General features: G+C 39.8%; 1 pseudogene; it reads left to right on the top strand.

The window, feature by feature from the left end:
• Window positions 1-61738: 61738 nt before the first annotated feature.
• On the top strand, window positions 61739-131780 carry LOC149261235 (uncharacterized; annotated as a pseudogene).
• Window positions 131781-144179: the final 12399 nt, after the last annotated feature.

The following is a 144179-nucleotide window of genomic DNA, read 5'->3' as shown; positions in this document are numbered from 1 at the left end:
TGATTCTTGCTGGCCTCGTGGGGTGCCTGTACCCCAGCCGTCCGGGTAATAGTAAATAGTACTACTCGTAGCACCAGGTCCGGAATAGTAACAATATCTACCTTGGCACTGTTGGATCCAAACTGCGCCCCAGGACAAACTCTGGCCATTACCTCCCCCATCTTTTCCCCAGAGGGTCTGCTACCGGTCAAGATGGGCCGTGCACCCCGCCGTGATAATCCTGTAATAAAGTAGACATCAGAGACATCCAACTCCAATGTCTGGTCCTTCAGGCGGAATACCTGATCCTCTATATCCCAAGCATCCACAATAAATCTCAGTAGCTCAGGTTGTGCACGTAAGTATGAGGTAAGGAAGAATTTCTTCAAGCCGCAATCTCGCAAAGCATCCATGCATGCGTCATCTTCCAATGCCATAGCATCTATGGCCTCATGTTCCCTTTCTCTCCATTCTATAGCCATTCCGACCAATTCCTGCAACCAAAACACCAAAATGTCATCATGAGATCAATGGTGGAACCAAAAATCAAGAAAAATTGTAGGTTCAACGGTCAAAATTATGTGAAAATTGGTTCGCGCAATTGGCGCGACTGTTTTCCAAACAGTCACGAAAATGGCGCGACTCCTTTTAGGAAAATAGCCCATTGGCGCGAACCCGCGCGGGAAACTCGCGCCAATGGGCGCAACCCTATTTTTTGCAATCCCCCTTGCAGAGGATCATTCTATGGATGGAAAACTGAAAGAATGGAATAAAAATGAAGCTAAGGATGAGGCCCCTTACCTGCTTCAGACGGCGGCTCGGATGGTCTCCTGGATTGATCGCAATCAGCAGTTGAAATTTGCACCCAAAACCCTCCAATAGCAAACTCCAAAGGTAAAAAGTGAAAAGTAATTTTATTTTTTACCATTTCACTATTTATAACATTTTTTGACCTAAAAATACATTGGAAATGATATTTTTGAGCGTTCTTGAGATATTTTTATGGGTTTTACGCTGTTTTGGTATGATGACAGGGGTTAGTGCACTTCAACACAATCACGCGAGCTCCTTTTCGACTTTTTCAAGCTCGGTAAAACGTGAGAAAAGGTTGCATTAAGGTCTTTTTTCAGCTCTCTTCCGACCATTTAAAGAGGAAAAGATTGCCGAGTTACTCCCCTTGACTCGTTAAACGTAAATAAGGGGCGGTCGTTTTAAGTTCTTTTTGTCGACCGTTAAAACTTAAAAAGCTTACCAGGTTTTTGTCGTTTCAAACTCGTTAATGGTTACGAAACGACGTGGTTTTGATCGCTTTTTTACTTTTTCAGGTCGAAATCACTATTTATGAAAAGTACTCCTCGATCGTGACGATCGGGCGGTTCTTTCGGGCATTATTTTATACTTTTTCGGGCCCGAGAGACACAACTTTACGAAAAAGGACACCCCTGGAGTTTCCTTTTCGCTGTCTTTTCAAATTCTCTAAATATGAAAAGATGCCGAGTTCTTCCTTTGTTAGACTCGTTAAAACCTAATGACATCGGATTTTGTCGAAATGATGCACCACAAGCATATGCTATCCCCATCAGGCTTGTTAAAAATAATTGGGGTACTCGCCAGAAATGGTGGGGGAAAAGAAAATTTTGGAACCATAATTATTGTTGTGTCGGCAGTATGTCGCTCTTGAACTTGGCACTCCTCTGCTTTCGTGTCTGGGTGGGGACATCTCATCTTATTTTTCACTTGCCTCCATGAGATTGGGTAATCCTATTTGACCTCTCATCTGCTCATTGCCTCGTCATTGTGACCTCTGATCCATCGATGTCAAATACTGCCAACTCCACTCTAGTGCCGCCAGTATGTTCAAGAGAAGTTGACCTCTGCAAAGAAACAACCTCCCTCTGATAGCTCATACAATTTTGATTCACAACATCATCTCTCTGTCTCATGTCGATGATGTGGGAAACATTATGGCCCACCTTCGATCAAGGTCACTTCCTGTCGACTTCAGCTCATTATCCAGGAAGCTGATCTAGAGACTCCCTTCCAGTGCCTTGGAGCCTGCATGCCTCAATGGCAGGTTCTTCGTGTTCGACGCGAGGTTTTCATCATTGGCCTCCGATCGAATGATTCTACGGGTGTTCGACATCAAATCACTAATTCGCACGCCGTAGATTGTACCGATAGTACCTTGAGGGCCATTGTCATTATTGGTGGTACCTCTCGCGTCTGTTAACAGTTCCAAATATTGACTGGTAATCAGACGATGTTCATGCATGTTCGACTTCAGCTCACATATTCGCATGCTTGAACTTGTACTTCTATTCGGGTCGAGATGGAGCGCAAGACCCTGGATTGTGTCTGTTGTAATCCAGGCATGATTCTTGATACATGACTCATTCACTGGATGGCTGCGACCATACCTGAGTCAATTCATTGATCCTACCCAGATGGCTGCGTCCATACTATGGATCTAAATTATCATGTACTCTCTTATGGATGGCTGCGACCATACCACGTACATCATGTATTTGAGCTATCAATAGTATCTCTTAATGCAGGTTCTCGGCAGTGGCTATATGTGTTCTTGCAAAGCATTTCACCCCTCTCTCTCGCTCGGGCCTCATGCTTTGGGGGGCATCTGTTACACAGTAATTTGTCATCGTTGGTCACCGTCCCTATCGCCCCGATTCCAGTACATTGGAGGATGCATTTTGGGACCTGTGAGCAGTGACATAGCCTAAAAACACTTGCACTACGTTCCCCTGAGTATGTACTTCATGTTCCCTCAAGACACCTTCTGCAAATTATCCCTGAAAAGTGCCCTTTTCCCATTGGCGCAGGTACCCAATGTCTGACCCGCGCCAATAACTCAGATCCTCAAAAAGGGGCGTGCCCATTGGCGCTCTGTCTTAGAACAATGCCCGCGCCAGTCGAGTTTAGTAATGTTTTTTGCCAAAAGCACGACTGTATGATTTTTCCTCCCAGATCATGAAGTCCTTTGAGGGAAAAATCCATCTGATAAAGCTCGAGAGTCATCGTATCTATCCGCAGTAGCTTTTCATGGATGTTGCCATTCCATAATGGGTGTCCTGGTGCATTGAATCTTTCTCCCTTCTTCATCTATAAAAGCCTGTCCTCATGCATTAGACAAGCTAGTTCCAAGTTTATGAGTTCCGAAGTGCTGTAGTTTTGAGTTCTTGAGTTGTTAGAGTAATGCTAGAGAGGTTATGCTGTCGGGAGTCCGAGAGAGAGGAAGTCTACTGCAAGGCATATAGCTGCTCGCCCAGCCAGGGGAAAGGTTCAACGTCAGAACCTTGGTTGTAACTTTTCCTGTCTATTATTAATTAATGAGCAACTATTATTATAGTTCCAATCTCATTGTCTATTATAGTGATGTTGATTTATTTCCTTTCTGACTGAAATATAATTGTGCCTTGGTGGATTTTATGCTTGTATCTTTCTCTTCCTTCGCATGTGCAGGTGTCCATTTGCAAGGATCGCAAGGATTGTGACCTGCCGGAGCGAGGGAGTGGGAACACCAACTCTGTTTCGACTATAGCGTTGGATTCTAGGTTGGTTTTCTTAATTCACCTTTAATGTACAACTAGGAACTTGCGTGGCAGCGTGGATTGATTGTGGCTAGTTTTGTTTTAAGCTAGTGGGATCACCTCTGTCCACAGAGGGGATTTACCTAACCAACACTCCTCGCCTTGGTTACACACTTCTTCCATTTTGCTAGATCCTTGACATCAGTTATTCCTGATTTTGGAATGTCATTCTCAAGAAATCCCTTCAATCCATTGTCTTCTAGCACTGCCTCCATGCAGTCCTTCCAAGAAACAAAAATTGAGCTTCCCTCAAGGGAATACTCAAGTCTTAGTCCATAGAAAGCCATCCTTCTAGCTCTGAATAATTTCTACTACACTAATCCTGTAAGTTCGAAAATTCTGAGAAGAAACTTCAAAATTTCTGCTCTATTGTGAATCCTACTCTGATACCATGTAGAAATTATGTGTAGATCTAAAAATGATCATGAAATTTACTAAATCACGATACTCAAATATACTCTATTGCTCTGCGGAAGTCTATTATCTAGAACATGTATCATAAACATGCATCAATAAATAACACACATACACGGATATTTATTTAGGGGAAAGCAACTTCTCAAAACCCCTACCTACATGTATTGTATTAATAAAAGAATAGCGATGAATACATATGTTTTCTCAAGCCTGAGCACAACCTACAAGTGTATAGTCTATCCCTTTGCCTGATTGACTGAATCTGGACAACACTTAGTCAATTTTCAAGTCCTCCAAGCTCATATTTCCTTGCATTGTTCCTTGAGGAATTAGGCCCCTATTAATTAGGAAATCCCCTCAATTGGATTGTGCAATTCCTTTAGGTTGATCCTCTTACTGCATTCACCACATGTACACATTGGAATAGTCTACAACTGATAGTACAATTCCTTGGAATCTCCACCTCAACTAGGTAACTTAAATTCTCTGCATGAAACATTTATTATGGTTTGATTGGTCAATTAATTGTTTGATCATTGAGTGTGACTTAAGTCACACTGCACAACTTGACCTTCCACTAGTTCGTCTAACAGTTAGAACTAGTTTAATTGATAATAACTCAATTTAACTAAATTAGATCTCTACAAATTAGTAATCAGTCATGATTAATTGAACTCAAGTATTCCAACTCAAATTAACTAAGTTAACAGGGTGAAACAAGCCATGTCACTCAAGTTAACTCATCCAAGTTTTCCGTTGAAATGGAAATTTGAATTTTCTCTAGTTTGACCAAGGCAATCAAAGTGAGATTTTCTTGTTGCATTTTCAACATTGTAAAACCAAGAAAAGTTCTGACATCTCTTTGACAAGTAGGAACTAAAATTTTGGAGATTACCTCTACCTTAGATGCATCCACCTTGATTCCAACACCTAAAATATGATGCCCCAAAATAATTCCCTCATTAAACATCATAAATAATTTTCATGACTTAATGAAATATTTTCTTCTTTGCATCTAATGAGAACTTTTTCTAATTTATCCATAGCTTCTTCAAAAGTGTTTCCATAGACAATAAAATCATCCATGTAAACTTCTACACAATCATGAATCAAGTTAGAAAAGATACCTAAAACTGTTCTTTGGAATGTAGCAGGTGCATTACATAAACCAAAAGGAAGTACCCTGTAAGCATACATACCCCATGGACATGTAAAAGTTGTTTTGTCTTGATCTTCTAGAGCCAGTTTAATTTGGTAGTGTAAAATGATCTTTTAAGGTAACCTTGTTTAGTTCTCTATAGTCAATGCAAACTCTCCGCTTTCAATTCTTCTTAGGAAAAATCACTAAAGGTGAAGCCCATTCACTATATGATATTGGGTAAATGAAATTCACATTAAGTGATTTTTGTAATTCCTTTTTAACAATTTCCCTCATATTGTGATTCATCCTTCTCTGAGGTTGTCTCACTGGTTTGGTATTTTATTGAATATAAATGTGATGCATACATGTATTAGGGTCAATTCCCTTCATGTCAATGTATTCCCATGCATATGCAAAAGAATGTTTTTGTAGCATCTTTATCAATTGTTTCTTTTGAAATTCTTCCAAGTTATTATTAATGTTTAATGTTTTGCCTGGAAAAAATTCTACTAAAGAATTGCCAAACTTTTCCATAGAATGTAAAGCTACTTTAGATTGTCAAGATGAAAAATATTCAATGTTACATTTCTCTTGAAAACTTTGATCTTGTTCACAATATGAAGAAGAATCATTATTATTCATCAAATTTATCAATTGATCCTCCTCATCAATTTGTGAAAGAGTAAATATAGGTTGAATATTTTCAAAGTCTTCATTATCATCATCATCAATCCAAACTTCACTTTCCATTTCAGTTATTGTTTTTGCAAGTGGATATAATGTGAATTTCTTAGTGTAATTGCCATCAGAACTATACATACCTCCATATCTACAAATTATAAATGCATAAGCTATAACTAGCCAAGGTCTACCAAGAATCAATAGATGCCCTCCTAAATTATTCTTTGGAGTTAGAATCATAAGGTCAATGGGATATTACCATGAATTTAAATATATTTACATGTCTTCTAATATAACTGTTACACAAAATATTGTCACCATGACATTCTGCAGTCAGTGTGACTCTATCACCACTCATACTTTCCTCCTATGCAAGTCTTAAACCTCAGCTCTTCATGTCAAGCCTTGAAAAATGAGAGAAAGCCCTTAAAAATCTCTAAAACTCTGGTTCCGCACTTTCTATTAGCATTACTTGCAATCCCACACCTACTGGTCATGTTCCCTGCGGACCTGCCCACTTTGTTTCTGTGTAATGGGTGCGGACCCCTATAAAAGTCAAAAAGGCGCAAGTATATTCTTAAAAACTCACTTTGGGTTATTTCTGGAAGCTTTTAGAGGGAATCTTGAGGTGGCAAGTTCGCTCCTTTGAGGTTCATGCATCCCATAACTAAAGGAGCTAACCCCTTGATGTGAGGAGCTTATCCCTTTGAAGGAGGACTCTATCCCTTCATAGGTGGACCTGTAACTTCCTTCCTCTGCACTATAAAATGAGGCATTGGGCTGGTTACTAAGGAGGTTGAAAGCTGAATTTTTTTTGAGGTGAAATGTTGTTGGAATTTAGTCTTCCTAATTGAGTTTGAGAGGAGAGCTTACATACCTTTTTTGATCTCATTGGGAAGAGTGTGAGGCTTGTCAAAGTAGAGGAGATTCTTGCTTGGACCTTGGGAGGAGCTTGTACAACATCAAGGCACCAAAGGTTGTAAAGTTCTTCTATTCTTAAAGTTAATACAATCAAGTTCATTTTTCTCAATAAGCTATCTTTTATGGTTTATTTCATGGATTCCTTGATCACCATAATGAAAATAATTTATTATATTGGCTATGCAGGTGTTATTTGATGTGTGATTGTTTTTTATTGCAGGTTCTCAAAAGGAAACTCTTTTGGACATTCGAAGCATGGCAAACTAGCATTGGACTTAAGGTAGGGTCTAAAACACCTCTTGGTTTTTATTTATAAATCGCAATATTTAGAGAAAGGTAGATTTGCTTGTTCTGCTTGTCACTAGATATCAGTTGATACTAGGGAGATCGGTCTTGTCCGCAAGAATGATTTATCCGGCCAACAAAATGGCGACTCCGCTAGGGAAAGAACTTGTTGTTTTTGGTTCTCTTTTATTTTGATTTGAGGAAAAGTTTTTCCTGGTTTTTGATTGATTGATATCTACCTGGGTAGCTTAGGTTTTCTCTATTTTTGAAAGTTTTGAAGTCTTTTATGTTTTTCTTGAAGTTTTCAGGGAACCACACTTTGTCTTCACACACAGTGCGGGCATCTCCGCACTTTCCTTAAGTAACCAGTGCGGGACCGCACCTGTTACTTCTGGGGCCTGCGGACCCTATTTAATTTCTTGAAAAACTTAGATTTCTTCTTTCAGTTTAGTTTAGATTTAATTTAGGATTCTTAGCATCTACCCAGATCTGTATTTTTCTGTCAAAAAACCTTGTTTATGAGTTTCTTTCAGCAAATTCTTCATCTCATCAATCTCCATTAAGTTAATTGGGTGTTTTGAGTCTCTTTTTTGAGAAATTCTTAATTTGATTTCCTTTGGTCATTACTTGGAGGTTTGTCTTAGTCTTTTCACAATTTTGCATCTTTTTGCTTTTGTTTTTGCAAAAAAAATTGTGTATGAGTGTTAATCGCCTTTGAGTGTTTTTATTTTTTGATCTTTGGAACTCTCACCCAATTTTCTTGACTTGCACTTGATTGGTTCTTAGATTACATTAGAATCATCTTGTGTTTGATAATTCTCTTGCATAGATCGCATTTGCATAATTAGAATTCTCATTTTCAGAATGTGAATGCAAAATTTGCATAGATTACATTTGCATACTTTTCAAGTGAATTGTGCATAGATTACAATTGCATAGTTTACATTCTGAAAAATCAATCGTAGATTTAGATCAGCTTTCTTTGATTTGAATTTACATATTTTTATGCTTGTTTTTAACACACAAAAATAAAAATAAAAACTGTTTTGGAATTGATTTGCATTAGTTTTTCTTGATGAAATTAGTGCATTAGAGAATTTGTTATATTTTCTCTTAGTGATCAATTTTTTTCATTATTGGAAGTGAATGGAAACTCTCTCCTTACTTTAGTTAGGATTCATCGAATTGAAAAGATTACATTATCATATTCGATTGCATTCAGTTTTGGGTCGGGTCATAACACCATTGGTTTCATATCCATTTACCCTTTTGAGTAATAACAGCCTAAATAACACAGCGCTTAATTAAAATTCATCTAGTAATTTTTACATTTTTAGGGCTCTTTCCACCAATCTAGCTTAGGATAGTGCCTTGGAATAGGTTTTAGTTAACTCTCCAAGACAGTAAAACAAACAAGTAGTCGATCTTGCGTTAGGAAAAATTCCAAATGGTGCATGTATGCTCTGGGATGCTCCTCCTAAAGGAGTCAAGCACGAGATCATATCTGAACCAGTGAGGTAATCAATCCTTCCTCATTGGGAACGATAGCAGATATACACGTATTAAAATGATAAACCTCGGATTGACCATTGTCGAGGAGCCTGGGGTCACTTGTTGGTAAACCTTGGATTATGTCAAGGAGCCTTCAAGGGGATTGAGCTTCGTTACTCTGCCCTTGCGTGTGTATCGGATCGTAGACTGTTCCCCCAGGTATATTTGTTTCTGTTGGTAACCTTAGTGGCCATAATCTATAGGATTCTTTCCTAAGGTGATGGTGGAGGGAAGATCCCACTGTACCTGGAGCAGACGTCGACTAGACTCACTTGGACTCTCTGGGGGTTCTCTTCACTCGAGATGGTTTTGTGAAGAAACTTGTGCCAGTCTGTTTCATTAAGCAGGTTGTCAGGGTAACTGTTCCAACCGCACTTTCTGTATTAAATTTCTACTAAGTTGGATTTCATCACCAACTAGTGTCTTTAGTATGGGAAGTTACTGTTTGTGTGTGGTTTGACTCTTAGATTTGATAGCGCGTGTTAATTTGTTTATTTTTACTTTTAGAGACCATAGGTGTGAATTGTGAATTGTTAATTTTAGTTTTAAATTGTTAATAAATTCACTGAAGTTGAATATAATGGCTACTGTTCCGAAATTTACCAACCAAGGAACCCCTCTTAATGAGAATCCTAGTACTTTTCCTTGCTTTGGAAATGTTGGTCCTCCTTATATGGCTACTTTTTCATTACCTGGATTTACAATAGGTTTACCGATATGGTTATTTTCAACTTCGTTGGCCCCAAATACTCTTATTGTTCCACCTCAACCGAATGCTTCACCTCAACAGAGTTCACCATCTCAACATCACCAACCTTTTGTTGACCCTTTACCTTCTTCGCCTAATATTTCTTCCTCCATTTCTTCCTCTTTGCTTGGTAAAAGCCTTGACGCTAGTAACCAAGTGGCTAAGAAGAAGAAGAAAGGGAAGAAGAAGAAGAAGAAGCAAGATAAGAAAGAAGTCAACCAACCAACCATGGTTGTAAGTGTTAGTTGTGTTGAGGAAACCTCCAACATGCATCGTAAACCCAAATACCCTTGCAGGCTTTATAAGGGTGACCACTTCCTTATCAATTGTCCTGGTATTCCAAAGGTCTTGGAAGTATGGTGAGAAAATTCTCATCAACTTTCCATTGATCCATCAACCAGTGATAGTCAGGTTCCTGGGAAAAAGGGTAAAGTTAGGTTTCCTTGTAAGTTATGCAAAGGGAGTCATCAAACTCACATTTAACCTCACATGGATGAAGCCTCAAAATTGTTGGAAAACCTTACTGTTCCATAACAAGAATTTCCTACTGGTTACCGTAAACTTTCTCCCAACCTACCGTCAACTGACGGAGTGATTGATCTAATTTCAAGCACATTTGATCCTACTCTTCCATTGGAGAGTGAAACTCATATCACTCCGGTTGATGATCCATTATTTGATCAAGTGGTCGATTCAATTTCACATTCGGTCGATCCCACTCTCCCTTTAGAGGCTGAACTTCATACCACTCAGGTTCTTCTTGTTACATCAGATTCTTCTACGTCGGGGGGCATTTCACCTGTTTCTACAGAACCCCCTCTAGGTATTGAGGTCTTTTCCTTTGATTGGAATAGACTGACAAAACCTCGTCTTCCTTCCTCCATCCCTTTCCAAATCATTGTCAAGGCTGGCAGTAGGGACATACATCACACACAGGTAGATGAAGGTGCTTCTGTTAGTATTTTATCCTCAACTGCTTGGAAATCTTTGGGTTCCCCTCAGCTTGTGCCTATTATGTAGAATCTGAAAGATTTTAACAGAACCATTAGTGAACCTTTAGGGATCCTTCCTAAGTTTTCTATTACCTTGGAAGGTAAAACTGTCTGTATTGATCTTATGGTAATTCGAGGTCCCTTGGATTTCAATTTACTCCTTGGGCGAGACTATGTTCATGCAATGAAAGCTGTCGTATCGACACTCTTTCGCGTGATGTCTTTCCCTCACAATGGAAATATTGTGACTGTAGACCAGCTTTCGTTCCCTAGTCTTGTTTCAACTACCAATAATATGACACCCCTAAGTGTTCCTGATTCTAAAGTGGTATATACCCCGCCACGGGTTAATTATGTGGCAACTGGTCCCATGTTTTCAGTTACTGATGTAAATGAGCCTCTCACTGTTTGCTCATCTTCCTTTGTTTTAGATCCGGAAATTGACATGGAAAACTCTATGGGATTACTTGAACATGATGTTCTTATCCCTTTTGAGTCCCTTGACATGTGTTCCTTCCAGAGAACTATTCTTCCTTCTGATGAAGACCTCTTGGAAGCCATGATCAAGGTGTGTCCATTGACATGTCTTTCTTCTAGTTGGAAGCCATAATCAAGGGTGTTGCGAGGATAGTTCTTTTCCTGTGTCAACCTCATTAAAAAATGAAACAAGGAGTCTTGAGCATAGTTCCTTGTCTTGTGGAAATCTCGTTAAAAAATGAATCAAGGATTTTAGAGCATAGTTCCTTATCTTGTGTCAAGCTTGTTTAAAAATGAAACAAGGGTTTTGAGGATAGTTCTTTTCCTGTGTCAACCTCATTAAAAAATGAAATGAATCAGTAGGCTATATAGGTAGATTGTAGAGAGTAGACGCGAGGATAGTTTGTTCTTGTCTCAACCTCGTTAAAAAATGAAACTGGATGTTACGAGCATAGTTCCTGGTCTTGTGTTAAGCTCGTTAAAAAATGAAACAAGGAGTCAGCGAGGATAGTTTGTTCCTGTCTCAACCTCGTTAAAAAATGAAATTGGATGTTACGAGCATAGTTCTTGGTCTTGTGTCAAGCTCGTTAAAAAATGAAACAAGGAGTCGGCGAGGATAGTTTGTTCCTGTGTCAACCTTGTTAAAAAATGAAACAGGGTGTTGCGAGGATAGTTTGTTTCGGTGTCAACCTCTTTAAAAAATGAAACTGGATGTCACAAGCATAGTTCCTGGTCTTGTGTCAAGCTTATTAAAACATGAAACAAGGAGTCGCGAGCATAGTTCCTTGTCTTGTGTCAAGCTCATTTAAAAATGAAACAAGGAGTCATCGAGGATAGTTCCTATTACTGCATCAACCTCGTTAAAAAATGAATTAGGTATGAGGACAATTCTTTTCCTATGTCAACCTCATTAAAAAAAAAGGAATTAGTAGGTTATATAGGTAGATTGTAGAGAGTAGACATGAGCATAGTTCCTTGTCTTGTGTCAAGCTCATTAAAAAATGAAACAAGGAGTCCACGAGGATAGTTTGTTCTTGTCTCAACCTCGTTAAAAAATGAAACAAGGAGTCTTGAGCATAGTTCCTTGTCTTGTGTCAAGCTCGTTAAAAAATGAATCAAGGATTTTAGAGCATAGTTCCTTGCCTTGTGTCAAGCTCGTTTAAAAAATGAAACAAGGGTTTGGAGCATAGTTCCTTGTCTTGTGCCAAGCTCCTTAAAAAATGAAACAAGGATTTTGAGGATAGTTCTTTTCCTGTGTCAACCTCATTAAAAAATGAAACAACTCCCTTTCGGAATTGAGTCTTTGAGTCTTTCCAAGATCTTGAAAGTGAACCTTCCTTACATCCACCTGGTTGAATGCAATGAAGCTTGGGGGGCATGTACCTCATTTTGGGTCATTATGCTGGGGGCATGAGAACTTATAACAAGCATAGTTTTTCATTTCAAGCTTGGTAAAACATGAAACTAAATCCAAGCAGAGTTCTCTATGGTTCAATCTTGTGTAAAAATGAACCTATACCCGATTTACATCTCGTGATTGCCGTTTTTATCTGCTAAATTCTGCTAGATGAGCCTTGGTTGTTTTGATCCCATCGCCACCATCTCTTTGGCTGATCATATGCTTTCACTTGGTTGTTTACCCTTCCTGAGGGACCGCAGCGATAAGTGATTTTGTTAGCCAGCCTCTTAACCATTACATATTTTGAGCAGTTCCTCCATTGTTGGGACCAATTGCTACCCTTTATACCACTCGTTCCTCTAGGACGAGTCCTTTTAAGCTCTTTTCTAACTTGTAAAATATGAAAATATTGTCGAGTTTTTCTTTTTAAGCTCGTTAAAACGGAATTAAAAAGACGGTCCACTTACAGCTCTTTTCTGACCGTATAAACATGAAAAGGTTGCCGGGCTTTTGTCGTTTCAAGTTTGATATTGGTTATAAAACGACGTGTCTTCGATCGCTTTTTTACTTTTTCGGATCAGGGACACTAATTATGAAAAGTACTCCTTGATCATAATGGTCAAGCGGTTCTCTCAAGTATTATTTTATACTTTTTCGGGCTTGGAGACACAAATTTATGAAAAAGGACAACCATGGAGTTTTCTTAAGTTTTTCTTTTGACTCCCTAAAATTGAAAAACACCAAGTTTTTCCTATACTGGACTTGTTAGAATTTAACAGTAAAGGACTTGTTCAATTACAAACAGGAATGGACCACTCCTTCTTAGGGTTCGAATTTTAAACTAAGTTGGACTCATCCGAAGGATGAGCTTATAATCAAGCAAATGTTATCCTCCTCAAGCTTGTCAAAAATAAAGAGGTACTTGTCAGAAATGGTGGGGGAAAAGAGAGAAAAATGAACCTGTTTGTTATACTTTGTGTCCTAGAAAAGCATTCAACCACTCTTGAAAACGACACTTTTTGTTCACCTGGGTTGGGAAATCCTTTGCCTAACAGTTAATCAAACCATATTAAAAGTCTTCAGTCGGTTTCTGGGTATTAGCTTTGGGTCAATTGTCACCAAACCATCTGCGGTGTCGTTATGTGTTCAAGAGGTCAGTGAAAATAAACCATTCATCTACAAAATATCTGTCATCCATCTTGACCATCGCTGAGTCAGTCCTTGCAAATATATTTCTTCAAACTTGATCTATGATTTCGTGTTGTGGGCTTGCCTACAATGGATCGCTTTCTATCAACTTCAGCTCATTATCTAGAAAGATGATCTAGAAATCGTCAGTACCTTGGAATCTTCATGCCTCAATGGGAGGTTTCTCACCTTCGATGAAAGATTGCATCATTGACCTTCGATCAAAGGATTTCGTGACATGTTCGACATCAACTCATCTATTCACATTTCATGGATTGTACTGAGTACTTTGAGAGCCATTGAAATTACTGGTGGTTTCTCTCACACTTGTTAACAGTTTACATCATTGACTGGTAATCAAGTGGTTTCTACCATGTTCGACTTCGACACATTCATTCACATGGATAGAATCGTACTAGTTCGGGAAGCAGAAATCAAGACCCTGGATCTAGTTTCCACCATCCAGGCTGCGAGGAATTTTGTTATTCATTATACAGTGGACTATTCATAAATAGATGGCTGCGCCCATACTGTGTCTACATATGTCTATACTTGTGATGTATTACAAGATCATTCCTATATCAGAGCAGTTTAGTTAGTTTTCTAGTTAGTTTTGATCTGAGTATGGGAATGCCTACCTCAGCGATGATATGATCACATATATATATTTTGTATTGAATGTTTTTACAGGTTCCAACCAGGCTCTCCACAGGATGATCCTCGAAATGATAAAGTACTTCACTCTTCTTAGATGACAAATACTATCCTCATCTATTACAGACTTTGCACTTTAGGGGGCAATCTGTTACACAAAATATTGTCACCAAGACATTCTGCAGTCAATGTGAGTCTATCACCACTCATACTTTCCTCCTATGCAAGTCTTAAACTTCAAGTCTTCATGTCAAGCCTTGAAAAATGAGAGAAAGCCCTTAAAAATCTCTAAAACTCTGGTTCCGCACTTTCTATTAGCATTACCTGCGGTCTCGCACCTACTGGTCATGTCCCTGCGGACCTGCCCACTCTGTTTCTGTGTAATGGGTGCGGACCCCTGTAAAAGTCAAAAAGGCGCAAGTATATTCTTAAAAACTCACTTTGGGTTATTTCTGGAAGCTTCTAGAGGGAATCTTGAGGTGAAAAGTTCGCTCCTTTGAGGTTCATGCATCCCATAACTAAAGTTGCTAACCGCTTGATGTGAGGAGCTTATCCTTTTGAAGGAGGACTCTATCCCTTCATAGGTGGACCTGTAACTTCCTTCCTCTGCACTGTAAAATGAGGCATTGGGTTGGTTACTAAGGAGGTTGAAAGCTAAAAAAAAATTTAGGTGAAACGTTGTTGGAATTTAGTCTTCCTAATTGAGCTTGAGAGGAGAGATTACATACATTTTTTGATCTCATTGGAAAGAGTGTGAGGCTTGTCAAAGTAGAGGAGATTCTTGCTTGGACCTTGGGAGGAGCTTGTACAACATCAAGGCACCAAAGGTTGTAAAGTTCTTCTATTCTTAAAGTTAATACAATCAAGTTTATTTTTCTCAATAAGTTGTCTTTCATGGTTTATTTCATGGATTCCTTGATCACCATGATGAATATGATTTATTATATTGGATATGCAGGTGTTATTTGATGTGTGCTTGTTTGTGATTGCAAGTTCTCAAAAGGAAACTCTTTTGGATGGTTGAAGAGTGGCAAACTAGGATTGGACTTAAGGTAGGGTCTAAAACACCTCTTGGTTTTTATTTATAAATCACAATATTTAGAGAAAGGTAGATTTGCTTGTTCTGCTTGTCGCTAGATATCAGTTGATACTAGGGAGATCGGTCTTGTCTGCAAGAACGATTTATCCGGCTGACAATAACATCAGGCTTGATAAAAAATATATTTGATAATTTCAATAAATTTGGGGTATATGGAAGATTAGGGGGGATCAATTGGTCCATAGTATGCTTTCTCATGATATTAATGCCTGCTTTTAAATAAATCAAAAAAAAATTAATTTCAATACCATTAATGTGAATTTTTACAATAGGGCTACCTGGACCTAAATATTTATGGACTATTGATTTCCTCATCATAATATCTGAAATATTTCCTACCAATTGAATCTTTTTAATGTCATTTCTTTTTCTTCTTGGTTTTTTTAATGCATAACTACTTTATTTTTTTCCCGTAGAAAAAGTCGTAATTTTATTCATATCAAAAAATTACATTTTGTAGATGCTTGAAGCATATGCAGATGGTTGTTCCTGTAATGACAGGAATCAAAAGAAAAAAGAGAAAAATAATAAATTCCAGCTAGCCTATACTTTTCTGCCCTTCTTCTTCTCCACTCGTCGCCAACCTCCTGAGTCGGGAGTGGGTGCAATAATAGCTAGCTGGTTTTCCATTGTGATCATTGGAAGTTCTTTGTCAGATTCCGAGCCCTCGGATCCATGAGTTCGTTTGATGCCACTTACTTCCAGTTGTGGTTCTTGTTGTTGTTTTGAATTGTGTGGCCCCAAATGAGTAACTGGGGCATTCTCTTCCTGTGTATATTCCTGTCCCATTTGTGTGTCAGGTTCTGTCTGGTTCTCTGTAGGATCTGTGTTCACATCCTCTTCTTCCAGCGGGTCAGTGATCCAGGTGGGTATTGAGGCTAATGGATGACATCTTGCGGCCATTCACCAACTCCTTTGTAGTAGTATACTTGGATGACATTCTGATCTTCAGCCAGAGTTGGGAAGAGCACCTCCAACACATCCGACAGGTTCTCCAAACACTGCGGCAACACAAGCTATGTGCCAATTTGGAGAAATGAACTTTTGGCATGACCGAGGTTCAGTATCTGGGATACATCATTGATGAACAGGGGGTGCATGTCTATCCAGCCAAGGTCCAAGTCATTCGGGATTGGCCCTCTCCAACCACTCTAACAGAGCTCCGCAGCTTTCTAGGTCTTGCCAACTTCTACCGCAGGTTTGTGTTGGGATTTTCTCATATTTCTTGGCCCTTGAGTCAAGTCACCAAGGGCGGGGCGAAAGCAAAATTCTTTTGGTCTGAATCTCAACAGAAGGCATTCAGGGAGTTGAAGGATCGCCTCTGCATGGCACCACTGCTCGCGTTACCAGATTTACAACAACCATTTGAGGTCGAGACAGATGCCTCTGACTATGCTATTGGGGCAGTCCTTACTCAACATGGACATCCAGTGGCATATCACAGTGAAACACTTTCAGACACAGTCCGGAAGTACCCCACTTATGATAAAGAGATGTATTCCATTGTACAGGCCTGCCGACAATGGAAGCATTACATTTTGGGGAAGGAAACGGTCATCCACACAGACCACCGACCTCTGCAGTTCATACAGACCCAAGGGAAATTGCAGAATGATCGCCATCAGAAGTGGTCTACATACCTGCAACAGTTTCACTTGAATATCAAGTATAAAAAGGGCAGCACCAATAATGTTGCAGATTGCCTCAGTCGACCACCGATCATGGCGCTAACCACCGTGCTCAACTCTTGCGGGCACGAGACTTCTGATTGGCCACTTCTCTACAAAAGCGACCCAGAATTCGGCCACACATACCAGACACTCTTGGAGGGTCGGCAGGTTGCAGATTTTCACCTCCAAGATGCCCTATTATGCCACCTCGGTCACCTTTGTGTTACTTCAAGTGAGCGTGCCAAGATGATTTGGGAAGCACACTACAGTCGAGCTGCTGGGCATTTCGAGGTCGAGAAAACAGTGGCAGTACTGCAAAACTATTTCTATTGGCCGAATCTTCGACAGGATGTTGGGAAGTACATCCGATCATGTACTGCCTGTGCCATTGCCAAACCGACCATTAAGAAGCAAGGCCTCTATACCCTGTTGCCTACCCCTAGTCGACCTTGGGAATCCATCTCCATGGATTACATGTCAGGCCTTCCTTCCACTAAGCATGGAAATGACTGTGTTTTTGTGGTCGTCGACAGGTTCTCAAAGATGGCCATTATGATGGCCTGCAAGAAGAATATCACAGCAGAAGCCACTGCTAAACTCTTCTTTGAACGAGTGTGGGTGCACTTTGGGATCCCACAGTCTATCATCTCAGATCGGGACAGTCGGTTTCTCAGCACCTTTTGGTCCAGTCTCTGGTCAATGCTGGACACCAAACTCACGAAGTCCACAGCCTTCCATCCTCAAACTGATGGCCAGACAGAGGTTGTCAATAGGATGATTGTGCACATTCTGCGCATGTATAACTCAAAGCATCCACGCACATGGGACGAGAGCCTCCCCTACGTTCAGCACAGCTACAACCGAGCTCTTCACAGCTCCACTGGCCATAGCCCTTTTCAGGTGGGTTTGGGATTCCAGCCACTATGCCCCATTGATGTGGCCATGCCACTTGCAGCTACTCACATGAATTCAGCTCATGTCCAGTCCGAAACAGATAAGGCCACCAGCTTCATTGAGCGCATCCAACATATTCGCCAGCAGGTCCATGACATTCTTGAGAAATCAAATGCCAAGTACAAGCAGCGACATGATCAACATCGGGTGCCACACAAGTTTCAGGTGGGCGACAAAGTCTGGTTGCATTTGCAAAAGGAACGCCTGACTGGAGCCTATCGGAAATTGAGACCACTCCGATATGGTCCTTACACCATTACTAAGGCTATGGGAGACAATGCATTTGAGCTCAGCATTCCCCCATTCCTTGGCCTGCACCCAGTATTCAATGTGGACCACCTTCGGCCATACTTTCCACCATTGCTAGACACATCTGACATTGCAGAACAACTCAAACCCACAGAATTAAATCCAGATTGCATGGAACAAGCTGCAACTGATCGGATCATGGACGCACAGATCAAGAACACTCGCCAACAGAATATCCAACTGTATCGAGTTGTCAAAGCGGGCCAACTCCTTCAGCAGGGCAAGTGGCTCACCAGGGAACAAGTTCAGCAGAAGTTTCCTCATCTCATGGAGGAGCTCAACGCAATGGGGACCATTGCTTCCTAAGGGGGGAGGAATGATCCAGGTGGGTATTGGTGGCCACCTGCCAAGTCCACCTGGACCCCCACCATTGTCTTTCTCAGCATTTTCAGTTTCCTTAATTGTAGCACAACTTACTATTTTTAGCAGTTTTTCGGGTCCTGAACTTCCGGAGCCGTTTTGAGGCCCTAAACGACGTTTTTTGGGGAATCCGAGGGCAACACGAGTCCATGGAATGGACTGGTGTTGCCCGTTCCAACAATGATAGTGCTCGGATAGATCTTTCTAATGAGCTATTGTACGCGTCAAACGGAGATCATATGCCAAAGTTACGACCCCGGGAAGTTGATGTACCAACTTACCCCCAAACGGGGCCCACAGTTTGGCGTTTCATCTCCTAGGGTTAGGTTTTGGAATGTTAAGGGTTTTTCCATTGTTTCTCAACAATAAATAGGCCTTCGAGCCTCATTGTAACACAGTTCAGAGGCATGTAGCCATCACATCTCTTCTCAGAGATAAGCTACCATCGCCCTAGCTAGTTTATTTCCATTTTTGTCTGTAAGCATATTTCAGTATTTTCCATTAATGAAATGAAGTATTATTTCCGCTGCATCTTTGTGTATATGGTTATCTCTGTAATTTGTTGCGTTCCTGTTTAAATCCGGATCAGTCAGTGTGTTGCCATCCTTTGGGCTTCTTTTGTTGTTTCTTATTCCTTTTGGGGTCCTTTCAAGCCATTGGGTAGGCATATTGGAGGTGCCTTGTTTGCATGCAACTCCGGCATCTGAATGTTGTGTTCTCGTAGTCAAGCAGTTGTGTCCACTGAGAATTATTGAAGTTCAAAGTGATGTGATCAGGTAGCCCCTGACTCAGGTCCACTTCTACACATATTCTGGCAAATGTGAATATTCCCCTAATAGCTCTGTCTTCATCCATTTTTAGGAATTTCCCCAAGGAATTCCCAATGGCTATTAAAACTTTGTGATGCCAAAAATGTAGAGGGAGACTATGTAGCCTTACCCAAACAGGCATTGTTGAGACTTTCATTGTATTGGCATCAAAATTAGGAAACTAGGGGGTGGTGAAGAGGCCAACACTACCCCAAAACCAAGGCCCCTGATTGATAATGATATCTCATTCTTGTTCTGTGTTAAATCTAACTATAAAAAACCCTTTTGGGCATAGGTAAATTTCACAGTTAGATGTCCATGTAGAAAAGATCCATTGATGCAGAGCATCTGATTTTGGCCAGAACCCATTAAATCTACAGATAACAGCATTTTTGGATAGATCTATGTGTAGATTGGTTACCTCTAGCAAAGATACTTGAAGCGTTGGAGATTCTGGTTTTTGTTCAACAATATAGGGGCCTGGTAGCTCTGGTGGTGGTGCTGGTTTATTTTGCATTTTTTCCTTTCCTTTGACTGCATCCCGAAAGGAACCTGTATTTTTTGAGCTGGCTCCATTGCATCCACCGCACAGTCGCAGATTTAGAATGATTGTTGAATCTTTGATGATGTCGTAGTGCTGAAGTGTTTGGTTATCCTGCAGACTATGTCCTGTGTATATCAGGTTTTGATGTTTTGTTGGGGTTCCAAGTTGAATCTAGATTTCCTTCTTTAAAGCTGGATACTCATCCCCTTGCTGAGCCGCATGCAGTAATGTCTGCCCCCTATCAATTTGATGAAGATTTGTATCAGATCTTCATCCATGCAGAGTGGATCGATCTTTTTGAGGCCTCTCTCTGTTGGATCGGGCAGTTCCTCTGTGAACCCAAATGCACCATTTAGTTTTGGATCCTGTCTATGCCTTGGTCTCTCCGGATCTGGCTTATTGGGATTGTTTTTTAGAGATCCATCCACTCTATCAAGAGTATTTGTATTCAGCAGGAAAATTCGGGCCTCTGGGCTCATGGCTGCTTTGGCTAGGGCCGCTACACCCGACTTCCGTTCATTGGCATATACCCTCACCTGTTCAGTTGAGTACTGGGACGCCGCAGGCCGCACGGCCCATAAACTCCTTCGTGTTGTCCAAATTGGCCACACTGCCTCTCTTTTGTCCTTTACGACTGGCTGATCTGATCGATTACCCTGGTGCGGGAGGAGAAGGCGCCCAATTGTCGATTTTTTGTGGGAGCTTCCTGTGTGGTCCCCAACTCTGGTGTGCAATGCGGCAGCGGCACGGAAACCTAGTGCAAAAGCCCTAGCCTGTTCCATTTTTCTTTTGTAACCAAACATAACTCCTTTATTATTTTTGCAAAGATGGGCATTTCCTTTATAGCTTGGAGTACAGAAATTTTGATGCAATTTTTTTTCAATTCATCTAGCATATTATAATCATGTAAAATGATTTTCCTTTCTACTCTCTTATCAATTTGAAGCCTTTCAGGAAAAGGAGCACTTTGTAAGGAAACATAAGGTTTTCTACTAGAGGAATTGTAGGAGTTAATTTGATTTGGTTGTCACCTAAATGTATAGGATTATCTTCACTTGGAGGAGTGATCAAGAGATGCATCTTTTTCAGCAACTTTATCCTCCTTATATACATGGATGACAATAGGTGGTGGTTTCTTTTACAAGGCTCGATCAGATCTAAGTTGGACATCACTTAGACCTAGAGGAGCTATCTTGCAAGCTTGAAATTTGTTACTATCAACATTGTATATGGGTTGTTGAGTAGTTTTATTATTTGGATTTAGGAGTGGTTGTGCAAGTAATTGATTAGATTTCTGATGAAATGTAGTGGATGTCAAGGGAAGTGGTTGACTTGAAGTTAATTGAGGTTGGAATTTTGGTTGAGTAGGTTGTGAAGGTTGGGGAGGATAATACTAAGGTTGGTATTGAGGGCATGGCTATTGAAATTGAGGATATTAAGGATTCATACCATAAGAATTTTGCCAACCCTTTGACCAAGATGGATTTTTTGGTTGAGGTGACCAAGTTTTCCAAGGCATAGGTGTATTACGATTTATTTATGGTTGTGCATATGATTGATATTGTGCACTGGCATCTTGTACCACACATGTTTGTCGAGGCTTCCAAGGTATCTTGTGGGGGAACATAGAAAAGTGATTTAGCTTGAGTTGTTCCACCTTCTTCTTGGAAAATAGCCTTAAGTCCAGGTATTAAAGAGCACTCCTTTGTATCATGATTTTCTACACATATAACACATATTTCAACATTGTCAAGAGGAAATTCTCGTAAATCATGTTTTTTCCTACATCTAGGATAGAAAATAGACAATGCAACATTCTTATCTTTTTGCTTGTTTTGTATCCTTAAAGTATCTAGTTGTTCACTAAGATTTCCAAGGATATCAGTTTTAAAATTATCAAGAAAATTTCCTAATTTTTCTCTACTTACTGTTCCAAATGTAGATTTTCTTACTCTTGACATGACTAGATCTCTTGGGTTCTTACCATATTTTTCCTTTCCTCTTGTAACGTTTTCATAATTCACAAATTTCTTCGAATGAACACTAAGAGACATCTCCCTTTCCCATTAAATTGAGAAGATCAATCCATTCATCCATTATGGTTATAAGCAAGATATTTTTTAATGTTTCTTCATCTAAATTATGCAATTTAGCTCTTTTGACATTGTAGGCAAATCTTTCTGCCAAATATTCCAGGTTTCCATCCTCTTTTTGGACCATCTTAAAGACTTCATCCTTAAGGTCACAATGTATGCAATAATATTTATATTTCTCTAGGAATAGTCTTTTCATATAATCCCATTTTCTAATAGAATGTGTTCCTAGACCCATGGACCACTTAAGAGCTCCATATTTTAGAGTACCAAGAAATAATTTTAATTTTTGACTATTGAGTAAATAATCATATGTTCTACACAATAGCTCAAACTCAAAAAGAAATTTTTATGGATCCTCAATTATTAACCCGTGAAAGTTAGGAGGTACATATGGTGAGATATTTTTCATGGCAGCAGTGGTATCTATATCTAAAATATGTAATCCAAAGGACACTCCTCATGAAAATCTCTATCATCCCCTCTTTCACCTCTACTACCTCAACCTCCTTTATTACCTCTTCCTCCACCAATCCTTGGTCTTTCCTCTCCGTTGTGTATTTATCCTTCTCCTTCTCCTCCCATTGTAGATTCTTCATAGATAATATAAGTTTCAAGAATAAGGTTGTCTACTTCTTCTTCCTCTGATTCTTCTACTAATGGTATTTCAGAAAGAAATTAAAAAAAAAAAAAAAAAAAACAAAAACAAAACCAAAAACAAAAACAAAACAAAATAAAAACAAAACAAAACAAAACAAAACAAAACAAACAAAACAAAACAAAACAAAACAAAAACAAAAACAAAAACAAAACAAAAAAACAAAAAACAAAAACAAAAACACAAAAACACAAAAAATAAAAATAAAAAATAAATAAAAATTCCCTCTTCCACTTCTTCCTCTTCACTAGGTACTTCTAACTCTTGTCCTAAGAGTTTTTCACCTATTGAAGAAATAAGTATGACTCCTTCAGTAGTGTATGTAAGTTCTTCAACTACAACTTTTGTAGATAAGGTTGGTGAATCCCTAGGTTGAATTTCATATCTATGCACTTCAGGGAGTCTCTGTCTACCTGCTATGGATGGAATGCGGTTGTCAGTGGATGGTGTGTTACTACTTGGTATAGTGGGAGTCGTTGGTGATATTGGAATCGAACTATGTCCTCTTCCTCTACTTACAAATCTACCCCTATAATCTTGTTATCTTACATGCATTCTAAGTGATTTTAATATGATTTTCACTGTGGATCTAGAAAATGAATGCATCTATTATGACATGCAATTTTAGATTAAAACAAATCCCTATATACACTTCCCCAACAATGACGCCAAAAATGTTGGGTAATTTAATTGTTGATTAAATCACTTTGTTAAATTATTGACCAAGGTTTGTGTACTTGTGAAGTGTATGAGCACAATATATGCTAGGATTTTGTTTTTAATCAAAATATGAAATCTAAATGCGAATTGTAAATCTTAATTTATTCAAGACTAATTCTTATTAATTGTATGCACATGTTCTTTCTATAAGGCCTTTTGAATTGAGATAAACTTGAAAACAACTTATGCTAGAATGAAAGTAATCAAAGAAAACTATTCTATGGGAAGGAATTGAAAAGTTATTCTATTGAGAGAAATTGAGAATTTATGTTATGGAACTGAATTCAAGGCTACTCTATTGATTATAATTGAAAGTCTATGTTATTCAACTTGAAATAAATCTATTATACTTGAATTGAAATGAAACTACCTTAAGTTCTTTGAAATCAATTCTTATTCTAAGAACACATAAGGAAATCTAACTATGAAGCAGAACTGAAACTAACTTTAAAGGAAACAATTAAATTAAAAAGCAAAGATCATGGAAAATTTTAGGGGCTAATGTTCGCCCAGTGGGCTAATTTTCCATGATTTTTCCACAAAAAAGATTCGCCAATTTCCAATTTTATAAAAGACGATTCGCCCAAATTTTAGAATATAAAATTATTTTACCTCAAAAATCGCCAACATTATGTAGAGACTATATATAAAATAATTGTAAATTTGATTAATTTTACAAATATATCAATAAACATTTATAATTTGCATATTAGGGATTAGTGAGATTCGCCAATGTTTTAAACTTTAAGAAAATTTTCCATCCTTAAAATTTTCCTTGGCAAAGATGTAAACTAGAAGTATTTATAGATTACTAGTTTTAGCATCTTTAATGAGAACCAATCCAAACATTACATTAAATATGAGACTAAACGGGGAATTTAAATAAGTAAACTAATAAAAGAAATGTTTTTGGTGTTTTAATCTTTAATTTTGAGTGCTCAACTTGTTGCAATCAAAACGATAATGAGTAAAATATGCATGAAAATAGAGCATCAACCAAACTGAAAGGAATCTAAGTAATTGAAAACCAGATTAAAAGAAAGACCAAAGAAGAATGAAATCAAACAATACTAGACTATCTCACAACTCGCAAAGGGGGGCCTCTTGGTGAGCACAAGGCTTGTGTAACACCATCCTCCCACACTTTCCCAAGCTTACCGTTCCATCGAGGTAAATATGTGACGAAGAGTTACTAGGATATGATTCAACTCCCTAAGTACAGTTAAGAAAGTGGAACTAACGAACCCAAACTTTACTGACCTCCCTAAGGTGCTACAGGACCCACAAGAGTTAACCCCCCACTCTAGGTGCCCAACCCCTGATTTAACTTAGCTTTTCACTGACCTAGGCTCTCAATCACTCCCATGACAAGGCAAGCAAGCAATTGAGAATCGTTAAGAAGGTTTGATTCCCACTCACAATAATTGCATTATCATCTATTAGGTCATACATCCATTAATATTAATTTACTAATCAAAACATGATGAGAGTCATAACTCAAGTTTGTCATAGAACCATGCTTATAACCAACATATAACCAAAATTATAACAATGATAGAACATCCATCAAATTTGCATGATAATAAATACATTTACTCGTGAAATACAAGGCAAAATAACTCTTATTAACATATGCAAAATCCAACCAAGTCAAGGACTTTGATGTACCACCCAATGATAGATTGTGCTGAACCAAATATGTCTTTCAGCCAATCGCCCCCATGCAATATTCCAAGCATGAATGTGGGATCTCACGGAATAAAAAAATCAAAACCAAAACCAAAACAAGGCTTCTAGAGTCCAAACCATCTCAACCCTCAACTGGTGATTCCACCTCACAATCAGACATCTCTACCCAAGTTGTCTAGGGCTCCAGAGTGTTTGTTCCAACCCAGATCTAGGACTAGTAACTCAACCCATAACTTCTACAAGGATCTAGAGTGTTTGTCCAACCAAGGCTCCAAGACTAGTAACTCAACCCACCAAGGGCTCTAGAGCATTTGTCCAACCAAGGCTTCCAAGACTAGTAACTCAACCCAAGGTGTTTTAGGGCTTCCAGAGCGTTTGTGCAACCAAGGCTCCAAGAACTATTAACTCAACCCATAGCCCTAAGGAACATGAGCACCAACCAAAAAATAAATGGGAAAACCCACAACACCATGGCTACCCAGGAAATGGAAAGGCTAGGAAAAACCGCTGTCAATCCAGGCAATCCTCCATGCCAATAACAAATCATAACCAAACAACCACATGCATATGCCATGTATGCTAAAACTAGTGAGGAAATAATACATGCAACTCGAATCCTGCCAAGCCATCCCACTATAGTTGTTGATCCAGTTGTCCCCTTGTGCTTTCCTTCTTTCCTTTGCCTTCTTTTCCAATCTAAGTGAATTCTAGAGTGCTCCAAGCATGCTCCAATAATACTCTAAGTGTGCAAAAGTGTGAGAGAGAGGATAGAAAGAGAGAGATCCACCATATAATTGAAAAAAAAAAAGAGGCATGAACTGATCCTCATAAGCCTTTTTATCATTGAGGCCTCTAATTTCTTCATTTTCCCTTCAATTTCCCTCTCATGCAAATTTGTGACATTTCACCTTCCTTTTCTTCTATTTTCCTTTATTTCATAAATAAATTCCAATTAATGCCTCCTTTCCTTTGCCATTTCCTATTTCCATATCCATTAATTAACTAGAATGAACACCCACTAGAATGTTTTTTCCACCATTCATCTTGGAATACATGTCCCATGAACTTGGTCTTATATTGTTTTACATGGAAAATCAACCAAGGTTGTTACAGAACCCTCACCTTTTGGGGAACATCGTCCTCAGTGTTTAGTGACACCTATAAACTAGCAATTGTTGAAAACGATAACATACTAATTATGGAGCTTTATAACACAACTCGTTGCAGTATTTACAATGACCACCACTGAAAACATGAAAATAATACTATTTACTGGAGCTTTATAACACAACTCATTATGGTATTTACAATAACAAACACATATATTTATCAACTTTTTCTTCAACTAGAAAATCATCGTACTATCTATGGATCTTTCTAACCGTAGCTCGATACAATATTTACAATAATATACAGATATACACACATGCACACTTTATTAAATAGAAAATAAAAGGATATGATGTTTGCATCACCAACAAGGGAATCCAAAGGCTTACACCTCCACCCTCAAAGTAATACCAAGATTCACCTCCTTCCCAGTAAGTCCATAATCCACTGCCAAAGTCAAACTCACATCCAATGTCCAGTACTACAATCCTGCATTGTTTTCCTCTTAGTGAACAACTACTGGCTCATTGTTCCATGGAACACTCCCAATGGGCATATGATTTTATATGGAAATGCTAATGACAAAAACAAATGTATTCCCCGACCTTCCCTTCTTTGCCACATAGTGCCTCTGGAAATCTGTTCATCCCCTTCCATACAACCACACACCTTCCAAGTTCCGTGGGCATCCCCTTCTATGCTACACAGTCCCTAGGATGACGCCTCCCTTAGTAAGGTTTCCTCTCATTGGAAAGTCCAAAAATGAAGGCATATCCCTACCTCAAAACCCTCATACCAATAATAGCATGCTCATGGAAATGAATGGACACTATTGGGTACCAGTGTCCCATAATGTCCTTGCTCCTGAATACTTTACCAACATACTATTGCATGTTCCATTTCCTTTTGTTGTTGCTTCTAATTATTTTACAACCAATTCCAACCACCCAAACTAGGGCATTTCATGATTTCCTTTACCAAGCACATAATTTCCATTAGATTCAAAATGAATTGAAATAAATTCAAATCATACTTCATTGGTAGCTCATCAATAAGGTACACCTACAACTTTTCTTACTTCCTATCACAACAAGTCAAAGTACCTCTTTGATAAAATCATCATGTATAAACATATCACATTCGGTTAGCTCAAAACACAACCATCATAATCAAAATCAAAATTGCATGCAATCATCATAAGCCATAATCGTAGATCACATGTAACCATCATAAATCAGAATCATAGATCACATGCATAATAAAGCTGAAATGAAATGCTGATACTTATCTTTCAATCAGTCATTTTTCTTATTCCTTTGTTCTTTACGTACACACACCGAATCAGTTGCCACACCCGACAAGCACCTAGTGTCTTCACTTCTCTTCAATCACGTACACATACACACCATGTACATCACACACATACACCCACACACGGTGTACAACACCACACAATAAATGCACCTACACTTGGCATACAACACAACACATAAACCTACACCCTGTGTACAACACAATACATACCTGACACTCGACATACAACACAACACATACATACACCGACACCCATATTACAACACGACACATACACCTACACCCTGTGTACACGACAACACAATACATATACATATAGAGTACAACACAATGAATATGCATCATGATACAATTACTACACAATGCACATAACATAGTATCCAAAGTACACAACACATCATGTACTACATGTACACAATACCACATGTACATAGCACCACCTGCACAATGTGTACATGACACCACATGTACACAACACCACCTGCACAATGTGTACACAAAATAACCTTCACAACATGTACACAACGTCACATGTACATATCACCACTTGCATATTGTGTACACAACACCACCTACACAACATGTACACAACACCATATACACACAACACCACGTGTACAAAATGTACACAACACCGCATGCACACAATAACTCATGTACATAGCACCACATATACATGGAACCACATGTACAACATGTACTCAACAACATATATACACAACACCATATGTACAATGTGTACACCACACCATATGTACAAAACACCACATATACAACATTTTCATAACACCATCTGTACATAACACTGCATATACTACATGTACATAGAACCATATGTACCCATCACCGCATATGCAACATGCACACAACACCATATATGCAACATGCACACAACACCATATGTACATAATATTGGATATGCTACATGTACACAACACCAATACTGCACATCTTAAGACCACATTGTCCTTACAAAGTAACCTTGCTTCTAGTGTCTTATCTATGCTTATCCCAAGATGTCGCAGATCACACTACTTTCATTCCATTGATGTATCCCTCAGTGTTACCTGCCATAACATAAACATAGACATAGTATAATCACATAATATCAATTCATATCCACATGATACTAACCTCATAGATCTGTTAGGGCTACTCTTCCCACCTAATTCCTCATAGCCAGGAAACTATTCATTCCATTCACTTGCATAAGCAATCATTCCTCCACAAGAATGATCCCTAACAACCCTATCAGAAAACAACTTACATACATACATATATACATATAAGCATTAGCATAAAACAATTGTGATCCCTGACGACCTTGTCAGACAACAACATGTGTGCATTTATATACACATATATACACAGTAGCATAATCATGATCACAACATAATTACCAAATATCATAAGGTCAAGGTTAAGATAACTCCCTTTAATTGTGCACAACATGCACAAAATTGAGAACAGCAATTCCCAACACAGCCAAGGCATATGACATCCTTACCTTTCCTATTACCTTTCTCATGACTCTCCTGCCACCGTCCATTTACCCCTAAGGACCCAGCCAATCCATCAGTTTGTCATATTCTTGCCTTCAGCTACCCTTTCTCATGCACCAAGCTTCATCTTGGTCTTACATTACCTGTTGCGTTCCATACAGCTCTCCCCGAGCTCCATTAACTTTCCCTTCCCAACCAATTCCCAAGACCCTCAAAACATTAAAGGCAAGAACAAGAAACAAACAAAAGAAAACCATGGAAAACCAATAATAATATGACACCACATACAAAGTGGTTATGGCCATACACTCGACTTAAACAAAATTGCAAATCAAGTGCAAAAAACTCATAATGACTGAAAGCACAAAACTTCCAATAGACACCATGACTCAACCCCACGGGTTCCCAATACTTCCAAGGGAAAGCTCAACCTGAGCCTTCTTTAGATTTCATGGCAGTTGCTTTACCATGCAATTATCTGTATCATGCTGCCATAAACATGCAACTATTAATGCATAATAAATATACAATACCAGTTACTTTATCTTGTTGTGCAAAGCACATTGCCTTGTAACTGAATACATACATATATCATTGACTCTCAAGGGACCCCAATTCCTTGACGAATCCATCCTTAACTGGAAATTAGTTATTATACCTATCAAATACATGTTCATGAATATAACACATATCCACATAATGTCAGAAACAATCAAGGTTAATAAGACTCCCTATATTCATGCAAATCTCTTATTCATTTGGAATTGTGGTTTCCAAACATAGCCAAAGGAATTCTCACCCAATTTATTTCTCTTAACTTATACCTTGTCGTAATTGAGTCTCATTAGTAGCTATCGCATCACCCAATTATTAGTTATATAGACAAATCAATTGTTGCCTTATCATGCTAATACCAAGTATGTTTCCCTACAATTGCTCACACATGTCAGGCACATGTTCCAAAGATCAAGACATCATGTCTATTTATTTGAAAGCATCCTTTACCATGACTAACAACCATGTCCTAATCAACTCTCAATCATTAGTCATAATACTACAACTAGCACCCACTTTTCACTCAAGTACATATCAGTTGTCTCAACACATAATTTGTTAGTACAACTACCTTGAACAAGATCATTCCTTCATGCAATATTATATACACATACTCATATCATGCAATTAAGAAAACATTCAAACAACATATAGATGACATAATGGACACCAAACACTCAAACACCAAATAGACGACATAATCAAACACTCAAACACCAAATAGATGACATAATCAAACTCATACCTCAATATATCTCAGGGGAGGCTATCATATCTACACAAGACATTCCAAATTAGTATGACACAATATCACTAGTATACCGACTCATACCTGAATATCATAACCATAACCATCTACATAGACCAATCCATATTAACAAGATACATAGAACATTAATATCTTAACTGTAATGACCATACTCATCATGCATATGACTGCAATGCATATAACAACAAGTTAACTACCATTCATGACTAACCAACGCACGTGCATATGACCATAACAACAATAGAATGACATGAATGTATATAATCATAATGCATATAACAACCATCAACCAACATACCTGCATGCCCGACATGCAAACATGTATGACGATCTCTTCTTACCCCGAGGTCCAGTGTTGCAACCTCACTCTAATGATCTACATCTCCTGCTCTATCTTAGCCAAAACGTCAACATCATAACATACCAACAACATCATGATGACACAAGACCACAATAATGACCATCACAATGCATTCATAACAAACACATAAACAACTGACATGCATGCATGACAACCACATTTCATCCTGTCCAAGTGTTGAACCATGCTCTGATACCACTCTCTAGTATCAGATGTCACCCAAAGAGAACAAAACCTACTTTAATGTTACTCTATAACACCCTCCTCCCACACTTACCCAAGCTTACCAGTCTATAGAGGTAAATATGTGACAAAGAATTACTATGATATGATTCAACTCCCTAAGTACAGTTAAGGAAGTGGAACTGACTAACCCAAACTTTACTGACCTCCCTCAGGTGCTACAAGACCCCCAGGAGCTAACCCTCCACTCCAGGTTCTCAAGCCCTGAGTTAACTTATCTTTTCACTAACCGTGTCTCTCATTCGCTCCCATGACAAGGCAAGCAAGCAGTTGAGACTATTTAGTTTCTCCCATAATCCCACATCCCAACGACTATGGCCTTTTTCACCTAGTTTTTTTCCCGTGAATGCGAGATTTGAGGCACTTTTTTACGGCTAGTGTTATATGGTAGTCTTATCTAGAGTGTATGAAAAAAATCCACTTTAGACTATGGATGAAAAACAAACTTAATAGTAAAAATGGCTGTAAAACAAAGTGGATTTGCAGCAAATGATAGAAATAAAACCTGCCAAAGTCCTGATCCATGCAACATAAATAGTTAAACAACAAGATGAAATAAGGAGTTAGGTGCAAATAACTCCAATAACTCAATTGAAACTAGATATAAAGAATATATTTTATTATATGACACCTGTGAAGGGAGCAGATGATGATACCAGTCCCCCTCTATGGAATGGGTTCTTGGTTATCCTCAATGTCTTCAGCTCTGTAGAGTCTCTCTTCTCTACAATGTGTAAACCTAGCAAAAAATGTTTGAGCTCAATGGGAACTCAAATGGAAAATGCAAATGCTAGGCGACAATGATTATAATCAAAGTTATGGTAGTGAGCGCAACAATGAGAATGATCCAAAGTGAAGAATGGATGTAAAACCTTCCAATTTATAACAAAATATTAGGTTATTCTGGAATAATGGAAAATAATAAAATATTATTAACCAAATTCTAGAATTAACCGTCTGGAATATTTTATTATCTTTGGTTGGAGGGAAAAAGTATTTAAATTGGTTAAATACTTTTATTTAGAAATGATAAATAAATAAATTATTTATTTATCATCTCAAGGAATGTGGTTAAGGAATAATAAACAAATAATTATTTGTTTACGTATTCCTATAGGATTTTGTCAAACTTGACAAGGAATAATAACTAAATAATGATTAATTAATTATTCCCAGCGAAAAATAAGAAAAATAATGATTTATCTAATTATTTCTCATGGTTGGGTCAAATATGACAAGGAATATTAGTTAAAAAATGGTTTAATCAATTATTCATAGAAGATAATTAAATAGATAATGATTCATTTAATTATTCTTCATGGGTTTAACCAGAAATAGCTTAACAAATGTGGTTTATTAAGTCATTTATTATAGTGAAAGCAATTTTACTATGGTAAAATTGGCCCTACGTGGTTTACTTCGATCCATATAGTAGGTTATGGATAGATGATCAATTTTTCGTGATAACAAATTTCCCCAACGAACGAGTGTTAGGAGAAAAACTTATGACCAAAGTACATTGTAAGGACACAATCACTAGACACCGAAGGGGAGTCAGAGAGAGAGAGAGACCAATGGAGCTAAATCAACAGAGGATAGTGACTGAGGGGGTGAGACTAACTAACTAATGTAAGTCTCCTTTTATGTTTTGGTACCTGATATCAAATGAGGCAGGGAGGCATTCACATACCTGCCAAGATAACTAAGTACAAATAATAATGGTGCACCCAACAAAATGAAACTGAGCACTAAAGTACATGTTGAATACTACATGACATTCTAAAATAAATGAGCCAGGAAATAATACAATGTATCCCATATACATAATATGCCTGGAAAAACATGAGCGAGGATTGAATACAATAACATCTGAGTACATGATAAATAATGGCCTTCCCTCAAAAAATGGGTGGGAGGGAGGGTATAACAACCAAAGAATCACTGTTGAACAAGAAAGGGATCTACAAATCTGAATGGATCATCTGAAGGAGACATGCATCTTATGAGCAATGCACGGGATAGGAACTGAACCCATCAAATCTACGGAACTGCATCTGAGGCTGTAGCATAATATGAAGGCATCCGAGCATGTGGGGGGCTACCTAAAGGGCCACCCTCTCATGAGGTCTGAAACATCTCACACACACCTAGGAATCACTAGTACAATTTGTTGCATCACTGGACCATCAAGTGTATGAATCACGAGCATGAAACAATCAAGTCAAAGGAAATGATGATTTCCTTTGCTTGATCCGAGGCACCAAACAAGAGTGGAAGCTAGAACCAACATACACTGCCCTCTAGACAGTTATTCTAGAATCGATGTTTTGATGTCAATAGAATAGGGCCCGCCATAGGGGAGGTAATAAGGATCCTCAAGCATGAGGGAAAACAGTAATGTGACTAATGGACTGACACTAGGGAAAATGTGGAAAATGGTACTAAGGGACAAACAGACGACTTCCCTTGTTAGAGCGTGAAGTTCATGGTTGACTTGGCAGCGACTAACTCGACTCCCAAGGGGATGGTGGATAGTATGACTGAGGCCAAAATGGGCAACATGGGATGAATGTTATGAAAATATGGATGGAAAATTGTGACATGATACAATGGGATGCAAAACTGAATCCTTGGATGCAAAGGTGACTCATCACAGATGCTCTGAACAAGGGTGACTTGATGATGCTGCCACACAGAATAGGCCCGGTGGGGACCGTGAAAACATGAGAAAATGATGGTTTCTCTTGAAGAAAATCAACGTGTGAGATGATAATCGCCAAGGGAAGGTGTTCTCCAAACTACAATCATTGCATATGAAGAAATTATATTTTTAGAGGCGACAAAGTGACCCTTCTTGAAAAAATGGCTTCTAGTGAAGTGTCAAATCATCAAAAACAAAGAGAGACCCATTATAGTTCTCGATGAGAGCTTTCCAATGATGCTAATGGTTCATCAAACCGAGCTACGATTTGGCCACAATGGGTGACAAAAAAACTATGGGTTTTCCTAGAAAAGGGCTTTTTCTCTCCAATTTAATTCATTTGCTAATTGAGCTTTGGTGAATTTGGGGAGGAGGAAAAGGCCCCAAGTCTTGTGGAGATCGTAGCCTACAAACCGACTGTTAGAATCAAGATCTGCGACTTTCAGGTAGGTGTCCTTACTCATCTCTTCAATTTCAATGGTTTACTTGCTGATTTTAGTCCCCCACGGCTCCCTGGGAGACCCCTATTGCTCCTCACTACTGGCTCACTCCTTTTTGGGCTTGAAGTGTGATCTAGCTCGCAAGAATTGGTCAAAAACCTGTGAGCTTGCCCTTTTTTTGGTTGAAAACTGTGAGTTGGACCTAAGAGGGAGGGTGATTAGTTGGCCTGGTGGGGACTGGAGGCTGAATAGTCAAGACCAGTGTTTTCATCTCTTAACTAAAAATACATGTGGTGTTTTGCAGGTATGTTAGAGTTGAAAATCAACTGGTGCGAACAAGATTTGGACACCCATCGATCTAAGATTCAGGGAAATCAGGTGGTTCAAGGGGCACTAGCTCGCTACAAGGTTCTCAAGATATTAGAGAACCCATTAATGAGGGTAGGTGAGCCCTTATTGTCGAGGATTGTGAGATTTTTGGATCCCAACAAGGAGGTATTTATGGTGCAAGGGCACAAGATCGAGTTCACTTTCTAGGACATTTATTTCTTGACTAGACTCCCCCCCTTGGGGGCGGTGGGGGATATACATCTAGTTTTGCCTCATTGGAGGAACATCTCAGAGTTCATGGATCGGCATTGTCCACAGGGTGTTCGTGTTAAGTGAAAGACCATCCTGATTAGTGATATAGAGAGGCTAGAGACACAGGTTGTTGTCATAACAGTGCTATGGATTCTAGGCAGCCAGGCATTCCACCACATCATTGGTGGGAAGATGATGCTTGTTGAGAGTGCATTGGGAGGGACCTACTATGGGTGGGCCCAAATTATGTTGTCGTCGGTGAAACGACAACAGATTTTATGTAGGAGACATGTGAACCATGACTGCGCATTTGGTACAATTCTATGTGCTTTCTTCTTTGAGAATATACCCACCATTTGCCCTCATGTACAGATCCGGGATGGGGACCCACAAGGGCCCAGGATGCATCGCTGGGGGGCAGCTACTACAGAGAGGGGGAGGAGGGGGGGTCGGGCATTTGTTCCGACCCAAATTTTTCACACACTAGGATCTGATACCCCTATACATAGATGATTATACCTATAGTAGGATGAACTACCAAGGTGATCCTGACTTACCACTTCCACCTGGACGAGCATGGGGACTAGACGGTAAGTGTTAATTCGGTATTTTTATGGTGCACTTCATATTTTTATCATATGTATGTGGTACTGAGTTTAAAATATGTGGTATGTAGATATAGTATTGATGAAACTGGAAGGATATGCAAGTCGAGATGCAGTGCCTGGGGCCGCAAATCAGAGAACATCATCATCACACCATGGTCTAGACAACAGTTCTCTACTCGCTGACATACATCATAGATGTGATGTGCTCCTGGCCGTAGTTTCTGAGCACAGATGGTATGAGTTAGAAGATCATTACACAAATGAGTGTACAGGTCTTCCCTCAGAGTGGCGAGGGATCATGTGGCACGTGGTGATGGTCGGTTAGGCAATACTTGATCTACGGGCAAGTGGAGCAAAGCCTTTGGCACGAGATCCGTCAGATAGTGACTAGGGATGGGGACATGTGGATCCCTTTGTTTTGATTTTTGTAACATGCTATGTCCATGTCAGATGTATTTAGAGCTATGGGCTCCAAACACTTATATGTTTTATGTGATACATAATGTGATTATGCATCTTAACAATGATGGTTCACCATGTGTTTTGTTTATGGTTTTCTTCTGTGGTATACATGTGATAAATGCCAATCTAGAATGTTATTTACAATGGTATCTACATAATTATTTTGGGATCTAGGAACATGACTGAAAGTAATGGTTTTAAATTCACGTACCAATAACTTAACTCGTGGATATTTTCTAAATAGGACTTGGTTATGCACATGATATACACCATTCAATTGCATGACAAGAAACAAGGAATATAAACGAACATGAAGATGAAGGATGTGATGAGAAATGGCATCAACTAAAAGACTACCACTACATCATATTCAATCTAGTTATTGGTGGTAGATCCAATTCACATGTCGTTAGCATGGACTAACATATGAAAGGGGATGAAAATGGCCCATGTTGTCGAGGCTAGAGTCCTGGAGAAGCGACTCGGACCGTCAGCATAACCGATACAGAATGTGGATAATGGATCCATTTGAAAGGTGAAAAAGACAACAAATTAGATGATGCATCCTACATAAATGCATGACAGAAATAAATACACGTAGAGTGCATTGCGAGGATTAGGAAGAAGTTGGCCTTGGAAATCCTTTAAGAGATATGCCCCCTTGTCTAAGTCCTTAAAAATGATGTAAGGTCCTAGCCATAATAATTAGAACCTCCCATGTCCCAGGACATTGTGGGCCTGATCATATGCCAGAACAAGATCACCTTCGTGCAAGGTATGAGGGTAGAATTTTTGGTCATATTGGGCTTTGGTGTGCTTTTTGGCTACTTTAATGGTTTGAAAAGAAACACGACAGTCTTCATAGGCACGCTCAAGCATGATAAGTTTTTTTCCTAATGGTTGAGTGTGAGGGAGAAGTTTGACAGCTCGGTGAAGGGAAGGGATCTCAAACTCAATCGGTAAGACTGCCTCCTCGCTAAAAACAAGGTGGAAAGGAGTAAACCTGGTGGCAGTTTTAACACAAGTTCTATAGGCCCACAAAGCTAGGAAGAGAATATGGTTCCAGTTGGTCTTGTGCTTATTCACCATCTACTAAAGCATCGTTTTGAGAATCTTGTTGACTACTTCAACTTGTCTATTACCTTGGGGGTAATAAGACGATGAATACTAGTGCTAGAAGCCCAACAGCGAGGATAGCTCATGCCATACCTCATCTTCAAAATGTCAGCCATGGTCAGAGACCAATTGTTTCAGAACCTCGAATCGAGCGATAACATGGTTGAAAAAGAAAAAGGCCATGACAGCCGCCGTGTTGTTCAACGTAGGCATGGCCTCAGCCCATTTGGTAAAATAGTCAACCACCACGATAATATACTTATGATTATTAAAAGATGGTAGTCGACACTCCATAATATCAATGGCCCATTTTCAAAAAGGATCGGTTGCGATGACAGGATGGAGGGGAGTCGGTGGGGCTCTTGCCTTTGAGGAAACATGTTGGCAATTGGGGTAGTGTGGCACTTCCTCAATGCAATCACTGAAGAGAGAAGGCCAAAAATAACCAGCGCACATGATTTTCTGGGCAATGGCCATACCAGAGAGGTAACCACCACAAACGCCACTGTAACAAGCATTGAGCACTTCCTCTGGTTCAGGATGGGTGAGACAATGACGAAGGATAGTATCAACACTGTGACGATAAAGATCATCACCGGCGAGAAGGTAGCGAAGGGCCTGGTATAGAATTCGTTGTCGATCATCACGAGTGAGATGGGGGGAAAACTTTTGGGTTTGAAAATATGTGAGAATATCCCCATACCAAGGATCATCCAAAGTGATAGTGAATAAGTGTTCATCGGGGACATCGTCATTAACTGGTGGATCATGAACACTAGTGGGATATTCATAAATGAATTTGGCAAGGACCAAACCTTTCTTACTCTTAGGTGTAAAAAACTCAAGATCGAACTCTTGGAGGATAACGATCCAACGGGCATACTTCCCATTAATGATCTGTGTACTCAATAGGAAATTCATGGGATTGGAGTTTGTCATGACCGTGGTGGTACACGTAAGGATATAGTGACAAAACTTCTAGACCGAGAACACGATGGCCAGCTCCAACTTCTCTTCATGAGAGTAGTTCACGGGGTGACCTATGATATTTTTATTGACATAGTAGATATTGTGCTCATTTCAATTGTCATCTTCCTAAATAAGGACCCCGGCTACTGAATAGGCAAAAGCTGAGATGTACATGACGAAATCCCTCAGGAAGTCAGGGGGACTAATCAAGGGAGCGGAAGTGAGAGCATGCTTCAGGGCATCAAAATTGGGAAATCAGATATCCTGGTCCTCCTCCTAAAAACCAGATAATCAAAACTGCATGGGTTGTCCTTCCAAAGGTTATCTGTTGGCAGATATGGCTAGAACGAAATGGAAGAATTTTCAAAAATTCTAATCAGAATCACAAGGTCTTAGAAATTAAGATTAAATGTCATTTAAAGGAGTGTTTGAATGATATAAAAGATGATTCTAATATAAGCCAACAGGACATTGCTTGGGGATCATTCCTTGACTTGCAATTTCAATCAGCAGTTAGAAACACCCCTCCTCTTAAAGACTGGAAAATAAGGAAATCTGAAACTGACTTTCAAGACTGGCTCAAATCGCATTCAAGGTACTCCCTCTTTTTTGATGGGGCAGCTAAGGGAAATCTGAGCAAAGCTGGTGCAGGAGGTGTTGTCGTAAATCCATTTGGGGAAAAAATTCATTCCTTTGCTTGGGGGCTTGGACACTCATCCAGCATTCAAGTTGAGGCTCTAGCCCTCTTTCAAGGCCTCAAGATCCTTAAAGAATTGAATATAAATGAAGCTAATGTTATAGGTGACTCCTAGATCATTATAAACGCTATGGTTTCCAATTCCCCAACTTGGATTTTAAACTAGCAAGGCTGATTTCCAGAATTAAGGGCTTGGAAAATGCTTTTCAGAAGCTGAATTACTACCATGTGTTGAGAACTCATAATAAAGATGCGTACATTGAAGCCAAAAAAGCTGCACTCCTCTCTGTCGGGGTCAAGATGAAAGACGAAGAAGAACTATGGGAACCCATCCCATAAACTGATTATTGTCATGTTCTATTGCTTGCTTTTAAATAAATTTGTTTGTATCTTCAAGTGGGGAAAAATTTCTGAAATCGAATCTATAGATTCCTTATCAAGGAATAAGTCTTCAAGCTTTAGCTGCATTCTCATTCTTAGCAGTGAGATGCAACAGAATTGAGACATCCTCAATGTAATCAGATTTTCGACATTCAGGCCAAGATGAATACAAATACTCCATAACCGTTTCTGTCAACAAAAAAAAAAAATTGGGTGGTGGGAATCTTTAAACAGATGGATATGATGATGTCTCTAGTCCATTGGGCTATGGAGTCAACAAAAGAGTAGCAGGACTAGATCAAATCACTAAAGGGAATGATCAAAGGGAAAGATAGCAGAGTAGAGTGCAGGTCTTTAGGCCAAAGGGGTGGAAAGGGTTTTAACCAAGGCGAGAGAGTAATTAAGAATTCTCATAATGGGATTGAAACGAGGAACAAAGGGTAATCAGAAACAAAGGGAAATTAAGAATCCTTTGCTATAGATTAAAAGGAAACAACCTAAACTAAGGAGAAATTAAAAATTCCTTAACTTAGATTATCAGTAGAAAACATGTATTTGCCTAACTATTATAACAGAGTGTAATTAAACAAATTTTGATACAATACTCCAGTTATGGCATTCAGATTTAGATAAACATTATGGAAAAAACTTTAAGAGATAACAACAACGTGAGAAAATACTTGTCTGCACTTTGCTCTACACATGAATCCTTTGAAATATCTAGTCTTTATTCATCAATCCAGCTTGCTGGCTCAGTTGATGCTCCAATGGCTTTACAGTCTTTCAATCAAGAAGTTTATAGAAATGTCTAAGAATCCACCCTACATACTTCGAATTATGAAGTATTTATACTAAGGTTTTATTACAAATATCTCAAACTGACTTGATATTTAATCTAGGAAATACAAATATCTTCTCGTAAGAAGATAGAGGCAGCTAATGAACCGCTTTCATGTTGTCCCTTTAATTGTGGTATTGCTGGCTTTTATGGTTTGATTTTTAACTTTTTATACTCTTTTTTGTTTGAATCATTACATTGGAGGCTTTATTTACTTTAGGCTTTTATCTAATACTCTGTCACTAATATTCTTTCCCTCTGATGGCCTGTCTTTATCCTTCACTGTGTTTTCCCTTTACTGCATAATTTAACCTTTTATTGTGTGTTTCAATGGTAAATTCTTTTGTTTATATGTGTATCAGCATCGGGGAAGTGGATATTGATTAAGTCTCTGTATGTTTCATTTGTTTGTCTTCTAACTGCATCTTCAGTTTGCCTACTCTACTTTGACTGTGAATGCTCTGTATAGGTCTCTTCTTCTCAGCTCTATGTGTAATTGTCTTCATCTTTGTTCCTTGTATAATGGTCTCCTTCTTCTGAATATAGGTTTTTTCACAGGTTTCTTGTCGATTCTTGAGTAAACAGGTTCTGCGACTAATATCCGAACTGTTTATCCAAGCTCTGATCTTCGGTTGATTACCTGTAAAATTCAACAATAATTAAGAAAACTTTGGTCGGTTGGAAGGGCGCTTGATGGCTTCATTTGCGCAAGGATGCCTGGGAAAGGGGTCGTGGTAGTGTTTTGGACATGAATGGAGGTGGAATTGGGTCGCATAGGTTCAAGGTGGCGCTAGAGAGTTTTATGGGTTTACACTGTTAAACGAGCGAAAGGCACGAAAACACGGGTTTTCAAGGTTTAAAGCTTAATGGGCAACTTTTCAAATATGGTGCGAAATTTTATATTTACAGATCATAGGAAATTTATCAGGTTGGTGGGGAGGCGGCGTTGAGGGTTGTCTCACCACTTTTGTGGCTTGGGCAATTTTTAGGAGGGGTCACCCGATGTATGTTGGCGCTTGACACATAGCCATCTGGAAATCGGGGAAAACTGCCTTATCGGGTGGGTAACGTCCAGCCATCGGGCTCGGTCGATATGGCTATGGTCCATTAGATTTAGGTGATTGTGATCTGACGGTAGTCAGGTGGAGAAGCTGCGTGGAGGAAATGAACGGGAGTTGAGGGGGGGGGGAGGCAGTGGTTTTAATCGCAACGGTTTGGGATTAATTTAGGAATTAATCCTAGGTTAAGCAGTCGGGCATGGCTTAATCGCGGGATTAGGGATTCGGGTGAGGTTAATTACGGGATAAACTTAGGTTTACCGGGATTAGGTAAATTAAGTAAGGTTGTATCGGGATATGGGTAATTCATATAATTTTATTAAAACTAAGGATTGGCGTATTTACATAGGGTTTTAGTTAATATACTGAAAAACCGTTATATCGGGATTATATAATAAAATTAATAATAAATATGAAATGCGATGGGTGGAGTGGTTTTTTCCTAAATAAAAAGGTAAAAGGTATGCATTTGCGCATTTAGCTTTATACTTAGGATAAAAGGTTCTTTGTGGGTTTTTTTGAGCGAAAGGAATTTGCATGGGGGGTTTTCACTTTTCCTAGGTAAATGGTATTTAACCATAGGAAAAGGGGTTTTCTTAGGGTGATGAGGGGAAATGGTTTGTATGAAGGGGATATGATTTTATGAAGGGGATTCTAGCACTTGTGTCCATAATTCATTAAGCCGAGGGTCTGGTCCCACCAAAAGTCATAGAAATGCTTTGAGCCTATTTGACTTGTAGGATTAAAAGTACTTAGAATACACTTGTGGATAGGAAATTAGTAAGTATATGGAAAAAATGAATGAGGGGGAGTTAATTACATGAACTTGTAAACCTTTGCCTTTGCCTTCATAGTTGACCATACATGTTGAAAGATGTGTCTAAGCATGATGCATGTGCTTTGATCCAATTAACTTTGTAGTTCAACAACCTTTCTTCTACTTACCCATTTCTTACCTCTAACATGTTTTCTTCATTTCTTTGGGTGCATTTAGGCTAGCAAACCCTTATTCGTCTATTTTTCTTTTGAAAAGTAATCTATCTAATTCTAACTTTATATCATCCAAGGGCTCATATTAAGCTTATGAACTCCTTTTATTTTCTCTACCTAACTATGATCTACCAAGATTAAACTGTTTGGTCAGATTTTATTCTCTAACTATAAACATAAAATTCAAAACATGAAATAACCAAGATTAAACAGTTTGATTACCATGGATTGTGGCATGAATAACAAGTTGCACACAATCATTATTATGCATAAAAGTAAATAGTAGTGGCATTTATACTTGCACACTTTCATGGTCTTTTTGTTTTTGGGGTTCATATATTTTCATTTTCTTTTAACCTTCTCTTATTCTTTTTGTCCTTTGATTTTTCTTTTAGGACATACCCTCTTTACATTTTTTAATTTTTATAATATGGAAAACATTTGCAGAAAGCAAAGGTATGTACAATATTACAAGGCTTAACCTTAGTAATTCAAAATTATGACTCCTATTGGTGTAGGAACCTAATAGTGGCTCCATTTGGAGATGGCATTTCCTTGTGAAATGTCAAGAACTTTAGAGATCAGTAACCTTTGAATTGTTGTTGATGTTGCCTTGCAAAGTGTCCTTCTATGAATTTGCATTATTGATACTTATGATAGTGAGTCTTTTAAAGCTTAGGGCCTTCTACAATGGCTTCAACCTCAAACATCATCATCCAATCCAAACTAGACTTTTGAAAATATAATATATACAAATGAAAATTAGTAATTAGGTACAAAGTAATGTTTTAGGATTTGACCATTCACTGACCCACCTTCTGCATCTGTACCATCAATTTCTCTCAATAAGAAAGCATTATTTCCTCTATAAGCATAAATGACATAGGGACCTTTCCATAGGAAATCAAATTTCCCATGTTTTCCTTTATCTTCCCTCCTTGAGTCCCACTTGAGCACTTTGTCACCAATGTAGAAATCTTCAACCTTGGTTCTCTTATCAAAAATCTTCTTAATCTTTTCTTGCACAACTTGAGACCTGACATAGACCTCTTCTCTTGTTTGTTGTAGATGAATAGTTTGGTTGATTATTCTTTGGATACTATTTGGTTCAACCTGTATTTCTTGAAGTATCTTCATTACTGGCACTCCCAAAGAGGATGGAAAGACAACTTCCATTCCATAAACTAGTTGATAGGGAGAAGTACCAATTGATTTCTTAGTAGTCAATATGTCTGCCCATAAGGCATTGACTAGATTTTTATTCCAACTTTCTTATTGTCCTCTAGTAACTTCTTGATGATGTTTACTAGGCTTTTGTTTGAGGATTCTGCCAATCCATTACCTTGAGGGTAATATGCTATGGAATGGCCAAGGGTGATATGGTATTTATTGCAGAAATATATCATTCTTTTGGATTTAAAGGCTGTTGCATTATCGGTAATGAGCTTAGTTGGACATCCAAATCTTGATAGAATATTGGTTTCAAGGAAGGTTATGATAACAGTATCTGTGGCTTTCCTTGAAGGTATGGCCTCTATCCATTTTGTAAAGTAGTCTGTGGTTGTAAGGATCCATTTGTGCTGGGCAGAGGAGGGTGGGTGAATTTCACCAATGAAGTCTAGACCCCATTGTTGAAAAGGTATTTCAGCAGAGATTGGCTTGAGGGGTAAAGGTAAGAGATTTTTCTTCCCCTCAAAGATTTGACATTTGTGACATGAGGTCACATATTTTTTGACATTAGCAAACAAGGTAGGCCAGTAGAAACCAACTCTGAGGATTTTATCAACAGTAGTCTTCCAGTAAAGGTGTCATCCATAGTCACCTGCATGAAACTCTTGTAAAAATTTGTCAGATTCTTCTTTTAATAAGTAATTAAGAAGAATACCTTCATGATCTCTCGAAAAAAAAAACATTGTCTAATATACAAAATCTTAAAGATTTCATCTTCAAAAACCTACTTTTAGTCCTAGATAATTCAAGAGGAGCTTGTAAATTTAGTAAAACATAAATAATATCAGCATACCATGGTGATTCAAGAAATGCCTGGCTAATTAGTGGAGTCACCATCTCCTCTTCATTATCTATTGTTGCAATAAAGTTTATATCCAAGGTCTGACAGTTTGATTCAGCCATGAGTTTGGCTAAACCTTGGCCCTTGATTAACTTTGTAGGTTTGATTTCTATATCATACTCTAAGATAGTAGCAATCCACTTTCCCCTCTTTCCATCAGGACCATCCTGAGTTAGGATGTCTTTTACTACTGAATTGGGAATGTAGGCTACTATGTGAGAATATAATATGTATACCCTAAAATCCTTAATGGCTTTGACCAAAGCCAAGGCCTATTTTTCCATTATATTGTATTTCAAGGGGGCATCTCTCAGGGCTTTGCTAAAGAAAGCAATGGGTTGTTCATAGCACTAGTCATTTTACTGTAATAGGACTGCAGCTATTGTGTGCTCTGAAGCAAAGTAAAACAAAATGAAATCTCTGTCAAATTTATGACTGATTAATACAGGTGTTTTAGTTAAGGCTAGTTTGATGTCTTCAAAGGATTTCTTAGCCTCAACAGTCCATTTAATGGTGGAGTCCTTTTTCAGCATGTTGTTTAGTGATCTAATTAATTCTACTAGGTTAGATATAAATCTTCTAAGAAAAATTATTTTTCCTAAGAAAGCTTGTAATTTTGTAATGTTCTTGGGGTGTCTATTCTTAAACCATCTTTTGAAATTATGTGATCTAACAACTTTCCTTCCTCTAACCGAAACAAGGACTTTTTGGGGTTCAAGGAGATTCCAAACTTCCTGCATTTAATAAAAAATTGCCTTAGATGATATAAATGTTGATTCTCAAACTTTGAAAAAACAGTAATTTCATCTAGATATATCACAAGGAAATCATGAATTTCTTTAGCAAAGGCTATGTCCATAACCCTCTAGAAAGTGGCTCCTGCATTCATTAGCCCAAAAGGCGTTTTCACATACATAAAAGTGCCCCAACGAGTAGTAAAGGTAGTTTTGGTCTGGTCATCTGGATGAACTAAGCTTTGGTTATAACCAGAAAACCCATCCAACAATGAGATTCTGGTTGATCCAACTACTTTCTGTAAAATGTGATCCATTTTGGGGAGAGGGTAATTGTCTTTCAGTGATACTTTATTGAGGTTTCTGAGATCCACACAGAGTTTGATCTCACCAGTTTTATTTCTAGTTGGCACCAAGTTTGAGATCCAATCAGAAAATCTGATTGGTGCAATTATTTTGGCATCATACATCCTCTAAATTTCTTTTTCAATCGCAGGTAATAAGACATGATTAATCCTTCTTAGTTTTTGTTTGAAAGGCTTTTGATTTTCTTTAATAGGAATTGTGTGCTGGATGATGTTGGTGTCATAGGATTTAAGTTCCTCGTAACTCCAAGCAAAAACATCCCTAAATTCTTTCAACAACTCAATATATTTCACTTTTTTAGTTGAAGGTAATGATTTTGAACGTTTGATCAATTTAGGATTTTCATTAGTGTCTATATTACATTCCTCTATATCAGACCTTGATTGTTCCATTTTAGGTTTCCTAGGAACATCATTTTAATCAAATAAATCTTCCAGAGGGGTTAATCCCTTTGGTAAGAAGTTATCCTTGAGATTAATTACTTCAGTTTCTTCATTTATCATTTTATCAATATCCATTAGCTCTAAGTTATCTACATCTGATTTGGTAAATATAGTTGGGTTAAGTCTATCTATTTTATCATCTTCTATCTCATTTATTTCTATCTTATCCTTAGTGTTAAGATCTATGGATGTATCAGTATCTATATTATTATTTACAAACTCTTCTTCTGAAAGTAAAAAGTTATTTATTTGTTTATCATTAGAAAATATTTGCCAATTCTTCAAATTATTTGGAATTGCAGGTCTGTGCCTAACTTCAGCAGTGTATTGATAGTTAGGTTGGAAGGGTAATTTACAAGTGTTGGCAAACATTGCTAAACTATGGGCTTGCATGTTATGTTTTCCAGGGATTACTGCAAGCTTTGTTTATAGGAAAGTGTTGAGTATTTCTACAATAGTATCTTTATAACAAATTAATCTAGGGTCTTTTGTCATATATACAACATCAATATTTTTTACAATTAGTTCAGAGTATCCCATAACAGAAACTCTTTTAGCTCTTGTTATCACCCCAAGAAACTCTCCTAGGTTATATCTCAGAGATGCTCGGGAACATTACAACTTCAAAAAAAATGTTGGAAACAAGTGGATGAATGGAAGGAATGATGCATATTCAAGCCAGATAACCACTTCTACTATGCTTAACCCCAGACATGGGAGAACACCCCCAGACTACAAGGCTTTAGACCACCAATTACTCACAATTTGAGGAACAAGTGAAGATGGAGAATACTGACCACACTAGCAGATGCACAGGACCCTGTGATGGATGGCTGCAACCAGTTTAAAGGTCTGTAAATCTATTTCCTAATGCACAGATAGGATGACAGCTCTCTGGCATTAAAATAACAGAAACCTGCATACACAATCAATGATACATGCTAGATCTTAACACAGGGGTGGGATGACAACCCCTCTAATGCTAAACATCAAGAGCAAATGAAAATGCATAGCAAGCACAACCTGGAAGAAAGAAGAAGTGGAAAGTGAGCAATTAACAGCAAAAGAAGCTTGTTTTAGCTGAAAATGAAGACCAGATGTTGTAGGTATCACAGTAGTTACAGTCTCCAGAAGTTGAACTTTACATCAAAATAACATCCATCAACCCTCATCACATCTTGTTTTTTGGTATATATAGAGTTTGTTTACAAAATATTTGCTATCCTATGCGTGGAGGGGTCATAATGGACCACCAACCACCTTAATTCTCTGATATGGGTCTCTGATACAATTTGTTGCTTCAATGAATGAATTTGACCTTTCCTGACATTTTGCTGTCCTTCTTGAGCAGATGGAATGAAATATGGATGAAATTCCATTCCTGATAAATGTTTTAACTACTCGAGGCTTGTCCTTCTTGTCCTTCGGCCATACTACTCTTTGAATGCGGTGGTTGAAGACTAACTGTGCCGGGTACAGGTAGCTGGCCACCTTTGTCTTTCGGGAGCACAGGACAGGCTATGAACAGGGATAATATGGCGGAGGCGAGAGCAGGTCGGGGAACAAACAACAGTCGTTGGATCCAACAGACGAATGACAGAGATTGAATCAGAGGGAGCCATCGGGAGGAAGCGGGCGGAGACAATTGTGAGCGGTCGGATCGCGGTCGGGCAGATCCGACGGCGATCGGGCGCGAAAGGTGCGCGGAAATTAACGGGCGGGAGGACAGGCGGATGGCGGTAAGCGGTTTCCCTGCACCGCTTATCGGAGGCGGGCGGTATTCGTACGCGAGGGCGCGATCCAGTCTTTGTGCGACACGTGGTGGAGGAAAACCACTTTCCCCGCGGATTAACATGCGAGCAGATTGCGTGGTCATGAGGTGCGAACGCCGTCAGATCTTGCGGCGGACGATCGGATGGTCGGGCTTTAACGCACAAGTTTTTAAATGAAATGACGTGAAAAAGGCTTGCGAAAGGGTTTGGACGGGTTATCGGGGTTTTATAATGTTTAAACAAAAAACACCTGGGAGCTAAGGAAACACGGCTTTTATGCCAAATGTGGGTGTAAAACAGGGTAGCGGGAGTTATAAGGGTATAAAGCAAATGAAGGGGGAAGGATAAAATGAACTGTTGTGAGCTCCCTTTTTGCAAGAAACACATGGCCACGGTTTCTTTGACCCAACAAATACCGAATTATGTAGCAAAGCTAACAGCTCCTAGATTCCTAACTAAGTTAAGACCTAAAATTAATGCTTCATATTCAGCTATATTATTTGTATATTTAAATTCAATCTATATGCATGGCCTTCTAAGTAATTTTTCTCCAAATTGTATATCCACACTCCTGCTCCTACTGCTAACCTATTGACTGATCCATCAAACTCTAAATGCCATAATATCTCATGATCATAATTTTCACTATTTGGTGCAAGAAACTTTTCATCATTCACAGTAATTAGACCTTCTTGTTCATTGAATAGCTCTGTAGTCTGGTTAGATTCTTCTTGTGTAGAAACTAAAATTTCTTTTGGTTCTGTATCAATACTGTCTAAAAGTGTTTCTTGTGTTTTATCAACATTATACAAGATAAAAGAATCAATATCTGAGTGTACGGAGTAGATGGGAAAGTTTTGAGGCCGATCTTGTCTACTTACCATATATTTCATTAAGGTTTCTCGGTATAGTTTCATAGGTTGTCCAAAAACAGAGATTGTTACGTATGACATATCTAGTTGTATAGATCCCTGAAGTTTGGGTCCCCATGATCTAGATAACAGCATGCCATACTTTGGTGGGATGTTGGCAACTACAATGTCCATAAGGATGCTTTTGGCAGGATATTGGACTAAAGTAACACACAGGTCTTTAATAAATCCTAGACACTTTACTTGAGTAGAGTCAAATGAGAATAATTCTTTGTAAGGCCTTGTAATGTCTAGGTTCAATTTCTCCATCACTGATTTGGGAATTAAATTGTGAGAGGCCCCAGAATCCAACATTGCATTGTGTAGAATTTTGTCATGGATACTAAGGCTAATGTAAAAAGGTGGACCTCCCCCTTCTAATGGTTTTCCATTAACATCTAGACCAAATATAAGCTCTGGTTGGTCATCAAACAAGTTAATTGAATCCTCATTTTCAACAATGTTTAAGGTCTAGTTTATCTATGATTTGTAAGGTTCATTCTTGATTAGTTATGTTAAAGGGATAGGAATCTTTAGATTTTCTATCTCTGCTCCCAAATTGAAAGGCAAAGAGGATTTTTTTGTTTGGAGGTTTTGAGTTTTAGCAGCACAGATTTGAGTAGGATTGTTTTCTTTTTCTTTATTGGGGATCTCCTTATGTGGATTTTCAAGTGGAATTGAAGTGGATGGTTGATCAACAAAAGGTTGATCAGAGGTTATATCTACAATTGTGGGGCTAGAAGAATTTGGGTTCTACCTTGGGAGAATTTGGAGGATCTTTGAAACAAGGGCTTATTTTATTTTCTTGGGTTGATTTTGTGTTGTTTTCTTTGTTTGGTCAAGGACATCTACATTCCTTTTGCTTCTTAGATTATATTGCTTGTGGACTTTGAAGATAGTAGAGTCATATCCTTGTTTATAATCAAATGATTCACCAGATTGTACTTGTAATTGTTGTAGTATATACAGTTCCTGCTCATCTTGGGTTAGAAAAATAGTGTCCTCATCATTTATTCCCATTAGGTTAATTTTTGTATCATGCTCTGGATTTTCTGGATCGGATGTTTCTACAAAAATTTCTTGAAAAGGAGGCCTTATGTTCTGATCTGGTCTGTTTTTCCCTATGTTTTGGTTATTTCTGAAATTTGGGTTTCTAATTGGAGGTACTTGTTGGTTATCCCATTGTGGTTTCCTTTCCATGTTACCTATTCTCTCCATTAGTATTTCCATATTTTTGGCCAAGTTATCTATTTTAAGATCAAATGGAAGTTTCATCCTTAGCAGTTCTCTTTTCATTTCTAACTCTAGCCCTTTTAGCTAACAAATTGGCTTCTACACTAACAGCTACACTTTGCATTTCTTCTAATGTTGGGGGATTTCTTTACCTAAGTTGGTATGACATATCTGTATCAAAACCATCAGGGAACTTTATTAATGCGAAGTTAGGTGGGGGTCTAAGATTAAATGTGATTTCATTATATATCTTATTGAATCTAGTGCAGTAATCTTAAACAATTTCGTTAGGTCGTCTCCTAATATTCTCATATTCTGAAAGGATTTGTAAGGGATTATGTTTCTTTTCCCACCTATCAATAAACAACCTTTGGAAATTTGTTAGGTCTACTATGTAGTTGGCATGAAAGGCTTTAAACCACTTCTTGATATCACCAGTCAAAGTTTAGGTGAAGAGTCTCATCTGGACATCGGCTTCATCTATTTCATGTAGTTCAAAGAAGTCAGACATCTTGTTTACATGCTGCTGGGCAGTGTAGTGACCAATAGCATCAAACATGGGAATATTACTCTGATAATCTGCAGGCATAGCATGAAGTTGGGTAGGTAAAACAAGAGGAGCATATATGTTTGCCATTACTGTTAGTTGGGAGGGGTTAAGATGTGGGGTTGATATACTTGGGATTAATGCAGTAGTGGATGAAGAACCGAGACTAGCAGGTGGTGAATGAGTAATGATAGGCTGGTGAGGGAGTGAAGGTGTAAATGGTGGTGCAGTATGGAATTCAGAAGGTATTAAAATCGAAGGGAATAATGGTGAACTCAAAGTAGTGAAGAATTGTTCAGAAAACTCAGGGGTAGTAGTAGTATTAATGGATGATTATGGAGATTTTAGAATATACTCATCAATTGATTTGTTGGCCTGTTGGACTTCAAGGTCTGAAATAAAATCAGGATCTAGAACAGTATCGTATATTGCACTTTCAAACTTTGTTTTAAATAATGAAAGATCAAATTTCTCATCAAAGGGAAGATCTTCTAAAAATAACCACTCATAAGGACATGAATTAGCTTTAATTAAAGGTGTTTGACTAACTGAACTTTCTTCTCTTTTAGATTTTTCTTGAAAACAGGTTGGGATTATCAACTACTAGGGGAGGGTTGGGATTTGGATTAGCCCTAGTAAAATGAGTCTTCCTAGAAGCCAGAATTTCAAAATTTTAATTGTTTTTGTGAGATTTTTTCAATATAACTTCTAACAAATGACTTTAAGAGGCTCAAAATATAGAATTAGAATTTTCTTAAAGCTTTATTAGGACTGAGGAATTGTTGTTCCCAAATGGAGTCGCCACTATGTTATCACTCAGAATTTTCTCTAGAAGTTATTAGAAGAAAGAAAATGACCGAGGTAACCACAAACCAACTTTTGGGCATAGGCTCTAGCCAACCTAAGTCCAGAGAGGGCTCTCTCTATATGATTTAGCTTTGTTTGATGGGATTTTAGGCTAGTTCTTAATGTTCAAGGGGTTTTTTATTTGTATTGAAGATTGGGTGGTGGGAATCTTTAAACAGATGGATAGGATGATGTCTCTAGTCCATTGGGATATGGAGTCAACAAAAGAGCAGCAGGACTAGATCAACTCACTAAAGGGAATGTTCAAAGGGCAAGATAGCAGAGTAGAGTGCAGGTCTTTAGGCCAGAGGGGTGGAAAGGGTTTTAACCAGGGTGAGAGAGAAATTAAGAATTCTCAGACCGAGATTGAAATGAGGAAAAAAAGATAATCAGAAACAAAGGGAAATTAAGAATCATTTGCTATATATTAAAAGGAAACAACCTAAACTAAGGAGAAATTAAAAATTCCTTAACTTAGATTATCATTAGAAAACGTGTATTTGCCTAACTATTATAACAGAGTGTAATTAAACAAATTCTGATACAATACTCCAGTTATGGCATTCAGGTTTAGATAAACATTATGGAAAAAACTTTAAGAGATAAAAGAAATGTGAGAAAATACTTGTCTACACTTTGCTCTGCACATGAATCCTTTGAAATATCTAGTCTTTATTCATCAATCCAGCTTGCTGGCTCAATCAATGCTCCAATGGCTTTACAGTCTTTTGATCAAGAAGTATATAGAAATTTCTAAGAATCCACCTTACATACTTCGAATTGTGAAGTATTTATACTAAGGTTTTATTACAAATATCTCAAACCGACTTGAGATTTAATCTAGGAAATACAAATATCTTCTCGCAAGAAGATAGAGGCAGCTAATGAATTGCTTTCATGTCGTCCCTTTTATTGTGGTATTGTTGGATTTTATGGTTTGATTTTTAGCTTTTTATGCTCTTTTTTATTTGAATCATTATGCTGGAGGATTTATTTACTTCATGCTTTCATATGATACTCTCTGTCATTGATATTCTTTATCTCTGATGACCTATCTTTATCCTTCACTGTGTTTTCCCTTTACTGCACAATTTAACCTTTTACTATGTGTTTCAATGGTAAATTCTTTTGTTCATATGTGTATCAGCATGGGGAAGTGGATATTGATTAAGTCTCTGTATGTTTCATTTTTTTGTCTTCTAACTGCATCTTCGGTTTGGCTCCTCTGTTTTGACTGACAATGCTCTGTATAAGTGTCTTCTTCTCGGCTCTGTGTGTAATTGTCTTCATCTTTGTTCCTTATATAATGGTCTCCTTCTTATGAATATAAGCTTTTAATAGGTTCCTTGTCGAGTCTTGGAGTAAACAGGTTCTGCGACTAGTATCAGAACTGTTTATCCAAGCTCTGATCTTCAATTGATTACCTGTAAAATTCAACAATAATTAAGAAAACTTTGGTTCGCTGGAAGGGCGCTTGATGGCTTCATTTGCACAGGGATGCCTAGGGAAGGGGTCATGGTAGTGTTTTGGACATGAATGGAGGTGTAATTGGGTCGCAGAGGTTCATGGTGGCGCTAAAGGGTTTTATGGGTTTACACTGTTAAACGGGCGAAAGGCACGAAAACATGGGTTTTCAAGGTTTAAAGCATAACATGCAATTTTTCAAATATGGCGTGAAATTTTATATTTATGGATCATACACAGTTTATCGGGTTGGCGGGGAGGCGGTATTGAGGGTCATCGCACCGCTTTTGTGGCATGGGCAGTTTTTAGGAGGGGTCACCCAGTGTATTTTGACGCTTGACACGTAGCCATCGGGGGGTCCGGGAAAATCGCCTTATCGAGCGAGTAGCGTCCAGCCATCGGGCTTTGCCGATATGGCCGTGGTCCATTAGATTTGGGCGATTGTGATCTGATGGTAGTCGGGCAGAGAAGCTGCGCGAAGGAAATGAACGAGAGGTGAGAGGGGGGGCTAGGGGTTTTAATCACATCGGTTTGGGATTAATTTAGGAATTAATCCTAGGTTAAGTGATCAAGCAGGGCTTAATCGCGATATTAGGGATTCGGGTGAGGTTAATGGCAGGATTAACTTAGGTTTACTAGGATTAAGTAAATTAAGTAAGGTTGTCTCATGATATGGGTAATTCATGTAGTTTTATTAAAACTAACGATTGGGGTATTTACATAGGGTTTTAGTTAATATACGAGAAAAGGGTTATATCGAGATTTATATAATAAAATAAATATAAATAGGAAATGCGATGGGCAGAGTGGGTTTATCCTAAGTAAAAGGTTAAAAGGGATGCGTATGCGCATTTAGCTTTATACTTAGAATAAGAGGTTCTTTGTGGGTTTTTGAGCAAAAGGAATTTGCATGGGATTTTTCACTTTTCCTAGGTAAATGGTATTTAACCTTAGGAAAAGGGGTTTTCTTAGGGTGATGAGGGGAAATGGTTTGTATGAAGGGGATATGATTTTATGAAGGGGATTCTAGTACTTGTGTCCATAAGTCATTAAGCCGAGGGTCCGGTCCCACCAAAAGTCAGAGAAATGCTCTAAGCCTCTTTGACTTGTAGGATTAAAAGTACTTAGAATATACTTATGGATAGAAATTTAGTAAGTATAGGGAAAAAATGAATGAGGGTGAGTTAATCACATGAACTTGCAAACCTTTACCTTTGCCTTCATAGTTGACCATACACGTTGAAAGATGTGTCTAAGCATGATGCATGTGCTTTGATCCAATTAACTTTGTAGTTCAACAACCTTTCTTCTACTTACCCATTTCTTACCTAACATGTTTTCTTCATTTCTTTGGGTGTATTTAGGTTAGCAAACCCTTATTCATCTATTTTTCTTTTGAAAAGCAATCTATCTAATTCTAACCTTATATCATCCAAGGGCTCAGATTAAGCTTATGAGCTCCTTTTATTTTCTCTACCTAACTATGATCTGCCAAGATTAAACTGTTTGGTCAGATTTTATTCTCTAATTATAAACATAAAATTCAAAGCATGGAATAACCAAGATTAAATAGTTTGATTACCATGGATTGTGGCATGAATAAAAAGTTGCACACAATCATTATTATGCATAAAAGTAAATAGTAGTGGCATTTAGACTTGCACATTTTCATGGTCTTTTTGTTTTTGGGGTTTACATATTTTCATTTTCTTATGACCTTCTCTTATTATTTTCGTCCTTTGATTTTTCTTTTAGGACATAGCCTGTTTACATATTTTAATTTTTATAATATGGAAAACATTTGCAAAAAGCAAAGGTATGTACATTATTACAAGGCTTAACCTTAGTCATTCAAAATTATGACTCCTATTGGTATAGGAACCTAATAAAAACAACCTTAACTCTTTCAGGGGTAAAGTTTATTTAACACAATGGAACAATAACTTATGTGCCAATAAATCAATCCTTAGAGTATTCTATAAATGTAATATTCATAATTCCTTTACTTATAATAGAGAATTATAAATATTTATATGTTACTATTACACTATGGTGGATATATGACTATGAAATAAGTTGATCTCTCACATGTTTTAGGAAACCATAGGTTTACTATGTAATATATTACCATTGAGTGTTCTTTCTTTGGATCAAAATAATAAGTGCTTTGATGGTATAAGTAAATTTTAACTTCTTAAGCATGTTTAAGTGGGATGTTGCATTGTGAGTGGTAGTATTTTAAGTGGACCAAGTTTGTATCCAAATATTTATTACTAAAGTTTAGTATAAGGGATATTTTATTTTACATATCATTGTGGCACATAATAATAAGTGAAAACAAAGTGCTCATGTGATTCTTAGTCATCATTGTCATTATTTTTTGGTTGTCCATGAAATTAATGTGTTTTTAAAAGTTTGGATCTAATCCCCATTTGTTGGTTTTGTATTTCTTAAATATATGGTCTATGCTTTTTCCCATGCTCAATCAATAGTCACTTTTCATTTGATTATGATGAATAATAATGAACAAAAAAATGTCTTTGATTTAAGAAATTTTTACGCAAGTTGAATAGTCATGAATGATAGAGTGATATAAAGAATGATAGAGTGATATAATATTTCATAGAGATGATTTCAAAAAGAATTACTTTTCTAAGTTGAAATATCTTATGATTGAACAAAATAATTTGATTTCGCATTAAAAAATATTGCTTTATTTAATTTAGAGTGGATTTCAAATGCATATATCAAGAGGACTTCACTCTTATCAATCAAAATCCAAAATAAGGTTCAAAAATTGGATAAAAAGATATGTACTAATTCCAATAGTGAAGAAATAATTATGCTTTTTTAAGTTAAGAATTGACTATGGTATCTAAAAATATAATTTATATATGTAGTGTGTCCATCACCATCACTTACACTACAAGATATACATGCTTGACACAAGTGTTGACCTATGTCTATCCATTGTTGGTGGAAAAACAAATGTGGTGGCCTTATCTTCTATTAAACTTGGCCATTTTGCTTAATTATTCGTCCTATTGAATAACATAGGCAACACTACTATAATGAGCATTGTAGAGGGGATTGTAAGATTTTTTCATGCAAGAGACATTGGGAATTGAATCATTGACCGAAGAATCCACAGTTTTATCATTTTTGAACCAACGTTTCAAATCCCAAATGGGATCCATCTTCAGGATGAGAGAATGATGATGACCGAAGAGCAGCGGAGGAATAATAAATAGTGATGAGGATAAAACATTTTGGAATAACAAACTTGTCGGCTGAATTAATAATTTTTAATTATTTTTAATTAATTTTTATTTTTATTTTTTATATAATTTAATATTAATTTGTTTTTTAATTTTAATATATTAATTTGTTTTATTAATATTATATATATAATATTAATATGTTTTAAAAAAATTTATTTTGTTTTGATAAATAATATTAATTCTAATAAGAAATTAATTCCTAAATAATTTAATTAAATTGGGAATTGTCTGGACACCAGTGCCATTCTTTATATGTTAGTGGAATAATCTTTCTATTTTCCTAATTCATCTTGAAAATATAGTAGTTGTAGTTCCTTTGTTTATAATAGATAACTAATGATATTTATGTGTTTCTTGTACACTTAATTTATAGGTTGAATATTTAGAAAGGAAGACTTTAATATTCTCTAGCAAAATAGTATAGTTTTTATGCAATAAATTATTCTTAAGTGTGTTGCTTTCGATTGAGGAAATAAGAGTAGTAAAGTATCATCACTCGTTTAAGTATAATTTGCCTTTTTCATTTTGTAGATTTCGTTTGGGCTAAGTTTTAACCATATGTGATGTAATCAACATAAATTTCCATATATTAGATTTCACGAGTATCGGTATTAAGAGATGTTGTTTCTTTTTTAGCCTATTCCTCTTCATTGTGTTAAAATGATAAAAAAATAAAATAGATCCCTAAAGAAGTTGAAGAGGGACTATTTTACTATATTTTAATATTTTCTTGTGCATGTTTAAACAATGAAGTGGTTAAGAAATGAATAAAATCACTCCTTAACGAAAGTGATGAAGGCCAATAAGATAAGGGAAAGATGAAGAATAAAGAATGAGGGAAAGATACTACTGATCATTTCTATTTTATTTATTATTAAAAAATATGGGAAGTCATTTAAATAATGGTTTTTTATTTAGTGGACAACCAACAACTATAGAGGTGAACAAATTCTCACTCAACAACAACTTTATTCCATAAAATTGGCATCATCCTAATGTTGTTGTCCCTGATCTTAAATAGATATGTTGCATACTTATGCTTACACTTACAACAATGTATACAATAGAAATCATATTAATGCAAATTATGGTCTATGAAATGCTACAAAATGGTGGAATGTTGAGGTTATGATGGTGACACTTACTAGTGAAAAGGGATTGGTGGAGTAAAGAAGATTATTGGGACAAAAAATATCATGTAATTAACAAGTTATTTTCAAGGAAAAGTATTCCCAAAATTGAAACTTGGAGAAAGGAAATTCAATAGGTTAAAATATGTGTTCATGTCAACAACAACATAAAGGAAACGAATACAATAAATTTGACATTCAATGCTCCATAGGCTAGGAGAAAGTTGTTGAGGAACCAAAATTAAAATTCAAATGCAAATATTCTATGGATATTTTAATACTTAGGAAGAAAGGAGAATTCAAAATACAAATAAATGAAATTTTAACCTTTACATGAGATCATCTATTTACACAACGATTTAAAATCAAAAGGAAATTATCTATTCAATGATAGATAATATGGAAGATAAAAGTAATTAAAACATCTCCTAAGAAAGAGGATTATCACATAAGTTAAAAATAATCATTGTACTTTTATTTTAGAGGAAAAATTCATTATGAATAAATTCATTAGGAACAAATTAATAGTAAATACTTATAAATGGAACTACCACTCCTCCCAGAATTTAACTATCCACAAAATCTTCTTCTCATTACTTAGGAGAACTAGCTAAAGAATTAATCCAATACTAGTATAAGCATGTAGAAATTATCGAATTATATATATATATATATATATATATATATATATATACAAAATTCTGACCTGGGATCGAATTCAGAAGAAGGGATTCATTGGCCCCTCCCGATGCTATCTATGCAACAACGATACCGAGACTAGAGATCACCTGTTAGTCAAATGTTCCTACACAGAGCAACTTTGGAGGACGACTAAACGACTGTTCAACAAATCAGGTTTTAATACCAGAGAACTTACTGAATTGGTTTTCCAGTGGAGCAAGGAAACCTTTCAGTGCAAGGTTGTCCAGAGGGCATGGAACCTTATCTCTCCCTTCATATTCTGGATGGTCTGGAAGGAATGAAATAGGAGGGTGTTTCAGAATTCTGCGAAAGGTCCAGAGGTTATTTGGGATCGGGTGATTGAGAGTATGCGAGAGACTATCCTGATCGAGAAGTGGGAGAATGATGATTGGAAAACTAACTCAGAAGAACAGGAAATTTTAAACAAGTTAAATCTTAAAATGGAGATGGTTCACTTTAAATGTTCGACCAGCCAGGACATGCGAACTCAAAGTCCAGACAAGTTCAGGTATCCGCGAGATTATTTTATCAAGCTCAACTTCGACGGGGCCTCGAAGGGGAACCCGGGCGAAGCTGGCTTCGGGGGAATCTTCAGAGACAGTAACCACCAGGTAAGATGGATTTTTGCGGACTGGGGAGGGCAGATGACCAATAATGAGGCCGAGTTCTGGGCCCTGCATCAAGGTTTACGTATTGCCATTAGGAACGGTTATACCAACCTGGAAATTACAGGGGATTCGAAGATTGCTGTGGACATGTTGAGGAGGCTCAGTAATGGGCAGGCATGGGAGAAAGTAACCAAAAGCTGGCGCACTGCGGGCATTATTCAAGAAATTGCAGGCTTCATTAAGCGCATCGATTATAGAGTCATTAGCCATGTTCGTCGAAAAGGGAACCAGCCTGCGGACTGGCTAGCCAATTGGGGCTGCCGAGGACGTGGCAACACCATGGATAGCCAATGGAGAGCTGTGGAGGGTAATCAGGAATGGAAAGAGCTGGCAGATTTAATTAAGGCCGATCATGATAATGCCACAAATGTCAATGAGTGAATCAGTGAGCTGGACAAATAAGGGGAGGTGGAGGCCTCGTTTCAAGGAGAGGGTTCAAGTAGGATGTGCAAAAATCATCATTGCAGATTGCAGAGTGAAGAATCAAGACCTCGGTGGCAGTACAGCGACGGCGGATGGAGTGGTTGGGCAACAGTACACACACGGTAAGGTAATTAATGGTCGAACGATGAGAGGTGAAGGCCGCGGTATGCCGGATCTCACAGCAGAGGGGATTAATAAGGATATGATGGCAGAGTGTAGTGGTTCACAGGCGTGCTACCGGCAGCATTTGACAACCGGAATAAGCGGTTTCCCTAAGGAAAAGAATTGGATATATACCCAAAGCTGGATGAATACCAAAGCATTGTGCGTGTTTCCAATTTGGGTAAGTGCGGAGGTTTCCATCGAGCATCAACAGAGAGCAGTGAACACACCAAGTAACCAGAGAACGAGGTGCGTCCGACCGTCGGTTATTATGGAAACCAGACAGAAGTTAAGGCAGATGGAAGAGAAACAGAGTGTCGGGGAGGATAGCAGAAGCCGGAAAGGCAAAGTTATTATGCAGCAGGACCCTCCTTTTTCAGTCTGGGAAATTGAGGATGATTCGGAAGAAGACACAGCCCTGGATGCAGGAAATGATCGCAGGTACCACCACAAAAACTCGGCGGAGGAAGGAAAGGAGCAGACGAAGGCAGATTTGAATGATTTACAGGACTCGAAGGTCCGTCGCTACGGCATGAGGAAGCGTAGCTCGTCAACTGACAAGGAGCAAGACCGGGACAGAAAACGACCCAAAAGCCAAAAAGGTAAAGACAAGGTGGAAGGGGAGACTTCCAGGCGTGACCAGGAGAATAGAAGAAAGCAAAAAGAGACTGTCACCCATAGAATCCGCAGGGCCGAAAAGGCCTTTATCCGCAATTCCAAACCTGCAGTCCGCAGACTCATGCAACATCTGGAAGAGGAATCGATCCAGGAACAATCTGACGAGGAGATGGGGGAATGGGAATTTCTTATCCCCGACCCGGGTCATACTAGAGGGCGCATGTCTTTATTTAAGCAGTCGCTCCACATCTACTGGGTCATGAAGGGGCTCATGGCCAAAGCGATGGAGCAGGTGGCAAAAGAAATGGTCACTCTGGCTAAGGGGGGTCCAGACATTCGCTGCGAATTGGCCTTCCTTCGCGTTGCAATGGTCAAACAGGACGAGAAGCTGGAGGCTATCCAGCAGCTGCTGAATCGAGTTCACCCAGCGCCAGCGGAAGCAGCAACTCAGCAACCTGATGGCGGCAAAGAATGATATGAGATATGTTTAGTAACTGTAGCAACTTTTTTGGTTTTAGCTTTGTACCTGTTATAGATAGTAAAAAGCATGCAGTACAGAGCAGTAGCTTTAGGCATAGTTTTAGTAAGGCTCAAGATTGTACAGTTTATCTAGCTCAGACAACCAGACTGCGGGCCTTCTATTTTTGGGCTGCTTTTAAAAATTATAGATGGAACTATGACCCGGTTTCCCCTAGAGGGCGGGCAAAGACTGATTCTGATATGATGTAATGTTCTTTTGATCGAGTAATAGAAAGAGTAACACCCTAGCTTACAAAATATATATATATATATATATATATATATATAGAGAGAGAGAGAGAGAGAGAGAGGGGGGGGGGGGGGGGGGGGCGGTCACTATGAACCCATAAAAAGCTTAACATCAAGATAAATCTACATTCCAATGGTGAAATTGCTCCAATAAAATAATTAAGGAAATACATGGGAATAATTTAAAATATGGGATGAGCACTATTAAAAACTACTTCATTGAAAATTCTCCTAGCAAAATTTAGACCCATCAAATTTCCACCATGGTTGAAATTTAGCACATAAAACTTTCCATGTATGGAAATTGGATTTTATAAGAACATATGTATCATTTAATAATGCAAACCTCCCTAAATATCTCACTATCTATTTTGGCATTTAAACTCATTTGACTTCACCGTAAACTACTAATAAGCACTTCCCTTTAGCCTCATAATTTTTAGTCCTCACAGTCACAATGTTCTCTTTTACATGGTTTGGTAATATCTCCAAGTTACATTTTTGAATAATTTTAGGCCTTTGAAGCTGTTTGTAGATGAATTATAAAATCATTTCAAAATTGGGTGTTTATGGGTAAATTTCAAATTATTTATGCAATTTATTTTTTTTAAATTAGTGTTCTTTATTATACATTTTATTATTCAAACTATGTTTAATTTGGGTTTGGATATATTGATTTGATGAAACTTTACTAAGTTGGATTTGTATATTTCAACTTATTGAAGCTTTATCTAACTTGGGTTAAGATTATTTAATAGAATGCGAGTTTATTGGCAATACCCTCTTCCCCACATCCTCCTTAAATAAAAATACAATTTGGACCATTTTCCAATGATCTTCTTGATGTTCTACCACCCTCATCTCGACTTCCTCCTCAAATACCATAAAAGATCCAAAAAGTTCCTTGTGTTGTTCTAACTAAAACACTTGGACAAGATAAAGTTGGTGGATTTGTTAAGTGACACTCTAATCATTATAGAGTAGGTTTTCTAAATGTCAAAGATTCATTTCCCTACAATGACAGTAAATTCCACATTGTTAACGACTTTCTAATCTATATTATTCTTTATAATTTAGTGGAACAAATGATAAATAATTCATATCATCTTGTCCACTGAAATTTAATCCCCAAACATACCTAATGGAACCATCACTTTGTCATGACGATTCCCATGGTAAATGAATCAATTGCAACCAATGTGTATTTTAAGAGGTGTAAACTTCATGATGTGGAAAAAGGACATATGTGGCTATGGACCTATATAACTTTAGCTTTTTCTTGAAAAATTTTGGTTTCCAACCAATATCAACAATTCAATGAATTCATAATTATGTGATGATTCTAATGGTCCTCCATGGTGAATTTGAAAATTCTTAAAATGATGAACCTATTATATTGAGAGTGCTAAGTGACAAATCAACAAATGTTGCATTCCATTGTAACAAAACATCATCATGTGCTCCATGCAACTCAAATGTCATGGAAACTAAACCCAAAATTCGACCATCCCGCCCCCTTGTCTATTCAAATTAAATATAAAAGGAAGAGATAATGAAGTTAAAAACAATTCTTCAATTCATTTATTTCGACCTGTTTGTCACGTGAATATCATTGTTTGACAATTACAATGACGGGCCACTCAAATTTCACCACATCCCCCAACATATGGGCGTGAAGTTTTATGGGCTTTTTATGAAGAGACTTATTATAGATTCTCATTATATTAAGTAATAGGGGGGAGGGAATATGAATTTCCGTGTGACTTTGTTGTTCACTTGCAATACCGAGCACAACATTTCTCACGCTCTCTGTCGCGTGAATATCATTGTTTGACAATTACGATGACGGGCCACTCAAATTTCACCACACCCCCCTGCTATAACCGCCTCAGAAGTGCACTCAACATTATATCAAGTAAACCAGAGGTAGGGGAGGCAGCAAGATTCAAGAGCTTTCAATATGGAGGCAGCAGTGAACGCGGAGATTAAAACTGATCGAGGTAGAGGTACGGAAGGAAGGAGTCGAAACGATTGTGAATCGACTGATTCTCCTACCATTTGAGTCCGACATAACCTGGTATTGCTGTGCTGCACAAACCTTCGAAGATTTTTTCACTTCATGTTTTTCTTTCAGAGAAGATTGTATTGGAAGACTGTCTTAGAGACTAATACCAATATAGATTTATTTTTAATTTTCGTGTAAAGTTATTTTAAAGTGCAAAAACATAATGTGTAATTTATTATTGTTTAAATTGTATGTGTTGGGAGAGCCAGTTCACTAGAGCCTTAGATTAAGAATTACTCTCTTATAACTTTTTTATTTGCATGTTTTCTATATATTCAGGATTTGGAATATGATTGAGGTAGAGTGTTCTGTCGAGCTCCTCACTTGTGAGCTGCCCAATGTATTAATAAAGTTGATTCTTCAGTTTTTAACATGGTATCAGAGCTTCAGAGCTGGTGAGTCAAAATCAATATACTTTGATCGCTGAGTGAGTGTCCAAGTGACGAAAGAGAAACCCCTTATGGCGGGTGTGAAGAAAGCCTCATATGGTAAGGAGGTGTAGCAGCGCAAATTTTTTATTTTATTTTATTCACATTCATCATCGCTTCCCCCGAAGGAAGAAGGGCGATGATCAGTGCGGATTCCAGAGGGAAAAACACGATGATTTCTCATTTCCCTTTTCATCATCTCCCCGAAAATTGAGGATCTGAGAGGAAAAATTGTGCATTCCTGTGAAAACAAAATCGAGCGAACGTGGACTACTGGGAAACCGACATTGTTTTCATATGGGGCATTAGGAAAATTCAAAACTTACAAAATATCAAAATTCCCCGATATAATAAACATCTCGACCTTCAGAACTCTTGTTAGGGTTGATATAGGAACCTCGGAGCTCCAAACCTCAGGGCTTTTCTTTATTAAATCCTCATATAACTTCCCGATATTTTTCATATATCAGACCTTGGTGTTGGTTTTATTGTAACATTCATTTCCTTCTTTTTGGTTTTATACGTTGATGTTATATTTAATAAATTTGTTTTCAATTTGGTATTTTGTAAATTAACTAATTTATTTAATTATTTTAATTAATTAGGTTGATAAGTTTTCTTATGCATCAACAATATTCAACATTTTTACTCTACTCGGTTCAATGGATCAAGTAATACACTTTCAACCGTTGATTTGCAGTCTTATCTTGTAAACATGCACTGCATTTTGACGGCTTTTTCCAAATATCCGTTGAGTTGCTTTCTTTTCGCCTCTGAGTTCTGTTGTGCATTGAACCTGACCCTGTTATGCAAAAACTCTGATCAGATTGCCACTCTGCTAGTTTTTATCCTTGCAGGTAGGCCGTTCTTTCCCCTCATTTTGGTTTAAATTCTGCTTCTTTGTTTTGAGCGATTGGAGTCATTTCCCATGGTTCGGCTGGCTCTCGGAATCGGACCTGGAACCTTGTTTGGTCTACGAGTATGGCCTCTTGTTTGCCTAGAACAAGCTGGAAACGGAGGATATTGCATCTTTCAACCATGAATTCTTGCAGAGCACGGGGATTGGAATCGCAAAGCACAAGCTGGAGATTTTGAAGTTAGCCAAGCGCGAGCGGGGGAAATTGACTCCATATGTCTAGAGGCTTGAAAACGAAGCACCGCGTTCGGAGATTTGTTCGCGGTTTTCTCCGCCCGCCACCACCTTCGGAGCCGACTCTGTATGTCTCGGCTTCAAAGGTATTTTGCAGAGGAAATCGCAGTTGTAGGCGCTTGGGCGGGTTACCGCCTACTCTGGCTCTCAAGAATGGGGAGGCGGTGGTTTTTGGGTGCGGGGATGCCAAGAAGAAGAAGAGGTAGCTTAACCACAGTATTGAAACCAGGGTAAAGCCACCAAGATCAAAGTCTTCTGCTAACTACAGACATGGGTTCGCTAACCAGGGGTTAGAACCCAAGCTCACGAGCAGAGAGAAGAAAGAGCGGAGAGGAGGAGCAAAACTCATTTTTGGATTACTTCCTTAATCTGTCTCAAATCCCTGTGGAAAAATAGAACTCTTTTTTCTTTGGGCCACCTGGATGAGCACAGATCCGAAAGTGGTGAAGCGGGTATTTAAGGGGGCAGGTTTCCAGGACAATAACTACTAAGAAAGCCAACTATTTGAAGCCCCTGTCACTCAAACCCATCATATCCTTCTGCTAAAACGGTCTCCAGAAGCATTCAGGCATAAAGTACACACCCAAATGATGACTTGCAGCATATCTATTTTCATTCTACTAACATGGCCTTTTTGGGATTTCAAAGTGTGTTAGTTGTGTCTTACTAGCCCTTTATTGCTCTTTGCATAATCTGATTTGTAGACATGGGATTTGGGCTTATTTGAATTCATGGGTGTGAGGTGATTGTTGATATATCTGAGGTGTGATTTGCAGGTTAACTAGATGGGTTGAGGGATAAAAGGAGATGGCAATGAGACGGTGGGTACTGGGCATCTGAGCTGGGTTGGATTCTTGGTTTTTAGACAATCATGGGAGAATCAAGTGTAGTAGTACCTACTATCACGCCCAAAATCGATACAGCCGTTGGTACCATTGTGTGGGTGAGAAGGAGAAATGGGTCCTGGTGGCCTGGAAGGATTCTGGGTGTAGAGGAGCTATCTGCGACTCACTTGATGTCTCCCAGATCAGGAACCCTTGTTAAACTTCTTGGTAGGGATGATGCCAGCGTGTGAGTATCCTCTTCTTCACCCTAATCATCTTGCATTTTTCTTACCTTACAAAGAAGCTATCATTGTCGCATATCCATCTGTAATTCCAATTTTCAAATGTGGAACTTATCTAGTTAGATTCCATGTATTTAAAATATAACTTTTGTCCAAAGGCGATGATTCTTACAAGGTTCTATCCTTGTTTTCAGCAATTCATTATTTTTTCTTGGTAGACCTTAAAACGATTTTGAATGGATCAATATTCATCATGTTGTGTAGTTGCATAATATGTTTCTAATTACTGTCATCATGTGACATGTCAAATAATGCACATAAACCAAAATAAACAAAGAAATAGTTACACCCTCATCTAGGATGTATGGCATTGATAAATAATTCTCTTCACAGTATTGTACTTCATTTAATAAAACAGCAATACAAAATGGTACCTCATATTTTGGCAATATTTTTGTATGCAAATCTCACACTACGCTTCCTGTTGTACTCTTTATTTAAATAGTTTTCTGCAGCTCTCACTAACATGGTGAATGCAATTATTAAAGTATTTTTTGTTCAGTGGTGTATTTTTTTCTTGTTGGTGAAATTATCTAAGCGAGTTTCTTCCTTGTCTTTGTATATTTGTCTGTTATTTTACTTCACGACTAGCTCATGCCTGACTGATGATTTTTTGGAGTATCCCTCTTAGTTTGCCTGAAATTATTTTCTGGTTGTTCCTACACTAGTTTCAAATATATCCACGAAGTGTCTAATAAGATCTACAATTGAAAATCAAGAAGTTGTTGGTCATTTTGGAAGATCGACATTTTCGTGTTGAAATTATATGGAAACTATAATATGAAAGTACTTTGACTACAACTTGGAATAGCATATTAGAAATGAAAAGTATACGAGAAGTTTCCTCTTCAGCCTAAGATGCTGACATATATTAATGAGAGAAATGTATGTTGGCATAAAGGAGTTTTTACATGAGCTCTTAATCCATGTTCATTTCCTTTTTGATGAGGATGCAGAATTTGCTGGCAATCCCTAGCTTTGTACATGATAATAAGTTGATGATCACAAAGATCTTGGGATTACGAGTAGCTCATTCATAACTAATATAATCAGCTGAGAGTACTCCGCTGAAAACAATAGCAGCGATCAAGTCAAAACACTGTAGAATATAATACTATCACGTGAAGGAAAGAATCAAAAGCAGAATAGATGCACATGTCATGAATCTTGCCTATAAGCATCTTCTAACAGGGTTTTGCCAATTCCAAATTCTAGATTATTACTATTGCAGGTTAACAACTTCTTTATCAGTTTGTCATGCTAAGATGTCTTTAAATAAAGTAGCAATCCTATGGATCTGACTTTGGGTCAATCCTAGTGCAGCTTTCCTTAGGATCCAAGTTTGTAACCATAGACAATGGTTCTATTTTACTGCAGATCTTATTACAATAATTCTTTTTATAATAATGTATTAAAAGAAAAGAGGGGAGTGTTGTGGATATATTCGTACAACCCAATACAACATTTTTGTATGCCACTCTTCATCCTATCCTTGGGTTAGGGTTGGGATGATGGGTTGAACTAGCTTTCATTTTTTATTTCCTATGCTTAATAGTGCACAGGCTTTTGAACTCAACAAATTGCTTGCAAATTAAAATACACTGGAAAAACATAGTACATGCCTATGCATTTTCCTATGAACCCAAGATGTTGCCATATTTTGCTAGCAGGGATTGAGATCCCCTAGCTTTATGTTTTTCCACTTCTTTTTCCCACAGCACCTTCTCCAACTTTTGTCCTCTTGTAAGTGGTGGAGACTCGAAGAGTTGAAGGATGGGTCTACTTTTTGTTAGAGAGCTTACACACAAGATAGGGTCCTTATAGCTGCCTCTTCTCCTTTTTTTCTCACTTGCTTTTCTTTTGCTAGACAGGGAATCTCTTCAACTAGATCTTCCTTTGGTCCCGACCCTTGCTCCTTCTCATTTTGGGGATCCTTCATGACCTCCTCTATTTCCTCTCTGAGTTTTTTTGAGTAAATTTTCTGAATGCCTCCAGCCTCCTTTTCACCACTTCAATGTAGAATTTTAAAGTAGTTCTTCGCCCTAGGACTAGGGGCTTTGCTCTAGATTGGATGGAGCAAGGGTTGGTTTCTCTTTTTCCTATTCACTATTTGCATGCGTAGCACTGATTGTGAGGGATGCTCTGTTTTACAAAAAAGATAGCACCTCCACATGATGTAAAGTCCCAAGCATCAATGGGCTAGTCTTGTGCAACTCAAGAAGGTTAGCCATTGTCACCACAATAGCTCTTCCTTTGTCTTCTGGTCGGCTCTGCTCCAACTCAAGGGGGGCTTCCCTACATGAGATTGCTAAGGAAAGCACGGAAAGGATATTAGTAAGGATAGCAGAAATGAAATAAGACATTCAATGTGTTCCTTGTAATATAGATATAAACAAAACATCTAAAGAAAAGTAATTGCACAATGATCCAGTCCAAGAAAACAAGGTTTTCCACAAACCAATTAACTCTTCTAGAAAAATTCAACAATTCCAATTTAATAATCCTATCGGCCTCTTTTTGTACCTTTTGAGACAATTTCTAGTTTATACATTCAATGATTTTAATCAAATTGTATAATAATTATAATTAATTAATTAGTTGATTAATAATTTTTAATTGAATTTTATTATTAGAATTTTAGGCCGATAGGCCTTCCTATGAATGAACATAGTCGTCTACACTTTCATTCTCTGACTGACATCTGGATCTTCTGCTGTTTGACATCTGGCACAAATTTTCCTCTTTCCGCTTGACATTTGTTTCCCACATGCATCATTATTCTGGGTTTCTCATCAGCTTGGGTTAGTTATGGCCATAACTGCCCTACCCCTAATCGCATTCTTGCCTCATTTGCCTTCTGTGTGCCCGGAGGAGCTCTGCTCACGACTGACGACATTGATGATTTGTGGCAGCAATCGCCTGTAAGTACTTGAATCATTCTAACATTAACCTGTTGCTCTGTTTTAGTTTTTTGTTGCTTGAAAGAGAAAAACTCATTGCTTTGTTTTCTTTATTTGTTGTTTGACAGTTTGTTCGTAAAGAATCTGCAGGTAATAACCGAGGTGCGGGGAATTAGGATGGTTCGTGTCCTCAGTTATTTCTATCACGTTCGGGAACCAGAATCAGACGAAGAAGTCACATGGTTCAAAAATTGGTGTGATCAAGTTTTGGGAAACTATCTGACGAAGTTGATCGACCCTAAACTATATCATTTCAGGAAGTTACAACTTGTTGCAACTGAAGATCGTCATTTAGAAAGCATACTGAGGAGGGTAGAGTCACCAAACCTGATATGGATACGCTGGAACAACTGTCCCTTCTCTTGCCTGCCTCCCTGGATTCCGATGAAGAATATAAGGGTTTTAGAAGTGGTATGAACCAAATTGAAAAAATTGTGGCAAGCAAAATCTTAGGTTAGGGCTAAAGACAATTTTTTATTTATTCTCTTTTTTTTACTTTTCCACCCTAATTTATGGTAGATTGTTGCTGCAATTGCTATACTAGCACAAGCTCTTGAATGCATTTGAAGGGTTTTGTAGATAAAGGCTATCATCTCTATATTTTTCTTACTGTTGAAAGATGAATATTGCGTGGCAGGCACCTCTGGAGTTGCGGGAGCTACATGTTTATGCTCCTCTTTCAATGTTCCCAAAGTCCATTGGACGGATGAAGCACATCGAAAAGATTGTGGTGTACCAAAGTCACACCAGCCTCTCAAGTGAAACAAGCAACCATAGATAAATTTGGGAATTTGGAATAAATCTCATGGTACATCAGTGACCACCAATTTTATAAACTTTACAAATACAAAAAATAATTTTTAGGTTTTCAAAACTCAACAGCATGGCTGGCCTGCAAAAGAGAATTAATATGACATTTCTGTATGGTACTAATCTCCAGAATTTGTATTTTGTTATGGTATATTGACTTCTTAGAAATTCAACAGAATGGTGTGGAGCTAGAATTCTTTATTTATATTATCTATCAGAACGATTTTCAATGGATTCACATACTGTTCACATTCGAACTGGATATTCGCATTGTGCGCCCACGGACATATCATAAAGGGGGAGAGAATGGAACCTAGATTTTCGCATTATTTGGCTGTGTGATGAGACCATATTCTTTTTTCTGAAAAGGTGTTTTCCCATTTTAATGCCCGCCATGTGATATCCTCTCTGCTATCTTTCTCTTTTTAGTTCTTCACGGGATCTACATGCAATTTGTAATGAATTGATTCTGAGTTTTATTTTCCAGATTCATCACATTGAGATTTTTTTGCTAAGTTTTAAACCTGTAATTCATTTTCGGAAAAAATAAAATAAAATCTCCTAATGAATTATTTGGAATGATCCTTTGAATAGATTTTCCAAGTCCGCAGATAACTCGGGATTGCTGGGAGCAAATTAGTACACCAAATGAGTAACTTCTTGAAACCAGATTGAATCTTGATATTAATTAATGCCACACCATCAATCCTTCCTTTGGTTGTGAAGATATCTAAGCGGGCTTCGCCTAGATGGGTGGTTTGTCTGCCCCCATTGCCCACTAGCCATCATCTGCCCAATACCAACCCAACCATTGCTAAATTTATATGATTAGCTCTTTCAAATCAGCTACAGTTCTTTTGGTTGACAATCCCATCTCTTTCCATCAACCACTTTTGACACGACTGGTCTTGCTTCTGCCACTTCTTCATTGCTTTAAACTTTTTGGCTCATAGTTTATGAAGAGTAAAGTAGCAGCACCCACCACCTTTGACCCAACATATAAGTGTTAAAAATTAGGATAATAGGTTTAACCCAACCTCTATACAATGTTGGTGTTGAGAATGCAACAAGATGATGGAGCTTAGTGGAAAGGAGTCGCCTTCACTAAGTGGGCCCGCAGGCAAATTATGGCGCAAAGTCTATTTTTAGACATATGGATCATGTCTATGAGTTGCAGGATGCTATTTATGGATGATTGGTCATGTTGGGAAAAATAGATGGACTTCTATTTTTGGATCACAACAGGAGTGATCAGAGTCTATTTTTAGACTACTAGTCAAAAAATAGAAAAGTCAAATATTATTGTCTCATAATAATATTTAGACTATAAACTTTATCTTATCCTCTTGGAGCACTTCAATTTGAGCTACAGATGTGGCACATGCAACTGTCAGAAGGAAATACACTTTTCTTGTGAGTCAGTTGAGCTATTGCATGCATGACATCAGTTAGAACTCATGCATGTGAGTTCTGTGGAGTTGGATGTGGAGTTTATGGAGTTGTGTTCAGTTTGACTTTGTTAAACTAGTTGTAATTAGTCTAACTGCAAATAGACTAGTGATGAGTGATTTGAATTAATTGATTAAATTAATTCACTAGTTATTAACTCATAATGCAACTGAGGAATACATCAGTGAACTTAGTGCATGTACAGTTCAGTGGAGACAGGGGTTAGAGGTTGAGATTGCTATCAGTTGTGACTATAGTTGTGCATGAGATCTTGCACAATCAAAGGATTGAGTATGCCCATGAGAATTGCACAGTATATGCCCAGTGATATAGCCTCTACTCACGTGATTTCCAGGGTGAGTGATTTTCACATGGTATTGTGTAATAGAGGTAGGCAAAGCAGCGAAGGAGATTTGAACTTGTGACTTGTTCGGATCTGAGCTAGTTTTGTGTGTAACAGGTGGAGATAGTACTGGATACTTGTGAGGAGTGTTCTACTATGTAATGTTACATGTTCTCAATCATTAATATACAGATAGTGTGGGGTTTTCAGCTGTAAGCTTTCCCCGGGATACATACTGTGTTAATGTGTGCATGTGATTGATGTTTCATTGTTTTTGATGCTGCTAAATTGATGATCAACGTAGAGGAGGTTATGTATTATGCATGTATTTCGCAATAGTGTATGATCGGGATAATCTCTGTTGAATAAGTGTCATATTATTCAAAATTTCTACATGGTATCAGAGCTGTTGATCATCAGATCTATTATTCAGGAAGTGTTTACATCTTATTTCTTCAGGTAGAGTCTGTAATCGGGCCAGGTAGCCTCTGGATTCATCCTTCCTTTGGAAGGTGAGATATCCGATAAAATCCCATACAGTCAATCTCTGTACGAGAAATACTTTGTTCTCATGAATCTTAGATCAGAGGTGGTTGAGTTTGCAGCTGGTGGAATTTGAATTTGCAGCAGTGTTTTCTTGGTATCAACGTGGCAATGTCTTTCAACGGATTGCGATTGGAGTATGCTCTTGAGGGCAGCTCAAACTATATTGCATGGAAGGACAGGATGGAGGCAGTGTTAGATGATAACGGGCTGAAGGAGTTCATAGAGGCTGATGTCCCAAAGCCTACTGATACTACGCAGGTTGATGCTTGGCAAAAGAAGACAACAAAGTGTCGAAGGATTCTGTTGGAGGGCGTGAAGGATCACATTGTGTCCAGCCTGCATGGAAAGGCTTCTCCATACTTGATGTGGAAAGCGTTGATAGATCTATTCCAAAGCAAGAGCGATCAGAGGAAGCTGGCGCTCAAGGACAAACTTAGAAACATCAAATGTGAGAAGGGAGACAGTATGCCCAAGTATCTCACGAAGTTCACTTAGTGCAGGGATGAGCTGGGAAGTGTGGGGGTGACTGTCGATGATGAGGATTTGGTGAGCTTGTCTCTCCTTGGTCTTCCAAAGAGTTGGCATTACTATCAGGACTCTGTCAATGGTCGAGAGAAATTGCTAGGATGGGAGAGACTTTGGTCAGATCTTGTGCAAGAGGAGATCAGGTAGAATACCAGGGACGGATCTTCATCAAAGGGACTTGATGAAGAAAATTGCACTTTGGCTGCCAAAGCAAAGAAGGGGAAGAACAAGAAGGCTTCTCAGTCCAGTGCGAAAGGCAAGAAGCAAGACATGTCCAAGGTGAAGTGCTTTCACTATCACCAGCACGAACACTATGCCACTAAGTGTCCGTAGAAGAAGAAGAACAAGCAAGTTGCTGGATCTGCTGCAGGAAAGGCTCTAACCTCGCAATTTGAGCTTGATTTTTCATTGATCGCATGCTTGGTTTCAAGTGTGATGGGATCGTTGTGGTTCTTGGATAGTGGTGCGTCTTTTCACATGACAGGAGATCGAGATTTGTTTTCTGATCTAGAGGACAAAGATCTTGGAGTGCACATCGAGATGATGATGGTAGATACAGTGCGACCGGTATCGGTACCATTTCCTTTGAAAGGGAGTCTGGTAAACCCTTCGTATTGAAGGAAGTGATGCATGTTCCAGGATTGAAGAAGAATCTTATCTCTGTGGCGATGTTAGAAGATAAGGGATATGATGTTGTTTTCAGCGAGGGAAAGGATTTCCTGCGCAGCAAGACAACTGGAGAAACCCAGAAGATAGGGGTTCGAGTGAGGAACCTTTATCAGTTCCATGTAGATGGATGCACAGCAATGGCATGCAAGGCAGAAGGATTGGTGAGCTAGGATGATGGCGAGCTGTGGCACAGGAGATTGGGTCACCTTCACCATGGAGTCTTGAATATACTACAGCAGATCACTACAGGGCTTCCTAAAGGCACTCTTGCGCAGTCAGATCAGTGCAAGGGGTGTACTTTGGGAAAGTTTGTGAAATCCACCTTTCACGAGAAGGATAGTCGCGCCACGATGATCCTTGAGAGAATTCACACAGACGTGTGTGGACCTTTCTCAGTGGCTTCAACAACAAAACACAGGTATTATGTGATCTTTGTTGATGATTTCTCTCGTAAGTGTTGGATCTTCTTCATGCAGAAGAAGAGTGAGACATACTCAAAGTTCTATGAGTTCAAATCACTGGTTGAGAAGGAGTCAAGGAAGAAGGTGAAGGCTCTTAGGAGTGATAATGGTGGTGAATACATCTCTGGCGAGTGTTACACTAAAATTTGTCACCATGACTATTTGCAGTTAGTATGGCTCCATCAACTGTCATACTATCCTCCTTGGCAAGTCTTATACCTCTGCTCCTCATGTCAAACCCCAAGAAAGAGAGAAAGTCCTTAAAAAGTCAATTAACTCTGGTTACGCAGTTTCTCTTAACCTTACCTGCGTGTACGCACCTAAAATTCACAATACCTGCGTACTTGTACGCTCTATCTGTAAAGGGGTGGGTGCGTACTCCTGTAAAGGTCAAAAGGCGCGAGTTTTACTTCAAAAAAGTTACTTGTGGTCGAATCTAGAGCATTCTAGAAGATGGTTTGACGTGTATTGAGCGCCTCCAGATGGTTCATGCATCCCTATGAAAGAGGAAATTATCCCATCAAGAGGGGAGCTATCCAATTGAAAGAGGGGCTTATCCCATTGATGGTGGACCTGATTAACTTCCTCCAAAGAATTATAAATACAGGCATTGGGCCAGTGGGAGGGGAGGTTGAAAGCTGAACATTCCTAAGGGTAGATGTTGCTGAAATTAGGACTCCCTTATAGAGCTTGAGAGGAGAGATTCCCATCCTTTCTTAGCTTCATTTGGAAGTGGGTGAGCTGATCAAAGTAAAGGAGAACTCTTGCTGGACCCTGGGAGGGACCTGCACAACACCAAGGCACTGGTTGTAATGGTTTCTTTTGTTTCCAATTAATACAATTAAGTTCATTTTTCTCAACAAGTTGTTATATATAATTTGTTTCATATACTCCTTGGTCTTTATGATGAATATGTTTTATTTTATGAGTTATTCAAGTGCTATGTAATCGTTTGCTTGTTAGTGAATGCAGGTTTCAAAGAGAAGGAGGAGCTCATCTGGATCGGAGAGGTTGGACTGCTACAAACAGTGTTGGACTAAAGGTATGCTTTAAACACCTGGTTGCTTGTATTGTAAATGCATATTTAGGGAAAGATAGTGATTGATTGTCTTGTTTGTCACTAGAAAGCCTTAGCTTCTAGGGAGGTCGGTTTTGTCCGCAAAATTGACTCTTTCCGCATGAAAAAATGGCGATTCCACTGGGGAATCCATGGATTTGATTGATTTCTCTTTTGATTGATACTTTGATTTGAGAAAAGTCGATTTCTTTCTGGGTTTTGACTGATTGACTGTGAATTTGGGTGGAATAGCTTAGGGTTAAGTTAGATTTTATTTTTCTTGGTTTTGCTAGCAGTACGCACCCTCTGCGTTAAGCACAATGCGTACATGTACGCACTGCAGCTTTGTACACAGAACGTGGCCGCACCTGTGCCAACAGGCTGCCTGCGTACCCTATCAAAAGTTGAGAAAATTCCATTTTTTCCTTTTTGCCTCTTAGATTTTGCTTATAATTTGTTTTTTGCTGCCCAGATCCACTGGTTACTTGTCAAAAGTTTTCATCTAAGCTTGTTTCATTAGTATCAAGGGTTTTAGTGAAGTTCATAGAAGTTCTAGCCCTAGGTTTGATTTTTGCATCGGTCTTGTAGTGACTTTGGCTTTAGAAGTTGTAAAAACCTTGGATATCCCTGGTCTTTTCAGTCTTCTTAAGAGTCGGACCTTTCGTAAAATCCACCTTTGTGAGAAACCTACTTTTGTGTTGTCTCTTTGCGGAATTTCGAGAAAGCTTGTTTGTTAAAGCTGTGAATTTCATTCTTAAGAAAAAGAACAAAAGATTTTGATTTTTGTTTTTGACTGGTTTATGATTCTGCATGAACTAGTCCTTGGTTGAATTTTAACTGAGTAAAACATCCTGGAATTATACTTTGTAGGCTTTTACCTCATTAGATTTGCTTTTAGGTAAATTTCTCTTAGATTTGCTTTTAGGTAAAATTGATTTGATTGCCATAGATTTTTTAAAATTGATTTTTGTTAAGTAGTTTTACATGCTTTGTTAATATAGGAAAAAATACAAAAATCTCTTTTGAAGAAAGTTTGTTTAGTAGCGTTTGAAGTCTTTGAAAAGAGAAAAGAATTTTCGTGAAATAATTAGTGGTCATGTGTTGTATGCTTTGGAAAAGATAAAGAGATTGTTTCTTTGATTTTCATTGCCAAGAAAGTTGTCTTTATAAATTTTGCATTCTCCAACTCTCTTAGCTAGGGAATTCATTGAAAAGGAAAGATAGTATAAATCATCTTAGGTGCATCTTTTTAGTGGATTTGAGTCAAGTCTACACACCATCAGTTTCATCTCCACTACCTTTTGTCCTAAAGAAAAGCCATAAAATTAACGCTTAAAGTAAAATTAACTTAGTAACTTTTTATTTACTAGGGCTCTGAAACACCAATATAGATTAGGCTAGTGTCTTGGAGTAGGAGAGTAATTAACTCTCCAAGACAGCAAAACCAAACAAGTAGCTCATCTTGTGGTAGGATAAATCCAACTGTTACATTTATGCTCTGGGAAAGCTCCTCTTAAAGGAGAAGCACGAGATCGTGTCCGAACCAATGAGGGGATCAATCCTCCTTCATTGGGAACGACGCCAGATACGCACGTACTACAAACGGTAAACCTTGCATTGACCATTGTCGAGGAGCCTGGGGTCACTTGTCGGTAAACCTTGGATTATTGTCAAGGAACCGGCAAGGGGATTGAGCTTGATACTCTGCCCTTGCGTGCTATCGGATCGTAGACTGTTCCCCCAAGTATATTTGTTGCTGTTGGTGACCTTAGTGACCATTTTCTTTAGGGTTCTACCCAAGGTGACGGTGGAGGGAAGATCCCACTGTACCTGGAGCAGACGTCGGCTAGACTCACTTGGATTTTCCGGGGGATTCACTTCACTCGAGACGGTTAAAGTGGAAGAACTTGTGCCGGTCTATTCATTAAGCAGGTTGTCGAGGTAACTGTTCCACCCGCCACTTCTGTACTGGATTCTGCGATGTTGGATTTCATCACCAACTAGTGTTTTCGGTCCGGAAGGCTACTGTTTATGTATGGTTTGACGCCCTAGATTCTTTAGGCGTGTGATTCGAATTTGTTTGGTTCTTTAGAGACTTTAGGCAGTTTGCTTTGAGATTTTACTTTGTTTGCGTGTGCAGTAGTTAAAAGTTTTTAACCGTGGCTGAATTACCAAGACAGTCCCGTAGACTTTGGGGCCAGTCTCCTGAGATTGTAACCGTGGCCGATTTGTTGAGGAAGTCCCGTAGACTTCGGGGCCAACCTCCTGAAGACGTCCCGGGTCATTACGAAGGTTTGAAAGTCCTTGTAACTCCTAGTGGTAGTAAAGTAGGTTCACCTGAAGAAGGAGAGTCTGCGTTGGTAGTTCATCCTGATTACCAAAGTCTAGAAACAGGTTATAATCCCGAAGCTATTGCAGTTTCCGAGCTTGCTGGTAGTTTTTCATCTACTAGAGATATAGGCGAAGAACCTGAGATATCTGAACCTGTTACTCCAACTTCTAGTGCTCCTGATTCACCTAGGGTAGAAAGAGTCATCACCGAAAATCTTCCTTCTGGTTTGATAGCTATTGAAGAACTTGCTCCAGAAGAAGAAATAGGCGTCCCTATCCCTGAAAATCAACCTACTATTGATCTAAGCGAGCGTGAATCCATTTTTTACAGTCCACCTAGAAGTACTACTTGGTATCTTTCTTTAACTAATTATTTGGACAACTCAGGGTTAAGTTTTTCTCCACCTCGTGCTCCTTATCCACCTGGAGGTATTTATACTCCTGTAAATATGTCAGGTTAGTCGTCTATGTTTACTCAATCGCCTGAATCTTTTTTGTATGGTGGTCCTTCTGTTCCCTCTGGGTATCAGTCACTTTCTGGTACTTTTGCGGGAGCATCTCCTCAACCCATTGAACATGGGTTATTAACTGGAAACAATGGTAATAAACCGTTGGGTGTAGGAGACATTTACATGATGTCAGGTTCAATTCCCAGTTCTCAACCTCAAGGTGGCCAGTTACCGCCTGGGGGGCAGCCTCAATTAACGCCTGGGGGGCAACCTCAAGGTACACAGATTGCGTCTGGGGGGCAACCTCAAGGACAGTATGTACCCGTGGTGTAATACATTCCTCAATGTCAACCCCAGCCTCAATATGTACCCCAAGGTCAACCTCAGTATCAATTTATACCTCAAGGTCAACCCCAGTATCAGTACTTACCTCAAGGGTATCTACCCCAAGGTCAGTACTCGAGTCAAGGTTACCAACCACCCGAAGGTCAATCTTATGTTCAAGGTATGGGAAATGTACCTTTCAGTTAACAATCCTACCCTCAATCCGGTTATGGATCTCAATATCCTCAACCTGTTATGGTTCAATACCCCGGAATGAACATAGTGTGGGATCCATCGCAAGTTCAACAGGTATTGCAGCCAAGTGTATAGTTGTCATCTCAAACTGGACAACCCTTAGTTTCTGGTTCACCCCAGCAACCAGTCCAGTCTAATGTTCAAACTTCTGTACCTTCGGTAGTTTCTCAGTCTGGGCCTATTGCACCTAGTACTCCATCTCAAATGACTACTGCAACTACCACAACATCTGTTCAATCTACCCCACTTACTTCTGGAGTATCGATAGCTCTGGTTTCTACTGTCTCTTTAACTACTCCTCAGACACCTTTACCATCGTCTGGATCTACGATTCAAACTACGGTTCAAATGCCTGTAGGACAACCTGGTTTAAGTACGATTGTCACAAGTCAACCACAATTCACTTATCAACTGTACCAGGGACAGTACCAATACGGGCCTGTTGTCTAACAGCCAGTTTACCAGTATCAACCGTATCCTAGGTACACTTATCAACAATCACAACAACCCCAGTATGGTCCGGTTAATCCTGATTTTCCAGGAGGATACAATATCCCGAATGCGATTCCTATTCCTAGTTATCCTGGATATCCTCCTCCTGGGACTGGTCTCGTGACCCAGAGTTTTAGGGATCCTAATCGGCAGTTACCGTTTATCGCAACTTTGGATTTACCAGACTTGTCACGCCTAACGAACGATCCAATAAATTATCTTCCGTTTTGGCCGCCAATGCCAAATAAGTTGCCCAGTGACATTCCCAAGTTCGAAGGTAAGTCTGGAGAGGACCCGTCGAATCATGTGATGACTTACCACCTCTGGTGTGCCTCTAATTCCATCTCGGATGATTCAATCCGCTTATGTCTTTTCCAGCGTACTCTCATTGGTCTTGCGGCCAAGTGGTACATTGAGTTACCACGAGCCTCTTTTTATAATTTTAGCTAGTTAGCTACTTCATTTTTAACTCATTTTCAGTTGCCGGTCAGATATGATAATGGTACGGAGTTACTAACTTCATTAAAGCAATCGACCTCCACTTATATTTCCGATCATATTCATGAATGGAGACGTCGAAGGCGGTTAGTGAAAGTTTTTATCCCGGACCAAATCTTAGCTGAATGGTTTGTTAAATCATTGCTACCGAAGATTATTGAAGACGTAGCTAAGGCCAGAGTAGTTACTGAGGAGCAAGTGATTGCTCAAGCGCAGTACCTTGACTTAGTTTACACTCAGTCAGGTACGTTACACGAAAAGATCCCATGTCTTCCTAAGTCAAATCAAATCGCTGCTGCTCCTTCGGGGTCTCATGCCGCTGATGGCATGATTGGTACGGTGAACACTAAAATCAAGAAGAAGTCTTCAAAGAATTCTTCTCCTATTATAACCTTACCAGACTCCCCGACAGGAGAATCTTCTGCTGAAGTTTTCGCTGATATTCACGCTGTAGAGTCATCTACGGCTAAATCAAAATCCGGTGGGAAGAAGAAAGGCAAGAAGAAGAATAAAGCAGACAAAACTCCAAAGGATAAAACTGAAAAGTCTGAAACCAATGACGAAAAATGCAAACCTCGATATCCTTGTCTTATTTGTGAAGAGGATCATTTTACAAGAGACTGCCCTCATCGAGCCGAGGTTGTGAAAATCGTCAAAGGTTCCCCAACTCCTGTTGTTTTGAAAGATCCATTTCCAAAGCAGGAGAGTAAGATGATAGGTTCTTCCTCGAGTGCCAGTGAAGAACCCATATTGATGATGTCTCATGTAAGGATTACGACTCGATCGCAAGATTATGGTAGTAAAAGTCCTGTTGATGGCAAAGAAGCAGAATCTTCTCATTCTAATCCATCAACCTCAGCTCCCGGTTCCGATCCACTACAGATCGAGAAGCCTAACCTGGACTTAGTAATCAAACCGCCCGCCAAGGGTGTACTTCGAAGGTCTGCTTTCAATCCACATGCGAGAGCGGCCCAGAATTACAACATTTTTGAGGATTTAGCTGTTTCACCCTCAGCAATGTCGGCTTTGGAAGTGCTGCAATCATGCCCAGCACAACGCAAATTACTTTTGTCGGCTATAGGAGCTATTGATGTTCAGGACCCGAACCTAATAATCTTTGACCTAGAAAATAGTACACCGCGTTTACCTCATCAAATGGCTTTCCAGATCCCAGTGATAGTAAAAAACAGGCCTATTCATCGGACTGTAATTGATGAGGGAGCTTCCACATGTATTATGTCGATACAGTGTTGGAGATTGCTTGGTTCTCCTTCACTAAATCAATCCCCGACAATTCTTAAGGCCTTTGATGGCCATGGGTTTCATCCGTTTGGCATTCTTCAGGATTTGCATATAGGGGTCGAAGGAAAAACCGTTAGTCTAGATGTGGAGGTGGTTGATGCCCCTCTAGACTACAACCTTCTCTTGGGTCGAAGTTGGTCTTACGCTATGACAGCGGTCGTTTCATCGGTCTTCAGAGTAATAAAGTTTCCATATAATGGCAAGATCGTAACAATAGACCAGTTGGCTTACTTTTCATCCGACCCAGCCTCTTCAGAGAGTATCCAGCATGTCGGTAAAATGACTATCCCTTATAAGGATGTTGGAGTAGGATTAGTTAAAGATGTCGGTTTACTGGGAACTTTTCCTTTTCCTCCAATCAACGCCTTGTCTTCGTTTGCATCCATTCATATGATTACATCAGATACCATTGTTTATGACGATCCTTGGATCGTTCCTTCTGAATTTGATATAGACTCATTTGGTGACGCTATGCCTTTGAGTCCATATGAAATTGCCTATGAAGCCGTGCAGTCTTTTACCGACCCGCGTTCAACCAAAATCGACCAAATGAATGTGGTCCGTGAGGAATCACTTTTCACGTCAACCTCGGAGTTAATAGCGTTTCTCGAAGTTGTGTCATCTGACGAGCAACTTTGTGAAGTCTTGTGTGTAGACGATTTACCATGGGAAGATCTCCATCACAGATCTTTGTTTTTACCTGAGGAGGATCGTTTTGAAAATGATTTCTCATCAATCTTTACAGCTGAATATGTCAAAGACGCTCAAAATCCAATGAAACATCCTGATTCAGAGCTGAATTTGGGAAACATCTCTCGAACTATTCCCATTGACATTTCAGTCAAGCCCGGAATTGTTGAGCACATTCATATAGGTGCCTCGTGTTCAGATGACGAAATTCAGACATACAAGGCCCTATTTCAAGAATTTCATGACATGTTTGCCTGGTCCTATGAGGAAATGCCAGGAATTGATCCCGCGATTGTTGTCCATGAGATCAAGACTTACCCGGACGCTAAACCCGCCCGGCAACGTTTGCGTCAGATTCACCCACGAAAAGTGGCTGCAATTAAAGCAGAAGTTGAGAAGCTATTGAAAGCAGGTTTCATTTATCCGATCCCGTTAACGGATTGGGTATCGAATATTATTCCAGTTAACAAAAAACAGGGAACAATAAGAATATGCATCGATTATAGGGACATTAATCGGGCTTGTCCAAAGGACAACTACCCAACACCCTATATCGATCAAATAATTGATGATTGTGCCAGCAGTGAAATATTTTCCTTTATGGACGGTTTTTCCGGTTACAATCAAATCAATATTCTACCTGCCGACCAACCAAAAACGGCTTTCATTTGTCCATGGGAGACATTTGCTTATTGCAAATTACCTTTTGGGCTTAAGAATGTCGGAGCCACTTTTCAAAGGGCGATGTCTTATGCGTTTCATGACATCAAACACATTGTGCAACCGTATCTCGATGATTTGCCCGCTCATTCATTACATCGAGCTGATCACCTTGTCCATTTACGAGCAATCTTCATGAGGTGTAGGCATTATCGTATTCGGTTGAACCCACACAAATGTGTCTTCTGTATAGAAGTGGGACGATTGCTGTGATTTGTAGTTTTGAAAGCCGGCATTTGCGTCGATCCCTCGAAGGTAGAAGCTATCATCAAATTTCCTCCTCCTTCGAGTCTTCGCCAACTCCAAAGTTTGTAGGGGAAAGCAAACTTTTTACGACGATTCATTCCTAACTACGCTGAGGTTACAAAGGGTTTTACCCGGTTGTTGAAACAAAACGCTCAATTCTCTTGGGATGAGATAGCTCAGAAATCTTTTGATGCACTCAAGCACGCGTTGACCCATGCACCGTTGCTGCATCCTCCCAACTACAACCAGGATTACTTTTTGTACCTCGCCGCCGCTCATTCCACCATTGGAATGGTCTCAGTACAAGAAGATGAATTCGGAACGGAACATGTGATATATTACCTTAGTCGGACGTTAAATCCAACTGAGCTCAAATATTCACATGTGGAGAAATTGGCATTGGAAGCCGTTCAAGCTGTCCAACGTTTTCGTCACTACATTCTACTCCGTAAAACTACAGTCGTTTCGGATTGCAACCCTATGATCTACATTTTGACTAAACAATTGCTAGGGGGCAAGTACTCTAAATGGATCGTTATCCTGCAGGAGTTCGACTTGGAATTTGAAAAATCTAAGTCTAAGAAATCTTTAGTTTTTGCAGAGTTAATGTGTGACTTCCCGCGTGCTGACACGAAAATTGTGGCAGAGGAACCCATTACGGACGAATCTTTGTTTCTCATCAGCACTTTAGATCCGTGGTATGGGGATATCATCGTCTATCTCCAGACCCAATCCTTTCGGCCCGAAGTTTCCAAGTCGGAACGTCGGAAAATTCGATTCCAGTCCCAACAGTATAAATTTATTGGAGATACTCTTTATCGCCGTGGGGCGGACTTGGTTTTTCGACGTTGTTTAACTCACGCGGAAGCTGAAAGGGTTCTGAATGACTGTCACTCTGGAGCGTGTGGCGGTCATATGTCTGAGTATGCCACAGCCCAAAAGATATTGCGCGCTGGCTACTTCTGGTCGTCCTTGTTTAAAGATTGTATTACTGCGGTCCGGAAATGCCACAACTGTCAAGTGTTTGATCGCAAGATGTGCGCTCCACCTGCTCCTCTCCACCCTATAATTGTCGTTGGTCCTTTTTCCAAATGGGGTATCGATTTTATTACATGTAATCCTCACTCGGCCGGGGGGCATGCATATATCATCCTTGCGATAGATTATTTTACTAAGTGAGCTGAGGCGATGCCTACATTCGAGGCAGACGGCAAGACAGCTGCAATTTTCGTGTTCAATCACATTATTGCTAGGTTTGGGGTCCCACAAGCGATAATCACTGACCATGGGCGCCATTTTCGAAACGTTATGATGACAGAACTTACAGGCCAGCTTGGTTTGCGTCACGATAGCTCAAATCCTTATTATCCACAATCGAATGGTCTGGTTGAGTCCATCAACAAAGTTTTAGTTATCATGAACCGACGAATCATTGGTATTCATCGGTCGAATTGGCACAACATGTTATTTTCCGCGCTTTGGGCGTACCGAACCTCAGTGAAAACATCAACAGGGTTCACTCCTTTCCAACTAGTTTATGGTTTGGAAGCTGTGCTGCCCATTGAATGTGAAATCTCGTCACTTCAAATGGCCATCGAATTACTTCCAGCTACTTCCAAAGAGGAGAAGCGTTTATTATACTTAGCTCAATTAGATGAGACTCGACGTGATGCTGCATTGGCGATCGAGACTCACGCAAAACGTATGAAAGCTCAGTATGATCGAAATGTGACCCCTCGAAATTTTTCGGAAGGAGACCTAGTGCTATTATATGATCAAGCTAACGATAAATTAGGTGCTGGAAAATTCGTTCCTATGTGGCATGGGCCCTACATTATCAAGCGAAAGCTAGCAAAAGGGGCCTATGAGCTTGTAGACTTTGACGGGGACTCTTTGGGTAAACCCAGAAATGGACTTTACCTAAAGAGGTATTATGCTTAAATGATGGGTATGGAGAATTTTTATTTAGGTAGGTTTTTCTTTCTAGCTGGTGTGTTTGTTAGTTTAGACAGTGTGCTTAGCTTAGAAAGTGTGTTTTTCGTCGTTATTCTGCTTATCTTGGTTTTACGCTTGATGTTTGCAGATGTTGATGCCTCTCCAAACATACATTAGATTTGCTGATGGTGCTTGTCGTAGTACATGGAATATCTCTTCCGGAGCTTGGGTTATCTATTCACCCTCTGACGAGTTAGTTTCTATGCATGGGGTGAGCCTCGGTCAAACAACAAACAACATTGCCGAGTACAGTGCAGTGATTGAGTTATTGTCTGAATCTATCTCATTTGGGATTCAGAGTTGATAGTGAGGTTAGATTCTGAACTCGTTGTATTACAGCTTAATAGAGTGTATGCCATTAGAAATCCAGTGTTATTAAGGTTATTTTTGAGAGTGCGTCTCTTGGAACGTGAATTTGATTACATTGAATATCAGCATATTCCAAGGTCTTTAAATACATTAGCAGATGCAATTGCTTCTCGAATGTTAAACAGACATTTGCAATAATCATACATGTAAATTTAAAAACATTTCATCACACATGTTTAACAAGATAAGCCAGTAATAATGATATATATAGATAGGAGTGTGTCAAAAAATACATCGTCTTCGATCATAGGTTGAAAAACACCTTATGATCGGCAAAAATGATAAGTACAAAAAACCAAAATGTCACATGTGTCTACAAAAACGACCATCCAATCACTGGTGATGCTCTCTATACGACACCACTACACGGGCTACCCTACACAAGAACCTTCTAAAAGGTCCTGGGACTGCGACTACATAGCGCTGAAGCCTAATAGGAATATCATCTATAGTAGTCTCTGGTATATCTGTCGTAAGACGCTCTAGGTCTTATTCCAACTCAGCTAAGGTCTCTGTGGCCTCGTCTCGTGGGGCCGGTGCCGCTGCAACTGGTAGTCTCCTCTCGAAAGGCTGGAGATTGGCTGGACGACGTGGACCTACATCTGCATTTTGAAAATTATTACTGTCAGTTTTGAGACGATATTAAAAATAAAAAAATAGATAATTTAAAAACTTGTGAAAAATGAATTACCCGTGTCATCCCATTGTTCTCCCGGTGGAAGAACCATGTCCGGATCTCCATGAAAATCAACTCCGGCATAAGGAAAATCCTGTATAGAAAAGATCTGGTCCTCCAACCAGTGAAAGTACTCCGGAGTAAATCGGACAACCTACGTGCCCTCATTAGGATGACGGGCCATAACCGCAACCCATCGCATCAATTTAGGCTCTCGGGGAGGCCCAACCTCAACAGTGAGTTGCTGTGGGATCAGCATCGGAACCCTCTCTAAGGCAAAACTCACAACTAAAGGCCCATAACCAAAAGTCTTTAGCTTTCCGTTTTTGGTTCTAGTCAGTTGGCCCTTTAAATTGGCCAACACAGCATCACACCAGTTGAAAATGGTGCCTCGATAGAAATCAATCGCCATCCGCATCTGGGATCCAGTGGCAATGTGTAAAGCGGCAACCCCGCAAAGTCTGGTAACTGTAAAAGCAATCACCATAAGTTCAAGTCGGGATATAGTTTTGATCTCTATCCCCTTCTCCTGAGACTGAGTGTTACACCACTCTAGTCGGAGACTAGCGATGGACTGGCCACCCGGCCTAGTCCCGAACAGAGTCAAGTGTTCGCCTCTCTTGGGCAAACCAGTGAGGAAGTAGATATCTGAGGGCTCTATCTCAAGCTGGTGCCCTCCAATGTAAAAGCACTGGTCCTGAACGTTCCATCTCTCTACCAGCCACTCTAGAAAGCACACCTGGGCCCTCATGCTAGGTATGGCCCAGTATTTGTAAAGGCCGCATGCCTTCAAAGCATCAATGGACGGTTGATGATTAATGGCGGCCAAATCAACATCTTCGTGCTCTCTCTCGCGCCAATCAAGCATGGTGGGCAATCTACACACCAGAAAACATCCATTAGAATCCATAAAATAAAAAATTATTGGTCCAATTTGGAGAATTTGGGGTTTGTAAACCCTTTGCGTGGAGTACGCACCCCGCCTTTAGGAACAGAGCGTGGGTACGCGGGTTCCTTTAAGGCAAGGTGCGTACGCCCGCCATTTTCCAAACTGAGAAAATGTCGGGGTACGCGGGTCACCAATGGAGCACCTGCGTACCCCGAAAGGCGGATCTTGAAACCCCAAAGCCTCCAAAAAATGACATCTAGGGCCTAAAAACAAATTCTAAATGCATGAAAATGAAGAGGAGGATGTTGTAGAATACCTGAAAGAGACGGCGTTCGATTTCGACGGTCAGATTCTCTGCAATGTCCACGGGAAGTTTCTTGCCAAAAGCCTTTTTTCTCTCCTCAACAGTAAAATGGTAAAAATGAATTGGTAAAAGCCCTTTTTATAGGTTTTTTGGGTAAATAAATGGTAAATTTGTTTATTTTTCACCATGAAAAGGTATTTTTCAAAGTATTTTTATCTATCTTTAAACAGGTATGAGTAATGTGTTGGTTTTTGTGAAGGATAAAAGGATTTTCAGGGAAAATTGTCATTTTTCACAAACAAAAACATCAGAGTCATCTTTAAGCCCTTTTCTGACTCCTAAAACATGAAAAGATTGCCGAGCATTTCTTTTACACTCGTTAAAATGGAATTAAAATATGGTCCTCTTATAGCCCTTTTCTGACCGTAAAAACAGGAAAAGATTGCCGGATTTTTGTCATTTCAAATTCGATATTGGAAATAAAATGACGTGTCCTTGATCGCTTTTTACTTTTCAGGTCAAAGACACTAATCATGAAAGTACTCCTTGGTCGTAAATATCAAGCAGTTCTCTCAAGTATTATTTTATACTTTTTCGGGCTTGGGAGACACAAATTTACGAAAAAGGTCAACCCTAGAGTCTTCTTAAGTTTTTTGAGACTCTCTAAAATTGAAAAACGCCGAGTTTCTCCTATACTGGACTCGTTAAAATTTCACAGTAAAGGACTTGTTCGATTACAAACAGGAACGGACCACTCCTTCTTAGGGTTTGAATCTAAAATAAGTTGGACTCAACCGAAGGATGAGCTTATAATCAAGCATATGTTATCCTCCTCAAGCTTGTAAAAAATAAAGAGGTACTTGCCAGAAATGGTGGGGGAAAAGAGAGGAAAATGAGCCTATTTTTCATCCTTTGTCTCAGAAGAAACCTTATCACCACTCTTGAACACGACACTTTTCATTCACCTAGGTTGGGAAATCCTTTGCCTAACAGTTAATCAAACCACATTGAAAATCTTCAGCCGGTTTTTGGGTATTAACTTTGGGTCACTCATCACCAAGCCATTTGTTGTGTCGTTATGTGTTCAAGAGGTCACTGCAAATAAACCATTCATCTGCAAAATACCTGTCATCCATTTTGACCATCCCTGAGTCAGTCCTTACAGCTACATTTCTTCAACTTGATCTATGATTTCGTGTTGTTGGCTTGCCTGCAATGGGTCGCTTTCTATCGACATCAGAACATTATCTAGAAAGATGACCTAGAAATCATCAGTACCTTGAAATCTGCATGGATCAATGGCAGGTTTCTCGCCTTTGATGATGGTTTACATCATTGACTTTCGATCGAAGGATTCTGTGATATGTTCGACATCAACACATCCATTCACATCTCATGGATTGTACTGGGTACTTTGAGAACCATTGACATCACTGGTGGTCTATCTCACACTTGTTAACAGTTTACATCATCGACTGGTAATCAAGTGGTTTCTACCATGTTCGACATCAACTCATTTATTCGCATGGATAGAATCGTACTATTTTGGGAAGTAGAAATGAAGACCCTGGATCTAGTTTCCACCATCCAGGCTGCGAGGAGTTTTGTATTCATTATATAGTAGACTAATCATAAACAGATGGCTTCATCCATACTGTGTCTACATGAGTCTATGATTATGATGTACTGCGAAATCATTCATGTATCAGAGCAGTAGTTAGTTTGTTAGTTAAAGTTTTCAATCTAAGTATGGGAATGCCTACCTCAGCGATGATATGATCTTGTATATGTATTTTGTGTTGAATATTTGCAGGTTCCGACTGGGCTCTCCACAAGATAATCCTTGAAATGATAAAGTACTTCACCCTTCCTAGATGATATGAAACCCTAATCTACTACAGGCTTCGCACTTTAGGGGGCAATCTGTTACCCTAAAATTTGTCACCATGACTATTTGCAGTTAGTATGGCTCCATCAACTATCATACTATCCTCCTTGGCAAGTCTTATACCTCTGCTCCTCATGTCAAACCCCAAGAAAGAGAGAAAGTCCTTAAAAAGTCAATTAACTCTGGTTACGCAGTTTCTCTTAACCTTACCTACGTGTACGCACCTCAAATTCACAATACCTGCGTACTTGTACGCTCTTTCTGTAAAGGGGTGGGTGCGTACTCCTGTAAAGGTCAAAAGGCGCGAGTTTTACTTCAAAAAAGTTACTTGTGGTCGAATCTAGAGCATTCTAGAAGATGGTTTGACGTGTATTGAGCGCCTCCAAATGGTTCATGCATCCCTATGAAAGAGGAACTTATCCCATCAAGAGGGGAGCTATCCCATTGAAAGAGGGGCTTATCCCATTGATGGTGGACCTGATTAACTTCCTCCAAAGCATTATAAATACAGGCATTGGGCCAGTGGGAGGGGAGGTTGAAAGCTGAACATTCCTAAGGGTAGATGCTGCTGAAATTAGGACTCCCTTATAGAGCTTGAGAGGAGTGATTCCCATCCTTTCTTAGCTTCATTTGGAAGTGGGTGAGCTGATCAAAGTAAAGGAGAACTCTTGCTGGACCCTGGGAGGGACCTGCACAACACCAAGGCACTGGTTGTAATGGTTTCTTTTGTTTCCAATTAATACAATTAAGTTCATTTTTCTCAACAAGTTGTTATATATAATTTGTTTCATATACTCCTTGGTCTTTATGATGAATATGTTTTATTTTATGAGTTATTCAGGTGCTATGTAATCGTTTTCTTGTTAGTGAATGCAGGTTTCAAAGAGAAGGAGGAGCTCATCTGGATCGGAGAGGCTGGACTGCTACAAACAGCGTTGGACTAAAGGTATGCTTTAAACACCTGGTTGCTTGTATTGTAAATGCATATTTAGGGAAAGATAGTGCTTGATTGTCTTGTTTGTCACTAGAAAGCCTTAGCTTCTAGGGAGGTCGGTTTTGTCCGCAAAATTGACTCTTTCCGCATGACAGTGAGTTCAAGGATTTCTGCAGTGCAGAAGGGATTCGAAGAGAGCTCATAGCTCCCCATAACCCACAGCAGAACGGGGTTGCTGAGCAGAAGAGCAGAACGATCGTGGGTGCTACACGAGCGATGTTGCATGATCAGAGCCTACCCCTTCACTTGTGGGTGGAAGCATGCAATACAACAGTTTATGTGTAGAATCGTTGTCCTCACAGGATACTTGGCATGAGTACACCCGAGGAGGCTTATTCTGGTAAGAAGCCTGATCTTTCTCATTTGAGGATTTTTGGTGCTAACGTTTACATGCATGTGACGAAGGATGCCAGGAAGAAGTTGGAGCCAACCGCAGAGGTTGGGATATTTGTGGGGTACACTGATACACCCCACAACTATCGTGTGTATTTGCCAGACATTGATAAGACTATTGTGCGACGGGATATAAAATTTTAGGAGGAGAAAGCCATGAAGTGTTCGCTTGAGAGGGAGCCACACTTGCATGCAGATGAGGAGCTATTAGTTCCTAAGGATGAGCTTCAGGACGTGGATCAGCCACAGGACGAGGTTCATGGAGTGGAAGAGACCACTCATGCAGCTCCAACTATCAGAGGGCGAAAGCGCTTGACAGAAGCTGAGCGACTAGCTCAAGATGCAAAGAAAGTTGTAGGACCACCTACAGCCCAACGTAGGCAGAGACAGTCACCTGATCGGTACACTGGATACATGGCTCTTGTGAGCAAATGTGTTGTGACTGAGCCATCCTCTTTCGAGGAAGTTGTGGAGGATCCCGCATGGGTAGACGCTGTTATCTCAAAATCAGACCCTGGAAGGCTGCAAACCAGGAAGACTTCAAGTAACTGTTTCAAACCAATCTTTTGACTAAGGCTTAGCCTCCTTAGCCTGAGAGGGCTCTCTCAAAGGGTTATTGATTTTGGTTAAAAATAAGAGGGCTAACTCTTGTTATATAACAGTGACAAATATGAAGGTTGGACAAACATTACATAAGTTTCCATTGGGCCTATGGAGTCAATAAAACCTCAGCAAATAATGATACAACCTTTACATAGAAGTCAGGGCATGTGGCATTTAAATGTTCAAAACACAACTCTTAAAAAACCACAGTTCATGAATGTGTACAGGAAATCAGAGCAGCATAAGTGAATTCTGAGTGATTACACATCTATGCAACTGTAAAATAAATCAAGGATAAAGTAAAACCACACATCTTGAACATAGAAACACTTTATGAATCCTGAGAAGAAAAGCAGTTCTATTATATTACTGAACTCTGTCTTTCTACATAAGCCAAAACAGTACTCTGTTTTATAAAATCTCCAACGCAGTATCTATCAAACCTTCTCTGCCACCCATTTGCGTGGAAAAAGAACTCTTGTGGAGCTAGGCCACGAAGATAAGAGTTCTCTACAAACCCACGACTTTCTGGGCCTTTATCATCCTTTAAAAAATGGGGAAGAGTTCTACCATCAAATCCATATGAAATTCGTTTCCCTTCCACATTTTGTTGTCCCACACAAGCAGTCATCTGTGATATGTTAATAAAACTTCTTTTTTCTGCATTTCAAATAATAACTTGATGTTATTCTCTGTCACAACACTTGGAGCTGGATTATTTTCGCGTCCAGAGATGATGCTAAATGTACAAAGTCGAAACAAGCCCTTTGTAATGCACCGTCTCCATAAGCCAGTAAACTACAAGATGCAGACATGAATGATGAGCTAATAAGGCCTTCCACTTGAAACCTCGAGAACTCTGAGCATAACCTGCAGCCATTTCATTCCATGCAACTACATCTCTCCCTGGCATTTCATCAAACACTTGTGCCCAAGACATAAATGTTATTCCATAGGTGCATCCGATATGGGACAAGCTTCTGAATTTGTGTAACGTCGGCACCGCCCTGATTGTCCTCTATAAAGATGCTCAAACTGTGAACATTCTGGAATTTTACACACTTCAAGACAACTGGCTTTTGTAGACAGCTCCCTGGCAAGGCGACCCCATCCTAGTCTTTTAGCACCTGGAACTGTTTCTAACACACGTGTTGTTTTACTGCCCCATGCATTTGGCAAACCATTCGCCACAGATCCTCATTTTTTGTCAACTGATAAAGACGCTTGCAAGCTGATCCAACAAATGCAACATCTCTGGGTGTCAACCGTGACAAAAATTTTTGTGCTAGAACCTCGTCACTCAGCTGGAAAATCCTAGGGATTTCACGGCAGAAATGTCTTTGTCCAATTACAACTGGCCTGTATAAGAAAGGATCGGACAATGACCGATCTGGAAATCTAGTAGATACCTCTTTGTAAAAAGGGTAATGGCATAGGACCCAAGTCAATATTTGCTTCAGTGAACAACTGAATTCCTATAATGTGTGTGATGATCCCATCATCACCATGAATTGGAGTCAAGCGGAACCTATTCATCAGGGGAGTCCCATCCTTCCTAAAGTTAATCCTTCCTGAAGTTCAATAGCTCACTTCCCTGCCAAATGTCGATGTATTCTGGATTTTCATCAAAGATACTACCATGTATAGCCCCTCTTTGGCAATCTGAGGACGGAAAATTTAGGTAACCTGATGTATGCTCCCCTGTGAGATTCTCACTAGATGCAGATTTATGGAGGGAAGCAGAACTCTGTACAATAGGCATGCTAGGATTTTGACCTCCACTGGATACCAGAACTTCGGCCAATGTAGCGGGATTATAGGAAAATCCTTGAGAATGAAACACAGCAGTATTATTTGTATGTTGATGATAAGATCCAGCACTGTGAAATGTCAAGTCAGATATTCCCACAGAATCCATAGGAGACAGCTGTGAAATATTGGCTATGGATTTGAACAATTCCCCAATTTCGTAGCGCAGCCAGTGCAAAATAGGAATTATGCGCTATGAAATCACCTAGACAATTTCAGCTTTGAAATTTTTTTCTTGAGTGATAACAGACGCCATGGTGGAAGAGTATGATTCGATTATCAGAAACAGTGCATGGGAGATTGTTCCTAGACCGGAAGGGAAATCAGTGGTGGGTTTGAGATGGATCTACAAAGTTAAGCAGGCAGCTGACGGGAGTGTGGAGAAGTACAAGGCAAGATTTGTTGCCTGAGGCTTTTCATAGATAGAGGGGATCGGTTATGAGGAGACCTTTGCACCTGTCGCAAGGTATTCTTCCATACGAACGATTCTTGCTCTCTCAGCGCAGATGGGATGGCACATTCATCAGATGGATGTGAAGACTACGTTCCTCAACAGAGTCATTGAGGAGGAGGTGTACATTGAGTAGCCCGAAGGTTTTGAGATCTTCAATAGTGAGTCGCATGTGTGCAGGCTCAAGAGAGAGTTGTATGGGTTGAAACAAGCACCACGTGCTTGGTACACTCGGATAGATAGTTATTTCACTGGACTTGGATTCTCCAAGAGTGAGGCGGATCCTAACCTATACCAGATTGTGGTGGAGGGTAAGTTTCTTATCATTGTACTTTATGTAGATGATTTGATTCTAACGGGTGATGAGCTGTTGATACTTTCATGCATGGATGATCTTGCTAAGGAGTTTGAGATGAAGGACTTGGGCCTCCTTCATTATTTCCTAGGATTGAAAATTTGGCAGCGCAGTGATGGACTATTTGTTTCTCAGGGTAAGTATGCTCGGGAGATACTGGAGAAGTTCAACATGCATGGCTGCAAGCCTGTTGATACTCCTCTTCCTGGAGGTTGGAGGAAGGAGGATGCCACTTCGGCAAAAGAAGTGGATGCCACTGTTTATCGACAGTTGGTGGGGTCACTTATGTATCTGGTCAATACACGACCCGATATATGCTATGCTGTTAACCAGCTTTCACAAGCTATGGTTAAGCCAACCAAGCTCTTCTGGAAGGCAGGCAAGCATGTATTGCATTATTTGAGAGGCACATCAGGATATGGTTTGTGGTACAGACAGGAGGATGAGGTGAAGCTATGTGGCTTCACGGATGTAGATTGGGCAGGGAGCCCAACGGATAGAAAGAGCACATCAGGAGGGGTCTTCAATATCGGTTCGACAGCAGTTTCTTGGTACAGCAGGAAGCAGAGATCCGTGACACTCAGTTCAGCAGAGGCTGAGTATATGGCAGCAATTTTGGCTGCATGCAAGGCTATATGGATGAGGAAGATCCTGGTCGATTTGCTCGGTTCTTACTTGGAGCCTATTGTGATTTACTGTGATAACCAGAGTTACATTAAACTCTCGGCTAATCCTGTATTTCATGATAGATCTAAGCACATTGACATCAGGTACCATCATATCAGAGATTGTGTGCAGCAGAGAATCATGTTACTTTCATACATTCCAATGGAGGATCAGGATGCTGATATCTTGACGAAGGCGCTCACCAGGAGCAAATTCGAATACCACCGAGGCAGGATAGGGGTTGCTGATAATCCATATCTTGTTGAGAGGGAGTGTTGAGAATGCAACAAGATGATGGAGCTTAGTGGAAAGGAGTCGCCTTCACTAAGTGGACCCGTAGGCAAATTATGGCGCAAAGTCTATTTTTAGACTATGTCTATTTTTAGACATATGGATCATGTCTATGAGTTGCAGGATGCTATTTATGGATGATTGGTCATGTTGGGAAAAATAGATGGACTTCTATTTTGGATCACAGCAGGAGTGATCAGAGTCTATTTTTAGACTGCTAGTCAAAAAATAGAAAAGTCAAATATTATTGTCTCATGATAATATTTAGACTATAAACTTTATCTTATCCTCTTGGAGCACTTCAGTTTGAGCTACAGATGTGGCACATGTAGCTGTCAGAAGGAAATACACTTTTCTTGTGAGTCAGTTGAGCTATTGCATGCATGACATCAGTTAAAACTCATGCATGTGAGTTCTGTGGAGTTGGATGTGGAGTTGATGGAGTTGTGTTCAGTTTGACTTTGTTAAACTAGTTGTAATTAGTCTAACTGCAAATAGACTAGTGATGAGTGATGTGAATTAATTGATTAAATTAATTCAGTAATTATTAACTCATAATGCAACTGAAGAATACATCAGTTAACTCAGTGCATGTATAGTTCAGTGGAGACAGGTGTTAGAGGTTGAGGTTGCTATTAGTTGTGACTATAGTTGTGCATGAGATCTTGCACAATCAAAGGATTGAGTATGCCCATGAGAATTGCACAGTATATGCCTAGTGGTATAGCCTGTGCTCACGTGATTTCCAGGGTGAGTGATTTTGACATGGTATTGTGCAATAGAGGCAGGCAAAGCAGCGAAGGAGATTTGAACTTGTGACTTGTTCGGATCTGAGCTAGTTTTGTGTGTAACAGGTGGAGATAGTGCTGGATACTTGTGAGGAGTATTGTACTATGTAATGTTACATATTCTCAATCATTAATATACAGATAGTGTGGGGTTTTCAGCTGTAAGCTTTCCCCGGGATACATACTGTGTTAATGTGTGCATGCGATTGATGTTTCATTGTTTTTGATGCTGCCAAATTCATGATCAACGTAGAGGAGGTTATGTATTATGCATGTATTCCGCAATAGTGTATAATCGGGATAATCTCTGTGAATAAGTGTTTATTATTCAAAATTTCTATAGTTGGGTCTGTCTGTATCTGCATGCTATATCATCTTTTTGAGAAAAAAAATTGCAGAACTAGATAGAATAGTATACTCCATAATTGCCATGATAAGCAATTTCAAGGAGATGAGATTTAGTTCCATCATTGACCAATTACAACAACTTCCATCTCAATAAAGAAATTATTGTGGATCTTTGGGTGAAAATTGTATGAATGGTGCTTGACATTGGAATCAAAAGCTGATGGTTGCTCAATGTCCTATGATATGGGAGACCACTGCACAACACTGGTGGTTTGCAACACCTTTGGATTGGGCAACAGCTAATGGATACTTTGATGTTGTGAGAGAATTGCTTAGTTTACATGGAAATCTTCTTATCATGCTCACATCACTAAGAAGAATCAGAAGTCTTGAAGCTGCGTGGGAGGATAAGGCCACCTCCATTGATGTAGCGAAAGGTCGAGGCCTTGTGGCCAGGGAACTTATGGGTGAGTGTGAAACAAGTGATGGGAACATCCTCATTGATGCAGGGTATGGTGGGTGGTTGCTCTACACTGTTGCTGATGTAGGGGATGTTGAGTTGGCAAGGTGTCTGTTGAAGAGGAAACCGTTGTTGGTGTTGGGAGAGGGAGAGTATGGAGTTTCTGACATGTTGTATGTGGCTGCCAAAAGTAAAAATGCTGAAATATTCAGGGAAATCCTTGGGCTTTCCCATGATATCAAGTGTCTTAGATGCGATCAGGAGGATGATGCAGTAGTATATGAGTCTTCCCCTTCATTTTAAATGATGAGCAGGGTTGCTCATGCTGTTGCTAGGGGAGGGAGTGTGGAGATTTTGAGAGAGCTTTTCAAAAATTGTCACGATGTTGCCTGGTACAGGGATAGTCAAGGCTCAACTGCATTGCATTCTGCTGCAAGCAAAGGTCAACTTGAAGTGAGGTCTCAAGATATTAAGTTTAACATTTCGTCTAGCCTGAGACAATATTTTATTATATCAATGAAATGGATTGCTTAATCTATGAACTTGCCTATGAGCATTCCAACCTATGCCTTATATGAAAGGTCAGGACTATTGTCAAGAGTAGCCACAGTTTGGAAACTATAGGAAATTTTAAGGGAGTTTTGGGCATAGAGCATGAAATATTAATATGACTGAAGGACAGTTGTATCTTCTATGACCTGCCACATCTTTTTGCCATTGTTATTTCGCTGCATATTTTCTTGATTCCACGTGGTTGATTTTGACTTGTTTTGCTTCAGCTGTGTGTCTCAATAGGTTTCAAACTGTAGAGATACTACACTATCAAGGAGAGATGGAAATGAAGTTAAGGGAATGCTATACTCTTGACACACCATAGGGAATGAATAGTATAAAAGATGATCACCTCATTAGGTTTTACGGGTTCGTAGGGTTAATTTAGTCATATAAGCTGTACTAGGTTAGATACATTTTAAACATGGATTTATCAAGTGTCAAGATGGATGAAATCTTTAGAGGTGTAACCTTTTTAAATTTAATGAAAAGTTTTGTACCTCAAGGGATTTGATCCTTCTGAACAGTGGAACACTTGACAAACTCAGCACTAAGATGGATATAGGCTAATGTGTGTATGCATACAGACATGTATGTTGCTTTTAATTTATTGATGAGGAATTTTAAATTCTGTTATAATTTTTTTAATATTAAATTTGGCGAAACTCACTCAAGTCAGTATTAGACATCTCCTTCACCTGGACTGGACTCATTATGGCTTTGTAATAATATTTTATAAGTGGTTCATATTAGTAGGCCGTGATCTGGATTAAGGTCTGTCAATTTATTTTCATAACTACGGAGTTTTCTTGTAATATAGAGCATTATTGGACAATTATATCTTTTATATTCATTGTGTTTTAGCGCGGAGGCATTGTACCTTATATTTAGGCGACTTAGTGCAGGTAGCCACATAAAGTTCCCACATTTAGGGCAGGTAGTGTGAGACCCATAACTTGGAAGCAGTGTGCTTCTTTTGTGAATCTTGTGCATAATTCATTATATTTTAACTATTTTCTGAACAATCCACAAATTTCTTTTTATTAGGCTATATTCGGTTGTACTCATTGTGCTTGTGCAATTTTGCACATTATAGGGAATCACTTTCAGTAACCTTCTCTAAAACTATTAGAAAGTTTGTTGGAGAATATTCAATGTTGTCCTTAGTAGAGGGAAAATACTCAAATCTATTGAGCTAATATGCATAGTTGGCTTACAGAAATTAAATATATAAGTAAGAATATAGGCCATCAAACATATGATGAATAGTGGCCATTACATATGAAAAACACGCTATTCAAACACTATGCATAGCTTTCAATAAATTTGTGAGTCTGATGCATGAAAGGGTAGAGCTATTGAATCTGAAAGTTCACACATTCCTTCAGACCAAGGATTTGCCATGTATTTCGCTCACTTAATTTACCCTTTGTAGACCTCTTTTAAAGGCTGAATCTGCCTTCTTCACCGTAGCCAAAGTGGATACACATAGGGCGTTGTTTAATTCTTTGTTGGATGTGATCTAGAGTCTCCACTTTATAGTCACAATGTCAGTCAGGCTATTCCTACTATACTTCATTGTTTTTTTCTCAAATGTCCCAAGTGTAATGAGAATCAGATAAAGCCCTTCCATCTATTCCTACTACATTATTTTTTTTCTCAAATGTCCCAAGTGTTATGAGAATCAGATAAAGCCCTTCCACAGTTCCACTTGACTAAATAGAGTTTGTATGTGTGGTCTTCTATCAGATTCAGAGAGTACACTATCAGACAGGCTATTCCTACTACATTATTTTTTTCTCAAATGTCCCGAGTGTTATCAGAATAAGATAAATCTCTTCCACTTGACTTCTCAAATGTCCCAACTCCCAAGTGTTATCAGAATCAGATAAAGCCCTTGAGGCCCTTCTACTTGAAGAACCAGAGCACCGATGTCAGTCAGGCTATTCATACTACATTATCGTTTTCTCAAATATTCATGGTGTTATGAGAATCAGATAAAGCACTTCCACTTGACTAAACAGAGTTTGTATGTGTGGTCTTCTATCATATTCAGATAGAGTGACAGTGTCAGTCAGGCTATTCCTACTATATTTCATCAATTTTTTCTCAAATGTCAGATAGAGTGACAGTGTCAGTCAAGTAATTCCTACTATATTTCATCAATTTTTTCTCAAATGTCTCTAGAGTCACAGTATCAGTCAGGCTATTCCTACTATATTTCATTAAGTTTTTCTCAAATGTCCCGAGTGTTATCAGAATCAGATAAAGCCCTTCCACTTGACTTCTCGAATCAGATAAAGCGCTTCCACTTCACTTCTCAAATGTCCTAAGTGTTATCAAAGTCAGATGAAGCCCTTGATAGCGCTTCCACTTCACTTCTCAAATGTCCCAAGTGTTATCAGAGTCAGATGAAGCCCTTGATAGGCCCTTCTACTTGAAGAACCAGAGCACCAACTTAGTGTTGAAACTTGTCAAATTTCTTCCCTACAATGTTATTACTAGAAGGATGGAGCACGCTATCACATCAATCCATGAACTTGAACACAAAAGCCAGCTTCTGGATTACCAAAGTTTTTTGTTTGGATAATGGCTTGTGAGCCACCTCTATCTCACAATTGCTATCCATGTGGGATTATTCAGAACCCAACACCAAGAGTCACCAAACCTGATATGGCTATGCTGGAACAATTGTCCCTTGTCTTGCCTACCTCCCTGGATTCCGATGAAGAATATAAGGGCTTTAGAAGTGGTATGAACAAAATTGAAAAAAACTGTGGCAAGCAGAATCTCAGGTTAGGGCTAAAGACAATTTTGTATTTATTCTCTTTTTTACTTTGCCGCCCTAACTTATGGTAGATTGTTGCTGCAATTGTTATACTAGCACAGGCTCTCGAATGCTTTTGAAGGGTTTTGTAGATAAAGGCTATCATCTCTGTATTTTTCTTACTGTTGAAAGATGAATATTGCATGGCAGGCACCTCTAGAGTTGCGGGAGCTACAGTTTTATGCTCCTCTTTCAATGTTCCCAAAGTCCATTGGACGGATGAAGCACATCGAAAAGATTGTGGTGACTTGTATGTCAGATTTGATTCATCTCAAAACTTTACCAGAGGAATTCTGTCATTTGTCCTCACTGCAATACCTGCACCTAAGATGCCCAGATATGAAGTCGTTGCTTGATTCTTTTGGGTTCTTAACAAATCTCCAGCACCTCAATCTCTCTCACTGTCGGAGTTTGCACGGGCTTCCAAATTCCTTCGGGAATTTAATTTGACTTAAATATCTGAATTTGGAATATTGCTCCGATTTGACCTTGTTGGAGGAAACATTTGCAAATATCAGGATGCTTGAATATCTAAACCTTTCGGACTGCAAGAGCGTGGAAGTGTTGCCTCGCCAAGTTGCACATCAACTGTCCTTGGAAATATTAATCCTGTCAGAGACAAATTTAAAAGAATTGCCTGGGGATATTGGAAACCTAAGCAGTTTGGAAGAATTTTCTTTGGGAAATGCTTTGTTGGAAATGCTGCCCTGTTCTCTAGGTCACCTGAGTAGCTTGAAGAAGTTGTGGGTTTGTGATTGCCCAGAATTGAAATCTTTGCCCCATTCGTTGGGACTGTTGACTCAGCTGTCAACGTTGTGGGTTGGAGGCTGTGGAATACAGTTCTTACGATCAACAAATTCGGCCTCAGTCTTGATGGATCTGAGGCATCCGATAATATCATGGTTTCTAATGGAATTAACTTTTTAATAGCAATATATCAACATGTTTTCTAATATTATGTTTTGACTTTCTAAATGCAATATACAATTATGGTTTTCAATAAAATACATTGGTAGGGGATAGTCATGGTGGTTATTGCCTTGGTCACTAGCAAGCTTCGTATATGCTTGGCCATCTATAGAGGTTTCTTGATTTTGGGTAATTAACTTAACCTCTTGATTTTGGGTAATTAACTTACTCTAAAATGAAATAAGACATTCAATGTGTTCCTTGTAATATAGATATAAACAAAACATCTAAATAAAAGTAATTGCACAGTAATCCAGTCCAAGAAAACAAGGTTTTCCACAAACCAATTAAGCCTTTCAACCTTTTTGGCTTATTTTCTTATATCAAACATTTGTGCAGGGTTTCAACCAATTAACATTTCATTGAGTATGTATTTAAAAATCAACGATTTTTGGATCAAATCCCACAAAGCAATTCTATACCTGCTCTTCAAATTCCTTCAAGCTTTTGAAAGTAAAACCAATGAATTATCAATATAATTTTACCATAATAAAAAACAATTAGAAAGCCTTTAGCCAACTCAAATTGCTCATCCGTTAGGCTTGAACCAACATTTCTTTTAGAAAAATTCAACAACTCCAATTTAATAATCCTATCGGCCTCTCTTTGTACCTTTTAGGACAATTGCTAGTAATTAAAATTTTTAATGTTAATTTTTGTTAGATATTTTCCAAAATTTTGATATTTGTGATATCTTATTTTTGGAGAAACCAAATGAGGCTCGCAATAGCTCATTGTAAAGCTAAGACAAAGGAGAATAATATGGGATGGCTAATTTTAGAAAATATTATTATTGAATGACCCAGAAATCCAATGGAATGCAAAGTGATGAATTTACATCAAAAATTAATTTTTTATGTTGATTTGGGCAAATGTTATTGGTTTTGGAAAAATTGTTGTTATTAATTCCTCCTCTAGCGTTACTAAAAAACAAATCATACTCAACAGAAGCAGTCACATCTTGAAATTTATTTGGATTTTAATTTGTTTTTTATTTAACAATTTGTTGAGAATTGAATTTTGTTTTCTATTTTGTTCATCAAATTTGTTTTAATTTATGAATTTCAATTGATTGTGGTAGGAAAGCAGATGAGCAGATGAGAAAGAGAATATTTGGAACAATGGAATTGCTCCAGCAAGAGAGGAAAAAGAATTTTGGTCATTTAATTTGTTGGAGAAAATTTTTTTCTCCCATAGCTCTGTCATTTTGGTTTTCATTTTGTAATTATAAATATGGCTTTTAGATAAGGAAATGGTTATTCCTCTTCTCTGCACCTAGGGTATTCTGAAGCACTATTGCAAGGAATTTTCGAGTTGTAGGAGTAGGAAAAAAATCTCAGATCTGAGTCATTGGGATTTGTCTTTTTCAAATATGGACTTTGTATTATAAGCAAAGTTTGCGCTATTGCAGCTCTTTCTTTTAATGGTAGAGTGCTTTATTTGTAAGAGATCGTTGGAGGTCAGTGCAAGGAACATAGCATAAAGACCAGGTTTTAATAAATTTGTATTTTAAATAATGTTATTTGTAATGCAAATTTCATTTTGAATAGCAGATATGTGTGAAGCTTTCTTATATTATGCATTATTGTTTGATGTAGAAGGTTGTCTTTTAAATTAACTATCTAGTTCATGAGCCTTATAGATATGTCATCAATTTTCTCTTTTGCTCACATATGCTCAAATCAGATTTCTGAGTAACTTTTTACTCAAAAATCTGCTATCTAAATTTGATTTAATTACCATTGACACTAAGTGAAGTATTCCTAATTTTATTGGTTAATCATTCATCGTTAATAGGTTTTTGAACCAAATATTCACCTAAAATCAAGCATGTTAAAATCCCAATCATTTCATTACTTTGCTCTCAGTTGGGTTAGATCTACATCTTCCTAATCGAGATAGGATTATGATTCCTTTCCTTTTGCTTCTATTCTAGGATTAGTTTGCATTTAGATTAATCATTACATTTCTAAGAAGTCCTTTTATCAAAGAGGAAAACTTTAGTTGTGGCTTGGCTGAGCCCTAGATCAGCCTAAAGATCACTTCCTTGCCTAAGCTCAACGAGAGAGTTGATATGATGTCTCTTCTCTATTGGTAAGTAAAAAGCATACTTTAAGTCAGCAGAGATAGAGAGAAGGTAATTGAACCTAGTTTAACCAGTTGGAACCACCATTCCAAATGGAAAATAAGTTGTTTTAAGTTCCCAATCGAATGGTCTCCCTTATAATGTTGAAAGGTCATTTTGGGCCATCAACATGGAGCTTGCGTGTTTTAGCAATATTTAGGTTTATAAAATGGAAAGTGGTGCAAATAGTTCCAATAGTCCTTCCATTGAACTCGATGACACAACCCCCTTTGATTGCAAGGACTCGAGTAGTTCTTGAGGTGTGAAGGTTAGAAAGTTTTGTCCCTTTAGCATGGCTTTGTGCACTCTATAAGGTGACATTAATGATGCAACCTAACATGTCACATAAGGTGAGAGCTACCTTCCACATTTTCCCCACTCCTCCTATCGGTGTCCCTTTGCACCTCATGCTAACTTCTTGTCCTTCTTGAAAATATTAAGCATGTTCTTCCCAAAAAAAATATTAAAAATCAATAATATGGGGTAACAATCTAAAAGATTTATGTGATGGATCTAAAAGACAGATATTTGAATGACTCTACTCACAAAAGCCTCCGTTTAGATATTTTCCAATCTCTTTTTCTTTTTACTTTAAACTTTGGAAAGATCGTTAATTTACTCGTTAATTTTTTTCAAAACCAAACAAAATGAAGACAAGTATAAAATTCAAAAATGAAAAATGAAATAGAAAAAATCAAGGACTAGAAACATGAATAAATAAAAAGAAAAATAATTCAAATATATTTTTCTTGATTATCGCTAAGTTTAGAATTATTTTCATTATTTCTTTCCTTGATTTCATAACTCTAGATCTCTTCTTTCTTCTACTCCCTCTAATTCCTCCTCTACTGGGGTAGTAGACTATTGTAGTGGCTACAACCACCCTCCAAAATTTTTCCTTAGCTTCATTTTGGAGCCTCCCTTCCAACCTTCACAGCAGATTGCCTTGCTTCGTCAAGTTCACAAGCTTCAGTGTTTTTTTTGCATAGAGGCGGCCTGTCGATCATAACTTGATGCATTCCCCTCACAAGTTGTTCCCCAGGAATTGGTCCAGCTACAGGCTGAGCAGCGTCCCCAAGAAAATTGTGCATTTCTGGAGGGAAACCAACCTTCCCTCCAAAAATTGCACAATCATGTCTGGTAGCCTGCTGGACTCTAAGATTGCGCAATTCTTCCAGTCAACATTCCCAGCAGGAATTGCACATTTTCCCCCCGCAGGGCTGCTCAGCCTAGAATTTACGCAAATATGGGAAGTAGTCAGCTACTTTGCCTAGAAATTGTGCAATTCTCCTAGGTAACCAACCCAAATCCTAGCCAAAAGTGTGTTTTTTTTCTCCAACAGTTGAGTAGTCTCTTGCATGTGTAGCGGAATTGACTAGTTCCCTCCGGGACCGAGAAAAGCTGACTTGCATGCATGGGCTATGTCTCCCAAGGCAGCATGCAAAGGCATTCCTTGTTTAAGGGATCTATTTTTAGGAGTTAGAGGTTACATGCAAGGGTCATTTCAGAAACCTCCCACCAAGTGTCGCTTTCCCTAGATTTGTGGCATGCATGTCACAACCTCTATGTTATCAAAACTCATCAATCAGATGTTGCAGAGCTCATTCCTCACATCAACCTTGTAGCTCTAACATCCCACATTACATCTAGGAGCAGTTGGCACATTCAGCTCAGCTGCTTTGGGGTAAGCCCGTTTCCCATGCCTTGTGTTGCATTTCTGTCACTTTTTGTGTTTTTGCTTGTATGAGTATTGTTTGGTTGATTTATTTGAATGTTTGTTGTCATTTACATGTATATTAGCTTGTCCTAGCACCATTTTAATTTTCGTGAACATTTCACTGCTATCACATGCATGAAATTGTTTTTTGCAAATGATCCTCGATTCGGCAATTCGCCTCACCCACATGCATGTTGTTCATTTTTTTGAGTATTTCATTCACCATTTGCATGCATGATCATTCAATTATGCTTACACTTAGTATCACCATGCATTCGCACTCACATTCACTTTCATTTGCCCATCGGCGAGTCTTGCCAGCCTTGGCCCGGACTCTGCCTCACCAAGACAACATTGCGCAATCCTGAGAGGGAAGGATCTGCCTGCCTCTCCTAAAATGAGCATTTCTGCACAATAGCTGTTCCCCAGGCTTTCTTTGTGAAATCTTGAGGGACAGTGACTGCTAGCCGAGAAAATTGTGCAATGCAGTCACTGAGCCTGCAGCCATTGCCAGCTAAGATTGCGCATTTTACAATCCTAGTAGTCAGCAGCCAGATTGGACTGTGCATTGCGCAGTTCCAATATCCAATCAGTCTCCCAACAGCACAGACTATGCCTTGTGCAGTCTTGGCAGTCGGTCTCCCGACCTCCTGGCCGAAATTGTGCAACCTTCATGATCAATGACATAGGTATGTTGCAAGTCAGTTCTCAAGTTCATTTTGGTTTTCGACTGATAGATTTCTTGCCACAAGTGTTGCCATGTCTCCAGGTATTGGAGGTGTTCATCTGCCTCTCAATAGTGCAGGTACAATGGTTCCCAAGAGAGCAGAGTCGAAGACATCGTCCAAGGCACACCTCGAGATGAAATTGATCAAATGTCTATGAGCTTGCCTTCTCACGAAGATATCAAGTTGTTCATAGACAAAGACATCAATATATGACAGTGGCAGCATCACCACAAGAAACATCATGAACAAAAGTTGAAGGCAGCATACTGAATGCAGTGAATGTAGCGAATGCAAGAGGAAGGTTGTTGACAACAAAGAGGTGGGACAAAGTTGCCAGATCAAGCAGATCCACTGATAATGAAAGAAACTTTGGAGACTCAGGCTATGAGGTGACGGCGCGACATGAAGTTCGCGTGAAGATAGAAAATGGAACAAAGGAGTTGCATGTGTTGAAGTATCAACTCAAGAAAGAACATGAAGTTGCCTAGATACAAGAATGAGTTGCATCAAGATCAAGAACAACAGTTGGTGAAACGTGCACTCACGGATGAAACTGCGCCTGTACAAGTTAAAGATCCATCCCAACAGCTAACACGGAGTAGACATGGTGAGCAGTGTTGTTGATCACATGCAAGGGATTCAGGAACACGCATGTCATCATGCACATGCATGCAATCCAACCCATTCAACACACTCACTAAGGCGAAGACAAGAAGAAAGTCCAACTAGAACTGAACATGTACTTCGGCAAGTTGATGTGCATGACCACCAGCACACACTTGAAGATCAACATGGACACTATGCATCAGTGTGTTTCCGGTTTAGCCACACCCAAGAAGACCATGCACATGTTATAAGACGAGTTGGATGAAGGGGACAAACCAATGCACCGGTTGCAATGGAGGCAAGAGTTTGCTTCAATAATATGTCACCATGAGGTGCATGCACACCATCATGGACGACTAAGCTTGGCATCAACTCACCACCTTCACCATCACAAGCATGTCAAAGAGTTGGTCTCATCACATCGAACCGAGTGTCATTGATGTCTTGCATGGCTTGCTCAAGCCATGTTTTCTCACATGAGTACATGTGCATTGTAATGTTGAGTCATGTCAAGTGTAAGTCAAGGGCCAATAGTTGGGTGTAATAGTCATAGAGTAGGTGAAGAGTCATGAGGGTAGTTGAACTGTCACAAAGGGGAATGTCAAGGGTCACCCACCCTTTGCTATAAATAGTCCCTCATAACTCATTGTAATGTCTTTTGGTCAGCCAAGCTTCTGATAAGACTATCTTGGAAAGAGCTTGGACAGTATTGTAACACGCCTTGTCTTCTCTACTGCACGGAGCTAGTTCATCTCTTTGGAGGAGCAGGCATATGTGGTTGTAACGTTCCACTGTTGGGGCTAGCAGGTTTACATGGATGTATTGTATGATTGGAACTTACACTTCTTTATATAATAAGAGCCAACATGTTTTCACACATGTATTGTATCTGTTGTAAGACTGATCTTTAACACTTGTAATGCATGTTGTTTTAACTTGTGTTCTACATCTGAACTAATTGATTTGTTGTAATGCATAATCTATTAATGGAAATGTGTTATATATGTTGCTAATGTTGTCCCGTCCATGTCGACTACACTGCCAGACATCAGACAAAACTTTCACATGAACCTTGTTGTAACAACTGTTGCACTCGTTCAGACTGATCCGTGAATTTTGTACATGTTTTATTACCTTGTCTGTTGTGACTACCACATCCGAGTGGACTGCTCCACCGAGTTGGGACTAATTACTTTCAACCTGGAACTCATCTTCACCCTCATCTCAACCCACATGTGTTAGAACCTCTCATACACCTTCCTTGACTCACTGCAGCAGTCACAGCCTTGCTACTGACAGAGTTATTTTACTTGCCTCTGTGCGACATCGCGGTCAAGGCATTACCATATGACCCACTGCTAGGACTCCTACACCAAATGGTCTGAGGTTTGATTGGGACTTCTTACCGGGGAGATCCCCTTACATGTTGGCAGGTCCAACATCATCAACATTTTGGCGCTATAAGGAGGGCCAAATGAAAAGTTGATTCCTCACATCTGTTTTGAATCTCTACACATCTATCATGACTACCTACTGAGTTTCTCTTTTGGAGTGCATGTCCTATGGAAATGACTTCATTATCTTGGAAAATCTCTCGGATAACTTGTCTCATAAAACATATGATGGTGGAGGCTACACAGCCTTGGTTAGGCTCGCAGTTAGCGTTATAGGCTCATGCAAAAGACATGGACTCTTTGAGGAATACATGAGCTACACGTTGTTCATCTACACACTTCAAGGGCACCTAATGCACTGGTGTGCCACACTGCTCGAAAAATATATTCATTCTCTTGTTCATCTGGTTAGAGAGATAGACCATGCTTTCAATCACTTTGACCATGAAGCGCTTGATCAAGAAATTCTGAAATTACGAAAAGCACCCGATGAATTTGTTGATTAGTTTTACACATGCTTTTGTAATCTTGCATACCGATTTCCTGAAGATGAAATTGATTGGGAGTTTATTTATGGAATGTTTGAGTATCTTCTTCACATATCTGAACCCCACTCACCACACTTCGGTGATGGAGCTGCACAATCAAAGGCAGGCACAGTGGTTGGCACAAGTGATTGTCCACCTTCACCTCATCAAATAGCTCCACCACTGCAGAGTGATGTGGGAGATCATGCACATACCTCGGTTGAACTATCACATTCTCGCACCCCACTTGCTCTTGAGATTTGCATAGATTTGGCTTGTAAGACTGTTGGTTGTCACGTGGACTCGTTCCCTCGACCTCCATCCTCACATTCTGCTAATCCTCCGGATTGTACTGTCTTTTTTTCTCCCATTCCGGACTCCTCACCTATTGTGAATGAGGATCAAGCTATTGACGGAGTTGGTGTTATGCAGACAACCTGCGCCATCATTCAAGATGATTTTGTGCGGTAATCTAAAGAAAAGCTTGCGGTGAAGGATGACTCCCTTCCAACTGTGCCTCATTTGCTTCATCCTGACATCCTTTGTGATTCTTCCCTACTGATTTCTCCTATGAAAACTCATTTCCGAATGCTTCTACTTACGATCATTCACAAGACACCTTGGATGTCAGTCTGTCATTGCAGTGTAGAGAGGACACATCTTCCTCGGAAAATCATTCAATCTGTCATTTATCTTTCTTGAAAACACAGAGGGTGAACATCTTTGCTTCTCATCTACCCCTCTGCCTGATTCATCAAATCATGAAGATGTCGATGAACATCTCGATTTTTCTAATCTTGGTTATCATGATCTATACACTTCCTCATTCGATCACGATGTTGATTCAACCATTGTTAATCTATCCAAGGCATTGGTCTACGATGATCTATCTATCCATGAGGTCGAAACCCCCCAGACTATCGAGGCACTTCAGTGCAAGCTGATGGTTATGTCAGGTCCTCACTGTCCAAAGGTTGGTTTCACTTCCATTCAAGAAATTGTTGAAACACTCGAGGCTCCTCATCACTCTCTCCTTTGCATTGAAGATCAACCAAACATCCAGATTTTTCTTCCTCCATTCAAACTACATGATCCCATCGCTCATGCATTTGAGGAATATTACACAATAAGCACACATGCACAACACAAGTGGTCTACCTTTCTCACATTTTCTTGCATGACACAGTCAAGAGAATGCATACACTCAACATCCGCTCGCAGTGTAGCACAACATCATGGCAACAACATAGAATGCATGTCATGCACTTTCACTCATCTTTGTTTTGTGGTCACTCACAAGCTCAGAGTGTGTTTGTCTTCACTGTTACATCTTTCTTGTTTGCTAGTTCACACAGCTATCTTGTTCACGAACCATGCCTTCACCAACATGGGTCAACCAATGCACTAGTGGCTACATTGGAAGTATCACTTCATGTGAGATGACCCATGCACAATTAGTTTAGGAGTAGGAGTAGTGTCTGCTTTTGAGTTGTTTGCTTGCCTGCATGTCTGCTTGCTTTGTTTGTTTGTCTGTTTGCTTTCTTGTTTGGTTACTTACTTTGCTTTCGCTTTTTCTTCTACTCTTTCTTTGCTTTGTTGTTTGTTAGTTTTCTTATTCGCTTCATAGGATAGTTTCACATGAAACCATTTGTGACTCTTAAAGCAAACTGGGTAAAGTACAAGAGGCCTTATGCTACTATCACTACTTGGTTATCTATTGTCCTGCCTTTATATGAAGGACTTGTTACTTTCATTCCATGATATATCTATGGAAAATACTTGTTGTTCGAAGTGAACCTTGGTAAAAACACAATGCTTGCGCACTAACTAGCGTCACCTACTCTAGTCAGTTGTTTTTGGGTTAACCCTTGTCAGCTCAGTCAAGTAGAGTAAGGTGAGGGGGAAAACCTTAACAAGCACATCAGAGGTATAAAATACTACTTCTCTTCTAGAACAACCTCCTATACTCTCAATAATTCGAGATCCCTCTTCCGCCTTTGAAATGAATAAGTGATATGCACAATTGAAAAAATGACAAATGAAAAAATTGAAAAAGTCAAAAATTCAAAATGAAAAATGAATAAGGAGAAAGAAGAGAAAGTCTTCCTATGCAGGGAGGTGATGCAAGTAGCTTCGCTGGGGTACTGGCCAGGCTCACTGACAGTAGAGCCCTGATTGTGTTCCTATGTGACTCCGTCGGGATACTATCCAGGCCTGCTGGCAGCGGAGCAACACCAGAGATGAAACTAAGACTCTGATGACTATACTGTTTGTGCACCAATATACCCCTCAACTCTAATCGAAACAACTGTGTTGCCTTGGCTTGGAATGTGTGTCAATCGACCAAGAGTTTGGCAGATGCTACATCTTACAATCAAGCTAGTGTGAAACCAAGAGGAGCTTAGAACTGAACAATACTTTTGGAGGTGTTAGACTTTCTTTTCACGAACAAGGTCCATTCAGAGAGCTGGAGTTCTACCAGTGTGTCGCTAAGTGTTGTAGCAGCTACAAACACCCTCCAAAATTTTTCTTAGCTTCGTTTTGGAGCCTCCCTTCCAACCTTCATAGCAGCTTGTCTTGCTTCGTCAAGTTCACAAGCTTCAGTGTTTTTCTTACACAAAGGCAGCCTGTCGATCATAGCTTGATGCATTCCCCTCACAGGTTGTTCACCTGGACTTGGTCCAGTTGCAGGTTGAGCAGCTTCCCCAAGAAAATTGCGCATTTCTGGAGGGAAACCAACCTTCCCTCCAGAAATTATGCAATCCTGTCTGGCAGCCTGTTGGGCTCCAAGATTGCGTAATTCTTCCAGTCAACACTCCCAGCAGGAATTGCGTAATTTTCCCTAGCAGGGTTTCTCAGCCCAGAATTTGTGCAAATCTAGGTAGAAGTCAGCTGCTCTGTCCAGAAATTGCACAAATCTCATGGGTAGGCAGCCTAGCTCCCAGCCAGAAATGTGCATTTTTCTCCAGCAGTCGAGCAGTCTCTTGCATGTGTAGCTAAATTGACCGGTTCCCTCCGAGACCAAGAAAAACTTACTTGCATGCATGGACTGCTTCTCCCAAGGCAGCATGCAAAAGGCATCCCTTGTTTCAAGGATCTATGTTTAGCAGTTGGAGGTTACATGCAAGGGTCATTTCAGAAACCTCCCACTAATTGTCGCTTTCCCTATATTTTTGGCATGTGCGTCACAACCTTGATGTTATCAAAACTCATCAACCAAACGCTGCAGAGCTCATTCCTCACATCAACCTTGTAGCTACGACATCCCACATCACATCTAGGAGTAGTCGGCACATTCAACTCAGTTGCTTTGGGGTAAGCCCACTTCCCATGCCTTGTGTTACATTCTTGTTGCTTTTCGTGTTTTCGCTTGTATGAGTATTGTTTGCTTGATTTCTTTGAATTCTTGTTGTCGTTTACATGTACATTAGCTTGTCTTAGCACCATTTCATTCTTCGTCAACATCTCACTGTTGTCGCATGCATGAAACTGTTTTTCGTGAACGGTCTTTGATTCAACGACTCACCTCAACCACATGCATGTTGTTTCATTTTCTGAATCTGTCATTCACCATTTTCATGCATGATCATTCACTTATGCTTACACTTAGTATCACCATGCATTCACAATCACATTCACTTTCAATTTCTTGTCGGCGAGTCTGGGAAGCCTTGGCCTGGACTCTGCCTCACCAAGAGTCTCACCGATACAACATTACACAATCATAAGAGGGAAGGCTCTGCCTTCCTCTCCAGAAATGCACATTTCTGCCTAGCAGCTATTCCCCAGGCCTGCTTTGTGCAATCCTGAGGGACAGTGACTGCTGGCCAAGAAAATTATGCAATGCAGTCACTGAGCTTGCAGCCATTGCAAGTTGATATTATGCATTACGCAATCCCAGCAGTCAGTAGCCAGACTGGACTGTGCATTACGTAGTTCCAATAGTCATTTAGTCTCCTCGTAGCCCAGACTATGCCTTGTGCAGTCTTGGTAGTCGGTCTCCCGGCCTCCTGCCTGAAATTGCGCAACCTTCATGATCAGTCACACAGGTATGTTGCAAGTTAGTTCTCAAGTTCATTTTGGTTTTCGACTAATGGATTTCTTTCCATGAGTGTTGCCACGTCTCCAGGTATTACAAGTGTTCATTTGCCTGTCAGCGGTGCAGGTACAATGGTTCCCAAGAGAGCAGAGTCGAAGACACCATCCAAGGCACACCTGGAGATGCAATCGATAAAATGTCTATGAGCTTGCCTTCTCATGAAGATATCAAGTTGTTCATAGACAACGACATCAAGATATGACAGTGACAACATCACCGCAAGCAACATCAAGAACAGTAGCTAAAGGCAGCGTATCGAATGTAGCAAATGTAGTGAACGCAATGAATGCAGTGAACACAATGAATGAAAGAGGAAGGTTTTTGACAACACAGAGGCGAGACAAAGTTGTTAGATCAAGCATATCCACTGATAATGAAAGAAACTTTGGAGACTCAGGGTATGAGGTGACCAAATGACATGAAGGTCACGCGAAGACAGAAAATGGAACAAAGAAGGAGTTGCATGTGTTGGAGAAACAACTCAAGAATAACATGAAGCTGCATAGATAGACGAATGAGTTGCAACATGATTAGGAACATCAGTGGGCACAACGTGCACTCACAGATGAAACTACGCTCGTACAAGTTAAAGATCCATCCCAACAGCTAACACGAAGCAGACATGATGAGCAATGTTCTTGATCACATGTAAGGGATTCAGTAGCATGCATGTCATCATGCGCACGCATGCAATCCAACCCATTCAACACACTCACTAAGGCGAAGACAAGAAGCAAGTCCAACTGGAACTGAACATGTACTTCAGAAAGTTGATGTGCATGACCACCAGCACACACTTAAAGATGATCACGAACACTATGCATCAATGTGTTTCAGGTTTAGCCGCACCCAAGAAGACCATGTGCATGTTAGAAGACGAGTTGGATGAAGGGGCCGAACCAATGCACCGGTTGCAATGGAGGCAAGATTTCGCTTCAGCAATATGTCACCATGAGGTGCATGCACACCATCACAGACGACTAAGCTTGGCATCAACTCACCACCTTCACCATCACAAGCATGTCAAAGAGTTGGTCTCATCACATCGGACCGAGTGTCAGTGATGTCTTGCATGATTTGCTCAATCCATGTTGTCTCACATGAGTACATGTGCATTGTAATGTTGAGTCATGTCAAGTGTAAGTCAAGGGTCAATACTTGGGTGTAATAGTTATAGAGTAGGTGAAGAGTCATGAGGGTAGTTTAACTGTCACAAAGGGGAATGTCAAGGGTCACCCCACCCTTTGCTATAAATAGTCCCTCATAACTCATTGTAATGTCTTTTGGTCAACCAAGCTTCTGATAAGACTATCTTGGAAAGAGCTTGGAAAGTACTGTAATACGCCTTGTCTTCTCTACTACATGGAGCTAGTTCATCTCTTTAGAGGAGCAGGCGGATGTGGTTATAACGTTCCACTGTTGGGGTTAGCGGGTTTACATGGATGTATTGTATGATTGGAACTTACACTTCTTTATATAATAAGAGCCAACACATTTTCACACATGTATTGTCTCTATTGTAAGACTAATATTTAACGCTTGTAATGCATGTTGCTTTAACTTGTGTTCTACATCTGAATTGATTCATTTGTTGTAATGCATAATCTATTAATGGAAATGTGTTGTATATGTTGCTAATGTTGTCTCGTCCGTGTCGACTGCTCTGTCGGACATCAGACAGACCTTTCATATGAACCTTGCTGTAACAACCGTTGCACTCATTCAGACTGATCTGTGAGTGTTGTACGTGTTATCTTACCTTGTATGTTGTGACTACCGCATCTAAGTGGACTGCTCCACCGAAAGCTATGTATGTCCTGTGTGTTGTGTGTTCCTAGCCGAGTTGGGACTAATCCATTTCAACTTGGAACTCATCTTCACCCTCATCTCAACCCACCCGTGTTAGAACCTCTCATACACCTTCCTTGACTCACTGCAACGGTCACACCCTTGCTACTAACAGAGTTATTTTACTTGCCTTTGTGCGACATCACGGCCAAGGCATTACCATACGACCCAGTGCTAGGACTCCTACACCAAATGGTCTGAGGTCTGATTAGGACTTCTTACCGGTAGATCCCCTTACATGTTGGCAGGTCCAGCACCATCAACATAGACACATCCTCTTTCCCTTCCACTCCTTATTGACTAGAAAATATTATATTTCCAAGGATCATTTTGAGTTTTGTCGGTGTTATTCTAGAAAGGATCATTACATGCATTGAAAATTGAGGAATCCACTTAAGTGATAAAATAAACATTAGAAATATAGGACAAAAGAGTAGACTTAATCAATGATAGTCCTAGGACCAAGGGATCTTGATTAACCTTGAGGGTGTCACATTGTTATGTTGTATCAACACTTCCAAGTAGGTTGTATATCTCCATGATGGAAAAACTAAAGCTTTCAATCATCTCCATTTTTTCTTTTTAACTCATGATTATCTATAAGCTATACTTTGGAAAAGTTTGTAAGCCAAATTCATGTGATTATAGTTATGCTTACCACTACACAAAACCTTGGAATCTCATATTCATTTTCTATATTTTGTATCCACATGGAATATAGGTCATTACATCATTAAATTTGAGTTCAAGGGTGATATCACCAAACTAAATAAATAAATAAAATCCTCTAAATTATTTGAATTAGATCTTAAAATATTAATGATCCCCCACATCCCTGGGCTAAAACCTTGGTATGATCTCTTAGTTTCCCTCCCACACTAATCAACTTTAGGCAGAGAAATCAACCCCCTCTTTCTGACTCCACCTTAGGGTAGAGCCTTACTATGATCTCTTAGCTCCCTTCTTAGGGTTGTCTACTTAAACAGAGAAATTAACCTCTCTATGTGACTCCTCTCCTAAGGTATCAAGATCCTAGGGGCTCTGCCTGGTTACAAGACGCACTCGATATACCATGACCCCTTGAGTGTGCAACATTGGCATGTTTCACAACTGCCTAGTATAGCATAGTGTTAATACACCCATATTATGCTTCACAATGTGTTACTCTTGTTTATATTCTAAATTAGTTACTTGGCGGAATCATAACTTCAAAATATATAGAATAAGTAAGCAAATTGGCACAATCTCCATATAACATCAATAATTACAGTATACAACATCCACAAAAATATGGCACCAAATATAGTTTTGATATGAAACAACCCACCAACATTTTCTACTTTTATAACAATGTAAAATCTTACAATATGAAATATGAGTCAAGGCTTGGTTCCTTTGTTAATATGCAAAGTTCACAAAATTAAAAATCCAAAAACCTATCCCACTAAATCAGCTCACCACCTTAGGTTGTTCTCCTTCAACATCGTCTTTGTTCCTCTTATTTAGACGTTGTTTGGGCCCACTCGACAATCTGCCTTACCACATATCGACTCAAGCTCCCATCGCTACTCCTAGATTCCATTTTGTGAAATTTTCTTGGTATTCTCTCCCCATTTGGTTTGACATCGCTCCATATATATACGGTGTGTCACAACAATTCAACACCCCACACCCCTTCACATTTTTCATCTATTCAGCTAGTTGGCTTACCTGTCATGCGGTTGACTTGCCCACTCAGATGTCATCTCACCCATCGGGTGACCGAATCACCCACTCCCATGTCAGCTCATCCTCATTCTAATTGTGCGCTACTACCCTACCATCAAGCCATCATGTTACTTATTTCATTTGGTATGTTTGTTCCATCATTCCACCACATGCTACCCTCATGTCATTAAGGCCAAATTCACTCTTTGTATGCTTGATTCTATCACTTGGTCATGTCGCACCCTTTATGTCCTCATTCCACTGAATATGACATATAATCATGTGCTCTTGTGCCCATGTTGAAACCCCAACATGCAATCTTTCAACTCTCAATTCGGGCATGCATCACTCAAGATTCCATGCCTCTTGGGTTTTTGCCTACTAAGGTTCCTATCATGCATGTTTGGTGTGAAATGAGATGGGAGCGCACCTTGGTTCCCTAGGGCCTAACATCCTCCCCCACCATGAGTTGTTTCCATCATCGAAAACCCTAGGATCGCCAATTGATGCTTCCTCTTGAAAGCCCCCAACTCCTTCTCCCATCTCCAAAGTGATTCACATGTCTCCCATCTAATTTATTCTTCTAGGGCGTCCTTCCATTTGATGAAGTATTCCCTCTTCTTGTTTTTGCCAGTGCCTAAATTTTAATAGGCCACTATCTCCTCAAGATCCAACTCCAGATGATCAGCAGTCAAGGTTGGGGCTCATGGTGTCTTCACTCTACTTGGATCATCTATATATACACTACCCTTGTTTAATTAACTAATATGAAAGAATAAAGGATGAGCTCTCAAGTGGAAAGGAAACTCCAATATATAGGCAACCTCACCAATCATATCGACAACTCGGAATGACCACTCAAACCTCCTCACTAGTGATCTAGACATATCGGCAGGTGTTGGAAACTTCTCCTTGGTCATCTTGGTGGTGACTATATTGCCCATACTAAAATTTGCATCTCTCTTATCCCTGTCATCCCATTTCTTCAACCTCTCTATTTATTCTATCAATTGCACTCAATCCATCTCTAGCATCTCCTACCACTAGTTCACAAACTTCAGATTCAAAGGAATCCTCTTGTAGTAGCTTTGCATGACCATGTGCAGGGTGATAAGAATCTACCCATTTACCAACTAGAATGGACTATATCCTGTAGAAGCACTCTTTTGCAATTTGTAGCTACATCTAACAAGTCCGACCAATTCTCCTAATCGGCTATCACATAATGTCTAAGGTAGTCCTCTAATAAGGAGATAATACATTATGCCTGTCCATCTGCCTGTAGATGAAAGTTGGAACTATGTAACAAAAACGTCCCCACAAGTTTGAACAACGAGGTCCAAATCTTTCCTGTGAACCTTTTATCTTTATCTGATACAATACTCAACAGAAGACCACAATACTTCACCACATTTTGGAAGAAATTGCCTATTGTATCCTCTACATTGCATGGTACCTTCATTGACATGAATATGGCATACTTGGATAATCGATCTACGACAACCAACACCTCGTTATACTCTTGCACCACCAAAAACTGTGTGATGAAGTCCATTGAGACACTCACCTAGGGTCTATTTGAAATTGGTAAAGTTTGCACTAATCTTGCATACCCTATATTATCATACTTATCCTACTAACATATAATGCAATTTTGGACATAATCCTCCAGATATCTCCTCATGTTTCCCCAAAAGTGTGCTCTCTCCAATAATGTCAATGTTCTCCATTTTCTTGGGTGGCCAACCCAAAGCAAGTCATGACACTCCTTCTAGAGTTCCCTCGTGATTCCACCTACTTTAGGAACATATATGTGCAATCCACAAAATAAGAGATTATCCTCCCACAATAATTTTCTCATATTTCTTTCCTTCACCTACTTCATTATGTTCTTCATTGTAGTGTCATTTTGCAAACCTTCATTAATTCTTCTCTACAACTCCTCAACAATATGAATCTAGCTCTCTCTCGGAGTAGGCATATCGTCTTCCTCCTCAAGTGTTTCCAACTGTCCCTTCCCACTTAAGGCATCCACAACCACATTGAGTTTCCCCGACCTATACTCAATAGTCATGTCAAACTTAGCCAAAAATTCTTTCCATCGAGCCTAGTTCGATGAAAACTTTGGTTGTGTGACAAAGTAACTTCTCATGATGTTATCTATCCTCACCACGAATATTTTTCCCAACAAGTAGTACCTCCATACCTGTAGAAAATGCACCACTATTTTCATTTCCTTCTCATGTATAGGATGCCTCCTCTTCCAATTATGTAACTTCCTTCTCTTAAAAGCTACAGGGTGACTGTCTTGCATCAAAACTCCTCCAATGGTGAAATCAGATGCATTTGTATACACTTCAAGTGATATCGGAAAGTTTCAACATGAGATATGTCAGAATATTATGCTTGAGTTCTTCAAACAAAAGTCTACTCTTCTCCATCCACTTCAATAGCATGTCCTTCTTCAACATGGTTATCAAGAGGGAAGTTATCTTTGAATAGCCCTCCACGAATTTCTAGTAGAAATTGGCCATCCTAGTGAATACCCTTGATCCCAATTCGATCATTATATTATTTTTCATCCATCTTGATGCTTTTAGAGTGGAAAAAGAAGAGGAATAGCCTCATAGAATCCTTTTTACCAATGGGACCCTATTTGGAAAAATGTGGTCTGAAACCTTCTGGGAGAATTTTGAGGCATCAAAAGATGTTTTTTGGGGTAAAATTTGTTGGTTTAGTGTAGCACTTTTTTTTCCTATTCTATACATAGACCTTCTAATGGCACAAGAATCACATCAATTGGAGTCCGTATGCAGAAGTTACGCCACTTACAAGTTGACCTTCCTATTTTCAACACCATAATTCGAAAATATGCCATGTCATCCCCCATTATTCATGGAAAAGGGGCTAGCCACATGATCATGATGAAGAAGACTCTATATTGTAACTCTAGTTAAGAGTTGACGTAGTCAAACCTAACCACTAGTAGGTTATCAGGTTGTGTTATAACTGGGCCACTAGGAGGAAAAATGATTCCATTCTTTAGAGTGCATTTGTTCCATAATTGAGCAAAAAGAGTCGAGAGGGATAGGAGAAAGAGCACATATAGAGGATTTGTGCATTGTAGTATCCCACATGCCCTAGGCCATACTTCTTTGTACTCGCAAACATTTTCTATTCAGAGAAAGAGAATAGAGTGACATCATCTTCCAACTAGTTTTTTCTCTTGAAATGGTCTCCCGGGTCATATCTTGTGCCAAATGTGCGTGTGAGCTTTTATTTCATTGTTCTCTATTTTTTGCATAATTTTTAATATGTGTGCATGCATTATTAACAATATTCTATAGATCCATAAATCTAAAAAGAAATAAAACTATAATAGTGAAAAAATTCATATTTTAAATATAATTTTATTAGATTTGTTGTGAGGAACTGTCCAGTGGAATATCCATGAAAATTTGCAGATCATATTGGTAGCAGAGGAGGTTTCATTCTACATATTGTGGATATTTGCATGGATCTAGATCGATTGGGCCAAAAGTCGTAAAAACCTAGTCATGCATGATGAATATGTGAATAAACCTCGTGATCTTGTAGAGGAGAGGTTTTTGCAGTTGGAACAACAAATCTCTGATATAAATCATAATGTAAATCTCCTCATGGCACCCTAAGCAATAATATTGGGATATTCAAAGAAGATGGGGGTTCTAATGCAAAGGAAAGATCAGAAAGGGAATCAGGAGATCGAGAAGAAACATAGAACAAACTTAAGAAAGAACCTGAAAAAGATCAACCCAGTTCGAGTGTCATGATTCAATCACACTCCCTATTCAAAATGGAAGCGAAGGTCGATATTAAGTCGTACCAAGGTGATATCAATGTTCTAAGGCTAAATCATTAGTTGAAACAACTGGAAGTATATTTCATTGTTCATCATATAGAGGAGAAACATAATATTCCATTTGCTTGGTTGAAATTAGAGGTCCATGCCCTAACTTGGTGGGAAAGCCACATAAAGACTCTAAGGTTAGAGAGAGATCCTCCAATGACTAAGTTGGAGGATTTTAAAACCCTCATTAAGTCACAATTTACCCTATTGGGTATGTAGAGGATCAATGGATCCAATGGCACTACTTCAGGCAAAATATAGGGCAAAGCATGTAGGAATACACCATAGAGTTCAGAAACATGGCCATAATGTTGGGTATCTCCCCAAAGAACCCAAATGTACTCCTCAAGTATCTGGGGGGTTTATACTTCCATATGCGAGAGCAAGTGATGTTGTTCGAGCCCAAATCAATGGATGAGGCTTGTGTATAGGCACAATACTTGGAGAACATAAGCTCAAAGAAAGCACAATCTAGTGGATCGAAGCAGAAGGAGAAACATGGTGGTTCTAAGGAGGGAAAAAAGGAGAAGTAAGGGGGGGAATATAAAAAGATGGTATCCATGACACATTAATACAAATATGGGCTAGCAACCACTGCAACCACTGTAACATTAACAATCATACAGAGGAGAAGTGTTGGAATATGCATCCAAATCTTAACCTGAAGAACAAAAACAAAGACAATAATAAGAAGAATCTCATGGCCACTGATTCGAGCAACCAAGCTAAAAGTAGCTTGGATGTGGATGAGAAGATAGGCTATACATCAATATAAAAAGAGGTGAATCTAAATAGCCTTTAGCAACAGGAATAGAAATAAATGACTAAACTTTTCCATATAAGATACAAGTCAAGAAGATCAAGATTGTTGCTCTCTTTGACTCAAGAGCACAGGAAAATATCATTGCAGCAGAGTTGGCTATGAATTTGGGGTTGGAAGTTTGTGATCATCCAAGCCCATATCCACTAGGATGGGTAATTATGGATGTCGAATTGAAGTTAACAAAATAGTGCAAAATTGGATTTGTTATTCGTGTTGATTTTAGTAATGAAGTAGAACTAGATTTGGTTCCCCTTGAAGTATGTGGACTCATGTTTGGTACTCCCTACATGTACATGCGAGATGCAATATTCATGCAGAGATCCAACTAGTGTTGGCTTTTCAAGGATGGAAAACTGTTCACTATTAATGCACACAAAGGCAAGTCAAAAATTTTGTTGGTGAGTATCAACCAAGCCAAGAAATTGATCAGTTCCAGCAAGGAGTATGTTTTGTTGTTTCTAAGAGAAAATTTGTTGGGCATGGAATCCCCCCAAGGCATGTTTTGGGGCTCAAAGCCCAAGTTTTGACCTGATATTGTTGTAAAGACTCCGCAAAGTGCAAGCGTGGAGCGCGAAATGTATGATAGAGTCATAGGGTTGTTCGCCCTAGTTTTGTAATGTAATGTTGGCCTACCCATGGTCCACTGACCATGTGATTGTACAAATAGAGCGAGGCTCTAAGTGTAAGAGGGAAGTAGTAAAAAGGAGCAAGAGTCTAAGTGACTAATTGCAAAGTGTGTCTTTGGGTCATAAGGTAGGAGAAGGCTCTGCCGCTAAGTGCACAAAGGCCTAGTAGTTTGCAACTGAGTGCGCGGACCCCTGCAGTTGAGTGCGCAGGGTGGAGTCGAGTCTGTAACCAAGGAAGGGATTAATAAAGAGAAGTTTTGTCATAATTTTGTGTATTTGTTCTTGGATTAATGCATGTTTGATATAAATTGCAAATATAATGTTTATTTACTACGCGCACCTGTATGAATGATTTATGTTTTTAAGTATAACTTAAAGCACACAAGTAGGCTAAATTAATCAACTAACATTTGAATTCTAGTAAGGACGGGTAATAACAACATTCGACCCCTAAGTAGCACTGCGTGAAGGAAGCATCTCAGGTTGCGAGGTACGAGAAAGTGCGCATAGTGACGTGCACGCAGGGTCGAACCGCAAACCTCTTGAACCCATCATACATCTCTAGGGTGCGAAAACCTGGTTCTAGCACCCTCCCATACTACTTCGGGTGAGACCTCAGTCCGCGCTCTGTGGACTGTTTCCGAAAGGGCCAGTAGTACTAGAATTTCTTTGGCTAACTTAACTATGAACTTGGGTCAGGCCCTAATAAGCCAACAAATGGTTTCGTTGCCGGGACCGGGATCTGCATAAGAGATGTCTGATGTCGTATCACTGGAATCCGACAAAGAAAGGAATTGAAGAGTGGTTGGACAGAAAGATTCATGAGTTCGTGGCACAGGAAAATAGGAATCCGTGAGTATCGAAGGAAGAGTGGTTAGAGTGCTACTTATATATGGAAATCCATGAAATTTTCTTTGCATCCTTCCCCTCTGAGTTGTACAAGTGGATTGCGAAGCTAGTAGATAGTCAAGGAAGGTGTAGGCTCGACAAGCTTATTGTGTGGACTCTAGAGTTGGTGCACAGACTGGAAGCATTGGAAGATAAGATCACGCGCACTATGGACCATTGGCTCGATCGAATTATAGGAGGGTTTATCACCAAGTTCGCGGTAGATATTTCAGTCAGCTATAGCGAGGCGGAATGACGCTTCCTCAAAGGACCACGAGGTAAGTACGTTAAATCTTTGAACACTTGGATTAATATGCTACTGTGTAGAAAGCGGGTTATGCGAATAAATTGATGTTTGGGGCTACGCAAAGTGGGAATATCTACAGAAACGAAGGTAGCGCAGAATTAAAGACTAGTCCCTTGAATTCACCTCCACAGGAGAGCAAGGAAGAGCTCATGAAAGTCTCACCAAGAAGTGCAATCAGTCTGATAAGACAACGAATTCCGCGCATACCACCCCCACCTACACCACCACCAGTTTCACCATCTTCACCCCCATCTTCGCCCACACCACCTCCGCCACCACCACAGTTCAATATGGCGAGTGCAATAAAGTTGCCGATGTTTAAAGGAGTAGGGAACGAAGATCCGGACCAATTTTGGTTCATGGTGAAGGCTGTATGGGAAGCACAGGGAGTCATGGACGACAATATAAAGAAAGCAACGCTGGTCAGTGCCTTGCAAGATCGTGCACTAACGTGGTACATTAAGCATTCAAACGACAATCCAAATGTAGGGATCGCGGATATCCAAGTTGCGCTAAACAGGGAATTTAGCATGCCAAAATCAGAGACACAGTCAATTATCAAATTTAAGGAAATCATGATGCTTCTAGGTGAGACCCCCTGGGACCTGGATTAGAGACTAAAGTGTATGATTCGTGAAGCCAATATGACCTTGACAGATGGGCAACATCGCGCATGGTTTGTAGTGTCGCTAATGCCGCATCTAAGGAATGCGTTGTCGCCGCAGAAGCTATCCACTCAGGCCAAGGCCTTAAAGATTGCAATGAGACTGCATGAAACCCTGATAGAAGATCCTAACCTGGGAGTCCAACAGATCCACACACAATTGAAAAAATTATGTCTTGAGATGCAGAGTTTGAAACAAGATAGGACAACTCGCCCAGAAGCGCGCGAGGAGGTATGGTGCATAAAGTGCAAAGGCCAGGGACATGACAAAGACTATTGTCCAGTCTTCACGAACTACCTGGCGGGAGGAGGGCCAATGCCATTGAGACCAGAGGCTCAAGCAGGACTGAGCGCGGCACCTGCATTATGGTGTGCGATTTGTCAGAAAGGAGGGAAGCATGCTACAAATAACTTCCATCTATTATAGAAGTATACACAGACGTCCCAACAGTTGTTCTGTAATTTTCGCGGGGCAGTAGGCCATGATGAGCGTACCTGTAGAAGTTATGAACTAATGATGGATTAGAATCCTACCTGCAGAGTTCAGACCGAAACACGAGCCCTTTATCAAAATACAGGGATGGTGCACACTGGATTTCAGGGGCGCGGACATGGTCGAGGTGGAATGGGACTAGGAAGGGGTTGCGGACAACTGATCTATTACAATTTCGGAGGGCCAGGGCATTATGCCCATGATTATACAAATCCGACGAGACTATCATGCTTATATTGTACCGAGTTTTATCATGAGACGGAGGACCGTCCCACGCTGATAGCGAGGTTGCGCGATAAAGGAGCACTCCAACCTCCCCCGACTTAGAACCTAAAAATGATGAGGTCTGAGCCGCGCGAGGAAGAACCAAATATAAATATCATGCTCCGAAGTGGTATTACGACAAGAGATGACAAAGGTAAGCAACCCGAAGAGAGTGCCTGGGTTCGCAAGGCTCCATCAAAGGAACTAGAATTCGATTTGGAGCGCGTGAAGGAAACATTCATGGAAGCTAAGAAGAGCTTCATAGAGGCCTCCACTTCAGGTAGTAAAGACAAACTAGAACCAAAAATGGACCCATCAATGCTCACTACCTTTTTGGAGACATGCATGAAGTGCTATGCGACAACAAAGCGGTGAAGGGACTGCAAGAACTCATCAATAGATGTGTTGGACCAGGAGAACCGTGCGTAGTCTGGAAGCTCAAAAAGCACACAACGTGAATAGGAAGGGAGATGAGATTAACCGCATAGATTGGGGAATATGAAATGGATCAAGTGATTTTGGATCTAGGATCAAATTTGAACATCCTACCAAAGCAGACATGGGAGCGTATGGGCAGGCCCGCATTGAAATGGTATCCTATTTAATTGTGAATGACGAACCACCAAAAGATCCTACCCATGGGAAGATTTTAGGGAATCACGGTGGATATCGAAGGTGCAAGCGCGCTTGAATATTTCGAAGTAATAGAGATTGTTGATGACAACAATCCTTATCCCGTGCTACTAGGAATAGATTGGGCCACTGCCAAGAATGGAGTGATAAATCTAAAGAAGCGCCAAGATGATTTTTGAGAAAAAGTCACTACGCGTAGTGGTACCTTTAGACCCTACGGAAGGATCGCGCTACATAGAGAAGGTGCACGACTGCAACAGCGATGATGATCTAGACTGTATCTACATGATAACTGCGTGGGAGCAAGACTGGGTGAATCCAACAGCGGATGGCAGGATTTCATGGGAGCACGAAATCTCCTGCACCTCAGATTCAGATGAAGAGATAGAACGATGGCAGAATCAGTTACACAAGGTAACCACGCTTAACTACAACATGATGACAAGGTCATTGCTCTGCGTGACAACAAAGGTAAGAGATCTACCTATGTATGATGGGTTGAGCGAGGTGGATGATTTCCTGAACAAATTTGAAAAAGAAGTATCGGAACAGTAGAGTTTCGATGCTCTAAAATGGGCACTGCGTGCTATGCTCGCAAGATGGTTGGGTACGCATCAAAGAAGTTTTGAGAACTGGCGGGATCGCAGAAGAATGATGCGCATGCAGTTTGGAAAGCCTCAAACATGGCTAACAAACAAGTATGACGAACGGGACAATCCACGTACACATCTCACTAAATGGACCAAGGTCTACGGGGAAGAGCTACAGCCTGAGTGGGTGCACCTATTCTATCACACCCTTGATATCATACCCATGAATTTGTATACTAAGATAGAGCTCTGCCATGGCATGAGCGAATGGGATCTCTTGCGTGAAGGATTCTTGTTAACCTTCACGTTTGAGGATCATTGGTGGGACACTGTTGATGATGTGCTGCAAGCAGCAAAAGCAGCTATCTTCATAATAAATCAAGAGCCAATGGAAGTGCTACAGCCGAAATGGGCGACCCAGCTGAGTTGCGCACTGGAATGTTACAATGTAAACATTGAAGAGGATGATGAAGATCCACGAAAAATCAAGATTATAGAAACGAAAGGCTATCGGGAGGTTCAAGGACCATTGATTGAAGATCCTGACATCACTGCGCCAATAAAAACAAAGCAGGTAAACATTGGGACGAAGGCTGAACTGAAGTATGCAATGCTCGGTGACTATTGGGATGATGCCACGGTGGATAAGGTCGCTAAGTTACTCCGCGAGTACCAAGACTTATTCCCGACTAAGATCACGGACCTAAAGGGGATCGTTGGCGATTTAGGGATGATGAAGATCACCCTAAAACCCGACGCGAAGCCAGTTAAGAAGAGGCCTTACCGCTTGAATACGAAGTACAAGGAAAAGGTCCGCGTAGAATTAGACAAAATTCTTGTGACCAGAATTATTGAGTCGGTGGAAGAATCCGATTGGGTAAGCCCTATGGTAGTATAGGAAAAGAAGCAGAAGGGTGAGATAAGAATATGCATGGACCTCAGGAAATTGAATGATGCCTATGTGCACGACCCATTCCCAACCCCATTCACAGATGAAGTATTGGAAAATGTTGGCGGACAAGAAGCATACTCTTTCATGGACGGGTTCTCAGGGTACCACTAGATCAAAATCGCGCCGGAAGACAAGAGCAAGACGACCTTTGCAATGGAATGGGGCTGCTTTAAATACACCGTTATGCCATTTGGGTTGAAGAACACACCAGCCATCTTTTCGCGCATATTTGTTGCCGCATTCAAAGAATATATCCACAAGTTCTTGGAGGTCTATCTGGATGATTGGACTGTCTTTGGATTGGTTAAGCACCACGTAGCAAGCTTACGCTTGATGCTAGATACTTGCCGATGACACCAGATTGCGTTGAACCTTAAGAAGTGCACATTCCTTGTTCCCTTTGGGAACCTATTGGGACATGTGGTCTGCAAACAGGGACTGATGGTGGACCTCGCGAAGATTGCAGTGATTCTAAATTTGGAAGCACTGCGAAGTGTTAAACAGTTGTGCGCTACCCTGGGACATACGGGGTACTACAAAAAGTTCATCAAAAGTTATGCCTAGATCACCGTACTAATGGAGAAGTTGTTGAAAAAGGATGTTACGTTCTGCTGGAATGATGATTGCATGAAGAGCCTGGATGTACTAAAAGAGAAATTGGCCTCTGCGCCAATCCTAGTCTTCCAAAAATGGGATGTGGAGTTTCATGTTCATGTTGATGCATCGTGTATAGCATTGGGAGCAGTACTAACACATGAGGGTGGAGAGGGCTTGGATCACCCTATTGTGTTCGTGAGTCACAGGTTGTCTAAAGTAGAAAAGAACTATTCCACAACCGAACGCGAGGGGTTGGCTATGGTGTACGCGCTCCAAAAATACCGACACTATTTACTGGGAGGACATTTCAAGATGTATACAAACCATTCCGTGCTAAAATACTTGGTCAATAAGCCTGTGTTGGGAGGACACATCTGTAGGTGGCTCTTATTGTTCCAAGAATATGACTTTGAGGTCATGGTAAAGCCTGGATGACTAAACGCAGGATCGGATCACTTGTCGCGTATTGAGATGGGTGAAGAACCTACTAGTTTGGAGGAAGGATTACTTGACGCACAACTCTTTGTTGTGTGAATCACAGATGGCCACTTTGAAGATATCTTCCACTTTCTGACAACAGGAACTGTGCCAAAGGAGTACTCCGTTCAATAGAAGAAGGAATTGGTGGTGCGCGTGATGGACTTTTCTGTCATTGTGGGGCACCTATACAAAATGGGTAATGATGAGATATTGTGAAGGTACATACCTGAATTTGAACGAAGTCAAATCCTCGTAGAAGTGCATGGGGGCACTGCAGGAGGACACTATGCAGAATGAGAAATAGCACAAAAGATTTTCCGCGCAGGGTTGTGGTGGCCAACCCTTCATCAGGATTCAAAGGCACACTGTAAGGCCTGTGATATCTGTCAAAGAACCGATAAACCATCATGAAGGGACGAGATGCCTTTGCATCCAAAATTGACACTATAGCCCTTCGAAAAGTGGGCAATCAAATTTGTGGGACCTATCAAACCCCAGGGAAAAATGGGCACGCACTACATCATCACCGCGATGGAGAAGTTGACGTGTTGGGCAGAAGCACAGCCGGTCAAAGACTGCGCGGCCGCTACAGCTGTGAAGTTTTTGTTTGAACACGTGTTGACCTGATTTGGATGTCCGAAGATCTTAATGAGTGATCGTGGTACACATTTCCTGAATGAAACCATCAGCACGCTCACAAAAGAGTTCCAGGTGTATCATCAAAAAATCACACCGTATCACCCACAAGCCAATGGGACAATAGAAGCATTCAAAAAAATACTAGAGACTACGCTAACCAAAGTGTGAAACACACAGCTAAACAATTGGGACCTACGTGTACCTGCAGTACTATGGGCTTATAGGACAACGTGCAAGAAATTGATAGGACAAACACCTTTCTGGTTAGTTTATAGCATAGAAGCTGTCATGCCGATGGAGTATATTGTACTTAGTCTACAAATAGCCGCACTCACAGGTATGATGGACCGCGAAGCTCTAGAAGAAAGGCTCGCGCAATTGGAAGAACTTGAGGAGGAATGGTTCCTGGCCGGTTTTCATCAGCAGGTACAAAAGCAGTGTGAAAAGGCTTAGCATGATCGTCATATTAAGTTGTGCACCTTCAAGGTAAATGACTTAGTGATGCTGTATGACAGTAAGTTTGAAAAATTCCTAGGAAAGTTCAGAATGCTTTGGCTAGGACCATACATGGTTAAGGAGGTCACAAACAGAGGTGCAGTACAACTGGTCAAACTAAATGGAGAACCTTTCCCAGGCAAGGTGAATGGCAGCCGCTTGAAGCCCTACACGAGTGGGCCAGCTATCTGACTAGCCGGCAGAAGCACAGTCTTCACGCCCCAAGGAACCGGAAAAAGGCACAGGAACATAAACATACGTAGTAGATATCAGTACAAATGTATGGAAATAGTTCGGACACAGAGGTCTCATAACAACGAATGCAGCAGATACAACAAGCAGTAGCTCAATGCACTGCTGACCTTAGCACAGTTCGAGAGCAGTTGGAGGGACTCTGTTCAAAGATCGTCGTGCCGACAGAGTGACTCGATGGTGAGTCACGATGTTTGTGTTGGGGGACTATTGGGCATGGAATCCCCCCAAGGCATGTTTTGGGGCTCAAAGCCCAATTTTTGACTTGATATTGTTGTAAAGACTTTGTGAAGTGCAGGCGCGGAGTGCAAAATGTATGATAGAGTCACAGGGTTGTCCGCCCTAGTTCTGTAATGTAATGTCGGCCTTCCCATGGTCTGCGGACTATGGGATTGTATAAATAGAGCGAGGCTCTAAGTGTAAAAGGGAAGTAGTAAAAAGAACCAAGAGTCTAAGTGACTAAGTACAAAGTGTGTCTTTGGTTCGTAGGGTAGGAGAAGGCTCTACAACTGAGTGCACAGAGGCCTAGTAGTCTGCAACTGAGTGCGTGGACCCCTGCAGCTGAGTGCGCAGGGTGGAGTCGAGTTTGTAACCGAGGAAGGGATTAATAAAGAGAAGTTTTATCATAATTATGTGTATTTGTTCTTGGATTAATGCATGTTTGATATAAATTGCAAATATACTATTTATTTACTACGCGCACCTATATGAATGATTTATGTTGTTAAGTATAACTTAAAGCACGCAAGTAGGCTAAAATAATCAGCTAACATTGGAATTCTAGTAAGGACTTGGGTAATAACAGCGTTCGACCCCCAAGTAGGGTTGTGATAAGGCAACATCTTAGGCTGCAAGGTACGGGAAAGTGCGCGTAGCGACATGCACAAAGGATCGAACCACGGACTTCTTGAACCCATCAGACATCTCCAGGGTGTGGAAACCTGGTTCTAGCACCCTCCCATACTACTTTGGGTGAGACATCAGTCCACGCTCCGTGGATTGTTGCCGAAAAGGCCAGTAGTACTGGGATTTGTTTGGCTAACTTAACTCTGAACCTGGGTCAGGCCGCTAAAAGCCAACAAAATCAGTCTATAAAAGAGTCAGTAAGAGGTAAGGCATCCTTGGAGGGGTGTACTGAGAAACATAAATAACATCTGGAAGAGTTTCTACAACCATACGAGGATGTGTTCTAGGAGCCTAAAGGCTTACCACCTAAGAGGGGAGTGGAGCACGAGATCCATCTATTTCTAGACTCCCAATTGTCAAGCATTGGGTCGTACAAGTAGTCAACTATAAAAGCAAGTGAGGTGAAGAAACAATTGTAGCAGCTACTAGAACTGGGTGTTATTTGACTAAGTACATCATCATGTGGATCACCTATCATTATTGTGCCAAAGAAGGATGGGACTTGGCTAATGTGTATAGATTATAGGGCATTGAAAAAAATCACACTCAAGAATAGGTACCCCTTGCCTAGGATAGATGATCTACCAGATCAATTACAGTAAGAAAAATACTTCACCAAGATGGAATTAAAGTCTAGATATCACAAGTTCGAGTCAAAGAAGAAGATACTTGGAAGACCACCTTCAAAACTAGGTAAGGTTTGTATGAATGGTTAGTCATGCCATTTGGCCTATGTAATGCACCAACTACGTTCATGAGATTGATGAATGATGTACTATGCACTTTTATAGATTCATTTGTTATTTTCTATTTGGATGATATATTGGTATACAATGCTACCTAGGAAGAGCACATCTCACATTTGATGCAAGTGTGGAGACATTAAAGAAGCACCAACTGTTATAAAACATAAAGAAATCTGATTTTGTACAACATTCTTTAGTGTATTTTGGGTATGTGATAGGTGGAGGGGAGCTTAATATAGGTCCTACCAAGATGGAGACCATCATGAAATGGTCGGTTCTTACTAATGTTTCTAAGGTCAGGAGTTTCATTGGGGAATCACAATACCTGAGGAAATTCATAGCCTCATTTTCAGTGATAGAAACACCACTCCATGTCATAACAGCAAGTGGCAAGAGTTTCTAGTGGGGAAAGGGTCTACAGGAGGCTCTTGAGGATCTAAATAATAAGATTAGTCAAGCACCAGTTCTAGGATTACCAAACTTGCAACAACCCTTTGAAGTGGAGAAAGATGTGAGTGGGTATGTTACGAGAGTGGTCTTGATGCAGGAAGGAAGGCCTATATGCTACCATTTTGAGGTATTTCATGGGACAATTCTTAATTACCCTACCGATGACAAGGAGCTCTATACCTTGGTGCAAGCTATGAAGAAGTGGAAACACTATATGTTGGGAAAGGAGATACTAATCTACACATATCACAGTCGTTATACTTTGTGCAAGCCCAAAGTAAGCTACAATAGACAAGGAATTACAAGTGGATGGGGTTTCCATAAAAATATCATATTGTGATTAAGTACAAGAAGGGAAGCACAAACAAGTTGTTCGACATGATTTCAAGGCCACCCACACCAAAGATCACAACTTTGGGAACTCTGATGTACATGTTGTTATTCATCGATGATGCATACAAGGAGGCATATTTAGAGGATGGGGACTTCAAGAAGGTGTTTTAGCAGTTGCAAAGTCAAATTCATGTGCACGATGGTGACAAAATTGTTGAATACCATCTCCAGGATAGGTTACTCTACAAATTGGATAAGCTAGGTGTTCCTAAAGGTGAGTGATTGCAGTTGATTAGAGAGGCTCACACCTCCAAGGTTGCAGGGCACTTTGGTGTAGGGAAGACCGTCGCCAACTTGTAGAGGTATGTGTATTGGCCTAAGATGTAAGAACAAGTAGCTAGGTCCATAAGAGGATGCATGCTTTGTTGTACCAGAAATCTTACCAACAATAAACATGGTATATATCATCCCTTACGACCTGTACCCACTCGTACTTAGGAAATCATTTCCATGGACTTTGTGGGAGGTTTACCAACAACTAGGAATGGACATGACTACCTATTCATGGTAGTTGACAGGTTCATCAAGATGTGTGTTATGATGCCCTATAAAAAAAGACCATCAGTGGGAAAGAAGTAATAAACTTGTTCTTTGGATAGGTTTAGGTGCACTTTGGGATACCAAGGAGCACCATCTCAGACATGGACACAATATTTCTTAGTGTATTTTGGATTGCAATGTGTGAGAAGATGGACACAAAGTATAAGAGATCTACAACATTCCATCCATAGACATATGGGCGGACAAAAGTAGTCAACAAGACTTTGGTGCAACTTCAGAGGGGATACAACCAGAAGCATCTGAAGAGTTGGGATGAAAATATGTTATATATACAACATTCTTACAATAGAGCAAGCCACACTTCTACAATAAAATCCCCATTTGAAACTTGTTTTGGGTATTTGTTTCCTTCACCTTTGGACATTGCATATGGGCAACAAGGAGTGAGGGAAGATCTTATAAGAGACGCCTTGAGGGTTGAAAAAATTATAGAGAAGATTAGGCATATCCATATACAGGTACAAGAGACACTACATAAGTCATAGGAGAAATATAAAGCCAGGTATGATCAGCATAGAACAAAGAAATCATTCAAAGTGGGGGAAAAAGTATGGTTAAAATTGAACAAGGAGAGGTTTGCAGGGGCCTGGTAAGAAAATCAAGGCTCTTAGGTATGGTCCCTTCGAGATACTAGAAAAGATGGGCAATACTGTGTATCGACTTATTTTACCACCATACATGTGCATTTACTCAGTTGTGAATGTAGATAATTTGAAAATCTACGAGCCTTCCGTTTAAATTGGGACGAGGAATAGGTCCTACCTTATTTAGAGGATTTGGCACCAAATGCTGAAGAAGACTTGACAAAAGATACAATTTTGCAGAAGAGGTCCAGAACTACAAGGCAGGGGAAGCATGACCTTTGGCAAATTGGATTGAAAGGATAACTTCCAGGCAAAGCTAAATGATACACCTGAGAGAAGGTGGAGGAAAATTTTCCTCACCTCATTTAGTAGAAGATTTTGGGGACGAAAATCCTCCCAAAATGGGGATGTGTGATGTGGAAAAGTGGAGAAATCAGTTCATAGGACCCTTTTTACTGGCAAGACTCTGTTTGGAAAAACACGATTTTAAACCTTTGGGGAGTATTTTGAGGCATCAAATGACATCTTTGGGGGGTAAAACTTTTCCGATTTAGCATAACACATTTTTTTCCTATTGTATACATAGACCTTTCCAATGATGCAAGAATAACGTCAATCAAAGTCCTTATGCGAAAGTTATGTCGCTCAGAAGTTGGCCTTCTTGTTTTCACCACCATAATTCGAGAGGATGCCACATTAGCCCCCATTATTCATGGAAAAGGGTCTAACCATGTGATCATGATAAAGAAGACTCTAGAAGAGTCTATATTGTAACTCTGGTTAAGAGTTGAGGTAGTCAAACCTAACCACTAGTAGGCTATCAAGTTGTGTTATAACCGAGCCACTAGGAGGAAAAGGGATTCCATTCTTTCAAGTGCATTTGTTCCATAGTTGAGAAAAATTAGCTGATAGGGGTAGGAGATAGAGCACACTGAGAGAATTTGTCCACTTTAGTAGCCCACAGGCCACAAACCATAGTTCTTTGTACACACAAACATTTTCTATTCAGAGAAAGAGAGTAGAGTGACCTCATCTTCCAACTTGGTTTTTCTCTCGAAAGGGTTTCCCAAATCATATCTTGTGTCAAATGTGTGTGTGAGATTTTATTTCATTGTTCTTTATTTTCTACATAATTTTTAATCTACGTGCATGCATTATTAACAATATTCTACAGATCTAGAAATACAAAAAGAAATAAAACTATAATAGTGTAGAATCTCATATTTTAAATATAATTTTATAAGATATATTGTGACAAACTGTCCATTGGAATATACATGGTAGTTTATAGATCAACCCTCATTGTATTTATCTTCTCAAGGTTCATGCGAATACATCCCTAACCAACCTAGTGGCCCAGAAAATGGTATCTCCTTTTGTGTGAACATTCACTTTGACTTCTTCAAGTACAATTGATGTTGCCTCGGTCCCTTGAAGACTTGTGCCATGGGCTTTCCATGTTCATCCATATCATCATTGAACACTATAATATCATCAAAGTTCACTATGATAAACTTGTCCAAGAATGGATGCAATACCTCATTCATCAAGGTTGAAAATGTAGCAGGAGCATTACATAGAACAAAAAGAAAAAATAAAATTCATGACTTCCATCGTTACCATAACCATCTTCGCTTCATCACCCTTCGTTATCCACACCTTATAGTAACCCTATCTCAATTCAAGCTTCAAGAATATCTTGGACTTAGCCAACTTGTTAAAGCAATATGTTGCTAGTGGAAGTGGGTATTCGTTCTTCATGGTCTTCTTATTCAATGCTAGATAGTCAAGGCACATCCTCATATCATTAGTATCATTCTTCTTCTCAAAGAGTATTGGAGCACCATAAGGAGAACGAAAAGAATGAATAAACCCTGCATCAAATAACTCTATTAATTGATGCCTCAACTCACCCAACTCTGGACCTAACAACTTCTAAGGATCTCGTGCTAGTGGTGGAGCACTAGGCTCAAGCTCAATGTGATGGTCAACTGCTCGCCTTGGGGGGAGTACTTTTTTCAACTCATTCGACATCCTATTTGCATATGTCCTTAGCAACTTAGAAAGACTCTGATGAAATAGGAATCCTTGTCCCATGATCTACTACTTCCTTAATCATTGTTGGATATAACTGAGCATTCATTCTTTGTGCTTATCTCTTCATACTTAGTGCAGAGATAATATGCACACCTCCCTTTTGCTTTTGTGCAGTTGAGCCCACAACCTATGTCTTGTTGTCACCCAAGATAATGACTTGATCCATCCATGGTGTTTGAACCACTATATTTCTTCTCAAGAAATATTTTCCTAATATCACCTCAAAATCATCCATAGGCATCACTATAAAATCCAACAATCCCCACCATCCATCAATCTAAATTGACACATATGCTTCCAATCCTGTCACTATTCTAGCCTTGGAGTTTACTGGCTTTATTGCAATTTTTCTTACAGTTGCCTGCAACCCAAGCTGCTCTACCAAACTTGCCTTCATGAAGTTCTGCAAGGCACCTATATCAACAGGTTTTAGTACTACCCTCTTGTTGTTCTACATGTTCACAAAGCACAACTTATGCCTTCAATTGTCATATTCCTTCCCCAAGACACCATTTAACATACAAGAATCTTCACGTGAATAGGAACTGCAACATTTTGACATTTGCCTGCACATTTCCATTTGGTTGTACTATTGAATTGTTATAATACCACCTGTCATGACCCCGGGGGATCCACACAACTATAAGGGGTTCTTGATGCATCATGACCCCTTAAGTGTGAAACACTGACGTGTTTCGCGACTTCCTAGTGTAGCACAATGTTAATCCACCCATACTACACATCACAATATGTTTTTCTTTTGTAAGTTTAGGTAAGTCCTTTTCTATTTATAAAACACAAAACTGAGAACACATACTAGACATAGGTGGCCTCAGCTTGCCCAATGGGAAACCAAGCTTTTTGGCCACCTAAATATAACATAGGCCATCCAAAATTGGTATGTCTGTAGTCTTTCTAGCCATGCTATGTAAACCGAGCAATTAAAAATAGAGTTTTTATCTACTGTTCCTATGAGCATGCAGAAATATAAAGAAACTTTCCACAAAAAAGGAGCACAGTTCTAATCTGAGAACAGAAGAAACTCAGTCTACTCATCCTGATCTTCCTGGTCTGGTTCCACCATTGCTAGGTCCGCTGCTGATCCCCCATGCACTGGTCTCTTGTTTGCTGCACCTGGGATGTATCTCTCTATTCGGTCCAATCTCATATCCTGTTTGCAGAGTTGGAATTGTATGGTCTGCAAATCTTTTTTGTAGTCCGGCATGTCTCTAGTTATTAGAGCCATGCCCATTGAGACTTGTTCAACTGCCTTATAGAGTAGTCTCTTCATAAGCCAATAAAGGTGCAGTGTCTGTTTGTATTGAGACATTTTGCCCCTTGTGTTACCCGGGTCTGAAACCATACCCCTCCATTCTTCCATTTCCCCCTTGGACTCCTCCTCCTTCACTTCCACTTCCATATCTTCAATTGTTTCTCGGATACCTTCATTTGTATCTCTCATATAAGCCTTGGCCGCTTCCTGTATGGCCTCGTCCATCGGGCGTCGGCCTCTCCATTTGCCCGGGGTATTACTATTTTGTGGCCCCAGGTGAGTATTTGGCTGTCATTGGCGCCCACGACCACGCCTTCAACCCTGTCTGCATCCTGCCCGAGCCATCTCCCTGCTACCCTCTATCTGTTCACAAGACGAACAATATTGGGTTAGAATAAAATCTTCTTCAGTCCAAATACCCATCCACTCTGGGTTTCTCTGTTTGTGATTGCATTTGCCTATACCCAGGTCTCCCGGGGGGTGATCCCCTCCCCTCCCTCTTTTCCTTGCTGTTTTTTCCTCACGCAGTTTTTTGGTGTCCGCGTCTCCAGTGCCTGTCCGCTCCCCCACTATGGTTCGACTATCCCCTTCCTGGGTATTCCTCATCATGGTAAAGCCATTAGCCATAATCCCAGCACTCTCTCCCCTCCTCTTATGTAAATTGGGTACCCTCATTGTCTTGTCATAGGGCTCCTCCTGGGGTGGAGTTATCTTCTTGCCTAGGTTCCCTTTTGGGTCACCCTCCCAGTCCCGCTTTCTTATTCACTCCTTGTTAGCTTCCCGTATCCTACTACTCTACCTGGTACCTCTTCCCCGACTTTCCATCCTCATCTCCTCTCTATCTCTCTCACTGCCCCTCCTCATTTTATAGGTTGTAGGCTCCTCCTTCCCCACTTTGACATTGCTTATGCCCTTATCCCTCTCCTGGTTCAAATCCCAGCTCTCAAACTCTGCCATATCCTGGGGCATGGACTAGAAATTCTTGCTAGCTCCCTTGGCAGGCCTGTTTTCCTCCCCCCTGCCTCTAGTTCTAACCCCCCCAGCATACTACCAAAGGTTGAATCAATAACAGTGAGACGACAGTTTACATACCCGGTGACACGTTCTTTGCTGGCTTGTGTATTGTTTGGCTCCCTCATTCCGCTCCGACTTCGCCTCCCTCGCCTTCTATCCTTCCCCTCTGCCTTACTCCTTCTATACTCCCACATGCCACCACCCTGTTATCTCGTCGTTCCATCCTCACCGTCCTCCCCACCTCTCTCCGGCCGACCATACCTTCTACCACCTTTCCTACCTAAACGACGGTACCTCTCCACATACCTGTTAGCTCTCATGCGAGCTACTCCAGCTTGTCCTTGCTCCTTCATCCATCTGACATCGCCATTATGGCGCATTACAGCCTCCGTCACCTCGATCGGGGGTTTATTATACTCCTTATGGTTTCTCTTTAGCCGTATCTTCATCCTTCACTAATATTTCACTTAGTGGAGACATTCTTATATCACTTGGGTGTATGGGCCATGTTCTTTCCATATATCTCGATTGCGGTTCGCTTCCCCAATTGGCAAGGAAATCGGTTGCCTTGTTGCCTTCCCTTTTAACATGCTTAATTATGATATAATCGAATCTGTTCATGATTTCACCCAACTCCTGTATGAGACTCGCTGTTCTCCAACTGTGGCTAATCTTTTCCCAATTCGTTCCCGAATGTAGCTTCCTCATCATGTTGATGGCCATCAGTGAATCCCCTTCCACCTCTAGTTGGTTGTAACCCAGCTTGACCGCTATTCTAAGTCCTTGTCTAGCTGCCATTAGCTCTGCTTCGTTGTTGCTCAACCTACCTCCGTAAGCTGCGTATACCAACCTAGTCCTGCCCTGACTGTCTCTGAAGATGCCGCCCATCCCTGCATTACCTGGATTACCTTTGGAAGCTCCATCAAAGTTCAATTTGATGAAGCCTTCTGTTGGTCTGCTATACTTCTGGTACTGTACCCCCTGTGTGCTCATTTTTTTCCATGCCTTCTCTCCTACCATCTCTTTTGTTAAATTTAGCTTTTTCAAGATCCTGGTTTCTTGTGTCATGGTATTCCAGTCCTCCTGCTGCCATTCCTCTGCCAGTATGGTTTCCCTTATGTGCTCTATTATTCTTCCCCATACCTTCTCCGGTGTTAGTATTTCATTCTTGAATATCCTTCGATTCCTTTCCTTCCATATCATCCATAGAGTGAAACCTACCGCTAGCCCCTAGGCTCTATTAAGGACTAGGCTAATAAAATGTCCTCGGCCCCAGTGTTGCACCGTCTCTTTTATACTTTGCGAGTTTCTATCCATTCTACCGAAGACACCAAGGAGAGCATCCCATTGTCTTCGAGCAAATTGACAGGAATTCAGTAAGTGCTCTATGTTTTCATTTTCCATCTTGCAGAGTTCACAACGGGCAGGACCCTGCATCCCTCTTTTTTGTATTTGATCCCATGTCAGTATCCGACCCTTACAAGTTAGCCATAAAAAGTATGCCACTTTCGGCCACCATTTCCTTTCCCATATTTGTTTCCACAGGTGTTGATTTCCTTCCTGTTCCGTTCTAGTCTTAAGATCATATGCCTCCTTTACCATGAAGCTTCCTTTCATTGTATGACCCCATCGCAGGATATCCTGTCCCTCCCTGACTAGAATCTTACGCATTGCCATTTCCTCCATATAGTGCCTTTTCTGGTCTTCTTCAATATTCTGTCCCCAATCATCTAGACTTTTCCATATTCTCCAGTTCTCCTCTCTGTGGTCTCCTTTCCAGTAATCTTTCACTTGATTTAACCCTGCTTCTTTTGAAGCCTAGTGGATAGTTCTGAGTTCTTGTTTTTCCTTTAGTTTGTCCCTTTGTTGCCATGCCTCATCCCAAAAATTTTCACTTTTACCATCTCTTATTTCCCAGAAGGCATGGTTTGTGATTATTTCTCTGTTCTCGCTGGCCAAGTTCCAGACATTTGAGCCTCTCCTTTTCTCTGTATTTCTCAGGATTTCCTCTTGTAGAAATTTGAATAATATAACACTTATTCACAGAGATTATCCTGATTATACACTATTTGCAGAATGCATGCATAATACATAACCTCCTCTACTGTTTGATCATTAATTTGCGGAATTAAAAAAACAATTGCATGCGCACATTGAAACATCAATCACACATATCAACACAGTATGTAACGGGGAAAGCATACAACTGAAAACCCCCAACTATCTGTATATTATAAAGATAGAGAACATGTAACAATACATAGTACAATACTCCTCACAAGTACTCAGTACTATCTCCACATGCTACACACAAACTAGCTCAGATCTGAACAAGTCACGGGTTCAAATATCCTCCACTGTTTGCCTGCCTCTACTACGCAATCCAAGTTGAGAATAGATCAGATCCAAGTTCGAATTCCCTTGGCTTGTACTGCGCAATCCTCATTGGCAATCTCAATCAATGATTGTGAAAATCTCATACATAGCTATAGTCACAACTGATATTAGTCTCACCCTTTCACCCAACTCTAACACTTGTCTCCACTGAACTGTCCATGCACTAAGTTAACTGATGTATTCTTTAGTTGATTTATGAGTTAATAATTAGTGAATTAATTAATAATTAATTCACATCACTCATCACTAGTGTATTTGGCAGTTAGACTAAATACAACTAGTTCAACTAAGTCAAACTGAACACAACTCCATCAACTCCTCAATCAACTCCACCAAACTCAATCACTTGAGTTCTAACTGAAGTCTATCATGCAATAGCTCAACTAACCCATAGGAAAACCGTATTTCCTTCTGGCAGTTGCATGTGCCACATCCATAGCTCAAATTGAAGTGTTGCAAGAGGATAAGATAATGTTTATAGTCCAAATATTATTAAGAGCTAATAATATTTGACTGTTCTATTTTTTGACTGGCAGTCTAAATATAGACTCCGCCCATATGTCTAAAAATAGAGGTCCATCTATTTTTACCAACATGACCAATCATCCATAAATAGCATCCTGCAACTCATAGACCATGATCCATATGTCTAAAAACAGACTTTGCGCCAAAAATAGCCTGCGGGCCCACTTAGTGAAGGCGACTTCTTTTCACTAAGCTCCATCATCTTGTTGCATTTTCAACACTCCCTCTCAACAAGATATGGATTATCTACAACCCCTATCCTGCCTCTATGGTATTCGAATTTGCTCCTGGTGAGCGCCTTTGTCAAGATATCAGCATCCTGATCCTCCGTGGGAATGTATGAAAGTAACATGATTCTCCGCTGCACACAATATCTAATATGATGGTACCTGATGTCGATGTGCTTGGATCTATCATGAAATACTAGATTAGCCGAGAGTTTAATGCAACTCTGGTTATCACAATAAATCACAGTAGGCTCCAAGTGTGACCCGAACAACCCGACCAGGATCTTCCTCATCCATATAGCCTCGCATGCAGCCAAACTTGCTGCCATATACTCGGCCTCTGCTGAACTGAGTGCCACGGATCTCTGCTTCCTGCTGTATCAAGAAACTGTTGTCGACCCGATACTGAAGATCCCTCCAGATGTGCTCTTTCTGTCCGTTGGGCTCCCTGCCCAATCTGCATCCATGAAGCCACATAGCTTCACCTCATCCTCCTGTCTGTACCACAATCCATATCCTGATGTGCCTCTGAGATAACGCAATACATGCTTGTTGAACTTCTCCAGTATCTCCCGGGCATACTTACCCTGAGAAACAAATAGTCCATCACTGCGCTGCCAAATTTCCAATCCCAGGAAATAATGAAGGAGGCCCAAGTCCTTCATCTAAAACTCTCTAGCAAGATCCTCCTTGCATGAAAGTATCAATAGCTCATCTCCCGTAAAAATCAAATCATCTACATAAATTACAATGATCAGCGACTTACCCTCCACCACAATCTGGTATAGGTTATGATCCACCTCTATCTGTGAGAAGCCTCGAGCAACAATTCTTGCCTTGTACTTCTCCACACTCCCGTCAGCTGCCTACTTCACTTTGTAGATCCATCTCGAACCCACCACTGATTTCCCTTCCGGTCTTGGGACAATCTCCCATGCACTGTTTCTAACAATCAAATCATACTCTTCCACCATGGCATCTACCCATGCGGGATCCTCCACAGCTTCCTCGAAAGAGGATTGCTCAGTCACGACACATTTGCTCACAAGAGCCATGTATCCAGTGTACCGATCAGGTGACTGTCTCTGTCTGCGCTGTGTTGTAGGTGGTTCTACAACCTTCTCTGCATCTTGAGCCAGTCGCTCAGCTTCTGTAGTGCGCTTTCGCCCTCTGATGGTTGGCGCTGCATGAGTGGTCTCTTCCACTCCATGAACTTCATCTTATGGTTGATCCACATCCTGAAGCTCATCCTTAGGAACTAATAGTTCCTCATCTACATGCAAGTGTGGCTCCCTCTCAAGCGAACACTTCATGGCTTTCTCCTCCTGAAATTTGATATCTCGTCGCACAACAATCTTGCGATTGTCTGGCAAATACACACGATAGTTGTGGGGCATATTAGTGTACCCCACAAATATCCCAACCTCTACGGTCGGCTCCAGCTTCTTCTTGGCATCCTTCGTCACATGCATGTAAACAGGAGAACCAAAAATCCTCAAATGGGAAATATCAGGCCTCTTACCAGAATAAGCCTCCTCGGGTGTACTCATGCCAAGTATCTTGTGAGGACAACGGTTCTGCACATATACTACAGTATTGCATGCCTCCACCCACAAGTGAAGGGGTAGGCCCTGATCATGCAACATCACCCGTGCAGCACCCACGATCATTCTGTTCTTCCGCTCAGCAACCCCGTTCTACTGTGGGTTATGGGGAGCTATGAGCTCTCTTCGAATCCCTTATGCGCTGCAGAAGTCCTTGAACTCGCCAGAGATGAATTCACCACCATTGTCGCTCCTAAGAGCCTTCACCTTCTTCCCCGATTCCTTCTCGACCAGTGCTTTGAACTCACAGAACTTTGAGTATGTCTCGCTCTTCTTCTGCATGAAGAAGATCCAGCACTTGCGAGAGAAATAATCAACAAAGATCACATAGTACTTGTGCTTTGTTGTTGAAGCTACTGAGAAAGGTCCACACACATATGTGTGAATTCTCTCAAGGATCGTCATGGCACGACTATCCTTCTCGTGAAAGGTGGCTTTCACAAATTTTCCCAAAGCACACCCCTTGCACTGATCTGACTGTGCAAGAGTACCTTTAGGAAGCCCAGTAGAAATCTGCTGTAGTATCTTCAAGGCTCCATGGTGAAGGTGGCCCAATCTTCGGTGCCACAACTCCCTATCATCCCAGCTCACCAATCCTTCTACCTTGCATGCCATTTTTGCGCAGCCATCTACATGCAGTTGATAAAGGTTCTTGACTCGAACCCCTATCTTCCGGGTTTCTCCAGTTATCTTACTGTGCAGGAAAGCCTTTCCCTCGCTGAAGACAACATCATATCCCTTGTCTTCTAACATCGCCACAGAGATAAGATTCTTCTTCAATCCTAGAACATGTATCACTTCCTTCAATACGAAGGGTTTACCAGACTCCCTCTCAAAGGAAATGGTACCGATACCGGTCGCACTGTATCTACCATCATCGCCCATCTCGATGTGCACTCCAAGATCTTTCTCATCCAGATCAGAAAACAAATCTCGATCTCCTGTCATGTGAAAAGACGCACCACTGTCCAAAAACCATACCGATCCCATCACACTTGATACCAAGCATGCGATCAATGAAAAATCCAGCTCAAACTGCGAGGCTAAGGCCTCTCCCGCTGCAGATCTAGCAGCTTGCTTAGTTTTCTTCTTCTGCGGATAATTTGTGGCATAATGTCCGTGCTGGTGACAGTGAAAGCACTTCACCTTGGACATGTCCTGCTTCTTGCCTTTCGCACCAGAATGAGAAGCTTTCTTGTTCTTCCCCTTCTTTGCTTTGGCAGCCAAAGCGCAATTTTCTTCATCAGGTGCCTTTGATGAAGATCCGTCCCCAGTATTCCACCTGATCTCCTCTTGCACAAGATCAGACCAAAGTCTCTCCCATCCTGGAAATTTCTCCCGACCATTGACAAAGTCCTAATAGGAATGCCAACTCTTTGGAAGACCAAGGAGAGCCAAGCTCACCAAGTCCTCATCATCAACAGTCACCCCCACACTTCCCAACTCATCCTGGCATTGGGTGAACTTCGTGAGATACTTGGGCATACTGTCTCCTTTCTCACACTTAATGTTTCTGAGTTTATCCTTGAGCACCAATTTCCTCTGGTTGCTCTTGCTTTGGAATAAATCTGTCAACGCTTTCCACATCAAGTATGGAGAAACCTTTCCATGCAGGCTGGATACAATGTGATCCTTCACGCCCTCCAACAGAATCCTTCGACACTTTGCTATCTTCTTTTGCCAAGCCTCAACTTGAGCAACATCAGTAGGCTTTGGGACCTCAGCATCTATGAACTCCTTCAACCCATTGTCATCTAACACCACCTCCATCCTGTCTTTCCATGCAATATAATTCGAGTTGCCTTCAAGGGCATACTCCAATCGCAATCCTTTGAAAGACATTTCAACTTCGACACCAAGAAAACATTGCTGCAAATTCAAATTCCACCAGCTCAAAACTCAACCACTTCTGATCTAAAATTCGTGAGAACAAATTATTTCTCGTATAGAGATTGACTGTATGGGAATTTACCGGATATCTCACCTTCCAAAAGAAGGATGAATCCAGAGGCTACCTGGCCCGATTACAGACTCTGCCTGAAGAAATAAAATGTAATCACTTTCTCAATAATAGCTCTGATGATCAACTTCGCCATGATACCATGTAGAAATTTGAATAATATAACACTTATTCACAGAGATTATCCTGATTATACACTATTTGCGGAATGCATGCATAATACATAACCTCCTCTACTGTTTGATCATCAATTTGCGGAATTAAAAAAACAATCGCATGTGCACATTGAAACATCAATCACACATATCAACACAGTATGTAACGGGGAAAGCATACAACTGAAAACCCCCAACTATCTGTATATTATAATGATAGAGAACATGTAACAATACATAGTACAATACTCCTCACAAGTACTCAGTACTATCTCCACATGCTACACACAAACTAGCTCAGATCTGAACAAATCACGGGTTCAAATCTCCTCGACTGTTTGCCTGCCTCTACTACGCAATCCAAGTTAAGAATAGATCAGATCCAAGTTCGAATTCCCTTGTCTTGTACTGCGCAATCCTCATTGGCAATCTCAATCAATGATTGTGCAAATCTCATGCACAACTATAGTCACAACTGATAGTAGTCTCGCCCTTTCACCCACCTCTAACACTTGTCTCCACTGAACTATCCATGCACTGAGTTAACTGATGTATTCTATAGTTGATTTATGAGTTAATAATTAGTGAATTAATTAATAATTAATTCACGTCGCTCATCACTAGTGTATTTGGCAATTAGACTAAATACAACTAGTTCAACTAAGTCAAACTGAACACAACTCCATCAACTCCTCAATCAAATCCACCAAACTCAATCACTTGAGTTCTAACTGAAGTCCATCATGCAATAGCTCAACTAACCCATAGGAAAAGTGTATTTCCTTCTGGCAGTTGCATGTGCCACATCCATAGCTCGAACTGAAGTGCTGCAAGAGGATAAGATAATGTTTATAGTCCAAATATTATTAAGAGCTAATAATATTCGACTGTTCTATTTTTTGACTGGCAGTCTAAAAATAGACTCTGCCCATATGTCTAAAAATAGAGGTCCATCTATTTTTACCAACATGACCAATCATCCATAAATAGCATCCTGCAACTCATAGACCATGATCCATATGTCTAAAAATAGACATAGTCTAAAAATAGACTTTGCGCCAAAAATAGCCTGCGGGCCCACTTAGTGAAGGCGACTTCTTTTCACTAAGCTCCATCATCTTGTTGCATTTTCAACACCTTTGGTTTTATTGGCATATTATACTTCTTGGCCCATATCCTCTTCCAGAGGTCCTCGCCCCCTGTCATCCATCTCCACCATAATTTGGCTCCCATGATTTGGTTTATGAGATAAGGGTCCTTCAATCCTAGGCCTCCATCTTCCTTTTTTCTGGTCAGCCCTTGCCAGGATATTAATGCCCATTTTTTCTGTTGCTGGGCACCTCCCCATATAAATTTCTTCACTATTTCTACCATTTTGGTGCAAGCTCCTTTCGGTGCTGCCATCCCCGAGAGTTGGTATAGTGGTATGGATTGAAGAACTGCTTTAACTAGGACTATTCTTCCTACCAAGTTCAAAGATCTGAACGCCCAATTATTTATCCTTCTTTGCAATTTCTGTAAAGTGTGCTGCCAATTTGCCAATTTTAAAGAGTTGGTTGTCAACGGGATACCAAGGTACTTGGTTGGGAGCTCTTCTACCCTAAAGCCCATCAATCTTGATAGAAAGGCTTTAACATTGGCTGGTGTGTTAAAAAAGTAAGCACTAGATTTCTCCTTGTTGATCTGAGTGCCCGAGGCTTTCATAAACAAATCCAGTATATTCTTCATCCTTTTGACTTCCCTCAATGACACATTGCAGAATAGCATTATGTCGTCCACGAACTGTTGATGGGTGATAGGGAGCTCATTCCCCCATGCCCTGATCCCTTTGATCTTGTTCCCCTGCACCTCTTTTTTGATATAACATCCTAGACCTTCAGCTGCTATAATAAAAAGGAAGGGAGATAGAGGGTCTCCCTGTCTTAGCCCTCTTGAGGCATTGAAGGTGTGTGTCGGGGTTCCATTTAGGAGGATTGAGAAGACCGGTGTGGATATCATTGCTGAGATCCAATCTACACATCTTCTAGAGAAACCAAAAGCTTCCATTACTTTCCTTAGGTATTCCCAATTCAATCTATCATAAGCTTTGGATAGGTCTAGTTTAAACATCACCCCTGCCAGCTTTTGGGTTTTTAACGAATGTACCACCTCCTGGGATACAATCAGTCCATCTAGAATCTGTCTTCCCTCTACAAAGCCTATTTGTTCAGGGGATATAATGCTAGATAGAATCGGTTTCAGTCTCTTAGCAATTATTGTAGAAATAATTTTATAAATAACATTACATAGAGCAATCGGTCTAAAACCCTTAGGTTCATCAGACTGAGCAGATTTAGGTATGAGGGTAAGGAGAGTAGCATTAAGACCAGGACATACCTTTTGGTTCCTCCTGGATTCTTCTGCCACTGCTACAATGTCCTTGCCTATAAATTTCCAGGCTGCTTGGTAGAATTCCGCTGTGAAGCCATCTGGTCTCGGGGCCTTGTTTTTCTTAAGCCCTTTCACCACTTCCTCGACTTCCTCTATCGTGACTGCTCTCATTATGGCAAGATTTTGTTCTCTAGATATTTTCTTAGGGATCTCATTGCATATTCTGCTTACTGCCTCCTGTCTGTCCACTTGAGGTTCGGTTAGGAGGTTCTTATAGTAATTCACCAGGGTCTCCTCCATTTCCTCATGTTGGGTTTGTCTTTCCCCGACTTCATTCTTCAATGAGAAGATTCTATTGCTCTGCCTGTGTTGGATCATTGCTTTGTGGAAAAATCTAGTGTTTTTTTCACCCTCTTGCAACCAATTCACTCTTGACTTTTGCCTCCATAATATCTCTTCCTGCTTCCTTCATTCCTCTAGTTGGCTGACTAATATGCCTTCTTCTATTTCTAGGGTCTGGCTTCTCCCAACTCTTATGATTTCTTGTTGAATTGCTTCCATCTTCTAAGTCAACTGCTATTGGTCCTTTAGTATGTTTCCAAATTCCTGTTGATTCCATCTCTTGATGTTTTTCTTAAGTTCCTTTAGCTTACATTGAAACGTTTGCATTCTGTTTCTACCCCTTTGTTCACTCTGTGTCCACCATTCCTCCACCTTGCTGATGAATTTTGGGTCCCTGAGCCAAAATGCTTCAAATCTGAAGGGACGCCTTTTGGGGTTGGCTTTGAGATCAATCTCCAATCTCACCGACCAATGATTTGATATTTTCTTAGGGATATCATTGCATATTCTGCTTACTGCCTCCTGTCTGTCCACTTGAGGTTCGGTTAGGAGGTTCTTATAGTAGTTCACCAGGGTCTCCTCCATTTCCTCATGTTGGGTTTGTCTTTCCCTGACTTCATTCTTCAAGGAGAAGATTTTGTTGCTCTGCCTGTGTTGGATCATTGCTTTGTGGAAAAATCTAGTGTTTTTTTCACCCTCTTGCAACCAATTCACTCTTGACTTTTGCCTCCATAATATCTCTTCCTGCTTCCTTCGTTCCTCTAGTTGGCTGACTAATCTGCCTTCTTCTATTTCTAGGGCCTAGCTTCTCCCATCTCTTATGATTTCTTGTTGAATTGCTTCCATCTTCTGAGTCAACTGCTATTGATCCTTTAGTATGTTTCCAAATTCCTGTTGATTCCATCTCTTGATGTTTTGCTTAAGTTCCTTT

Source organism: Pinus tabuliformis, chromosome 6, assembly GCF_031772625.1.
Source record: "Pinus tabuliformis cultivar Carrire ecotype Pingquan chromosome 6, CPIR1, whole genome shotgun sequence".
In the NCBI taxonomy this organism is placed as follows: Eukaryota; Viridiplantae; Streptophyta; class Pinopsida; order Pinales; family Pinaceae; genus Pinus; species Pinus tabuliformis.
The sequence above is the reverse complement of the archived record's forward strand: the minus strand, read 5'-3'. Positions and strand labels throughout refer to the sequence as shown.